This window comes from Tiliqua scincoides, chromosome 3, assembly GCF_035046505.1.
Source record: "Tiliqua scincoides isolate rTilSci1 chromosome 3, rTilSci1.hap2, whole genome shotgun sequence".
Classification (NCBI taxonomy): Eukaryota; Metazoa; Chordata; class Lepidosauria; order Squamata; family Scincidae; genus Tiliqua; species Tiliqua scincoides.
This window is the reverse complement of record NC_089823.1, coordinates 64,704,822-64,843,058: the sequence shown is the minus strand read 5'-3', so window position 1 is coordinate 64,843,058 and position 138,237 is coordinate 64,704,822. Positions and strand designations below refer to the sequence as shown.

Here is a 138,237-nt window from a genome sequence, read left to right as displayed (position 1 = left end):
CCTATAAATGCAGTTTTAGCACTTATGTGGTGATCAGTGAAAATGGTTCATGTGAAAATTTCCAGATGGTTAATAGCTCCTTGATCTAAATTATGTGGAACTTGTTTTGTTTTTATAACACTGAGATGGTAACATACATGATCAGTTTATTTTTTAGTGTCATTGAACAGATTGTCATTTTTTCCCCTCTGGAAATAAAAGTCAAATCTAAGTAAAGAGTCAGTGTTTGACAAGGAATTAAGAAGACTGTATTTGAGGCCTAATTTTCTTGATAGTATTCCTTTCAAAAGAACCATGAAAATGGTACCTGTTTTGGGGGTACCCCTGCTCCTAGCCATCACCAACATACAATAAGGACTGGGTTCATGTTCTCTTTGAAGTAGCTTCTGGTTCTAAACAAAAAGAGATTCAAAGGATCTGTTTTTATAATTCTGTATATCTTGTATGCATTATATACTGGTTTATACATCTGTGTGGACTTTGAAGTAGGAATCCAACTAACTTTTCTAGGATTGAGAATTCCTGGTTTCAGAACTTTTCTTTTACTGTAATGTTGCTGCTTTGTATTACTTTTCTACTCTATGTTTTCTTTACCTAGATCTTTATTAAGAACATTTGAAGTGAAATAAACCTGTTTCTTTTGAGTGATTCTGTCTCATATGGGAGTATGATATAATATGCTGCCAGTGCTCCAGCCCTGCTTACATGGAAATTGGCATGGAAATAAGTCCCTTTGATATCACTGCAACCTAACACTCGCGTAATATATTGACTAGTATGATATAATTGAAAATGTCACTTAAGGGGTGTGTGTCTACACTGCATCTGTTATTTTAATAAGAAGAAGGTACAACCTACATTGCATGCCATGGCTGATTTATTACAGTTATACCCTTCCAGACAGCTCAAGATAACATATGTAACATTCCCAAGTTGCTCTGTATCCAGTTACTGTTCAGAACCAGATCCATCCACTTTCAGGAAGGTTCCTCCATCAGTGTACCTCACTTCGTGTATGATCATAAAAATAGGCACCTCGATAAAGAGGTACAAACTAGTTAGGCCACTGTGGAGCCAAAGTGCTGCACTGCATTCTTTCTTCCAGGTTTTTATCCTGTCCCTCTGTCTTCATTACCTGATCCATGAGTGGAAGTGGTGAACTTGTGCCCTTGTACCCATTCACCCACACATCTTAATTTCAATTAGAGAATTAGGCATGTTCTCAAAATGTTTCTATTGAAATGAATTGAGGCTTCAAAAAAGATTTAGGGTGCAATCCTAACTTCTGCTGGAAACAGGCGGGCCAGCAGGCCCACGCTACATCCTGAGCAAGTTCGGGGCCAAAAGCAGCGCAGCCCAAGGCAAAGGGAAACCTTTCCCCTTACCCCTTGTTGCACTGCAGTGGCCCCAATGGGACTCCTGGGATCTGCGCCACCTGAAAAAGTGGCACAGATTCAAGCCGCCCAGAGCCACACCGTGCTGCCTGGGAATGGGGCTAGGATCCAGCATAAGTACTGGATCCTGGCCCTGCTTCCCACTTTCCACTCGCCCTCTCTCTGCTCCACAATGCTTCCCTCCCACCTCCTCCCCACCCTCCCCACAACCCCCCCCCAAGACCCCTGAATCAGCCAGGCTTGCCTGATGCAACTCACGCTTTCCCCTGGGCCCATGTCGTCATAGGAAGGCCGGTGCACATCCATGCACTGGCCTATCTCCCCTTTGAGTGGCACAAAAGGCACTTTTGCGGCACTCCTGGTCTGACACAAGGGACTTGCATTAGCCCAAGTGCAGGTCTGGATTGGGCCCTAACTTGGATTGGGTCCTTTGCCTGCTTTGTGACTACTTCACAGTTCTAGGATCTTGATGCTGAATCAGTGCCTGCCACTTTCCAACCCCACCTTTCTCACATGTTCCTTTTCCACACACAGCCTAAAACCCATGATAAAAGTGTATGAGACAAAATGCAGGACATAATGATTACAAAAATAAAAGCCTTGAATGTGTGGTTCTAGGACAGGGGACTATTTGCCTATGAGACAGGCCCCAAGCTGTTTTGGCAGAGCAGCAATGGATGATAGGAATGAATTAAAGTGTCACAAAAGTTGGGTGTTTTTACACAGCCTTCATATGCCATTTCTTGGTCAGGAAGAAGTCCCATTTCTGAACAAACATATCAGTCCTTCTTTGTCAATATAATCTCTTTGAATTGTTTTGAATGAAATAATTATGTAGTATGTTTCACTGAGAGAGGCAAATAGACCCACTACAATTTATTTATTACATTCACACCCCACTTTTCACCCCACAATCCACTCTGGATTGGCTTCCGGAGCAGTTTATGCACACAAAACGCACACAAAGATACAACTGTAGTAAGAATATGAGGAAGGATGGCATAGTTCTGGTTCCTTGGAGCTGATTATAATATTTATATAGTGCTTCTAGGTGTTCAAAACCTTTCACATACATGTACAGTATCTTCATTACAACAATCCTGTAGGATAGGTCATGATATCCCTGTAGTGCAGATAAGGAAGGGCTGAGTTTCAGTGGTTTCTGAGGACACTTAGGGCCCAATCTTATCCAACTTTCCAGCTCCGGTGCAACCACATTGCAGCCCTGTGGTAAGGGAACAAATATTCCCATACCTTAAGAAGGCTCCAGAGACTGCCCCTCCACTATAGGATGCAGCGCACAGCCCACTGGCACAACTGCACCAGCACTGAAAAATTGAATAGGATTGGGCCCATAGTGAGAACATGGGGGAAAAATGTAATTGTAAACAGAAACGTCCTCATTTGTAACTCAGGGCCAAATCCTATCCAACTTTCCAATCCTGGTATAGCCGTGCCAGTGGGGTGTGTGCTACATCCAGTGCTGGGAGGGTACTTATGGAGGCTTCCATGAGGTAAGGGAACATTTGTTCCCTTGCCTCAGGGCTGCACTGCAGTTGCACCTGCTCTGGAAAGTTGGATGGGATTGGGCCCTCAGTCTCTTGTTACATTGGCTCTCTAAAATCCAGTTAAAGCAATAGGATTTAATTCACAAATACATAACTTTAACTCCCTCCCCTCCCAAGCAGATTGGAATGGCATGGTGTAAACATATTTATTGGCTTTACCTCTACCAGTAGGAATGTGAAAAAAACACTGAATTTAAAAGACATCCTTTTCATAAGCTGAACAGGAGATGTTTTTGTTTTTTTACATTCTTGACATATTTACGGCTCTACAGCTAGAACTGTTTTCTTGTCTTAATTGGACAACTAGAAATGCATTAGATAGAATGAATCTGCTATAAGCATTTAAATTTAAGAACATAAGAACAGCCCCACTGGATCAGGCCATAGGCCCATCTAGTCCAGCTTCCTATATCTCACAGTGGCCCACCAAATGCTCCAGGGAGCACACCAGATTACAAGAGACCTCATCCTGGTGCCCTCCCTTGCATCTGGCATTCTGACATAGCCCATTTCTAAAATCAGGAGGTTGCACATACAAATCATGGCTTGTAACCCACAATTGATTTTTCCTCCAGAAACCTGTCCAATCCCCTTTTAAAGGCATCCAGGCCATATGCCGTCACCACATCCTGCGGCAAGGAGTTCTACAGACCGACCACACGCTGAGTAAAGAAATATTTTCTTTTGTTTGTCGTAACTCTCCCAACACTCAGTTTTAGTGGATGTCCCCTGGTTCTGGTGTTATGTGAGAGTGTAAAGAACATCTCTCTATCCACTTTATCCTTCCCATGCATAATTTTGTATGTCTCAATCATGTCCCCCCTCAGGCATCTCTTTTCTAGGCTGAAGAGGCCCAAACGCCGCCGTAGCCTTTCCTCATAAGGCAGGTGCCCCAGCCCAGTAATCATCTTAGTTGCTCTCTTTTGCACCTTTTCCATTTCCACTATGCCCTTTTTGAGATGTGGCTACCAGAACTGGACACAATACTCCAGGTGTGGCCTTACCATCGATTTGTACAACGGCATTATAATATTAGCTGTTTTGTTCTCAATACCTTTTCTAATGATCCCAAGCATAGAATTGGCCTTCTTTACTGCCGCCACACATTGGGTCGACACTTTCATCGACCTGTCTACCACCACCCCAAGATCTCTCTCCTGATCTGTCACAGACAGCTCAGAACCCATCAGCCTATATCTAAAGTTTTGATTTTTTGCCCCGATGTGCATGACTTTACACTTAATTACATTGAAACGCATCTGCCATTTTGCTGCCCATTCTGCCAGTTTGGAGAGATCCTTCTGGAGCTCCTCACAATAACTTCTGGTCTTCACTACTCAGAAAAGTTTGGTGTCGTCTGCAAACTTAGCCACCTCACTGCTCAACCCTGTCTCCAGTTCATTTATGAAGAGGTTGAAAAGCAGCAGTCCCAGGACAGATCTTTGGGGCACACTGCTTTTCACCTCTGTCCATTGTGAAAATTGCCCATTGACATCCACTCTTTGTTTCCTGGTCTTCAATCAGGTCTCAATCCAGAAGAGGACCTGCCCTCTAATTCCCTGACTGTGGAGTTTTTTCAATAGCCTTTGGTGAGGGACCATGTCGAATGCCTTCTGAAAGTCTAGATATATAATGTCCATGGGTTGTCCCGCATCCACATGCCTGTTGACCTTTTCAAAGAATTCTAAAAGGTTTGTAAGGCAAGACTTACCCTTACAGAAGCCATGCTGATTCTCCCTCAAGTCTACGTGTTTGAGATTCTATCTTTGATGAGGTATTCCGCCATCTTACCTGGTATAGATGTTAGGTTGACCAGCCTATAGTTTCCCGGGTCCCCCCTCTTTCCCTTTTTAAAGATCAGTGTGACATTTGCTATCCTCCAATCCTCTGGCACCATGGCTGTTTTGAGGGACAAGTTGCATATTTTAGTCAAGAGATCAGCAATTTCATTCTTCAGTTCCTTAATAACTCTTGGGTGCATGCCATCAGGGCCTGGTCACTTATTTATCTTTAATTTATCAATGAAGTCTGAAACATCTTCTCTTTCAACCTCTATCTAACTTAATTCCTTGGTCAGGAGAGGCCATTCGGGCAGTTGTATCTGCCCAAGGTCTTCTGCCGTGAAGACAGATGTGGAGAACTCATATAAGTCTCCTTTTATCTCCACTTTCCCTCCCTCACCATCCAGAGGTCCAACCGCTTCTCTGGCAGGTTTCCTGCTTGTAACATATTTGAAGAAGCTTTTATTATTTCCCTTAATGTTGCTGGCCATGTGTTCCTCATAGTCTCTCCTGGCCTCCCGTATCACCTTCTTACATTTCTTTTGCCACAGTTTATGTTCCTTTTTGTTCTCCTCATTAGGACAAGACTTCCATTTACGGAATGAAGCTTTCTTTCCCTTGGCTGGTTAGCCATGCGGGCACCCTCCTGGACTTAGTCAAGCCCTTCTTCCTATGCGGTATCCACTTCTATACAATTTCCCCCAGAAATGCCTATTTTGGACCAAAGATGAGCTATTTGCTAAATTATATCAAAAAATTTTGTGCCACTTTAAAGGCTAACCAACGACTGTAAATAAATTCCACCTGTCTAGACACCCACATTTCTGCTTACTGAAGACAACACTTCATGAGGCTGATGTTACAGGAAAGTTATGCTACTATAAACGTGTTAGTCTTTAAGATGTCATAGGATTTGTTGCAACAAACTAAGAGCACAAGCCTACACATGTCTACTCAGAAGTATGTCCCATTGTGTCCAGTGGAGGTTACTCACAGGAAAGTGTACACAGAATTGCAGCCCAAAGCTCCAGTCCTATACACACTTACCTGGGAGCAGGTCACATTGAATTCAATAGGGTATACATCTGAGTAGACATGCATAGGGTTACACTGCAAGACTCACTGGATACAATGGGATTACTTCTGAGTAAACATACACTGCATTACACTATAAAAAGCTTCACTCCTGGTAGTGGTAATCAAATTAAAGTTACTTGGTAACATACAGTCCAATCCTATCCAATTTTCCAGTGCTGGTGCTGCTTTACAAATGGGGCATGCACTGCATCCTGTGGTGGAAGGGTAGACATAGAGACCTCCTCAAGGTAAAGGAGAAATTTTTTCCCTTACCTTGGGGCTAAATTATGGCAGCACCAATGGTGGAAAGTTGGATAGGATTGGGCCCATAGTTAGCTATGAGCCATACATCAACTACTGAGAACATGTTACCACATGGGGCTGTTAATTCTTTAAATGTTGACACTTTATTCCATAATTTACAGATCTTTTGTCCATTCTCACATCTCAAAAGAGTGAAGTACAATGCATTTTTCAGAGATAAACAGCAACCCAGTTAGACACCCCACCCCACCCCAATTAGGACCATAGCAGGAGTAGGATTGAAATTTCTTCCTCTTCCCCCTGTGGTCCTGATCTACATTAGCCACTCACAACAGATAATGTTTTAAATGCCACTTGTTTAGCCTGGAGATTAGCAAGCAAAGGGGGAGCTGCACTTCTCTCTTAGCGTCAGGAGGGTGACCCAAAGTATGCCTTCTTCAATTGCACATTTCCCAGGAAACACATGATGACAAAGTGTGACTCATATTTCCTCTTACAGAGCTTCTGATAGTGTGGGAATTGTGTGGGAAATATATAGTTAGTCAAGGCTTAAGGGAGAATCCAGACTGTCTTTTGGCTTGTTCTTTTTTTAATTGAACAGAGATGGCACCATCTACACTGCATCCTGTGATCTTTCACCACTTACCACTCAGTTTCCTCTTATTTTTTTCTTTCAGAAGTTGGAAGGATCTTAGTAAAGATGTGCAAATCTTCCCACAATTAATCTGTACAGAAGTTGTGCACAGCTCTCTTCCTGGTTGTAATGCCATGCCCCTGTCATTATTAAAGCAGATTTCTACACTGACATAACACTTTGTGGCTGTTGGTCAATTTCATCCATGCACCTATTTCCTAAATTTCTATCTTCAGGAGCTAAATCTGTACACTTCATACTCTCATTCCACAATCCTTTCCCATTTTCTCACACACAACATCATCTTTATTGGTTGTGCAGGTACAATTGAATGAACTGCAATTACTCGAATTATTACAATTGTTCAAATTAATTGAATTACTAAAAAAAAAGTTTAAAAATAAGCCTACAATTGTAAGAAAAAATGGATATTTACCTGAATTGCACAAAAACTGTTCTCAGAATAGTGAGGTACAACAGTAAATGAGATTAAATGCAACAACAAAGTTGGAAAATTTGAAGCACAGATATTAGATACTAGTGAGAATTTCCTGAAGGGAAGGGAATTGTTTCGGAAACAGGGTGCAGCAGTGGGATCCAGTCTGCAGATGTTTTTGCATTTACAGCACAATCCTATGCATGTTTACTCAGAAGTAAGTCTCACTGTGCTTAATGGGGCTCACTCTCAGGTAAGTGTGTACAGTATAGGATTGCAGCCCAAATATGTGTATGTTATGATTCAACATCTGAGATGTAAAGACTGAAAATTATTTACTTCAGAGCAGTTCCACTGACTGTAGCAGTCATTCTGGGAGTACATCGCTTTTTGACTGCAGCTCTTTTAGAAAAGTGCAAGCTGTTTTCAGGGGGAAATGGTTCATTCTTTCCTTTTTCCTTCTTGTTCTCCAAATAGATAAAGCTATATCCTATGCAAATTTACCTGGACTAACAATACAATCCTATACATCAGAAGCAAGTCCCACTATATTAAATGGTACTTACTCCCAGGTAAGTATGCTTAGGATTGCAGCCGAAGTCCCACTGAACACAGTTGGACTTGCTTCTGCCTGAAGGTTCAAGTTGTAAGTCTATTGAGAAGATTTCCATGCTGTTTGTGTATATTACTTTTCTCTTCTGTTACTCAATTTACCTGTCAATTGGGCAACTGTTTGGGCAAGGAGAACATTAGCCTTACCACAGTTTCTAAAGAGTCAGGTATGTCCTGATGTGCATAAATTGTACACCTTTATATTACTGAAGAAATATTTTTTTAAACATTTGAAACAGTTTCAAAAGCACTCCAGAGATTGGTTGTGTTACCTGATTTTAAGGCTGTCACAGGCACAACAAATAGGCACCCACAAGAGCTGTACACTTGTTGAATCAGCCTTCATCTCCTTTTTCAGAAGAATAGGTTTTTCCTCAGCTTAGCTTCAGATGTACTCAATTCCTGCGAAACTGGTTTGATCAGATTCCATATTGGGATAGAAGAAATGTATGTTTGTACAGCAGACAACAAGGGCACACTCAAACAATCCTTGCAGTTCGGAAATACCCCAGACCTACACAACCAAATGCCACTATTTGAAATTGACATCACTGCTTGTATTTGCAGAAAAAATGATCATTAATTTAGGATGTAGATTTCTAAACAAAATCCCATAAGGCTCTTTAAAAAAATGAACCAATTTTTAATAACCTAACACCAGATTCTGAGAGCTTTCTTGCAGTAGTTAATGCAAGATATCAAAAATATCTAGGAACAGATATCTAGGAGCAGAAGAAATTGTGAAAAAAGTTTGAGTTCATTTTGCTGACAAATTACTTGTAATTGTTAACTTGACAAACAAATTAGGTCTCTGAAGCAATTAACTACAGGCTTGATATTTGCTTAATATCCATGGAATTTTATTATTAATTTATATAGTGGAGTGCTGTGTCATCTGGGAATAAGAACACAGAATAATAATCACACACCATTTAAGATAAGAACATAAGAACAGCCCCACTGGATCAGGCCATAGGCCCATCTAGTCCAGCTTCCTCTATCTCACAGCGGCCCACCAAATGCCCCAGGGAGCACACCAGATAACAAGAGACCTCATCCTGGTGCCCTCCCTTGCATTGGCATTCTGACATAGCCCATTTCTAAAATCAGGAGGTTGCACATACACATCATGGCTTGTAACTCGTAATGGATTTTTCCTCCAGAAACCTGTCCAATCCCCTTTTAAAGGTGTCCAGGCCAGACGCCAGCACCACATCCTGTGGCAAGGAGTTCCACAGACCGACCACACGCTGAGTAAAGAAATATTTCCTTTTGTCTGTCCTAACCCGCCCAACACTCAATTTTAGTGAATGTCCCCTAGTTCTGGTATTATGTGAGAGTGTAAAGAGCATCTCCCTATCTACTCTGTCCATCCCCTGCATAATTTTGTATGTCTCAATCATGTCCCCCTTCAGGCGTCTCTTTTCTAGGCTGAAGAGGCCCAAACGCCGTAGCCTTTCCTCATAAGGAAGGTGCCCCAGCCCAGTAACCATCTTAGTCGTTCTCTTTTGCACCTTTTCCATTTCCACTATATCCTTTTTGAGATGTGGCGACCAGAACTGGACACAATACTCCAGGTGTGGCCTTACCATCAATGTGGACAACGGCATTATAATATTAGCCGTTTTGTTCTCAATACCTTTTCTAATGATCCCAAGCATAGAATTGGCCTTCTTTACTGCCACCGCACATTGGGTTGACACTTTCATCGACCTGTCCACCCCCCCCCAAGATCTCTCTCCTGTCACAGACAGCTCAGAACCCATTAGCCTATATGTGAAGTTATGATTTTTTTTCCCCAATGTGCATGACTTTACACTTACTCACACTGAAACGCCTGTGCCATTTTGCTGCTCATTCTGCCAGTTTGGAGAGAACTGGAGCTCCTTCTGGAGCTCCTCACAATCACGTCTGGTCTTCACCACTCGGAAAATTTGGTGTCATCTGCAAACTTTGCCACCTCAAAGATAATTTGATAATTTGATCTCTCAACAAAACAAAACCAAAATTGAAAAATGAGTGTCTTAGATTTGTGGTTTCTGTCCCATGATACATTGCTTCCAATAGGAATTAATTTTAATGAATGAAAACCTCCAGGCTTGAACAGCATGGCTCATTAATCATATCTATATTTCAGTCAGAAGAGCTTGTTCTGTTAAAATTTGAAAATTCATGCACACATGGGACAGACATTTTTCTGAGTAATTGTTTCTCTACCACTCTTCTTTCTTTTGGCTCTGTTCTGAAGAGGAAAGAACACAGTGCACATAGTTACTATTACACAGCTATTTGGAAAAGATTCAAAAGACCTGCATTTTTGCAAGAAATGAGATGCTTTGGTAGTAACTGGAAAGTACGAGCTGTTGCTCTTAAAGGGCTGGCTTTCCAGGCACTGGACATTTGTCACCTGGCTACCGCTACTCAGTGAGTAGCTAGAGGGGATGTAAAGCACTAAGTTCTGCCAGGAGCCTCACCACAGTGTGGAAGCGACCCCTCCCCCTTGGAACCATTGTGGTGAGGCTTCCTGCAAAACTTAGTGTTTTGCACCCTCTAGCTAAGCCACTGCCACTACTCCTTATTCTTTGCTGGGAGCACATGACTACAAGATATCTAAGTATTAAGTGCACAAATATTTGTGCAGGTATCTGCAAGTGGCGTTTCACTGTATTTTAATATTGTATTTTCAATAGAATTCATCAATGAATTGCTCAGCCTACCTTGGAAGCCAGTTTGTTATTTTTTTACTTACTAAGAGGCCAATCCTATGCATGTCTACTTGAAAGTAAGTCCCATAAGAGTCAATGGAGCTTACTTCCAGGAAAGTGTGGCTAGGATTGGGCTGTAACTTACTTACTGAATTTATACCCCTCCTTTCTCTCAGTAAGGCCACCCAAAGTGGCTATGAGGTTTTCAATCTGAAAGATGGGATATAAATCTGATTTTTTATTTTTGCCACTCTATGCAAGGCATCATATTATTATTATAATTTACTATGTTCCTAGATAATGCTATTTAAGTAAAAATAATACAGATGGAAATATATATAAAAACTTCTCTTGAAAATGTTGCAACCTCCATCCACAAACACATCTACTAGCTCTCCTTATTTCTCTCAGGATGACAAGAGAGAAGCTCCTAATTTCACTAGTTGAAACTGCAGGGGGTCCTATCGAAGACCTTTGCCCCAGGGTGCAGGGCTGGAGAGGTCTCCCACTGACTCACTGTGGCAGCTTATTTTTTAAGTTGTATTCCATAACAGACAAGGCAGACGCACACTTTTTCACTATGTATGCATGTTACAAGGCACCACCATTAACAACTGTATACATAAAGTCCTTTCTGTAAGCATTTGTCACTATATCACTTCTATTTCTGATGTTGTGGTGCATTGCTGTGCAGTTTCAGACCATTATTCTTGTCCGTTTAAAGAGCGGACCTCAGGGTTAACCTGCTTAGGCCCAAATCCTAATCAACTTTCCCACACTGACACAGCTGTGCCAGTGGGATATGTGCTGCATTCTGCAGTTGAGTGGTAATCATGGAGGACTCCTCAAGGTAAGGGAATATTTGTTCCAGGTTCATAGCTAGAGGGGGGCCAGGATGGGCATTGCCCACCCTGAGTTAGCAGTTTGCCCACCGTAGTGGCAGAACTCCCATTCATTTGATGGGGCAAATGCCTTTGATGGGGCACAGATGGGGCACAGAGCCTTGTGCAGCCTTAGGACCCTGCGGGAGCCTCTCTGGGGCTCCCGACAGGGTCAGAAACTGTGCTTCCAGTTTTCCGGAAGCACAGTTTAAAGTGTCAGGGAATCTTCAGGTGGTTTCTCCAATGCGTCCTGAAGTCGTACAAGGTATCGTGCGCTCCAGGTAAGTGGGGGAGCGGATTTGTGTGCCGGGGGGGGGGTGGTGGCATCCTGCAGGGGGTGCCATTGTGGACCTTTGCCCCAGGTTGCAAGGCTGGAGAGGTCTGCCACTGACCCACTGTGGCATTTTTGAAAAGAAATTAGCAGGGAAAAGGAGTTCTGAGGGCTGGGGTGGGATGTGTCATCAGAAAATGAAAGGCTTTCAATAAAAGTAAATATTACCTGCATCACAGTGATATGTTTTACTCTTGCCTGTGTATTACACTGGTATGCAAAATGAAAGGATAAGTTGCATGTTAGGATTGTTCCCATATAGTCGTATCAACTATGTGTGGATGTCTGAATTAAGTTCATCACTACAGTAGTTTGAATTCTCAAACACCATCTGAATCCTCCAAGGCAGAGGTTATCACACATTTAGCACCAGAACCCACTTTTTAGAATGAGAATCTGTCAGGACCCACTGGAAGTGATGTCATGACTGGAAGTGACATCATCAAGCAGGAACATTTTTTACTGCAATCTTACCCACACTTACCCAGGAGTAAGTCCCATTTACTCTTACGATTTTATACTCGTATTATTAAAAGCATAAACATAGTAGCTTCTTAAAAGTACAGGTCTGTAACATTTCCTCAAATGCCGTCACACACCATGGTAGCATCAAGTCTAATATATTAAAAATAAAATATTGAAATGAATGGGAACCCACCTGAAATTGGCTCACAACCCACCTAGTGGGTCCTGACCCACAGTTTGAGAAACACAGTTTGCTCCAAGGGGATATTATATTGTTTTCCAAGCAGTACTAATGCAAACTATTTTTTTTTTTGGACCTTGTTCATACCAATACACATTTTACTCTAGTTTTCACTTTGCATCCCTTTTTTTCCAGAATGTTAGTGATGCATAATTTAATGCTCCTTCTAACACAATTATAAGTATTCCTGGGCTTGGCTCAGAATTTTGTCTAGAATCAGTTACATTTTCTATCAATACTTGAAGCCAGCCAATTAATGTTTTAATGTACTTTCCATGCACTTCTGTGTGTTTTAATAATGAAAAAAACAGGATTATTAAAACACATTTCTTAAACTACACATTGCACTTGTTGGCCTGCTTTTGAAAGCTTGGATATAAGGAAAACCTTGGGTGGAAGGAGGCACAGAGAGCTGAACTACTGGGAGAAGACAGGGGGCCCCTTCCTGTTCAATTTTCCAGTGCCGGTGCAGCCGTGCCAATGAAGTATGCATTGCGTCCTGTGTTGGGGAGGCAGTCAAAAAGGCCTCCTCAAGGTATGGAAACATTTGTTCCCTTACCTCAGGGGCTGCACTGGAAAATTGGATAGGATTGGGCAAGGTGCAGCCGTGCCAATGGGGCGCACACTGCTTCCTGTGGTGGGGAGGCAGTCACAGAGGCCTCATCAACATAAGGGAATGCTTGTTCCGTTATCTCAGGGCTGCATTATGGTTGCATTGTGGTTGCGGTGCTGGAAAGCTGGATAGGATTGGACCCTGGGGCTGCAATCCTATGCACACTTTCCCGAGAGTAAGCTCCACTGAAGACAATGGGACTTACTTCTGAGTAGATAAGCCTAAGATTGTGGTCTGGGGCCACTGCCCACTTACTTGGAAATCAGCTTAGCTGAAATCAGGAGGACTGGCATCCCTAGGCTGGAGCTGTCTGGTTTTCCTTCCCTGGACAGCCACCACTCCACTGGCAGGCTTGCTTGAAAACAGTGGCGCTTACTTTGGGTTGGAGGCTCTGCAAAAGCAGAGCTAATGGGTTCTGAGTTGTCTGTGAATCTTGGGGTGGTGGTGGACAGGTCAATGAAAGTGTCAACCCAATGTGCGGCGGCACTGAAGAAGGCCAATTCTATGCTTGGGATCATTAGAAAAGGTATTGAGAACAAAATGGCTAATATTATAATGCCGTTGTACAAATCGATGGTAAGGCCACACCTGGAGTATTGTGTCCAGTTCTGGTCGCCGCATCTCAAAAAGGGCATAGTGGCAATGGAAAAGGTGCCAAAGAGATCAACTAAGATGATTACTGGGCTGGGGCACCTTCCTTATGAGGAAAGGCTGCGGTGTTTGGGCCTCTTCAGCCTAGAAAAGAGACGCCTGAGGGGGGACATGATTGAGACATACAAAATTATGCATGGGAAGGATAAAGTGGATAGAGAGATGTTCTTTACACTCTCACGTAACACCAGAACCAGGGGACATCCACTAAAACTGAGTGTTGGGAGAGTTACGACAAACAAAAGAAAATATTTCTTTACTCAGCGTGTGGTCAGTCTGTGGAACTCCTTGCCACAGGATGTGGTGATGGCATCTGGCCTGGATGCCTTTGAAAGGGGATTGGACAAGTTTCTGGAGGAAAAATCCATTGCGGGTTACAAGCAATGATGTGTATGTGCAACCTCCTGATTTTAGAAATGGGCTACGTCAGAAGGCCAGTTGCAAGGGAGGGCACCAGGATGCAGGTCTCTTGTTATCTGGTGTGCTCCCTGGGGCATTTGGTGGGCCGCTGTGAGATACAGGAAGCTGGACTAGATGGGCCTGTGGCCTGATCCTGCGGGGCTGTTCTTACGTCCTTCAGCAGCTGCAGCGGGGCGCTTTGTTGCCTGCGCTGGCTTCCGTGTGTGCCGGTCGCCTGCTGGCTGGGCGCGGAGCGGCTGCTGCCGTGACGTTGCCTCTCTCCCGGCGCAGCCTGCTGGCTCCTTGCACCCTCTGCTGCCGCCGGGACGGCAGGCGAGTGCCCTTCGAGGGCGCTGTCGTCATCCTCGCGCCTCCACTCTTTGCAGCTGGCACCAGGCAGGCAGGCAGGGGATTATCTCGCCTTGCAGGCAGCAGATGCCTTGAGTCCCGCGGAGGAGCCTGCCGTGCGAGGAGGGCTTCTCCGCCCCGGCCCAGAGCGAGGGCAGGGCTCATTATGGTCAGTCATGGTCTGGCTGGCGTCCTGGCTGGGCGAGGTCCTGCAGCGCCTCTCGCTGCTCTCCCTCTTCGCGGCTGCCTTGGCCATCGTCGCCGTCTACCTGGTGCAGTGTGGCCTGAGCGCGCTGCGCCGGGGCGGGGGCAGGACGCCGCCGCCGCCGCCCGCTGCCCAAGTTCCTCCGGGGGGCGAGGGCGCCCTCTTCGCCTGGCTGCTGGCTCTCCCCAGCTGGAGGAGCGAGTGGCAGGGAGCCTGGCTGGCGGCGCTCAATGCGGAAGCCCAAGTGCGGGAGGTAAGTGCCACCCACGCCGTGCTCTTTGCGCGGTCCGCGCTCAGACCTCGGCAGCCGCGAGCGGAGCACCTGGGTCTGGGCTGTCCCAGAGGTTTGGAAGGGAACTTCGGAGAGCCCAAGCCTAGGCGTGCCTACTCAGAAGTAAGTCCCATTATAGTCAGTGGGGCTTACTCCCAGGTAAGTGTGGCTTCTATCCACACTTACTTGGACGTAAGTCCCATTGATTATAATGGGACTTACTTCTGAGTAGGCCTGAGGCTGCAATCCTGTCCTCACTTACCTGGGAGTAAGCCCCATTGACTATAATGGGACTTACTTCTGAGTAGGCCCGAGGCTGCAATCCTGTCCACACTTACCTGGGAGTAAGCCCCATTGACTACAATGGGACTTTTGAGTAGGCCTGAGGCTGCAATCCTATCCACACTTACCTGGGAGTAAGCCCCACTGACTATAATGGGACTTACTTCTGAGAAGGCATGCCTAGGATTGGGCTCTGAGGCTGCATCACCAGTCAGGGGTTTCACACTCCAACCAGTGCCCACCTTGGAAGTACTAGGCATTCACTTAGTACTAGACCTTCAAGTGGGTGTGTTTCCAATTGCTCAATAAGTGACTTGCTGCAGACCAAAGAATGTTGAACCAAAAAGCATGGAGGGTGGCTCTGAACTGGCAGCAGGTGTCTTTCCTTGAAATGCTCTGGCTTTGACCTGAGGCTTGCAGTGTGCTTCATCTGAAGATGCAGTTAGAAACTTGACTTGGGAAGCATCAATGCCTCATTGATTTGGCAGAATGTGATGAGGAAGTGGCCCTATCTGAAATCTGATAGCTCAACTATGAATGCATTATTATGTGACTGTAAATTCCCTTAAAATCCATGGGCCTTTCTTCCAGAGTATGATGAGGAGAAGTAAACTTGGGTTTTTAAATCTGAATTCTAAATTCCATTTAAACAAACAAAAAATGTAGTTTTTCCTCCCCCCCCCCCCCCACTCAGTGCTATTTGTATAAAAATGTACACAAAGACTGTCTGGGTTCTCCTAAATCATTTAATATTTAATTTAATTTAATATTTAATCATTTAAATATGATGTTCAGAAATAGTTCATCATCTTTTGCTGTTTTGTTCACTGAAGTGTGTCATGTTGGCTGATAACTAGTTTGAAAACAGTGTTATTTACCTTACTTGGAAGTAAGCCCATTGTGTTCAGTAAGACATGGGATGTAAACCTGTCTTACTCACTGGAAACAAACATCTCTACCAAGGCTGAGACGGATAACCCCCCCCCCCCCCATTCTTAGGCTGCTTTACATTGTCATTTAAATTGTTACTTGTCTGCATGTTCCATTAAATATTAATAATTTAAACTTTGTTTTAAAGAATAGCAAATAGAAGTGTAAATTGCCGGGGTCAAAGGCTAGGAAGCAAGCATACTGTAGGAAAAGTGATAGGAAAGTAACAATGCCTTGCATACGTACATCCTTTCCAAGAGTGCAACTGCATCCTTTTCTTTTGATGAGTTCACTGCCTGGCAGTGCAATGTGTTTTTTTAACTCCCTCTCTGAGCCTTCCAGACTCAGAACAATTCCATTTTAGGGGAAACCAGTGAAATTCTGCTTTGCTTCTGCTTCTGCACCATAACAAAACACCCTTTAACATTCTAAAGTTTGCAGCTGAGGATACACAACATATAATATGTAGTTTGCTGAAACATGATCTCGCTGCAATGTAACAAGTTTCAGGGATTATATTTTAATGCTGGTTTTGGCAGTGCTTATGTCTTTGGCAATATAGATGTCTACTGTTCTCTGCATGTTTGTGTGTGTAGAGGTATGTTGCATTTAGCAAACATGAGCAGGTTATTCTTCTTTAATGTTGTTGGGTATCCTTAAAAGCATCTCACACTTCTAAATGTAACTTTTTAAACACTCAGTGGTTATTGCTGTCAATAATAACCACTGCTGAGCATACCAAAAGGTCTTGTGAGTAATAGTAATCAGTAGACTTCTAAATATCCCTAGGTTTGTGTGCATACAGCAGATGACTCAATTTATAGCACATTCCAATGCATGTTTTCTCAGAAGTAAGACACATTGAATTCAATAAGACTTACTCCCAGGAAAGTGTCACAGATTGCAGCCTTTCCCCTGCTCATACTTTCCCCTGCTAAGGGTGCATCACAAGCTGCTGTTGAATCTTTTCCTAGTGCATAATGTTGAGGCTGCTGTTGTGGAGGGCAGAAGCCTACTCATGTGGAGGTCTTGCAGTTTGCTTCTCTGCATTATGACTCTTGGATGCAGTTCAGATATCATTAGACATGCCTGAATCTGAATATTCTTGTGTTTTATGGAGTCCCATAAGAGCCCCATTTGCACTCTGAATTTAAAAAACAAAAAGTCTTCTGTTTTCTAATTCTCAAGATGACTTACAGTTCAAAAGTAAACACATCAATAATAATAAAATGCTATACATATAGAAGTGACACATTTGCTAAGATCAACAAGATGTGATGGTTAGATAAGATCTAGATAAGAGCAATAGTGGAAGTTGCGCCTAAGTAAACATGCGTAGGCTTGCAACTATAAAGCTCCCAACCAGTACTGTGAAAAGGTCTTTGTCCAGATGAACCTCCCCGGGAAGAGCATTCTGCAGATGAGGTGCCACAAAAAGAAGGCCAGTTGACATGTGCTTCAGCAGTGAGAAGACATGTGTTCTGGAGAAGATCCTCTTATGTTTAGATACTGGGTCCCACCCAGGTTGTTTAGAGCTTTTGAAATCAGCACTTTGAATTATGCTCTGAGATGGACAAAAGAAGAAAAAAGTTGATGAACTAGCATATATTCCATATGACCGGTCCCAGTCAACACTGCAGCAGCTGTATTTCTTACCAGTTTCAAAGGCATGTAATGCATTGTGATGCATCTTGCCCATTCTATAGAAGTAGGCTTCGCTGATATGGGTGCAGATTACTTCCAAAATAATGTAAGAGAATTAAGACATTGGGTGTTCTGAACACATATAATGTGCTTGAGATTTGCATTAATGCTTGAGAAACTAGCTGGGTGTACTAGAATGGTTAAGAGAACGAAATGTGAGTCAGGAAATCTCCAGTTCATGTCTTTCATTTCTCATTAATTTACTAGATGGCCTTTGGCAAATCATTTTCTGTTCATCTTAACATCTCCACCTTCTCCCTACACTAATACTGGCCTACCTTACAGGGCTGATGCCAAGATGATTAAATAAATTAATGTGAAGCGCTCTGAATGCTCTATTCTGAATATTGAATACTGAATGTTCTATTACTTAGCATTTCTAAGCACTATTACTTAGAAATGCTAAGTATGTAATAGTTTCTGTTTTGCATTGCCAGTATGACATAACGGACAACACATGGACTGTTTGCTAGGGTTAACATTCTTAAAATTTTCTTTATTCACTATGCAGTAGCCCTTGCTTGATGCTGTGTTTATGTTGAAGTAACAGTTAGGTGAAGGTCATATGCCTACGTGACTTGCTTGATTTTAGTTATTACAATCTATATAAGCTGCTTCTTGACTGTGATGCCTTAGGAGTCTGCAAAACACAAAAAACCTAGTTGAGAGTAAATAATGACTGCATAGAAGATCATTGTACATAAATTCTATTGACATATTTTGTTTTTAAGTACATTATTTTAATTTTCTTGATCTGGATTTTCCAAAGTGAATGATCCTGCTCCAGTACCTTCAGGCATCTGGGGTTGTTTTCTGAATGTCAGTGGTAATGTATATTTTCAATTCCAAGAGAAAACTGCTTTATTCAAATATGCATGTTTCTTTCCCTCCCCAGGATTCCCATTTGTTTACATTTGAAGAAAATGCAGCTCCTCAGTCCATAGAGCTTGTGGTTCAACAAGTAATAAATGTGGTAAAGTCTGCTGAGGAAAAGGTGAGCTTGGCTTTCCCTGGTGGTTCTTTGGTCAGAGTTACCACTACCACTTCCATTTCTGGGTCAGGGACAATTGAAAAACGATGCTTATAATTTTTTCAGTTATTTTTATAACCTTTCATTTCACTCTGTTGTTAGAATTGCTAAGCATCCACAGAAAGAGGGAAAATTGGTTGTGCTAAAAATGGAATGTGCCCCCATTTCTCTTGCTTGCATCTGTGCAGCTGGTTAAATCACTTGTCCTTTCTCATATTCTAATAGATTATACAGATTTAGATAGCGTTTATATATTACTTTCCTTTAAAAAAAAAAAAGTCTTTTTTTTTAAGGAGGGAATGCTGATTTGTAGAAGGGCTACACACATGCGCAGTAGTGTAATATTTGGTGATAGAATAAGTCTGCAATCCTTTGGGAGTAAGCCCCATTGAACATAATGGCATTTACTTATGAGTAATCATGCATAGGATTGTACTGTAAAAGTAGCCTTGTGGGTATACAAAAAGGAAAAATACTACTGGTACAGGATCTAGAGTGAAGATAAATGGATGGCAGGGGATTTCTGTCTTAGCAGTGTATCAAAAAGCTTGGTTGTCTGGCTTTTGTGTTGTAGAAGCAAGGTATAGCCTTGGATTTAGCTGGTACTACAACATTTTAGGGCAATACTTGGCAAGTTGTTTTATTTGTATTGCAGTGTATTTACCATCACTTCTGTGATTGGTGTCTACTTACACATTGGATGAAAGTATGCCAAGAATTTTGGAAGCAGGTTGTCCTGCCAGTGACAAAAACACCAGTGCTTGTGACATCAAAATCTTTGTCACCGGAGTGAGTTACTGAAGTACTCCTGAGAGCAAGGATGACAGTGGCAGAAGGGTCATAAGGAGTGAGAATTAAGGGTATTCTTCTTGTGTAAACAAGGGCAGACTCAGGTATGTATTCATGGTGCAGTCTGGCTTTCATGGACAGGGTTGCAGCTTATCTCTCTTTTTGGGTGTGCCTAAAACCAGAACAAAGTTTACATTGTTTTGTTTGTCAATCCCAATAGTTGAATACTGAGGGAGCAGCAATGTCAATACTTCTGCTCCATTTCTAAGTGCAGACTCTTATCTAGAAAATAGTGGGAGTTTCTTTATTGGTACAAGCAGGTGATTAGCAAGAGGAAGAGTAATGATTTTAGAAAAATTTCTACAATCCGTGCTCTCTGTATTGGTACGTGCAGATATCAAAAGTCATCTGGATCTTTTTCTTGCTTTTGCAAGCAAAGGTAGAGCTAGAAATGCTTAATATGCAGCTGAAGCCTTTTTTCTTAAAAAAAAAAAAAAAAACTTGTTGATATGTGCATCATAATGGTGACTTGTACAATGATATCCATACCCCTTACCTTACTAACCGTTCTGTTAATTTTGATAGTTATGATTGACCAGTGAATTATCTGGGAACATAGCACAGTCTTATGCTTGTTTATTTGGAAATAATTTCTAGTGTGTTCAGTGGGGCTTGCTTGCTAATTAGCGTTTTAAGGAATCCGCTTTCAGTTCCCTTACACTGGTAAAGCCTAGGGATTGCGGCCCTTCAGTACATAGAAGATAAACCACAAGGACATAAACAAAGAGGGACTCCCTATGAAAGCTTCCCTTCCAGTTATATGCAAGATTTTCCAAAAACTAGCATGGTCCAGAAGGAATGTTGACTACGTTTAGTCAATAATAAGTAGGTGAAGAATTAAACCAAAGCAAAAAAATTATGAAAGTCTGGAGGGAGGATGGGATAATAAAAGGAGAGAGAAGAAAGAACAAGCAGACTTACAAATACGTAATGTTTTGGTAGATGGAAGAACCCAGGTGTGAATCATAGCAAAAGGCAGGCAATTCAAGCAAACTTAAAAAAAAAAATTCCTAATATATCTTTCATGTTGATTCTAACTACTGTATACCAGTGCAAGTGTGAGTCTTCCAGTCTCTGTTATACTTCTCCGAATCCAGGAGAGGTGGATGGACTCAGCCACACATAGATGAACTCTGAGGAAGCCAAGTTGGAACCCTCACAAACATCCTGGGGCTTGACCCTAAGCAGTGGCCTAGCTAAGGGGTGGACAGGAGGGTCAATTGCCCTGGATACCATACCTTGGAGGGCGTCTTTTGGAGGCTTTCTGAGGTCCAGGCAGGTTGTAGCAAAAACCAGAAGTGCCTTTCTAAAGCCTCTGACAGGCCTTCTGAGGACTGGGGACACATCCCCATGACTCAGACCACCTCTCAGATACCCTGAGGGGTATTCTGTGCATCTGGCACCTAGCGAGTATTAATTTTTGGCCCTGATTGCCAGGCCCTTAGCGACGCCGCTGACCCTAAGTAACCTAAATTTGATGAATTCATTGCCCTATCTGATTGGCTGTTTTATGACTATCTGGTCATTTCATCTCATGCCCTGACATGATCAGTTGGACTTGGGTGCTCAATCATTAGGCATGAGCTACTGTTCTTCCTGGACCCAGATGTTGAAGCTGACTGCTACAGGAAAAAAAAGTCTGCCTAGTCATGTAGTCTATCTGCAATGGTGATAATTTCAGAGTGTCTCAATGGAGTCTTTTTCCTATTAAACCTTATGAGTCTCATAAACCTTATGAGGGTCAGAGGGAAAAATGAAGCACAGTCATTGCACTGTGTGGTGTTGGGACCTTACCGTGCACGATGCAGATCAATATATAATTATTGAGTAATTTGTGTTAAATTTAGGTCGAGTATTGATCCAGGCTGATCTTGCACAATCTTTAATATTTTGCTCTTGCTCATTAGTGAGACGTCTGAGCCTGCATTTCACCCACCTGCTTTTTGAAGTTGGGTGAATATTGCTTGAGGGCCAGTCTCAGGGAATCCTGGAGATGTTCATCTGTCATGTTGGAACGTTGTGTATTCTTTGTCATTTTCAGATGGGAAAACGCAGATTCACACAAATAAGTTGAACCAAAACAGGAGTGTATCTTCACTGTATCTTCTCAAGTTGGGAAATTTGTCTCTAGGCACTAGCTTCCAAAACCATTCTTGCTCAGCACGGGTCTTGAGAAAAATGTCATTTTTAAGGGTTAATATTTCGTTTTCAAGAGATGGCTTGTTCAATGAGTAATTTTTACTGATAGCAGCTGCAATTTCTTTAATGTCCACATCTACTTTGAATGGGTATGACAAGTACTCCACAACTGTTCCAATTTTTTGGAAGTCACGGAATCTATTTTTGAATTCCTGGATAACAACAGATTTCTGTCATATACTTCTCGTTCTGAAAAACAAAATTTGGATATTGTCCCAGATGGTCCTGTGTATTAGGAAAATGATCAAAAGTGTTGTTTGCAAGGGCAGTCATCAGCTCAAATTTGTTCTTGTAGGATGAAACTGTACTCATCTTGCCAGTGCATTTGTTTTTACCTTGTAGTTCAAGGTTCATATCACTTAGTTCGCCTGTAAAGTCAGCGAGAAATGCCAGCACATAACCACTCCTCATCTTCCAACTCTGCTTGGTCATCTCCCCTCTCCTTTAAAAAAACTTCTTATTTCATTCAGCAAATCACGAAATCTTTGCAGAAATTTGTACCTACTTAGCCACCTTACAAAATGATAAGTGTGCAAAATGATTTCCGCTGCCCCTTCATCAAGAGTAAGATTGAAAAGCCGACTTTGAAGTGATCTTCCACTAACTGAATTTACAATTTTGAAAGTGATGTCCATGACAGTCTTTGTATTGAGTCTCTTGCTTGCCAAAGCTTGCTGGTGAATGACACAGTGGTAAGAAAGGAAATCTGGGAAGTCGTCATGCTGTCTACAGAGGGCTATGAAACCGTTAATCTCACCTGTCATTGCTCTTGCTCCATCAGTAGCGATGGAAACAAGTCTATGCAATGGAAGATTACTCTTTGTCACAAAAGAATGGAAAGAACTGAATATTTCCTGACCGGTAGTTCTCCCTTTTAAAGAAATCATTCCAAGTAGTTCTTCTCTAACACTGTAGTCTTCAAAAACCATCCAGATAAACACTAGTAACTGAGCTATGTCTCTTATGTCTGTAGATTCATCCAGTTGGAGTGAGAAAGCAACACAATTTGAAACATCCTCCAACAATTGTTCAGTTGTGTCTCCACACATCTTTTCTATTCGCCGCATGACGGTGTTTCTTGACAATTGTACATCTTGAATAGCAGCTATGATCTCTTTCTTATTTTTAAATCCTTCAAAAAGATTGTCAGCTGCTTCAAGAAAACAATCTTTTACAAATTCCCCTTCAGTGAAAGCTTTGCATTTCTTTGCGATCAGGTTGCTGACCTTGAAGGATGCTGTGGTTGCATTGACTGAATGTGACCTTGGCTTCGCCATCAACTGTTGCTGAGTAGCCAATTTCGATTTAAGTTCTTTGAGCTTCAGTTTACGAATTTCACTTGTGGGTGGAAAATCAGCATCAAACTTATTGCTATGCAGAGCCTTATAATGACGTTCCAGATTACCCTTTTTGGGCAAGGATACTGGGGCGTTACAAATTAGGCAACAACACTTGACTTTCACTATGATGAAGTAGTCCATTTCCCATCCATCATGAAAGTGGTAGGTTTTGCTCTTCTTTGGAACACTCATCTTCGTTATACTGGGGTGGCTGGATGTAAGAAGGCCAAATCTGCTAAGTTAGTATAAACACTGGCTGAATCTGGTCCAAAACTGTCACTGTCCCAAAGTATTAAAGATCAACAGGAACTGAAGACCTCTGGATGATGTGCAATACAAGGACTGGAGATGCCAAAACCACACATGCAGTTCTACATAAAAGTAAAAATAAGAATTCATCATACTGGCACCAATAATCAAATACCACCAAACAATCATCAAAAAAAACTCAAACACCTGTCCAGCAAACCAGATAAAATCAAATACTGCCAAACAAATTCAAATACCACCACACACAATTTAATAAATTCTGCACACAGTGTAGAATCAACGCAAAGGCAAGGCGAAATAAAATTGCAGTGTTGAATCAATGCAAAGGCAAGGCGAAATAAAATTGCAGAGGCAAGCAAAAGTCACAGTGGTTTGAACTAATTCGAAGGTAAGGCATAGGCAAAACAAAATTGGAAAAGCCTGCCAAAATCACCAAATTCTTGACACTTTGTTGTGTCTGCCCGAAAACGTTTAATGAAAGCGAACTATAAAGCGACCAACGACCAGCACACGACACAACTAATACAGTAAGTGTATTCCGTTAAAGCCCAGGTGAATGGATATTGCCTGGTATATAACACACTTCTAAGGGGTGTTGGGGCGGGGGCTAGAATGGGTGATTCTGAGAGGCAGGAGACCAGGTATGACACCGGGCCTGTGGCATCTGGTCAAAGGGTGCGGGCGGTGGCCCCCTGGGGTACCCACAAACTATTGGCACAAAAACAACAAGCTCCCCCACTACACCTGCAGGCAAGATTCCCGCAGGCAGGGAAAAAAGACAGGCAAAGGATGAGCAGCAGCGGCAAACCCTCGGCAGACGACCTGCCGGCACGCTCTCTCTCCTAGCGACGGGGCGAGCTGCTGGAGAGATGGAGCGAAGTGGGGCTGGCGATCTACCTCTGACCCCTCCATGATCTACAGGTAGATCGTGATCTACCTGTTGGACATGCCTGTTACATATCAATCAATGTGTAATTTCATGCAGAATGCAGTGAAACAAACCACACTGAAATATCTGTGTTCTAACAAAAGGTGCAGCCAAGAAACCAGTGGGGGTGGGGTGATGGTACATCACCACGCCCACCACGTGGGGTGTTGCCCTGCCCACTGCATGGGGTGACGCACAGGCCTCCCGCACCAGATGACGTGAATCCTAGTGATGCCACTGCTAGCCATGAGTTGCGGTCCACCAAGTGCTTAATAATGTCCCTGTTCTTATGATTTGCAAAAATAGGTTTATTGAACATCTGGTGAGTTGTAGTCTGCTTGTTGGGTTATTGGCTAACATATCCTGATGTAAGTGTGTGTCATTTCTAAGTAACTAGTTGAGGAGTGCAAATCATTCTATTGTTATTTTGGGTTATTTCCTGTTGAATTCTGTGAAATGAATTCATGCTTACTGTTTAGCTGTTGATTTTTATGAAGGCTGTTTGCCCAAGGAACTTTGTGCTCTCATACTTTCAGTGGTTCTTGTAAACTGCAGTATGCTGAGAGTAAATTTGTGTGCCACTTTTGTCTGTGGCATGTTTGTTTCTAGGACTGTGTGCATCAGGTGTGCCAGACCATATGATTTTCAGCTTACATGAGGGGTTGTTGGTAGCCCTTTCTGGCAGTCTGTAGTATACTGTTTTGGTAGTGCATGTATCTAGATCAATTCTGCCCTTTTCATGTACCTGATATTGTACTTATTGTTGGTGTGTGTTCCATAAAAGTGCTTGCTGTGTGTGTGTGTGTGTGTGTGTGTGTGTGTGTGTGTGTGGAGTCTCTTAAAATTCATGAAGTCTTTCTGGAACATGAACAACCTTGACTCATCAGAGTTGCTGCCTGTTCCCTGGAGACTGCTATGTGTAATATGCAATGTTTCGTCTTGTTAGATGCAAATTGGATCTGATGAAGGTTTGAGGTTCTTTTTTCAATGTTACTAGAGTGCTCAGCTTGAATTAGTGGCAATCCAGTTCTCTTTATACCTGAAGGAAAAGTGCTTGAACAGAAAATAGCTTCAGTTCATTTAAGCAGGTGAACTATACTGCATGCTGCACATCTAACCTGGAGGGAAATTATTCCTGACCCCAAATATGTATGTGGGGGGGGGGGGCGCCTTTCACAAAGGAAATGTTATTGGTTGCAACTCTCTGCCATGCTTGGTTGTTCCAGTTCTTGAAGTTCCAGAGAAATTGGGAGGGCTATAGGTGAGGTTATATAATTTCAAGGTAAAGGTGGATACATTTATGAAGGCTGTCTTGAGCTCTCTGGCTGGTTTTTTTTTTCTCCCTCACAATAATTCCAGGCTTAATGGAAATTCCAGGTTTCAGATGAATACTGAATTTTTTTTTTCTGTTTATAAATTTTCGCTGAAATTATAGCCTCACTGTGCATGGCCTTCTGTAATTTTGTAGTACATTTAGGGCCCATTCATATCCAATTTTCCATTGCTGATCCATTTGCAATGCAGCCCTGAGGTAAGGGAACAGATGTTCCCTTACTTTAAGGAAGCCTCTGTGACTGCCCCCACTCTGCAGGATACAGCACGCATCCTGTTGGCATGGCTGCAAGGGTGCAGGAGCGTTGGATAGTATTGCTCCCTTAGTGACTATAGAAGTTGCTCTACAGAAACAAGCATTTCTTTTTGGACAGAATTCTCTAAAGAAGTGTTTCTCAAACTGTGGGTCAGGAGCCACTGGGTGGGTTGCCAGCCAATTTCAGGTGGGTCCCCATTCATTTCAATATTTTTAATATGTTAGACTTGAGGCTACCATGGTATGTGACTGCTTTTTATTCCTGAGTAAGTGTGGGTAGGATTGCAGCCTAGGATTGTTAAAAATGGTCCTGTTTGATGATGTCACTTCTGGTCATGACATCACTTCCGGTGGGTCCTGACAGATTCTCATTCTAAAAAGTGGGTCTCAGTGCTAAAAGTTTGAGAGCCACTGCTCTAAGGACTTTTTGTGTCTTTGGAACAATGGGTATGGAACAATGGGTATGATCCAAATGTATACCTAGTTGATTTCAACAGAGCGGTTAAACGTGCACTCTGAAATAAATGATGCTTATAAGTACATTGACTAGACTGTGTCCACTGGGATGAATTCATGTTAGTTGGTGGTTCACTTATTGAAGTATATTCAATAAGTGGCTACGAGCCTTGTCTGTCTCAGGTTTTCCTAGGATGGTTTAAGAATGGAAGGAAATGCATTAGAATTCACATGGTAATTCATTGCCATAAGTGTACTTAATAGTAAACTGCATGTGAGTGGAAGAACTATGGTAATTACTTTCAACTTACCATATTGTTTTTGAAACAGGGTGTAAACTATTGTGAATTAACACTGTTTTGAAATAAGTTTTGCTTTATATTCAGCCCCAGCAAGACTGGGGAGTACACAACAGCTCTACAACTATGAAATCATGCTTACTGTTACGTAAATTGATGTTTTTAAACTTGTGTGTGTGAATTTGTTCAGGGTTGTGCACTATATTAAGAATTGTGCATAGGAGTGTGTGTGTGTGTTTGTTTTTAAGCAGCTATCAATCCAGTCTTGCCAGTTGTTACTTGTTAGGAATTTCACAAAAATCTGGCCACCTTAGGCACCATGCTGGTAAGTACACAGCCTGCTTGTTTACATACCGCCAGAGCAAAATTTTCACAGATCTGTTAATGACATTGATGTGAATGTTTGTCCACAGGTCACTTATTATCTCACACCTGAGGGGAAGAGCTACTCAAATGCTATGTGTGAAAGCCAGAGGGTCATGCCCTTTCTGCTTTTGAAAATAAACTGGCACCAAATAGTTAACAGGAATAACTGGGCAAACCTGTTATTTGAAAAGAGGATGGATTGAGTAAGACAGGCAGAAGTAAGAGATTATAATAACTTGGGTGATTAGCATTTTTTTCAAAGGTTGTAGGAAAGGAATGTGGGGAAAACAGCTTTCTCCTGCTTTCAGGTAGGACTTAAGGCCATGAACACTAGCAGAGGTGTTTCATTGCTTTGTTATGGGAAGGCTTGAAATAAAACTTCAAATTGTTCTAAGGTGAAAAACTATTCCAATAATTCTGCTTTTGTGACACATTCAAGTAACATTGGCCATGTCTAATTTGTTCTGTTGATCTCAGTGGGACTTAACCATGGTGAACTTCAGCTGAATTCGGATCATGGTGTAACTGAAAGAAATTACCAAACTATTCATCTTGTGGCCCAAATCTTATGGCTCAAATCAATGACAGAGCTGTCATAATATAACCATGTCAAAATCTCAACAGTAAATATCTAATCTGTTTTGATTTTTAAAAGAAGTCCAATCTAATGTCTAATTCTGTTGTGGTGCACTATCACAACACCAGCGTTGATAGTAGACTAACATTGCTCATAGGAGGAAAAGAACTGTCTTTATACTTATTATTATTGGTGGGCAACCTTCAGTCTCGAAAGACTATGGTATAAGCCTACAGCACCCAGTAGTCCCAGGCAGTCTCCCATCCAAGTACTAACCAGGCCTGACCTTGCTTAGCTTCCGAGATCAGACGAGATCGGGCATGTGCAGGATAACAGTTATTATTATTGTTGTTATTATTATTGTTATTGTTATTATTATTATTATTATTATTATTATTATTATTATTATTATTATTATTGTATTTATATACCTTATACGCCTTTCTGGTCACCGGATTACTCCTCTGACTTTATTCTAGGCAGTTCACATAGGCAGGCTGTCTCTAAACCCCGGAGGGGATTTTAACAAAAACACAAAGGTTCTATCTTTCAAGAACTGCATAACATTTCAGATGGATCTTTCACAGTCTGGTATCACTTCTGGCCCCCAGTTGCCTCCCACGCTGGCTGACAAGCAGCTCCTTCATCTCTCACTTGAAGGGCAGCCAAGATGCTTTTTTGCTCACACCAAAGAGCAGGTGTAATAACTCAGCTCAGTTTGTCAGCTGCTTCAAGGTCTTGCCATTCACTGAGCTGCCCATGACCTCAAACTGGCAACCTTCAGATGTTATCTTTGGGCTAACAGAGGCTCTACCATCTAGACCAGACCTCCTGCCCTGTACTGCAGCAGTCAAATCTCAGACTATGATCTCAAGAAACATCAATCATTTTAGCATTTAAATAAATGCACAGGGTTGTTTCTTTTATAACTGTGTCCACACAGTCTCTAACCATCTCTAAAGCTATGTTTCTCTTTTGTTCCAGGTGGTTTCTTGTAATGTAGCTGGAAATGCCTTTCATTTTATTCTCAATGTGTCCCATACTTCACCTACTGCAGAATGTCAGTCGTATAGTGTAAAATTGTCTCCACTTAACTTGCAGGTAATGTTTTGAATTTCCTTTCCTAAATTTTGCCTTAAGATTCATGACAAATAATTTATACTTTTATTTATATTATTGTTGGATTAAGTTAGATTTTCTTGTGGAGGATTTCTTTGTGAACTCCTCTTAAAGTTCAATAGTATCCTGTATAAAATGCTAGAGCTTGATTTGATGCTCAAGAGTTACACACCCCCACCAACACCCCCCTACACACAGACATGGGAACTCAAACAAACTCACTCTTGTATTGACAGGATTATCTAAATCTGTCACCGTCAACCTAGGACTCAGTCATGTTTGGTCTGTTCCTGGCTTTGTCTGCTGATACTGGAGGTGGGGGAATCCCTTGCTGTGGAGCATTTACAGATTAGGATCTGGTGCTGAGGCATCTGAAATGTTTAGAACCTTGTACTGATCTCACCTTGGTTCCCCAAAAATCTGAGTCTAGAGCCTACTGATGTTGAAGTACTTCATTCAGTCTGTTAAAGTTTTCAAACTGGCTTTGGCAAGACCCCCTCACAAACAGTGTTGTGAAAAAAGAAGAAAACACATGAGCAAGCTTTCTACTAATTGTGTGTGTGTGTGTTTGAGTCCCTTCCTCTGCTTCCCAAGAATCCTGACAGATATTCTTCCAGTCACGCTGTAGGAACCTTGGGGAGGAGTGATTCCTTTATCTTATCTTCAAGGTGCATATATTATAGTCATGTTGATCTGACCAATGTAAGCCTGGCACATCATATAAACTTTTTACAGAGTAAAATTCTATGCACTCCAGGTTGGGGGAAACAAGAGTTACGTTATTTCTTTGAAAAAGTTTTTAAAAACTATCTGTTGTGTGTGAATGCATCCAAGTCATGAGGAGCTCTGTGTACATGTTGGTTCTCTTCATCAGAAAATTTGACTATCCATGGTTTCCAAACCCATGGGGTTTGACCATGCTGCACCCTGTGTTCCACTCGTGTCTGAAGGATGATCTGAGGCCTTAGGATGTCACTTTTGGTTCTCAGGAAAAATGGTTTTCCCTGAAAAAATGTGTTTTTGTGCCTTTAGAATGTATTCTGAGACCTGGGGAGGCCACATACAGCCTCCCTGGGCCTCAGAAACCCTCCAGATGCAATTGGAGAATAGCTCCGGTCATGTTCAGAGGGTCTGGGTGCCCAGACCCTTCAGATTTCTTCATTGGTGAGTTTTGGTATCTGTGAGAGTTCTGGAACTGGAACCCCTGCAGTTGCCAAGGCACTACTGTACTGTAATATTGAGACATGATTTGCTATCTAGTTGCAAATATAGGAATGATCTATCCAAAGTTATCTATCCAAATATAGGAATAGATCTATTCAAATATAAGAATAGATCTATCCAATTATAGGAATGATCTATCCAAAGTTTTAAATCTCAGGGGAAGTTACACATGTTGAAATCAAATGGGTTGAGAAGTACTTGGCTTGGATGATTCATGTTCCCTAGGTGTCTATCTGGTAGTTTCATTAGGTTGCAATCTGTGACAGTAGAAATGAAAACAAAACTAGATGAAAAGGCTCTTAACAAGAAAAAGCCATAAACTGGAACCTGAAACAAACAAAAGTGTCTCTTTAAATAGTAGTAATTATTGAAACAATTGGTGATGTTATCACTTAGGATTTAGCAAACATGAAATATAAACTGCAGCAGCTGTGGTCATATGTGAACCTAATACAAAAAATGGCTGCAACACTATGAATTGTGCCTGCGACTGAATTCCATTTTTGACTATGGAAGGCAAAATGTTTTATAGCTAGCAATGGGAAGACAGAATTGCAGTGTGTGTCTAGAACGGAAATGGAAGGACTGCTTATATTAGGAAAACGGAAGGGGCAAATTTAATGATCTGTCATATCAACAGCTGGAACTTTCAATGAAAGCCAAAGAAGATGATATCCAGGTCAAGTGGTCTCTCATTTACACCTCGGAAACAAATATTGAAGTGAAACCTACTAAAGTGAAAGAGGTAAGTTTATTTGTGTTTGCTTGTGTTTATCTTCAACTTTAGATTAAAAAAACTATACATTTTTCATGTTTTGCAATGTCTTGTAACAATTGCCTATCCCTTTCTTATATAGTTACTAGCACTCTGATCCTATGCACAATCAGACAGTATTGTACAGTAGAACTAGCTTCCAGGTAAGAAGAGTTGACATATATGGCTGCAGTTCACAACACACTGGTATTGCAGTATGTCCCATTGAAATATTTAAATTAAAGGCTCTTGTCTTGTGATTTACATGAATAATTATAAGCCATTACTTCTGAAACTCACTTGTAATAATAGTCTACAAAATCCCATAATGAAACTATGCTGTAGAGAACAGTGTGATTAATTTGACACTCCCAGATAATGTCATAACTTTTTCTCTTTGAAGATCAGTTCTGACATGAGATGGGAAGCCACTCCTAAAACTCAAAAACAGTTTGCAGTGGCTCAAAAGGAGCTGCCATTATTCTCAAATTGTGTAAAGGTCTAAACCAGTGTTTCTCACCCAGTGGTACAGGTACCACCAGGGGTACTTGAGGTGGTGTCTGGTGGTACTCATGGTACCCAGCAGCAAGACTAGGATTGTGACACAGCAAACAGCAGTAGGAGACTTGGCAGGGCAGACAGAGTTCGAAAGCATACTTTTCCGCGCTCAAAGAAATTCTGAGACTCTTACTGGTGTTTGTCGCATTGCATCTGTTCTCCCAACTCAGAAGTAACTGGTAATGATGTCTTCACCAGTAACTTCTGGGGATACTTTGAATAGGTGGACCATGTGAAGTGGTACGGTGGAGGACAAATGTTGAGAAACACTGATCTAAACCACTATTGATGATCTTCTACTTGTGCATGGAAGCTTTAGAACTTACCTCTTCTAGCATCTGTTCCATTAAATAGCCGCTCCAAAGTTTCAGGAGCCCTCCAGAGCACCCCATGACCTGCAAGGAGCTGCTGTTGAAATATTCCACATGTTGTATGTGGTTGGATCCTGTCCACTGTATGTCCTGCTGAATACTCAACAGTAGAAATAGAGAGTCTTAAAACAAATATTTGAGGTTAGCAGCACCGCATTAAGGGATAAAAATAAAATATCAGAGGGTTCTGTATGATTCAAATACTAATAAGCAGTATCTATAATACATATAGTGTGATAAGGTAACAGCGGCATGATAATACATGTCCTGTATTGCATCGATGATGATATCTTGTGATAGTAATCTTGTGTGTGTATAATGTTCACAAATAATGCTTACCTGGGGATCATCATCCATGCAAGAACCTGGAGTACAATAAGTATTTTGTGTGTGTGTGTGTGTGTGTGTGTGTGTGTGTGTGTGTGAGAGAGAGAGAGAGAGAGAGAGAGAGTGTAAAATACTGAATTCTCAAAGTTACTCAGAGTAAATGGTGCCTAGTCAGCAAATAGTCATAATGCGGCAGTATGACTGCAGACCCTTCTTGGTGAGCTACAGGAGTTGGCAATTTTATTAATTGTTTTCAAAGGCATGCCAGGAAGCCAGCCAATCAGTGTGATTCCAGCTCTGGCTCTTGGCTAGAATCACCTGTTACTTTGTTTTAACCTGGCCCTTGGCAATATTGTTGCTCTGAGTATCTCATGGCTTTGCAGCCCTTTTTCAGGATTCTTGACTGTATATAACAGAAATGTTTCATGTTTGTTTACTGGCTTACTATTAATACTTATTAGTCCAAACCCTTTTGGTCAACATTTTCACATAGTTATAAATAATGCTGCACTATGTACACTGACATATCCTGCTCCTCATAACCATGTAAAAAACTGACTTTGAGTCTCCAAGGTTTCTTATCACTTAATTTCCTTTGCTTCTGAGTTTCATAAATGCGACTTTGGCTGATTATAAACCAATAAAAAAGGAGCAACAAGCCTGTGTGCCTGCTAAAAGCAAGCTTCCTGGTTTGTTAAAGCTCAGTGTCGTGTGACATCCAGACTGAGAAACTGGTCTTAGCTGTTCCAACAAAACAGGCTATCAAACCATAGTTTGAAAGTCTAGTTTGTTCATATAGCTTAAACCACAATTTATGATGTGCTTAAACCACGATTTATGATAAAAATCCACAATTTGGATGTTGCATGAAACTGTGGTTTAAGAAACCAGTAAGTTCCGCATCTAACCTGGTATCTGAAAAGAGGAGAGAGGGAGAGTATGAATTTGTCACTCTTTCCTTGCTAATTTATGGCTGTCTGCACTGGAAAATATTAAACTGAACTGGATGTAGAAAAATAACCGTAGCATCCTGCTGAATTTAAGCAGGAGCAAACCGCCTATATTAACTTGGAAATGCGGAAGGATAACGAAGGATTATGTGTTTTCCCTCTCTACCATTGTCTCTTTTGGTTACTAGCTTTTATAATACTTGGTGCACTAAGATCCAATATTACTATGGCATAAATTTCCAGATATGTATATGCAATTTTTTGCTTTGCATTGCAACATACAGTCGGTTCTTGTTATCCACTAGGTTTAGGTTCCTGGAAACATACGTGGATAACAGATTTGCAGATAACCTCATTGATTCCATAGGATTCCCATAGGATCAATGGTTTGTTAGATACAAGAGGTCCCAGGGGGAAAAAGGGTACCATCAGAAAAATCCAACAGAGACCCTCAGGAAATTAGCAGAGTGCAGCAGGAAGTGACACTTTATATCTGAATGCTGCAGAGACCTTGCAGAAATTGCAGGGACCTTCAGAATGATGCCTGTGCAGATTCCTTTAAAATGACCAGTGGCAGCTTCTGCCAGCCATTTTAAAGGGACCTGTGCTGGCCACAGGCAAGATTCAGAAGGTCCTGTGGCCTCTGGAAACTCTGCGTAGCAGATAATGAGAACAGCATTGTGGATAATGAGAGGAGGAAGCAATTCTGCCCCTTGCAGATAGCAAATTTGCATATAATGAGAAAGTACTGTATAGAAACATTGAAAGAAATGTTCTGCTGAGTTCTCTGCTAGTGGAGCAAAAAAGCATTTAGTAGTAAAAGTGTTTGCTTTGAATGTTTTGAGTAAGGGAATTGAGCCACGTGCTACAGGAGAAGATGCTGAAGGTTCTCTGTGTGTTTTCTCTCTCTCCCCCCCCCTCCCAAATCTTACAAGCAGTGCAGTTGTTCCTCTCTTTCTAGGACCAGACAGCTGGGGCACCTGCAGTATCAGAAACACTTAAGGGCGTGTTGCAGAATCTCATCAATTCCGCATCACCTTCTGTGGTTCTATGTACAAAACCTACAGACGTAAAGGTAATTTAGGTATTCCTTTCTTGTAGTACTGTTCTACTCTTATTCATCATTATTGCATCTTCCATCTTTATTGTGCTAAGTAAGCCTTTCATAATTTTTCTGTCTAAATCAGGGGTGCTCAATAGGTAGATCGCAATCTACCGGTAGATCGCGAGGCAAAATGAGTAGATTGCAGAGTGCCGACCCCCCCCTTTCAGGTGCCTCTGGGAGGAAACGCCGGGAGTAAGGCCCATTGTACTCAATGGGGCTTACTCCCAGGTAAGTGTGGCTAGGATTGCAGCCTCACAGCCTAATCCTAGGCATGTCTACTCAGGAGTAAGTCCTGTTATACTCAGTGGGGCTCAAGGTACACCAACATACATTGTACACATAAATGTTATATGTTATGATGGCGCGAACATTGTAAAAAAACTCTGGTAGATCTCCGGGCCTTGCTGGGTTTCAAAGTAGCTCTCGAGCCAAAAAAGTGTGAGCACCCCTGGTCTAAATGATCACTTGCTTGTATGTGATATTTATTACCATAGTTTACTGAAGTACACAAAGTATTGGGTGTTTTTATGTATATGAAATATATATGTTGGCCTTATTTGTATTTACCCTTCACAGAATGTACAAAATGCAAGAACTCTCCCTCAGGGCACCAGTCCTCCTAAACCTCCAAGGGCTCATGAACTAAAACTACTAATGAGAAACATTAAAGCTACGCTGACCAATCAATGCATTAAAGGTAAAAGTGACTTATTTTTCTTTCTCCCACATTTATTCTGCAAGAATTGCAAGTAGTGGATCTCACAGCTATGTATAAACCCAGAAAAGATATTGCTGGACACTGCTTCAGTAGTCCTCTAGTCTTCATCCTTCAAATCAGTCTTCCCAACCCATCACCCTTCACTGTGTACAAATGGACAAGGGAAGGCACAGTAGCTTTAAGAATGAGCACAAGGCAGCTAAATAAGTGCCTCTTCAGGTTGACAGCCAGATTATGTGTCAGTGATTTTCACCACCTGAATATGGATGCTCTTCAGTCACCATTAGTAAACAGGGTCATTTCTGCCCCGCCTCTCCCCCCCCCCCCCCCCACACACACAAAGGAAAATGAAAAGGAGAAGGACCTTTTCTCATTTGGCAGTCTTGGGGAGGTAAGGCTGACTGAATGTGGATGGATGGAATAGGTTGTGTGTGTGTGTGGTCATAAGAACATAAGAACAGCCCCACTGGATCAGGCCATAGGCCCATCTAGTCCAGCTTCCTGTATCTCACAGCGGCCCACCAAATGCCCCAGGGAGCACACCAGATAACAAGAGACCTCATCCTGGTGCCCTCCCTTGCATCTGGCATTCTGACATAGCCCATTTCTAAAATCAGGAGGTTGTGCATACTCATCATGGCTTGTACCCCATAATGGATTTTTCCTCCAGAAACTTGTCCAATCCCCTTTTAAAGGCGTCTAGGCTAGACGCCAGCACCACATCCTATGGCAAGGAGTTCCACAGACCGACCACACGCTGAGTAAAGAAATAGTCTCTTTTGTCTGTCCTAACCCGCCCAACACTCAATTTTAGTGGATGTCCCCTGGTTCTGGTATTATGTGAGAGTGTAAAGAGCATCTCCCTATCCACTCTGTCCATTCCCTGCATAATTTTGTATGTCTCAATCATGTCCCCCCTCAAGCGTCTCTTTTCTAGGCTGAGGAGGCCCAAACGCCGTAGCCTTTCCTCATAAGGCAGGTACCCCAGCCCTGTAATCATCTTAGTCGCTTTCTTTTGCACCTTTTCCATTTCCACTATGTCTTTTGTTCATTTTGTGGTGATGCTTGCCTTCTCTTTACAGAACTCCTTTAAATCCCATAAACTCCACAAAGTTGTGAACCCCTTTCTTAAAAAGTAACTCTTCTCTTACTAAATTAAAATTCCCAGAGTGCCTATCACAGTGTCCCCTACTTTGTCAGTGAACAGCCCAGCCTCCACTGCAGCATTACCCAGGGAAGTCTAGTCTTTCCTTGCACGCTCCGGTGATAGGTGAAATACAGCTCCCTAGTCACAGTACCTAATTTTATTATATAAAAACAGTGCTGGGTACCTCTATCCAAAGGATTCCAATCTAAGTTAAAGAGGTAAGAGTGGAACATTAAAGGAAAGGAAAGAAGCATTCTCCATGTACTACAGATTTGATCAGCTCTTGGTCTGATCTTTTTATGTATTTTTTTTATGGTAAGTTGTTATTGGAAAGTGTTTACTGCTTATTTTTATGGGGGAAAGCATGGTATAAACTTCCGTTAAAAAAAAAAAAAGACAAAAGAAACTCAGGATTTGAATGCTCCAGGCAGATTTACCAGGTAACTGTTGCCTATAGGAATGGGAAATGCAGAACGTTCTCAGAGTAACACACACATGCATCCCACTTTCCAAAACAGAGACTGGAATCAGACTAATTAGAAATGCATTTAAAGATGTAAGATAAAAGAACAACTTAATGTTTTGGAACCACTTTGGAGACTGGACGTTCCCATTAGTCATCTACCATTTCAACAAGAAAAATATGGCCAATGTAAGATTCAGCTCAAGGCTGTTTAAGAGAACATTACAGTGAGACCACTTCAATCAAAACTGGTCTCATGGTTTTTTTCCCATGTGGATGCATACAGAGTTCTTTCCCTTTAACACAGTGATTTTCAACCTTCTTCATCTCATGGCACACTGACAAGGCACAAAAATGGTCAAAGCACACCATCAGGTTTTTGACAATTGACAAGGCACACCATGCTGCCAGTGGGGGGGGGGGCGCACATCTCCTATTGGCCCTACTAATAAATGACCTTCCCCCAAATTCCTATGGCACACCTGTGAACCACTCACGGCACACCAGTGTGCCATGGCACAGTGGTTGAAAATGGCTGCTTTAACAGCTTGCCTGCTCTGAACTTAAGGAAGTATGCAAGCATCAACTCAGATGAGCTAGACAGACAAGTTATTATAAATCTCTTTGAAACATGTACTGCACACTGCTCTGCCATCTCTTAGTTTTCAAGTTAAACTTTGTTTTTTGTTTACTTGAATGCAAAATGCATAAAGAGGTAGTCTTAAGTAGTTTTTATTTGATGTCGCTTTGTTTTTTCTCTGCTATCCATTATAGGCCAAATTAACCCAGTATGTATAATGGAGCTCAACGACCCTTTCCAAAAGTTTTCCAGCTCAGTAGCAAATAATCCCATGGATCTCTCTTGGAAAGAAGAATTCATCTTGTAAGTATTGATTTCAGTAATGCTTTTATAAGTAATGGAATATGTTAACACCTTCGGTTGTTCTCCCAATGCCATTATGAGTGAAGGATGGGAGTGTTCCTAAGTGACTATAATGATCCTTCCAAAATCTGGATATTATGCATGGAAAAATGTCTAAATTGTGAATTGAGTTTAAACTATTAACAGAGCTGCCTCTGAGACAGTACAGTTTTGAGGCTTCCAGCAGGAGAAAATTGGTGGCTTTTCAAACAATTTCCTTTTGTACAAGAAGAGTGCTGTGGTTACTCTTCGCAGAATTCAAACTGAGCAGAATCCCATGATGTAGTGGTGCATCGGTTGCTGAGATATTGCACTTTTTTCAGAAACTAAAAATTTCACCTAGAAGTTCAGACAAAGTCATTTCCCCATCAGATTGGCACCACCGTTCCTAATGATATTGGTATTGCGGAGTCAGTGTTGCATGAGACACTGACTGGATAGTGACCTATAACTGCTGGTGATTACCTAACCTCTCTCCTTTGTCGTCCTGCCACACAGTATTGCAAACTTTGACACCTTTTCCCATCCCCTTATTTCTTTGAATGAACACTCCTATATTACATGGCACCAGAAACATAGTATTTATCCATCAGTATTGATGAGGCAGCAGGCTGAGGCTCCAGACACTGAGGAAATGGTCTTGGAAAAGGTGGTCTCTGCCTTACCAACTGCAGCCTGGATCCAGCACTTGTGGAACAGTGCAGGCATTTCTGCCAGTGCAGCTTACTCTCTGGGAGTTGATAGCATGCTTTAGTAGCGGTTACGGCTATGAGAGATTAGGATTGCACCATTATTGTGGCTGAATATAGACCATATTTGGGTTGGAAGGAATACCAATTGCTATAATTTCATTCTATATGCCTGCAAATCATTCTAAGCTATCAAAGCAAGATGAATTAAATGAAGACACGTATTTGCTTTTGTGGTATCAACTTAATACAGAAGCCCAGTGAAAATGCTTTGTTAACTGTTGCTAAATAACTTAAGGAAGTACATGGAGTTAAGGAAGTACATTAAGTACGTTAAGTATGTTAAGGAAGTACATGGAGTTGTCAAGTTTTTTCGTGACAGGGTCCTTGTGTTTTATTTTGTTTTAATTGGTACATCAGAGCTGAAGCTTGAGCCTATGCCTGTCTGAGCATGTTAATGAAGTTTTTTTTTGTTCACAGTGAATTAAATGCCAAATCAAAAGACCTGCAAGTAAGGATAGTAGAAAATGGAGACCTGGATAGTAAGTATTCCACATAATTTAATTCATTTTATGCTTTTAATTTTTATTTACAATAATGTCTAATAAGGTGCTGAGCTGTTTTGTGTGTTTTATTTATTTATGTAACTAGATCATATCTGTTAAGCATTTCTGCAAAAAATAATGATTTCATAAAATCTAGTGGACCTTTAACCCATGAAGCTTTAAGGTCTTTATTTTTCACCCAAGAATCAAACCTATGTTGGTGGTGTTCGTGGTTCTCCCCTCTTGTAGACTGTTTATTTGCTTATCATTACATTTTTGAGATAGCACAGGTCAGGCTATACATTTCAGTAGTTACCTGCCCTGTAAACATCTGATATTTGTGATGGCAAGGTACTTCTGGGCAGATTATTACACAGAATTAAATGGAAGAACAGTTCACTACTGTTTATAATTCAGTAATATATATGGGCATTGTTACTTGTTAGCATCTTCTTTGCTGCTGCATATACTATCCCTTCCTGAGTCAAAGAAGAGTTTAAAAATTAATAAAAGCATTCAGTCAGACTGCGTTGGACAAATACCTTGTGTTCAGAATCTCAAAAATCTTTTTTTTTCCAAGTAGCTTTCTAGTACTGCTGGTGGGAATTGTCTTTAAAAGCTTTCCAGAAACTGATATTCCAAGGCTCCAATTTTAATCAAGCAATTTGAGAGTTAAGCTTGGTTTATAAGAAGTGGAAGAATGATACTTTGGTTTGCTTTCAAACTAGCCCCTTCTCTCCCACTTTATTTCTAACACAATTGTAGTTCCATTAAATTTGGAAATACTGTGAGGGATTTGAATTGGAGCTTGTTCTTATTAACAATATTGAAAGTTATTTTGATACTTTATTTTGCTTCTGTCTCTTTCAGGTGACTTCTTGGCTTTGGCTACTGTGCCTTTGGACTTGTTCAGAAAAGCACCTTCTGGACATAGACGTTTTGCACTGAACAGCCAGTTTAACAGCAGTAGTCCGGTAGTCGGATCTCTCTTTGCAGAAGTATGCATTTTAAGCTTATTGCACACTTTATGTACAATTCCTCTCTTTCATTCTCATGCATGTATGCACACTCACTGCTCTTGAATTCTGACCCAACTAGGGTCTTTATTATACACAGGAGAGATTACTGCAAAATGCTGCAACATAACTTTTGCATGTACGAGTATATATCCTATTTCAGAAAGGGTCAGTGGAACTGCATATTGACTTGTTCAGGGGATTTTGTTTTCCAATGCTGGTTTTTAAAACATTAATCCTATCCCTTGAAATTTCTTACAGAAGCCAAATGGTAGCATCCACCAGCACATTCCTACCGAGCTGCATGTACAGATTTTAAATCCTGAACTTTCTCTCTTTCTCTAGTTCTTGTACATAGAACCTTCAGAGTCTAGATACTCGCAAACTCCTCCAAAGCTTCCTGTTGCAAAAGTAGAGAAAGATCGAACTGTGATGCCATGTGGAACTGTGATCACTACTGTTACTGCTGTGAAAGCCAAACCTTTAATAGAAGGGAGATCATCTGCACTGCATTCAGGTAAAAAAGTAGGATTTTCCCCCAAACCTTGATTTCCACTCTTTGATGACTGTGAAAGAAGAGACACATTTTCTGTGGATGTGTAACCTGGTTACCTTAATTAATCATCTTCACAAAGCCAAATCCTGCCCTACTATAATCCTGTAATGACCTCCATTACCAGCTTTAGCAGAGTGGTTTCCTGGTGCCTTGAAAAACAAGTATCTTTTAGCTAGGAATAGCAGTTGACTATTATCTCATGTCTATTGTCTCTGTATCTCAAGTAATGAAATGATGCTACTGAAAAATATATACTCTTGGCAAAGAAGAAGAATTTTTTCCATATCCTTCTTAGGGTATGGAGCAGAAAAATCTTCAGGCAGAAAAGTCTTCAAAAATGTCAGTTGCTAACATGGAAACTTCTACACTTTTAACTTCTTTCTTTTGTGCAATGATAACTTTTTAAAATGTGTACTTTAAGTTATGCACTGTAAACAGTCCTTGACCTCGTTTTTAAAAAGAAAATTAAATATTTTTGGCTGCAATCCTAACCACACTTTCCTGAGAGTAAACCCCATTGAACAAATTAGGACTTACTTCTTAGTAGACCTGGTTAGGATTATGCCCTTTGTTAATGTATCAGTGAGTAGCAAAAAATAAAGGGCTACAATACTGCCATCAGAGGACTTAGTAACAGGAGCAGCATCTTGCAATATGTTTTTTCTTTCCTTGAAGTGACAGCTATTTGGTGTTTGTCAGCTCTATTGTGTAGAACTGACATGATAAGAGGGAGAGAGGGCTGTAGCATGTGTTAAGTTTTATAGAGCCATCTGTCTTCATTCTTGAGACTATATTAAATAGTATACATGCATACTTGTAGTAATTAAATGTACAAATAAATTCATATTGCAGCAAAAAAGATGCATTGTCCCATTAGCAATTTATGATTACTCTATTTAAAATTAATCAATCCTTCAGCAGCCTAAAAGTTGAGAGATTTGCTATGACGTGAATAATGCATTTACAATGGTATAGGAAACATCATTGTAATGTAACTACTGCTAGATAAAGTAATAGCAGTCTGTGAGCCCTTCTAATATGTCTCCCTTTCCTTCACCAGGCTTCTAAAATTGGTCCTGGGGATGTAATTTTAGTTAAGGCAAATGGCATGGGATTAAAAAAATCTCTTCCCTCCAACACCATAGACTCTCCGCCCCCCATTGGATTGGGGCTACATCTGTTTTTAGGCTTTGAAAAAGAAAATTATAATTGGATCTTCTGAATGTCTGTGTCTTATCTAGTTTAATATACACATTTTCAAAGTGTGGAAATAAAAACATAACTGTGGTATTTTATGTATTAGATTCACCATTGAGGAGTCCTGCTAAAGTGAAGGTGATTGAAAAAGATTTGTCTGTTCAAGCAATCCATTGTCGGAAAGCTTCAGTAACCAAAGCTTTATCTTCTTCAGATACAGGTAAGTTTTACTTTTGTGGATTGTAGGGTAAAATCCACAATGTTTTTAGATGGGTATTGTAGCATATGTGCCAAGCAAACATTAGTTTACATATGGCACCATGCCAGCAACACAAGAAGTGAGGTGCACCACTCTGCGGAGCCCCTCTAAGTGCGGAGCCCAGGTTAGCTGCCCCAGTAACCCTCCCCAAAGGACAGGACTGTTGGCCAGGGGAACCTTTACCCAGCTGCGCCTGTACCCGAGTCAGTCAGAACAACCACAGTGGTCCACGCATTGATGACCTGGAGACTCTACTATTGTAATTTGCTTTATGGGGCTTCCCTTGAAAACTATCAGGAAATGGCAGTTGGCACAGAATGTAGTGGCCACTGTGTGGTTGAGGTGTGGCAGTTTCAACTTTAGTTTGTTGTTCTGAGGCTGCCAGTTCATTTCTGAGCACAATTCAGTGTGCTGGTTTTTAAAACTCTTTATGGTTTGGGAGTGAGGTATCTAAAGGATTGCCTTCTTCCATATTGGCTGGCCTCTTCCTATTAGATAGGATATCTCTGCATGTGCTGTCTCTGACCAAGGCCTGATGGGTGGCCACAAAGAGTAAGCCCTTCTCGGTGCTGGTCCCACAACTTTAGAATTCCGTCCCTGTTAACCTTCTGTGGGGGCTTTAGGATTTTCTGTTCTGTCTGGCTTTTCCACCTTAGATTTTGTTTCTGTAGCTTTAGTCACTGTTCTGCTTTGTCTGTGTTGTAATGACTGCTGTTAAATAAGATATTGTGTCCTGTGCTCTTGCTATTTTTCGCATAATTTCTTTTTGCATTCTCTGTTCATTTGCTGCTTGTTTTGGGTTGGCTGTTTAATATATGGTGGTTTTTAAAAGCCATTTCTGCTCAACGTTGCATATATACAACAGGGAACCAAATGTGTACACCTGTGGGCCGGGCAAAATGGGTTAAAAAAAACTTATTTTGTGAACCACCTTAGGCGTTCCATTTATTTGGAGGGAAGGTGAGATAAAATGTTGCATTGTAATTCCATCCAGGTTCCCACTCCAGGCAGCAGCAGGGCTGTGGAGATTGTGCTAGATGCCTCTGGAATACATTGTATATGACAGGAATTTATATGCATGTCCTTGTTTTTAAAGAGGCATAGAGTGGCTTCATATTTTAAGGGCTGGTATAGTTTTCTCCCTCAGCCTCCGATTATCTCTTGCTTTCCCTCAGGGGCCAAGTCCCTTTGTGGAAATCCAGCTATCGTCATAACCAATGCACCGTGCCACACAAAAAGAAACTACTTGGTATTCTAGCAGTGAATAAGGTGTAAGTGATGGCAATATGTGGGTATTGTATGTAGGCCTCAAGGTTCCCAACCCTCCTGGGAAGGAGCAAAAATTGAATTATTTGATTGATTGTTTTTCTCTGCAAACCGCTTTGTGAACTTTCCATTGAAAAGCATTAATAAATACTGTTAACAATAATAATAATAATAATAATAATAATGAAGAGCAGAGACTCTGCAGTGTGCAAGCCCAGGTTTAATCACAGGCATCTAGTTAAGATCTTGGCCAGTAGGATTAGGAGAAGACATCTGCCTTAGATCCCACAAAGCCATTACCAGTTAAGAATCAGAGACATGAGCTACATTGGCCAAATGTAGCATAAGGCTGCTCCTTATGTCTTTGCATAATTGCACCACCAATAACAGTTGAAAGTTTTCTTTACATGAACAATGTGCAGAGTGAATTTTAAAATAAACATGTAAATAATGGCTGTAGCTTCTGAATATCTGAACTATCTCCATAGATGAAATTCAGTTCTGAGGTCAGAGTTAAATCATAGGAGTACAATGGCAAATTATTGGTTTAGAACCTGTGGTGTAGTATCTAAGTTTCCGTAAAACAGCTGTACTTAAATATTCCTGTTTTGATTCTTTGCTGTGCTTTCAGTCCGTGCTTTCTTCTAGTTAATTTCTTAAGCATGCCCTTTTCAGAGTTATTGGTGCTGAATGGCACAGATCCTGTTGCTGAAATCGCCATTCGACAGCTGAGTGAGTCTGCAAAGCAGAAGCTCAAGTCTCCCAGAAAGAAAAGCACAATCATAATATCAGGGATATCAAAGGTACAATTAATAAATGCTCTTGATTTCAAATCCTGAAAAGAGTACACTTTATTTTTTTTTTGAGACATAATGCATGAAAGTAAACATCCATCTTCTTTCCCCCATTCCTGAAAATACTGATGTTTATATTGTATTTTTTTAATCTTCCACTTGTTTTCTCAACAAGTTGACTTCTATCCATTATAAAGATTAGTGTTTCTTGAAATATAGAACATCAGAAATGTTGCACTGGCTTTTGCCAGGGATTGTCATATGAAGCAGTATGTACTGAGAAGGCAGTTGTCTATGTTTCACTGTACTGTATTCAAAGTAAAAATTCCCAGTTTGAGTCCCCCCAGCATTGATCTTTCAAAAAAGGTGGAGAATGCTACATCAGCTAAATTTTACAATGGGATTCTCAACTCTTTTAATAAAAGCTTCACTTCATGTTTGTCCTTGATGTCTACTCATCTCATTATTAGAATCCATGTTGTAACACCCTAAGAATTTTCATTAGAGTTAAGCCTTTGGCATGCACTGGCAATGATGTCATAGATGTTTTGTTTTTTGCTGAGCAAATGAAGCAGTTGGCAATAGAATTATTTCAAAGAGACCCACTTCTGTGAGGAAAGTAAAAGGATAGTTTGATTAGGAAAGGCCTTCATAGGAATAGCAGGGTGACCAGAAGCACAAAACCAAAGGAATGAGAGAGCCCAGAGGCAAAATGGGGAAAGGAGGAGAGCAAGAACTGTGCCTGTCCCCACAGTGGTAATATTAACACCAGCAGCCCTGTGAAGTGCTGGAGGAGAAAAGAGTAGCCTTTTTTTAAAGATTGTGAGCTCCCGTGTGTGTGTGTGTGTGTGTGTGTGTGTGTGTATGTGGGGGTGGGTGGGTGAATACTGTAAGCTGTTGTGTCATGGGGAGAAGAAGATGGGATATATTTTTTAAATCAGTGGTTCCCACACATTTAGCACTAGGACCCACTTTTTAGAATGAGAATCATTCAGGACCCACTGGAAGTGATGTCATCAAGCAGGAAAAATTTTTACAATCCTAGGCTGCAATCCTACCCAACTTACCCAGGAGTCAGTCCCATTTACTATCATTGTTAAAAGAATATACATAGTAGCTTGTTAAAAGTACAGGTCTGCTACATTTCACCAAATGCAGTCACATACCATGGTAGCATCAAGTCTAATGTAGTAAAAATAAAATATTGAAATGAATGGGAACCCACCTAAAATGGGCTCATGACTCACCTAATAGGTCTCGACCCACAGTTTGCAAAACACTGGTTTAAATGAAAGTGCTCAATTGATTGAGAGAGAGCAACATGATAAAAGGATAGGATAAATATTGATGTGCTGGAAGGAGGATGTGGGTAGATGTGGGAGCAAGGCACCCCTTATTGATTCTCTGCCCATCCTCCAGCCCGATACTTGAAGCAGCTGCTTCAGTCAGCCTTATGGGTGAACTGACCCTGGGGGGAAAATGAGACTAGGGCAAAACTTTGAATATCCATGTGTTAGGAAGTGTTATATACTATTAACAGGAAGTTCTTTTGTCTGTTTTGGAGAAAAGGTGCACACTATAAGTGCTCTTGTATCTATAAGGGTGCAGAAAGAATTCTGCAAACAATGACCTCTCCTGCTATTCTAGTTCTGCAGCCTGACAGTCCCCAAGAGTTGGTGAGAGTGGAATACACATTGATTTGAATTACCCAACTAATTCTTTAGTAGAAGGAACCATAATTATGGACTTCTTACATGCTGCTAAAAGACATTATAGGTTTCTGCTGTGATGCTGATGCTTTCAGACAGGAATGTGCCCAAAAACTGTATGTTCCCAAGACCCAAAGAATTGCACAACTAGTTCTGCTGCCCAAGAGCACTTGGAACTTGTTTCCCAAAGGTCATCTCCCCGCTGTTGTGCCATATGGTAAAATCACTTTTGAAATGGGTAACTTTCAAAAGCATGATGTGGCAAGGGAAATTTCCTACTCAAGTGATAAAATACAACCCACTGTGCATGTCATGATCCCTGGGCATGCCTAAAGTAGCATTCATTCATTCATTTGATCTGAAGGTATTTTTCTTAGCTAGGTTGTCTGCATCTCCTTTATTTTTGCTGTTTCAGACTAACTTATCTCAGGATAGTGAAGCTGCACTCATGATGGACTATGCAGCAGCCATGGATGGCCCATATCAACAAGACAACACTTCTGCTGTGGAGGGGTGTCTTGCCCTGTCCCCTTCTGATGAAAAACTGTCACTGTCTGTATCCCAAACACTACCTGCCCATGAAGACCCCCAGGAAAACAGCCATGAAGCCTGGCCCTTGGATGACGGCAGTCAGCAATGGCACAGCAATGCACTAGTCGACCAAGACTGTGATAAGATGTCTGGGAGCTCCATAAGCATCTCGGAATCTGGAACTGTGAAGAAATCTAAAGGTATAGTCTCTCTTTCCGGGTTTATCCACAATAAAGCATTTCCTTAAAAAGCTTCATGACCTTTTGTAATTAGTGCTACAAATAAGCTTTAAAACCTCACTACCCACCCTCTTTTGGATTGCCATGATGTCTCCTTTCACATGTACACAAGATCTTTGTGCTGACAATTTTTCTAGTTTTTAATGTGCTGCACTATATTCAGATGTGGCACATGTGAGAGAATGGTTGGCAACCTTCAGTCTTGAAAGACTATGGTATAAGCCTACAGCACCCGGTATTCCCAGGCGGTCTCCCATCCAAGTACTAACCAGGCCTGACCCTGCTTAGCTTCTGAGATCATAAGAACATAAGAACAGCCCCACTGGATCAGGCCATAGGCCCATCTAGTCCAGCTTCCTGTATCTCACAGCGGCCCACCAAATGCCCCAGGGAGCACACCAGATAACAAGAGACCTCATCTGGTGCCCTCCTCTGCATCTGGCATTCTGACATAACCCATTTCTAAAATCAGGAGGTTGCGCATACAATCAGGAGGTTGCGCATACAATCAGGAGGTTGCGCATACATCAGGTATGATTTATCATCTCATAAATCAGATGAGATCAGGCATGTGCAGGGTAACAGCAGTACTTATTTTGACAAAAGTCTTAGGAGTGTTCACTTGCATGCATCCCTCCATCCAGCTCTTTAGATTTGAACAAGTATCTTTGTAGTTCCCCAGACAGTTCCTAATGATTTACTCTACAAGAAGGTCGTTGAGTAAAAGTGTACATAGCTATTTAGTTTTAATGAATAATGACTGATTAAACATTTCAAGTCTCTATTTCTGATGTAAACAGCCTTTAAATATTTCTGTATTAAAGCACCTATCAATAAAGTGTTTCACACACTACAAAATTTGCAGACATATGCAGTGTGTACCAGCCATATATCCCAAATAACAATGTGATTTGTTCTCTTAAATTGTATTCCACTTGTACATACTGTTGTTGCCAAGAACCAATTGCAGTTTCTAATAATGTACAGGGGACCCCTCCCCCATATCAGTGGATTCACTTATCCACAAATCAGGTCTCCAGGCCCCCTATGCACACATCCCCTTCACGTACCCCCTCTGGAAGTGGGGGAACTCTATTTCCCCTTGGCTCTGGAGGGTCCTCTGAGTCCAGCAGAAGGTCGTGCACGTCTGTCCGTGGCCTCTGCTGGGCTCAGACTGAGCCTTGGAGTTTAAAAAGTCAATTCTGGTATTTTCGAAAAACCAGAAGTGACATTTTAAATGCTTTATAAAGCATTGTTTCCCCAGGCCTCCTAATGACTTATAAGGCATTAAAATGTCACTTCCAATTTTACTTAAAAAACCGTGACTTTTTTTTATTCTAAGGCTCAGTCTGAGCCCAGCAGAGGTTGCAGATGGATGTGCACGGCCTCTGCTGGGCTCAGAGCAGAGTTCCCCTCGCCTCCAGAGCATGGGGGGATTCCCTGGCATCTGCGGTTTCAGTTAACCCGAAGGGGTTCCGAAACGGAATCCCCCCTGTGGATGCCAGGACTTACCTGTACATAAGCAGTAAAAAAGTGACATTTTCATTGCAAGTAGTACATGACATACTATCACACAACTTAGTATTGTGTGAAGGACTCCCAAGTAAAGATCAACTTAGTACAACACGGCAACCTGTTACTCACACAGGAAGATAGCATTGCTGTGTGAGTAGCTGTTCTTTGGACCTTAGCTTGAAAAATTTCACTAATAGCTGATTTCTAACTGAAAAAACTTTCTTGCAAGACAAAAGATGCAAAACTTAAACACTTCAGGTAGAAGCAATTGTTGCAAAACTCAGTGTAACTTGCTATTTGCATATTTTGAGACTTTATTTTCCCTTGACCTGTCTGACTTCATCTTTCTTACTCATTCTCTTTGTAAACATAAGAGGACCACTATGCCAACCAGAATTAATTGCCTACACAGTAAGTTATTTCTGTCTTATGTTTTTGAGAACTTGTAGCTTCACTGTGAAACACTTAGGGTGCAATTCTAACCAACTTTCCAGCCCTGGCCCAGCTGTGCCAGTGGGACATGTGTTGCATCCTGCAGTTGGGGGGGCAGTCACAGAGGCCTCCTCAAGGTATGGCAATGTTTGTTCCCTTATACCTCGAAGTTGCATTACCCTTATGTCGGTGCTGGAAAGTAGGTTAGGATTGCACCCTTAATGTGACAATGAAACAGTCTTTTATCTTAAGTTGCATCTTGTTTCTTTTTTTGCATTGCCTCTTTATCCCTTCTTTAAAAAGTGCTCTGCAGAAACAGCTGTTAAAATAAGCTGCAGTTCTAAGACTGGCCTGTAAACTTGCTGATCTATACTAACTTTCACAGGAAAATTGGAGACACTGTATTTTCACCTTTCTCTAAAATTGACTTGGAAATCTTAATGCACAGTAGCTTTCCATTCAAGGCTCAAAGTATACATGACAGTGGCAGACCTACATCGTCAGACTTGGGTCTGTTCCACTTGCAGCCAAAGCAGGAATTGGAGGGGGGGACGTAATTTAAAGCACCAGATGTATAAATATGGGTGACTTTCACCCAATTTTTTGTTTTTTCCCAACCAGACTCAGATACCAGAAATAAGCCTGTTGAGTTTAGGCATCTGTAGATGCCTTTTGCCTATAGATAAAGATTTTACTGGATATGATCCAATAAGGGGTTTTGCACATCCTATTCCTGTTGGCAGTTGTCCTCTAAAGTGAGGGTAGTTGTAATAAATCAAAATTTGGTTGACATGTTTAAATTAGATGAATAGTATGTGTTATCATAAATTCACAACTAGTGTAAACACTAAAAATTGCAGTGGCCTCTACTAATTTTCAGATGCAGGTCTTCGAATTTGTTATTGAAGACTTTTGCTGCTCATTCAGCAATATTAAGCCATTCCAACAATACTGAACAAACAGAAATAACTTAGCTGGCAGCATGCGTTTTGTTTTTTTAAAGATTATATAGACAAGAGCTGGGACATGTGGACCCATGGCTTCATTTTAGGACTTCCAAAGGACTAATAAAATGAATTATTCATAGGCTCTTGATGACGTTGGTCAATATATTAGATGAGAAGCTGCAAAGCTACCTATATTAAGAGGTAGAGATAGGGAGTTGTTGCAGGTGTTGGCAGCCCAATCAAAATGTATATTGAAACTACCAGTAGGTTGCAATTGGGGCTAGGTTGAAAACTAGACTAGACTAGGACTGGGGTATTGATTTCCCCACCTAGTTGTTGTTGTAATACTGCTTTTCAACAATAGTTCACAAAGTGGTTTATACAGTAAAATAAATTAAATGGCTACCAAAATGGTGTTGGTGAGGATCAGAAATTTGGATAGTAAATATTCCATTTCAGTCTAGTCACAATTCCAGTCTAGTTTCATTGACACATGCAAATAAATGATTGCTTTGGTAGAGGGCAAAGCATGGAAGTTCTGCTCTGAGGTAGCAGTCTTGAGAGTGCAGGATAGACTACAAAGGCTGGCATCTCCTTTAAAAAAAATGTATGTGGCGTTTGTGTATGGTAAGTAAGAAGCTGTAATCCTATGTCTGACTGAACACGACTTACTTCTGAGTAAACCAAATAACGCCATTTTAAAATACCTCTAAGGAGCCCAATATGTTTGTAAAAGCTAGTATTAACATAGTAAACCAGAGAGATCCTTCATTTGGAATTGCATCTAATTGATTCCTTACAGCCGTTTTGTATCTCATCTCATGCAGCCATATAATTAAATGATATCATTGCAAGGATTTCTTTTCAACTTCTTATGTTATACGCGTACTATTTATTCCCAAACAATGTTTTGAACAAATCATATAAATAAAAGAATCCTGAAAATGTTTCCAAAAAGGAAGCTAAACACACATACTGTAGCTTTAAAAAGTTTTCCAAACTGCATTGTCATCAAATGTCTTGCGCTAACTTCAGAAATAAATCTTGGGGGGGGGGGGGAATTTTCTTCTATAATAGCTCCTTTTGCTTGCTTGCATTTGTATCCTAAGGATGCTTAATCCTTAGGAAAGACCCACTGAATTCACTTCCTGGTTAATATGCTTTAAGATTAGGAGTTATAATTACTGGGCTTTAGTCTAGCCTAGGCTTTAGTCTAGCCCAGGGGTGTCCAAAGTTTTTGGCAGGAGGGCCACATCGTCTCTCTGACACTGTGTCAAGGGCCAGGAGAAAAAAAGAATTAATTTACATTTAAAATTTGAATAAATTTACATGTTTACATAATTGAATATATTAAAGATGAACTTATGTGAATGAATAGCAATAGCTTTTCTTGCAATAGCTAGTCTTGCAATAGCTCAAGGCCTATAAAAGGCCTTGCACAAAGCAAGGCTGGCCTTTCCTTTGCTGCCACTACTGCATCACAGGTGTGAAACAACAAGCAGTGGAGGGAGTCCTCATCCCACAGCTCATGCAAGAGGTCAAACAGTCATCCTCACGCTGAGAGTAGTTGCATCGGGCCAGTGTAGGCTCCAACAAATCTTTGGAGGGCCAGAAGCTCATTGGAGACTGGGGGCTCCCTGAGGGCCGCATTGAGAGGCCTCGAGGGCCACAAGTGGCCCCAGGGTTAGGGTTTGGGCACCCCTGGTCTAGCCTAAAGAAGCTGAATCCCTGTTTTTTCAACATAGGTTACCTCTCTCACTGAAACAGACAGAACTGTGGCAGACTATGCCTGATGTTTTTATACAAACCTCAGATAAATTCTTGTTTCTTTAGTTACCTTACCAAAACAGGAAAACCTTTCACATATATTAACCATTTTTCTTCACTGTTCTATCTACACTATTTATATGCCTTGTTTGTTAGAAATGAGCAACTCTGTTTGCATGACAGTTATGATTTTAAATGTGTATACTTAAAAACTTTCAAACTGACATACCATTTTTGAAGAATTCCATTTTGAAAGGAATTATGTACATGTTGCATTTCTACTCTGTTTTCAGAGATACTCTGAAACTATGTGCATTTGATTTAATTTGTGTACCCATTTGGACTGTAGTGAGAACTGAGAACCTTCAGGACCACAACATACACTTTGAACTTCCTACAGGGCATCATTACTCAGCACCAAGTAATTTAAATATTTCAACAGAAAATAAGCCATGCAAATTTTCTTTTGAAATATTTAAATTACTTGGGGCTGAGTAATGATGCCATGTAGGAAGTTCAAAGTGTATGTTGTGGTCCTGAAGGTTCTCACTACAGTCCTTGACTAACTGGGTGGTCTTAGGAGAGCTACAATTTCTCAGTTTCATACACATACTCCAATATGTTTCATACACATACTCCAATACTCCAATATGACAGGAGTAATAATAATCAACCACCTGTTAGGATTATTGGGGATGTATGTGAAGGACTTATTTCCTCATACATCTACTAACATGTACTAACATGTGGAGAGGTAAGATTATTTTTAATTGTTTTCTTTTTGACTTTGTACTAAATGTTGATGACACACACAAAAGTATCAGACTAAAAATGGGGCAAGTGCTTTATTTAGGAAAGATTGCTTATCATAAATATAAGATGATCAAAGAAAAACTGTCTTGACCAACAATCCTTCACTGCCCCTTTTTATGTCTTCATTTACTGTAGGTGGAATCTTTAAAAAGAGTGCAAAGCTGTTTTTCCTCCGACGGCACCACCAGAAAGATCCAGGAATGAGCCAGTCGCATAACGACCTCATCTATCTACAGCAGCCTGCATCTGATAGTCCTCCCAAAAAGGGTGGAACCCTAACACGCATTTTGAACAAGAAAATTCTCTCTAAGAGCAGGAGCAGAAACAAAATGAATGGGACATCAGTTGAACCATACACATAACACTAATAAATGCCAATGAACTGTACATGACCAACTGTTTACAGAAATATGAATAAACTGTTGTATGCTTAGTGAGATACACCAAAGCTAGGGAAGAAGCTAGAAAACAGAGAAATGGAATTGGTTGAAGGCTTATGGCTATTTTCAGTAACAAAGGCTAAGGCTTCAGTCATAACCATCCTTACTTAGAAGTAAGCTCACTGAAATCAATGACCCTTAGTCCAAAACACATTTATAGACATGTTGGGTTTAAAAAATTTTTTAACCCTAAACTGAACATAGTAATGGATGAATGCCTGCATGAACGTATGTTAATAGTGGCATATCACTCTTATTTTTTTATTAATACAGTGAAGAGTAGCAGTACAAATTTTAAACAGGGTATTGAATCAGGCAAAAAGATGGAGATGCCGGAAATCTTGATGCAAATGATCTGAACTAGGAAATTTAGAATGTTTCTGTAGGGAGCAATTTAAATGCTAAATGGGACAGCCTGCTGTTATAATTGCTAAGCCTGTGTAAACAGACTTGCCTTCGATAGTCATGCAAACTGATAACTTATGCAATTACTAATGAATTTAAAGTTAATATGCTGTGCATATCTCCCCAAACCCTCTTTGTTTGCTTTAAGCCAAGGTGCTCATGAAAATATATGAAGATTCTTCATGTTCTGACTTTCATTACATGGGGAACTCTCATTGCCAATGCCACGGTGCACCTTGGAGAATCTACAGGCTATACCCTATCATGACAAAACAAGGGATAAATAATATTAACTGAAACATCATTGGTCTGTCTTAGTTCCATTCTGGGATAAAATAATCTACAGTATGTCAAAGAATGTATGTAATAGAAACAATTTGCTTCTTAAATGCCAGTGGGGGTAAGAAATCATGCTGCCAATTTCTTTAGTGTGTAGAAAGTAAGGAACTGAATACATGCAAATTCCTATTCTTATTATACATGCATTCCATATTGAAATTGTGTACCTCTCTCTGAATCAGTCTGGTAGCTTAATTGAGGGTTTTGGAATTTGTAGCTTTCTAAGGAACAAGCCCTGCTACCTTTCTTTTGGCAAAAACTTGGTTCCCATATCAATGCTGTGTTTTAACTAGTAAATGAAGAGAGTTTGCTGGAATAAGTGGTGGTGGTAGTCTTGATTTAGTCTTGAGTGCTGATTTACATAAGCTACAGTGGTAGGATTTTTTCATAGCAATTTCAGGTCCAATATAAAGAAGAAGGCTGTTGCTGAAATTGAGCAACAGTTTCCAGCATGTTGGGCGAGTTCTAACTTCTCTTATGAAAGAGCAGACTGACTGCTACAGGATTAATTTTTAAAAATGAAATGTGTAGTAGGAGCATCAGACTGTGATCCTATGTACTTCCAATAAAATGTAGGGCCCATTGTAACCGGTGGAACTTGCTTCCGTGTAAACAGATTTAGAATGGGGCTACACGTATGATTTGTCTTTATTATATTGCTTGGGGATGGCACATGAATGGACTGAAAATGCGAACTGTACAAAAAAACCAACATGCTGCTGTGTGTATTACAAATACTTGAAGACATTTTAAAACTATTCTTTTGAAAGTCTTAAAGCTGTGTCACTCGATTTTTAAAGGGGAAAAAAACACCAAAGGTGTGCTGTGTACTCTGGATGCATCCTTTTTCTTTTTTAGAGAATAATAATGGAATTGCACAGTGTCACAATATTGGGATGGAATAATATATAATAGTTTCACTATATAAAGTCTTCTGTTTTCAGAGGGAAACTTACCCAACATGTATTGTGTTTGCTTTTAAAGTGATAGTATTCTACTTTAGCTTCAAAAGTCTAAGCCTCTGAAATCTTCACTGATCAACAGCCCAATACTATCCTTGACAGGGCCACTGGGTGCAGAGGCACCAAAATGATGATGGCTGTATCCAGCAGCCCCACAGAGGCCGCTGGAGGTCTCCTCAAGGGAAGGGGACTTTTGTCTCCCCCTCCCCCCACCCTGAGTAAGGGAGCAGGCCCCGCACTAGGGCTACTCAAGCCTGTGCCTGCTTTTTGACAGTGCAGCCTGCAGAACCTGATAAAGATATTTCTGAGCTCCAGCTGATATCATTCAGCTTATAGTTTACTGAAATATGAAATACTATCTAGTGCTGTGTGCTTCCCCCCCACCACCAAGCGTTTAGTTGTGCAGCTGTTACTTAGTTGTTGTAGAAGATCCAAAAAGTATTCTTTCACACCCAAACAGAAACTAGATATAGTGCTAGGAGGGTATATAGCAAGACCACATGAAGGAAAACGTGGGGAGGGTCAGACTTGAAAGATTGCAAAATGATTTTGAAATGCAAAGGCTGAATGCATTTACCAGTTATATACAGCAGTCCTGTGCATATTCCTTTAGAAGCACAAAAATGTGCTCAAAAGCCCACCACCAATGGAATTTAAAATTTTGATTTCTATAAGTAGTTTTAACCAGTTCATTCAACTATTGTTTGTTACAAGAGCTGTTCTACAGGGATGGGAACTTGAGTGAGGTGACTAGAATCCAAGTCACAAAAACATGTTTTTCACTGACCCATGCAGACTGGAGTCACCTGCATTGATGACTCAGGCATTGACTCAACTTTGAGGCCACTGACTCTGCACTCAGTCCCCACGCATGCAGACCCAAGTCTGTCTCTGTCTGGGGGTGCAATCCTAACCAACTTTCCAGCATCGAGGTAAGGCCAATGCAACTCCAGGGTAAGGGAACAAACATTGCCTTACTTTGAGGAGGCCTCCATGACTGCCCCCCAACTGCAGGATGCAGCACATGCCCCACTGGCACAGCTACGCCAATGCTGGAACGTTGGTTAGGATTGTGCCTTGGGTGTGCTTGCTTTCATGGCGTGAAAGACCTCATGGGGTCATCTTTCAGACCAGGTGAGCAGCAGGATAGTTCTAGCCAGGAGGCAGGGAAGGGTTAATGTTTTGCTTTTGCATGGAGTGGGAGGTGGTAGTGGGCTCTCTTGTCCATCTGTGAAGGAACTGATGGTCACTGGATGAAGGATGGGCAGTCTAATTTGTTTCTTTGGATGAGGTAGGATAGAAGGAGGAGACCAAGGGGGTTCTCGTCCTAGAATTGGCAGGACAACTTAGGAGGGGGGAAAAAAGGTGGGGAAGCTGGGGCAGGCAGTTGGTAGCAATCATACTTTCCAAAAGTGTGGCTCCTGTGAGCTCTGTTGTTACTTGAGAGTAGGAAACCTCATCAAACAAGTGGTGCATAATGGGACTACTTCTAAGTAGAGTTGCAAAGGATGGGGTCATACTGGTAAGCCTCCCAGCTGCTGCACGTGACCCTCCTCCCTCTTGCTGCTTCTGTCCTTGTTTTCACACAGTCCACCCCAATCCCCTCCCATGTTGTTTACAGATGGGATGGGTACAGCAGGGGAGTGAATAAAGAGAACTCTGACACACACATACAGAAAGCCGGCAGCAACTCTGTTTTTTTCCATGGAGCGGCAGCTGGCTTTTTAAAGGGAAAGACTTGAGTCTTTGTGAGTTGCCAAAAGTTCTGGGCGAGTTGGAAAGCCTGCCTGTTAGGACTTGTTTCCGATTTGAGTTGTGGGGGCAGAGACCTGTGACTCGACTTGAATCAAGCCACACGTGACTCGCCCATCCCTGCTATTCTGTCCCTCTCGTATAAAATATGTAAGGCTAAGCACCCACAGGAGCAAATGGACTATGCACAATAGCATGTTAACTGCGTAACATATTTGAGTGTGGCAACTCCAAATTAAGACAAATGCAGTGTTTAGAAATGTTCTCAATTATACTACTTTTTAACAAAAAGGTTCACTAAGTGAGCTACATGGCTAAATAAATGGTTCACTCTCTATAAAGGACTCACAATCCAAAAAACTACAGAAGAAGTAACCACTAGCCAAGATGCTTTGCTGGGGTGAATAGGGACAGTTCTTCCTCAAATAATAAAAGAAACGCCACTTTAAATCAACCTCTAGAAGCAATTTTCAAAATATGAATTCAGGAACTGAAGGAAACCTGCAGTAATAAAGCAGGATTTCCTGTTCATTTCTCTCAAAGCAAAATTGATGATGCCAAATTATACAATGGAAAGGTTGGGGTGGGGGAAGCTTCTCAAGATTACATTTTAAGCATAGCTATCACAAAACTGGGCAGAATGCATTCTCCCACCTGACAGTGGGAGGTCTGCCCTATCTTAAACATGCCAATGACTGCACTTGACAGTTTGGGTTGACCCTGACTTTTCCTACCATTAGGTCCCCAAACTCTTAAAGGGGGTGTCAAGAAATTCATTTACCTAGTTAGCACCCTAGATACTGAATGGCCATTGATAGGTCAGGAGGGAACCCTGCTTGACTGAACAAAGGTGGTTCTCAAATGGGTTTTCTAATTGGATCTGAAAACTAAGATGTAGCATGCATACAGCCCAAACGTTCCCCAGCAATGCAGCTGTGCTCCCAGAGCATGTGCTGCATCATTTGGGGGGGGGGTAGTCCCAGAGGTCTCCTTTGGGTAAGGGAACATGTGTTTCCTTGCTGGGATGTAAGCCACTGCCTCACAAATGGGTCTATTTGGACCTGTGGTAGCAATTTTGATTGCACAAAGTTGCCTGGACCCAGGAAGGCAGATCAAGGCCAGGAAGTGGGATAGGACATTGGTGGCACTGCTGCAGCTGATACTGCTTCTTCCCAGCCTTAATCTGACTTACCACACCAACACTCCAGGTTGTTGCAAGGTCATGAGTATGCGACCACATGCTGCTGGTGGCCTGGCTACACAAAATAGTGTCAACATTTGCAACAGCCATTAAGGGCCTTATGCTGCCAGAATGTAATTCAAGGCTACTTGCCTTAGTTTGGTTCAATATATCATGTATAAATGCTTCTCCTTTTATTTTTTTGCACATAGCAGGGGGGAGGCAATGAGGAGGATCAGGGAGGCAGGGCTAGGAGAAAGAATTAAGCTCCCCCCTTTTCTCTGGGGTGATGACCGTCATTCAAGTCATCCTTTCCCAGTTGCTTTTAGCAAAAGAAACAGATGCTGGTTGGAAGATGAATTTATGCATCTTTTGCATTGTGTTTAGTTTGGCCCTCATTCAGGGCCTTTCCTTCCTGCTGTTTTTCTAGTTTAAATTGTCTCTCCCAACCCAAGAAAAACACATTTTTTCAGTAAGAAAAATTGGAGAGGGGCAATTTAGGTTGGACTAATGGTGCCCCAGGGCCACCCCTTCCTTAGCACTTCTCTGCCAGTAAAGTTTCTCAGCTACTTATGGCTGCATTGGAGAAAAAGTAAAAATGCTAGGAGCTCCAAATTCAGATTGGGGGAAGCCCAAGGAGGCACTGACTGCAAGTTCTGACGCAGTGTCCCTGCCTGCGTGCCTTCTGTAGCATTTGAATCGGCTCAGCTAGCGGGAAGCCCAATGCTATGGGCGCTGGCACTGCCAAGTGCGGTGGCATCAAAATAGTGACTACTGTATCCAGTGGCCCCACAGAGGCCACCACAAGCAGGGCCTCTGAGAGGAATTTTATCAGGGGGTACAAAGTTTCTTTTGGGCCCCTTTGCAAAGAGGGAGGGGTGAAACAGCAGGGGAGGGCAAGTAGAATAGGGGTAAGGAGGGGCGAAACAGGGTAGGGGGAGCCTAGGTCTGCCAACCCATGTGGCATCAGTAGTGTCTCCAGCGTCCTGTGCAGGCAACATGTCTAAGTAGATAGGAAAACATCCCAGGAAATTTCTGGGCCCCCTTCTTTGGCTCCAGGGTCCCCCTTTAGATCCTGGGCCCAGGTACAAATTACCCCCGTCTCCTAGGCCCTGACTGGAAGTCTCCTTAGGGAATGGAACGTTCATCTCCTTCTCCTGAAGAAGGAGCAGGCCCTGCCATGAGTCGTCTCAAGCGTGTGCCAGCTATTTTGCTGGTGTAGGCTTGAGACCTCAGTGTGGGTCTTTGCAGTCTGACATGGAGGATAGGATCTGGTGGAGGGGGTCTCCAGTGGAGCCACCAATCTCCTGCCCTGGTCCCCCCACCCCAGAATGCCTCCCCTTGCCCCGAAGACCCGCACCGCCACCTGGCGGTGCTACTCACTGCTGGACAGCTTGCTGGGCCCAGCACCAACTGGTGCTGCCTGGCGCCACAACTGCCTCCTGCTGCAGTGTGGTAAACATGCTTTGCGTCGCGCTTATGACAGCTCAGCACCGGCACTACGGCCCGATAGGATTGGACCCCTAGTCATGCTGAGCACCCAGCTCTGGTGGACTATCTGGTGTGGAGTCAGGTGACGGTTGCCATCCTCAATGGGCCTTACTTCCGAGTAGACACACACAGGTGTGCATCATAGACATGTGCATGGTGCTTTCTTGCACATGCAGCCTGGGAATCACTGAGCCAGCAGGAGATGACCTCGGAGCGGTGCCAGAATCACCAATGCTCACCGATGCCAGTGCTGCCTGCATCCACAAGGGTTTATGTGGCACCCACTCCCCCCTCCTCACAGTTGCCATCGCAACAGAGCTCCTTCCCCCGCGCACAAAGCATCTCCCCCAGAAGGCGCCCGCCAGTGTCGCTCTCCTGGTCCCTTGCCCACCAGCCAGTCCTGCACACCACCCCGAACTACGATTCCCATGGCGCCTTGCGAGCGCCAGGGGCCAGCTTCCGGTGGCGCGTGGCTTCCGGCTCGGATCGGAACCTGGAGTCCGGATTCGATCCGGGCGCGAGCATTCCACCAGCAGGTAATGCCAGTCCCCGCTTCGGCGCGCGCTGCTCCCTCGTCGCCGTCGCTCCCCGCGGGGGGCCTTGGGCCGGCGGGCGGCCGCTCTGCCCGCGGGGCGTCGGCGGTCCAGCCGCGCCGCCGCCCGCTCCTCCTCCCCTCCGTCCCGCTCGCCTCCTCCACGCCGCCTGTTCTTTGTTACAGGCGGCAGGAGCCGCCGGCGCGGCCGCGGAGGGGGCGAGGCGGGTCCGAGGCAAAACCCGGCGGAGCCGCTCCCGGATCCCGGGCCCGGCCCAGCCCCAGCCAGTCAGGCGGCTGCCTCCCTGGTGCCGCCGCCGTCCCGGGCAGCCTTCGGGCCTGGGAGGGGCAGCCGCTGTGTGCGCGTCTGAGGGGAGGGAGCAGGAGGAGCCGCCCGGCGAGGGGGAGCCGAGCAGGTCCTCTGGGCCCCTCCAGCCGCCTGCGGCTCTCCCTGCCCGGGCTCTCCTCCCGCGCCTGGCAGCTACCCCTTCCCTGACAGGGAGAGCCCCCTTGCGCAGGCTGAGTGAGGGCTGCGTGTCCGCGAGGGCTGCGTCCCAACCACGGGGTGGGGGTAACTGGGAAGTCCAGGGGCAGCGCTTTGTCAGGGGGGAGGAGGAAAGCGAGCTGTTCTTGGTGCAAGGGGCCCCTGCACAAGGTCACCCCCTTGCACACTTAAATGAATAAGCTTCATTGGGGTGACCAGATGCAAAGTGGGGCCAGGGGCCTTCACCTTCGACCCCTGTCATAGAAGAGGGAGTTTTGGCAGCTGCAGCTCACCATGGAAGGGCTTAAAAAGCTGCACTTGCCAAAATTCCTTCCTCTTTATCAGGTCTCCAAACTTTTTGGCACCAGGGCCGCATCATATATCTTAACATGGTGTTAAAGGCTAGATGCGTAAAATTGTCAAACAAATCGGTTTTTTGACAGTTGACAAGGCACACCATACTGACAGCAAGGGCTTGTATCCCCCAGTGGCCCTAGTAACAAATGATCCTCGCCCAGACTCCCAGGGCACACCTGCAGACCATCCGTGGCATGCCAGTGCACCACGACACAGTGGTTGAAAGTGGCTGGTATAGGTACTCTGTCCCCCCTTTGTATCTGGTAACCCTAAAGCAGGGGTCCCCAAACCCCAGCCTGTGGGCCAGATGTGGCCCACAGCGAGCCTGTATCCGGCCCACGGCCAGCCTCTTGGCCCCTGAAAGCCTCTGTCCCACCCGACTGAACATGACCAGAGCTGTGCTCTGATTTCATCTGAAGGGTGTTCTGAGGGCCGGAGTGAATAAGCCCACTCGTTCATCTGTTCCATCTCTAATTTATTTATTTAAATTTTATATTTAAATTTTTTTCCCCTGCCCTTAGCACTGTGCCAGATATTTCATGCAGCCCTCTGGCCAAAAAGTTTGGAGACCCTTGGCATAAAGTAACTACCACCTCCTGCTTTGGAACGCATAATCTTTAGCATGTATCAGAATCCTCACTTTCTGCATAAGCAAAACATACTAAAAGGGTTTTAAGCCATTTGTGCCCAATGTTGCATATGTGCAACAGGGACTCAATGTGTACAGCTGTGGGCCAGGCAAAAAATGGGTTAATTTAAATTATCTTTGTTCACCATGCTTGTTGAGTACCAGGTGGTAAACTTTGACTAATTAGCTAATGATTCACATTTTGCATTTTTCACATTTTTAGCATTAAAGATGTATGTTCCAAAACTGTCCATCCCTCTGTTGAAACACATGTCTTCCTGTCATGTTGCAGACACACTGGCAAACATCCATCAAGCCAGGCAGATTTAACTTGGCATAAACTGCCTCTTTGTTCCATTTTTAAAACCAGGGTTTCATCTCATGTGTCACGCCTGTGTTTGAAAATAAATGAACATTTAATGTGACAATCATCATCTGACTAGTTTTAGAAGGAAGACTGAATAGCGATACTTTAGAATTTGTTGTGTTCTTCATGGGTAATGTCTGACCTGTGTGCTGCATTTACTGTTTTCTGACAAATATGTTAATAAACTTGTCAGAGAAGAAAAAGTAACGTGTGAAATGGTTTATACTATACTTATACTGTGTGGCTGAAAAGAATTGGAGTTGTGAAATTAAAGGTGGGATTACTGTTAATGTAGTTTTCTGCTATTTACCAGGGAGGTTGTGCTTTTTATTTCAAGTTGTTGGATTTTGTAATTTGATCATCTTTAATGCATGTTTGCTCTGTGGTTTGCAGTGACACTTTGCTAATTTAGATATTACATTTAATTTTTTCCCCCCTGCACATTTGCATCTTGCTGATGATATTAATGAAGCCTACACTTTTTACCTTTTCTCGATATTAAAGTGAGGAGGGGGCAGGACTTGTTCTTAAAGACAGTTTATTGTTAAAGGTTCTATTTAACCATTTCTGGCCAAAAATCATAGATGTACAGCTTAGACAATGATGTTAAATAAACAAAATAAAATACTAGAAAGTGGTGTTCTTGTTTGTGTGAATTCAGATACAGGCTTTTAAAATCCACCTGTAGTTCCCTCACATCACTCCAAATGTTTCTGTAAATAAATCAGATTTGCCTATGACTCTGATCCTGCAAGTGTGTGTGCATGTTTATTTCTGCCAAAATCTCACACATTTGTAAGATTGGGGTTGAACTGTTTGCTCAGGGTCAGATGCTCAGTTTTACTCCTATATGACTTAGGACCCAGTCCTATCCAATATTCCAGTGCCGGTACAGCCCTGCCAGTAGGGCATGTGCTGCATTCTGTGGTGGGGAGAAGTCACAGAGGCCTCCTCACGATAAGGGAATTTTTTTTTTCTTACCTCAAGGCTGTATTGTGGCTGTACTGGTGCTGGAAAGTTGGATAGAACCCTTAGTTCTTCTGACACACTTTTTGTATTTATTAAATTGGCCTCCTTTCTCTCTTTGCCTGAAGATTAATGTACTAATTAGCAGATTAGAGCAATTTATCTGTGTTCATGTGACTGGTGCCATTTCTTCAGTCTTGTGAAACCTTGACATCGGTGTGCATATTCATTTAGGTTCTTGCGAAAACAAGGCAGTACAGTGATATCATCAAGTTGTATAGTAAAGTGGTTCTCAAACTTTGAGGGAGCTTTACTCCCTCAGTAAGTCTTTGTGGGGGAGGGACTAGGGCCGGGGGGGGGGGCCTGCACAGTGCTCCCCAAGGCTTGGAAAGTGAAAGTTCCAAGTCTCAGGGAGTGCTGTGCAGGGCTGCAGGTTTGAGAACCACTTGTATAGTATATCTGATTGCAGTGTCCCTGGGAAAGTGAATCAGGTAATTCCAAATATCAGAAGGGTGGGCAAATAGAGCAGAGGGAGCAAAACTACACAGATAAAACACAGAGAGTTAGAGAAGCCACAGATGTAGACCTACTGCAGCAGATGTAAAATATAGTAATATTTTTGGTTAATATATCAATCTATAGCACATCTTATAGAAAGTTTAACTTGTTTTTTCTCCCTTCTGCTATCTTTTGTGATCATACCTAGATTTTGTGCCATGTTGCTCCACAAGATCTTCAGTTTGCAATTCTATAAGTTACCAAGCAATATTTTCCACTGAACAGTGCTTGTACTGTGGGTCTGTGCCAGAGAAAGAAAGACTGAATCTCGATAGCACAAACCCTGAACAAGTCAGGTGGTAACAGAGGAGCGTGGAGCCCAGGGAAAAAAGCTACACAAACCAGTCTTCTCCTTTCCTCAGTCCCGTTTTGGTCCCTTCTGTGTATATGCAACATTGGGCAGAAAGGCCTTAAAACCCATTCAGATATTTTCATTCCTGGGCTCTCATCTTCTGCAAAACATAATGTTTTGGTATCTCTTCCCTCCCCCCAAGATTAATTGCCCTGATCTATTCAGTCACACCTTATACAGGTATTTTATGCACCAGAATGTTGTTGATGCATATTCAAATGTACATTGGAATCTACATCCCATTGGAAAAAATGCAGTGTGGAAGGATAGCATCCACACTTGGATAATGTTCCAGTCAATGCCCACAGGCCTGATCCAAAGCCTCCTTATGCATGAGATCTCCTTGCCATGATTGGGGATGACCTGAAGCCACGTGTGCCACCATGGTCATTTTTAGGGCTGTTTTTACTAGTACTGATTTATATATTGCCATTGATTTATGTAATCTATCAATGTGCATGGTGTTCCTAGGAGCGTAGTGTTAAATACCCCACTAGCCTTCACTGTGGGTCATTAATTGAACTACCAGGATCCTTTTTGAGTCCAAAGTCAACTGACTTCATGCAGGATGAAAATATTTAAGGAGGTTAAAAATGATTACTGAAAACAGTGGAAATTTAGAGCTCTTTTTATTTTTCATGAATAGGTGTTTTTCATAACAAAAACCTATTTAAGGAACCATTCCAAAAGAGAACCATAATTGTCCTTTTTGACATCTTACTTTTTTGCATTAAATTGTTTTTCTTTTCCCTACATGATACCTCCGAAATAATAGTTTTCACCTTCATCTCCCACACTTACCTACTGTTTTTGAAAGGTAGTAAGAGTGGTGGGAAGGGAATGCAAAGCATGGAGGGGGTAGGTGAGCTGGCAACATGCTTTGCCTTGAGACCCACCTTGGAAACGCAAACTAGAGGACTGTCACTAATTTGGGCATTTTTGCTTGGTGGATTGTTACAGGATATTTGCTACTCTAAATCTCAAGTAGTTCCTCTTTTCCTAGACTAAGAGCACAATCCTAATCAGGTCTACTCAGAAGTAAGTCCTATTTTGTTCAATGGGCTTACTCTCAGGAAAGTGTGATTAGGATTTCAGCCTAAGGGCACAATCCTAACCAACTTTCCAGCACTGACATAAGGGCAATGAAACCTTGACATAAGCGAATAAACATTGCCTTACCTTGAGGAGGCCTCAAGGTGACTACCCCCTAACTGCAGGATGTAGCACATGCACATGCAGCACATGCAGAACACAGCACATGCACATGCAGCACATGCCGCACTGGCACAGTTATGCCAGTGCTGGAAAGTTGGTTAGGATTGCGCCCTAAGGCTGCAGTTGTATGCACATTTACCTGGAAGTAAGTCCTGTTGAACTCAGTGGGGCTTACTTTTGAGTAGATATACATAGACTTGCACTGCGAGTGAATCCCATTTTTCCTCAGCCAGCACAGAAGAAAACCAATTAGTCTTTTTAAGGAGTAAGTATCTTTTCTTGGGTAGCCTTCATTTCCTCCCTTGCAGTGAGCACATACTGAGCTTTGTCAGAAGTATGGAAAATTTTGTAGACCTGATGAAACTAATTCAGAATCCTTAGGTCACACAGTGCTGTCCAGAGTCCAGTTTATAATGAAATTAATAGAGAATATGTCAAGGTGCTGGGATGAAGTAGATATAATCAAAAATAGATCAGAGAAGTAAAATGTATTTACAGAAGTACACAACACTGTCTTACAGCCCAATCCTATCTACGCTTTCCTGAGAGTAAGCCCCATTGACTCTAAAGGGACTTACTTCTGAGTAGACATGCATAGGATTGAGCTGTTAGACTGCAATCCTGTGCACATTTCAATGCAATGGGGAGTAAACCCTATTGAATACTGTGGGATTTAATTCTTTGGCATTGATATGTATCGGATTTTGCTGTATGATTCCACTTTCCTAATGCTAAGTTCTCACCAGCAAACCAGACGTTCCTTCCTTGGCAACCCTTTAATATGACTACAATTGACAAACTAGCCACTCATGTGAAGGAGCACGTCAGCCCTTTGCCTTTCAGCGTGGCAGCTCTGTGTGGAGAGATGGCAGTTTCTAGTGGTCTGTTGCTTGGAAATCTGGACCACCAATCAGAGGGCTACCCATGTTATTTGTGTTCTGGTTCTGCAAGGGAACTCTGTACCAGTAAGCATATTCAGATTTACATAATTTATAGTGGATTTTGGGGTCACAGCTTTGAGTAAAGTGAGCCAACAGACTTTGCTATTTCTGGAAACAATACCATTTTTGTATTTCTGCTCAGCCCACACGTGTACACTTTTCATTGTGTATATGCAGTGTTGGGCAGAAATGGCCTAACCAGCTATGAGCGCAATACTGTTCTGATGGACCACCGACACAGTGGTCCCTGTGCCTGTGGAGGGTGTCACAAATGTGCTGTAATGCACATCATGATACCCAGTGAGTAGGCAGTGCTGGCAGGGAGGCTTGCACTGCCCCATCAGTGCTACATCCAGCTTGCTAGCTGCCAGCAGAGGTAAGGTTTGTGCAGGTGGTAGAGGAGGAGGGTGGTGGGAAGGCAGTGAGGGGGTGATATGGTGCAGGGAGAGGGTGGAGCAAGGGGCGGGCAGATTGAGCTAGAGAACAAGATCCTCTTTCACTGAATCCTAAACCACTTGCGTGCCAGCCACTGGGACCCTGTGGAAGCCTCTCTGAGGCTCCCGATGGGCGGAAACTGCTTCTGATTCACCGGAAACACAGTTTATAGTGCCAGGGAACCTCACAGAGGTTTCCCTGGTGTGGGAGGAGGTAGTGTGACGCTCCGTGAGCCTCTGGTGAGGGGGGGTGGATTTCTGCGTGGGGAGGGTGGCAATAGCCCACGGGGACGCCATCGCGGAGCTTTGCCTTGGGTGTGGCGCTGCAGAGCGCGGGTGTCTTAAACTCCCATCCAGGGCCTCCTAGCGTTACACTAGGTCACTCAACCTTCTGCTAGCTAAATAGCTGGTGGAGATCCTTGTAGCCCCATAGGGCAGGATGGGATAAGAGGGGGAATATCCCATTACCCCAAGGAGACCTCCAGCCTGCTCCACAGATGTGTTGGATGCAGCGGAGGCCATGAAGCCCTAGTGTGCCAGCGCAACTTAGAAGTGGGCTGTCCATGTTTGTTGTAGCATGCTGGAGCAAGTGTTCAAGCAGTATTCAGTTTCACAGGAAATTACCTTTGAAATAAATAAATTTCAGATCAATGTGTTTTAAAGTTTTAATTAGTTTTATTAGTTCCCTTCTATCCACTGACAGTGGCTACATCTTTTTCATATTTTTCTTTGCAAGGGAGCAGGCAAATACCCTACATTTTTTAAAATGAGGACTGTGTTGCACATGGGATTGACTGAGGCTTCCAACCATATGCATTCACAATGAAGTGGACAGCTGTGCATGGTGTGCGCGCTTTTTATTCATAAGTGGAAATGATATTTATCTAGAAAAGTTGTCATGAGAAGCGGTTCAGAGGCAATCAAGACACTAGCATAAGCTCAGAAATTAATAAAATAGGCCCAGAGGCTGCATTTTTGTCAACGCCACCTGTCCCTGGCCTATACCATTGCTTTTTCTACAGTTCCTATACTGTGCATAGTACTCTGGGGTTAAGAATATTAGTGGAGTATATGAGGCTTTAATGTGTCACATTTTGTGTATAATAGTAACTGCAATCCATATTCTGTGGAACTCAGCTTCAAAACTCTCATTGAATGCAACATGGGTCCTGATTGCACACTATTAGGCATTTGCAGCATTTTTGCAGATATGTCAGGATCCATATACTGTACAATCAGTCCTTGGCATACGTGAATTCACTAGTCAGAGAATTCCTGTATCTGTGAGGAGCAAGATTGAGACCACCTCACACCATTCATGCAAAGAGTCTTGCTTTCAGCAATCCCTGCTGTCTCTGGAAAGTCTCTACTGGCTTGCAGAGACCTTCCAGAGGCAGCAAGGACATTGACAGTGCTACCGCAGTTAGCACAGAGCACTTTGAAATAGTCAGGGAAAATCTCTCAGGCTTTCCCTAGCAATTTCAAAATGCTCTGCCCAGATTGCAGGTGCTGCTTTAAAGGTCTCTGAAGCAACTTTTCTCTAAGAGACTTTTCCTGGCCATTTCAAAGCACTCCCTGCTGATCACAGGTGCCATTTTCAGGAATGTCCCTGCTGCATTCAGGAAGTTCCTGTGCGTAGCAGGACATTCATAACGGCACTTGCGACCAGCGTGGAGCAGTTTTTATTCCCCAGAGGTGGCAGGTAAGACACATACCCCCAACCCCTAAACCCCCATACAATCAATGGTTTCATACCCATGAATTTGCAATCCACAGGCGTTTGCAGGAACCTTACCCTTGTAAGTAGTGGAGATTGACTGTAACTCCATGGATAAGAGTACTGTCAGGAACTGCACCACAGTCTGATTGATGTCTGTGCATTTCTGTTTTGACAGGTTTCAGAAATGGCAGAAGATGGTAGCGAGGAGGCTATGTTTATCTGTAAGTATCCAAGGAGGAATGACGGAATCGTGTTCTGATGTGATATATGTCTGATAGACATGCAGTCATTTAAGGGGGTGAAGAGCACTTCTGACCTTTTTTTTAATTTGGAAAACTCTGCTTTCCTTGTTGCTGCACTGATGCCATTTTAGGTCACATATTAGATCAAATTATCAGTAGCTAATTTGTCTTTCAGATCTACACATGGTAGGCGAAGCTCTGTCTAGTATTATGAGGTATCCCTTTTATCTAGCAACTACTCTCTAGGAAAAAGATGGAGCAGCGGTGTGATAATGGCATGGATGATACTGGTTTCTAGCAATTCCTTTGTGTGGACTTCGGGTGAACTTATGGGGGTTTATTTTTTGGTCTATAATATCTCTCTTGTTTCCATTACAGCAGCAGTTTTCAAACTCTCAGGGAGAGTTTGAGCCACTCTAAGTTCTTGCGGGGGCAGGGGGGGAGGCAGCGTGGCTGGGGAAGGCAGCGGTGCGATCCCCAGGATTAAAGGAATTTCTGGCATTGCATTTCTCTAATTGGTTTTTTAAAATGTGTGCAAGGAAGCACTAATGGTATGACTGAATGCTGCATGTCTTTGGGATGTTAACACAGTAGAGCTCAAGTATAAGATCTTGCTAAGGTTCTAGGAACTTCTACAGAGTCTTGTAAACACAAGCAACCTTTTTGACACTATGCATACATCTTTTGACTTTTTCTTGATTGTGAGATATAGCTGTGCACATCACCCTCAGAGTGATAGTATTGCGGGTATGCCAGAGAGGAGTATGGAAGGTTTTGAGATACACACTTCGCAAAATGCACATTTTTCCAGTTATGTTGGAAGTGCTTGTTGTATAATCCTGTCCTCTACAGCCCAGAGTTAAGTGTCTTGTTTCCTGCAGAGAGAGAGAATTTTTAGAAACTGACGTTACGGGTGTCCATAGCTTCAGGCAGTTTCATTTTGCAAGTCAAACAGTTTGTTTCTTCAAATGTTAGTAGGGTTTGTACTCTGAAAATTATGATGTTCTTTCCTTTTTCTTCTTCTCTATGCTGTGTTGTAATAAATAATTGCTGAAGAGTTAGAGCATAGCTTTATAGATGTCTGCAAGGCATAAAAGAAAGCACTGTGCTGTGATGACTCTGCTGTCTGCAGTGCTGACAGTTAAGATGCTTTTTACATTTTACCAGCAAGCTAAGCGGATGTGCCTGAGGTGCTCCTCATAAATTGGAGACTGACTCCAAGTGGGACTCCAGGAGATTTCACTAGGGAGCAGAACAGTGACATGTAGGGATACCTGCAGAGAGATAGGTTTGCTGGCAAATAGACCAGTTGATTCAGAATGAATACCAATACCAGTCAGGCTGTTGGGGCGGGCAGAATTGCCTCAGACCCAGAGGTGTTTCAATCACTGTTCTGGACTAGGCAGGTTGGGATAGCTGTAACACATGAGAAGGTTAAAAGCAAGCTTGGAGATCTCAGCCCCTTCTTTTTTGGTTTGCCCATATGGTCTCTCATCACCATCTTTAGGAAGTCCTAGTTCTTTTTTAGGAATGATGGATTGATTCTGTTAGTGCAGGATTTTGCTTTAATATTATAATATATTGCTCTGCCGCTAGCTTTAGAGTGTCTCCAGGAATGAATGAATGAAAGTAGAAATAAATGAATGAATGAAAATACTGTAAAAAGTGACTAGATGTAACTTGAAGTTACACTCTCCTCATGAATAATTACAGAGTAATATGGTGAAATATGCTATGAAGATGTTATGTGAGTATAGGATCTAGAAAATAGCATATCTAATTTCACACACACCTTTTGTAGAGAATGCTAATACTGTTTTCAATCACAATATATCATTGCAAGCATTTCTTTCCCTTCCTCAATGGATACACTAAATGCCTGTTAGATTTTTATGTAAAATAAAGTAACACAGCTATTCTTTTCCCCTGCTTATCCTTGAGATGAACTGAAATATACTGCTGGTGCACCTGGGATATGTAGCCATTGGGTTATTAACTACTGTTGGATGTAGAATTTGTGAGAAGGGCTTGAATTTCCTCTATGACTTCTTACTGAGAACTGACCAAGCTGCTCTGTCTCTTATCTGCTTCCAGGGTGTGAAGACTGTAGTCAGTATCATGATTCAGAATGTCCAGAGCTGGGTCCTGTTGTGACAGTCAAAGACTCCTTTGTGTTGAGTAGGGCAAGGTATGTAACTTTTGCAAAGCTGTGTTGCTTGCTTGTTTTTAAAGTGAATTGAACAAGATTGGCCATGCTGCAAAGGGACTCCTCTGTTCATAATGCACTTTTCTTTTGCCTTTAGTGCTGCATTTTCAATCTGGAAATACTCCTGACCCTTTGGAAAGTTCGCATTTAGGACAGGATGTCTGCTAAAACAATTAATGTACACCTAGCACTGCAAGTTCTTGCTCTGTGGACTTTATCCACATAGTCCACAGAGAAGCCGATGAAGAGGACTTACATGGAAGACTAGTTAGCTCAGTCAGTCAGTCAGAGCAAAAATGCATCCCTGTTATCATTGCCTTTTCTTGGGGAAGGACCATGACTATATTCATATATTATATAAATAAGACCCAAATCCTAACCAACTTTTCAGCACTAGCATAGCTATGTCAATGGGGCATGTGCTGCATCCTGAGTTGGATAGCACTCGCAGCAGTGTCTTTTAAAGTATGGGAATGTTTGTTCCCTTACCTTGGAACTGCGTTGCCCTTATGTCAGAGCTGAAAAATGGATTAGGATTGCACCCTAAATTAAATAATCTCAATGGTATTTTCAGTATAAGGCAGCTTCCTATGGTATTCTGAACATTTAGTACAGAGAAAGAAAAAAACTGAAAGAAGCCAAGGCTAATCACAGTTGGTGAATGGTTTATTGTGTCATGTGAATTTACAAGTGACTGAATGAGTTGAATGAGTCTGAATGAGGCTGAACGAGCCCAGGCAAGGGCAGGCTGAAATACCTGGAAGCAAGGCCAATTTTCTCCTTCAGTTATTGGCATTTATTTAGCTACAGACATCCTTTCTTATTGTCAATTAAAGTCTTCACACTTTATCACTTGTCCACACTGGTGTTTCCAACATACATGATACAGAAGAAGGGTCATGTGGTTTTCCTTTATTTCACATGTTCTGTTGTGTGAGAGGTCTATGCAGAGAATTTGGCCCATGTACTACGAGCTCATGATACTAGCCAAGTTTGCCACTGCTACATTCTTACCTTCAGAGATGCTGGCAGGTCTATGCCCATGAGTGCTGTACTCTGATTTGCTCAACATATTCCCTTCTTAGATCATCACTTCCCTCCAACTTGGAGATCAAGCAACTCGAAGATGGGACTGAAGGCATTTTTGCAGTAACTCAGCTGGTAAAGCGTACCCAGTTTGGCCCCTTTGAATCCAAGAGAGTTGCCAAATTGGAAAAGGAGTCAGCATTTCTGTTGAAGGTACAATAATGCTGAGTCTATATTAGTGATAACGTAAAGGCTCCAAATAGACAACCAGAATTCACCATTACCTGAAGTTGTATTCACCCCATATTTCAATTTAATTCTCTTTCATTTAGCACGTAGCTGGGGGGGGGGGAATATCCAAAACAGCTATCTTTTCTTATTGCTTGTATAACATCCAAAACAATTTTTTTCTGATTTGCTTGCCTTAGTTCTTCCTTTGACTTTCAAATATACCTGTTTTGAAATTAGTAGTCACCATATGGTGAGAATCCAGAAGAATAAGCTTGTCCAAAAGATCCGGTGCACTCTGGACTTCCTGGCCAAAATGTATTAGACAAGCAAGACTTGCACAGCCTAAAGGAACTCTGTAGCCAATGCCCATATAAATAAATAACAGAAAGTAACCTACATTCCTGGCTGGAATCTGGCTGGAATCTGGATGGGCTAACCACTGTTGGAGACAGCAAGCTGAACTGGATGGTTGGTTGGCAACCTTCAGTCTCGAAAGACTATGGTATAAGCCTACAGCACCCGGTATTCCCAGGCGGTCTCCCATCCAAGTACTAACCAGGCTTGACCCTGCTTAGCTTCCAAGATACCTTCAGTCTAATCTAGCAGGATAGTTCTTAGGGTAATTGGTACCTGGGCAGCCCATTCCTAACCTGTGCTGGAAGAGGCAGATCAAGTGGCCTGCTCTGTATCCAGCATAGGTTAGGATATGGCTGCAGCACAATTTGGAGTTAGGGGGTACTTTTGCCCTTACCTGAGGTAATGCCCCAATCACCCCTATGGGGGTCCTCAGAACTTCGACAGCAAAAATTGCTGGCACAAATTCAAGAGGCCTGTATAAGGCCAACCTGGCTAGGAGTGGGGGTTAGGACCTGGTCTAAGTTCCCAAGGCCAGTCCCACCCCCCTCCCAAGTGTGACCTGCCTACTGGCTCACCCTTCTCTACCCAAAAACTCTCATGTCCTGGACTTTCCAACCCTCCCATTGCCAGCTGCCTGCAGCTGGCACAAACTTACTGACCCAGGGCCTGGATCTGGTGTGTGGAGGCCAGCACGTTCTTGCACCAGCTTCCCTGACTTCAGAGTAGTTGCAAATGTGCTTTATGGCATGTTCGCAACACTCCAGGCTGGTGCAAGGGACTTGCACTGGCCTAACAGCTAGTTAGGATTGAACCTGTAGTGAAAGTCGTAATCAAAATTTCAACAAATCTTGAGGAATGTTGTGGTTAAGAGCACAAGCAAAGCAAAGCAAAAAAAAGCAAAGCAGAAATGAAAAGAAAGGAATAAGCAGCTATGCAACAGAAATCTGCAGATTGCTCAAGCCAAAGAAATGGAAGTGAGACAAGTCTTAGAGATGGAGGTCAGAGCTGATTCATATATTTCCACTTATTGCAGCGTAAAGAGTGTCCATTTCTCATGACTTTTTCCCATATCAGTACAGTATTGTCTAGATGCAGCTATTGCAATAGCAGTACACACTCTGGTGGCAGAAATGCATTTTTTGGCATATTATTATTTAAAGTGAAATTCCAATCATCCAGCATCTGATGGTCCATAATCAAGACCTTTGTGGACATGTTTTTAGCTTGGGAGCAGATTTCCAATCTTGTGGATGCCTGTGCAAGCACAGACTGGCTACAGAAGCAGCTTAGGGGCAAACCAAGCCACTTGTAGTATGTTTCTATTCAGTATCTTTCTGGGTATCTTTTAGGTTTTTCAGAAGGATGGACCTCCAGTGTATTTTGATACTTCTAATGAAGACGATTGTAACTGGATGATGATGGTGAGACCAGCCACGCAATATGAACACCAGAATTTGACCGCCTTTCAGCATGATAATGACATTTACTTCACTACATCCCGGGACATCCCATCAGGAACTGAGTTGAGAGTATGGTATGCAGCTTTCTATGCCAAAAAAATGGAGAAGCCGATGCTAAAGCAGGCTACTAGTATTGCCAACGGTACGTCTGGTGGTTGAGGGTGCGGGAATGGGGAATTTCTTTTGCTGTTCCTATATCCTGCTTGGTTACTATACCAGAAGCACTTTCTCTGAATGTTCAGTTTTTTCTTTGTGGAGGAGGCTATTTAGTGCAAACAATTCCCTCAAGTTCAAATAAATTGATATGGTCTTCGCTTTATATTACCTGAGGTTCAAACTACACATCACACTGTGACATCCCTGCAAGGGGGAGCAACCCAACACCTTTCCTTTGGTGTCCTGCAGGGTCTCTTCATTATGAACCATGTGGTCTGGTGAATGTCTGTTCCAGGAGGGGCCCTGGAAGGAAGGCAAGGAAAGGAGGGAGTTAATGCATATCCATATTATCCCCTAACCATCACTGGGGGTTTGTCTGCTCAGGCTGGTCATTCCTCCATGGGAAAGTGATAGAGCTGATTGTTGAACTCCGTGTCCCTGGGCCCTCTCCCCCCAAGCTACTCAGCCTCCCATCACAGACCAGGTCCTTTATATCCTTTTGGGGATCCAAAGCTCAGCTTCACAAACAGCTGCATGCACCTCCCTCTGTGTGACCTGTCCCCTCAGCCTCCCCAACTTCACCTGCCTCAAGAATGGGTATCCTCTTCCCTAGGGATGTGCAGGTGCCCCTGTTGTTATGTTTTGAATAGCATGGCAGGCACTGCAGCAGCCTTAGGTCTCACCAGCACTTCTGGTGCTGCAGCGGGAACCCTCACGACTGACACCCTCACATGGACGTACTCAGCGCCACCAGTAGGGATGGTGTTTTGGTCACTGAGGCCCTGGCTTTTTCCCCTTCTTTGTGAGTGTTGTCTCTGGGTCTCCACCAGGCCTGAAGCCGGAGAGGCAGCAGTTTCTGAGGTGAGCGGGCTGTCCGTCACTGCTCTATCTGGGTCACTGGGATTGGGTAACCCTGGGCCCAGACACATACATAGACATGTGTATCCTTCCTTCCTTTGATGTTTTGTTTCTTAAACAGAAAGCAGTCTTCAAGGCTGTGCCTTTCATGAGAGCAGTACTGGGGAGGAGAAAGAGAAGGGCCTGTTTAGCACTTTCTCTTTTGACTGATATTTGCTAAAAGTATCCTCTCCCTTCCACCTTTTGCCCGTGCCAGAAAGGGTATGAAATCTACAACTTTGCCTCTGTTATGATGAGAAGTTGCTTGGTTGAGTCACTTATGTGTGGGAAAATGGTCTGAAGGGAATGGTTTAAGCAGCCCCATTAATTTTTTTCCTTTTGAAATGTGAGGACATACTGCATTCAAGTAGAGAACACACGCTTGAAGTATAGCACACATTAATTGAGAAGTGACTGAAGAATTCTCAGCCTAGATAGAATAATGGGGTTGAATTGGACTTAAGTTAAGGACTCCTCAGTCACCCCTCTTCTACTCCGAACAGATGTAGCAGCTCTTGCCATATCTGACAGTGGTGTAGTAAGTGGAGAAAAAAAGCAAATGGCAACTTTTTGTTTTCATAGACGTGTGTTTAGTTGTGATGGAATGTGACCAAGAAGGAAACAAAATCACTTCAAAGCCTCTCCACTCCAGCAACTTTTCTCACAAAAAAATTAAGAAGTCTCGGTTTCCTGAAGCTGACCTTGCAGGTACGGAAACTCTTTGTTCTCTGTTTTGCATCACTCTATTGTAGCTAGTGTGTGGGCTCTGGGATTACATTATAGAATGTGCCTGTGATACTGCATCTGTGAAAATCTGATGGTGCATGCAGGTGTTTTGGATGGAGTTAATCCATCTGTGATGGGTGAGGAGAAGGGTTACAGCCCAGTCCTCCCCTCCCATTAATGCAGCCTCACCACAAGAGTGCATGCTGAATCGGGGGGTCGGGTCAGTCACGGAGCTCTTGCTGTGTAAGAGAACATTTGTTTCCTTGCCCAGAGGTAAGCCACTGTCTCGCTTGGTCTTCTCAGACATATGCCACTGATTTTGCAAACTGGAACGTGGCTCAAAGCTGGGAAGAGGGATAGGATATCAACAGCTTGTACACTCTTTCCCAGTCTCAACACATACCCCTCCCTGCCCCAATCTCCACCCTGTTCCTTTCCCTCTCCTTTCTGTCCCTTGTGCTAATTGTGCCAGGGCATCTTTGGAGGCTGTTAATGTGTGGGTGTGGGCTGTTTGTGGAGGCAGCCCAACTGCACAGAAAAGCATGTCACCTTTCACAACCCCTGTAAAGCACGCTGTGTTTCTGGAATGCCATCAGGCCTGTAGGATTGGGCCCTTAGACATTTACCTTTTGAGTTCTCTGTGTAAAAACAAAGATCATTCAATATACGGGTTTACTTTGAATTGATCAAAACATTTTTGAATATTTTCATGCTCTTTATTTTTCCATATATTTTAAGTGTCTAGACCAGCCATTTTCAACCTTTTTCAGCTCACGGCACACTGACAAGGCACTAAAATTGTCAAGGCACACTACCAGTTTTTTACTTACATTAAATTACATTACATTATATTAAATTACTACATTACAATTAATACAATTAAATCATTACATGACAAAGGGCGTAATCCTTTGGGTGGGGAGAAGTGCCAATTGCCTGCTCCTGTATTTAAGAAAAAAGTGCGACCAAAAGCCCAATCCTAGGCAATATGTCTACTCAAAAGTAAACCCCACTATAGTCAATGGGGCTTACTCTCAGGTAAGTGTGGATAGGATTGTGGCACAAAGCCCTTCCCCTGAAAGGCAAAAGACAAGGCAGGGAGGGTTGCTTTGGGGAGTTGCAGGCAACTGGGGCACCAGGACCCTTTTAGCCAGCCAGTTCTTGGGCTGGCGGCCTCAGCAGGCTGCCTCCCTTCTGACCTGCTTACCTGTTCCTGCCTCCCTCCTTCTCACTCACTCAGCAGGCTTCTCTAGCTGCCCAATGAGCATGCGGGGCAGACTTGATACCCAGTCCTAGGTGTGTCTACTCAGATGTGAGTCCCATAATAGTCGACTTACTCCCAGGTAAATAAGGATCGGGTTGCAGCCTTCCTCTCACTCAGCAGCAGGAGATGCAAAGCAGCCGCGGCTGCTGCTTTTTCCTCGGCTGCCGTGTGAGGGTCAAAGCAGCCGCTTCTCCGCTTCTCCCCCGTGCTTGCGGCTGCTGCCTGCCTCCTCTGGCCCCACGGCACATCAGTTGAAAACCGCTGGTCTAGACTTTATTTTTCTATGTTTCTCAAGATATTAATGAAACCCTTCCTATTTGTTTGCTGTGTTCCAGTGAGCACTGTAGAAAGTAGTAGGCCCCTTGAAGGAGATTCCAGCCAGTGGACTTGTAAAGTATGCTTGATAGCTTTCCAAGAACCTCAGATGCTGACAGGTAAGGGAAGGACTGTTGAAATTCCACAGGCATATTTTTAAATGTAGAATCTGGCATCAAGAGTCTTAGCTGCTATAGTACTGGTTCCCCCCCCCCCCCAAGATTGCATGTGAAACTTGTTTCTTTCTCGTTTAACATAGTAGAAAATATTAGAAAACCCTTCATGTAGGTAGTAGATACATAGTATGACTACCATACCATTGCAATTTTCCCATGGTTTCCAAGGGGATTGTATATTACATTCAGACCTATTATTAACAAGATGTTTGAAGTTAAAAGATGCTGGGATGCTTTTTTTTCAAAGGCTAAGTAGTACTTAAGGCTGAGGTATTCAATATGTTCGTCCCACCTCCCTAGTGAGGCATGGCTAGTCTCCAGGGGTGTCACCAGGCATCTCAGGGAGAAAGGTGGCCCTCAGCTGCAGCCTCCTGACTTGCTGCTTTTCTGAGGCTGAGAACGAGGTGGGTGGGGCAGTGTGAAACATGGTGGGGGGAGGTGGGAGAGAAGGCTGGCTGGGCAGTGGAGGAGGTGCTGCATCTCAGCAGCACAGGGTGCGATCCTGGCAGGCTTCAATCTGGGAGGGAAGCCTGGTTGGGGTGTATGTGTGTGAGCATGTACTTTGGGGGTGAGTTGTAATCTTGCTCTGTGTGGCTGCAATCCTAGTTGCACTTTCCTGGGAGTAAGCCCCATTGACTCAAATGGGACTTACTTCTGAGTAGACCTACATAGGCTTGGAGTCTGTGTCAGGTTAACCAAGAATCCTCACCTTTCTCTTTTTCCTCCCCCTTCAAAAAAGAAAAAAAGCCACTCTTGATGGCTTTGTCTCCAAAAATGGATTAAAAAATAAAAACACCATTCCTTTTCAGCCACCCCCTTTTTCCTCCTGCCTCCTTTTGAGGGAGGGGTTACTTCCCATGTTAGCTGCTATTATAAGACAAAAGGCACAATCCTAGCTAGGTCTACTCAGAAGTAAGTCCTATTGTGTTCAATGGGACTTATTCCCAGGAAAGTGAGGTTAGGATTGCAGCCATAGTCTCTGGGTTTCAGTTTGCATCAGTCTGCAATTAGCAGATGTGCACAAAACAAAGTCTTCCCCTGCCCCAGCAAATTCATCACTTCCCCCCCTCCCTTTCCAAACCCCTCTAGGTGTGTGCTAACAAAGTCAGGGCACAATCCTAACCAGGTCTACTCAGAAGTAAGTCCTATTTTGTTCAATGGGGCTTACTCTCAGGTAAGTTAGGATTGCAGCCTCTGCAGCTGTTGAGGCAGTGCTGGCAGCTGTTTTTTTGTTTCTAGTGTTTAATCTTCATCCCCATTTTGGGGGTAACTGAGGTGAGGTGATGTAATGGGGAGCCGCGGCCAATGGCCACAAGGATCAGGGCAGCCGCGGGCTGGAAAAGTTCGAGAATCACTGACTTAAGGCATACATTTGTGCCTTTGAAAACCTCTTTCTGTGTATATGGCAACTAACAAGGACTGTAATTTGTACCATATTTGTATTTTTGTTTTGTAGTGATAGCTAACATGTACTTCATGGACTGTATGGGATGTTAGATATGACATTTCTGTGGAAGCTATGTGACACATAACAGAAGCTATGTGTGAAGTGTTTTGATTTCAAGGTGACAGTAGATTTAATTGAAGGAGACCCGTTAGGAAAGTTCTAGGGTTCAACCACTTACCATCTTCGTATGACTCAAACCTCATCACTTTTTTACTGACAGAACATCTGCTGAGTCATTTGGAACAAACCAAAGGAACTCCCCAGAGCAATCAAAATTGCACACTTCCAGAGAAAGCTGTGGAGGCTCCCGCTGCAGATCAGCTCGTAGCCTGTGAAAATGCCAACACCAGTGTCGACGTGAAAAGAAAAGCACGAAGGGGCAGAAAGCCCAAACCAGCAAAACCAGAAGTTCCTCTTGTAATTGTGGAAGATAAAGACCGTTCCGGTGAGATCAGGAAGTTATTTAAAAAAGCTGTCAACTGCCTTTGGTTTGATACCTCAGTGAAATAATTGTTTTGAAGTGCCAAGTGCATTGATTGGGAAAGCTGCCACTTTATGAACCTCCACTTTACAATGTTGTTGCACTGAGTAACAGGTGATCTACCAAAACATATATGATTACATGAAACTGTCTTAGACTGTCAGATCATTGGCTTGTCTAGTCTTCTGTTCCTTGACTCAACTTCAAGGAACTGCCGGAGATGTCAGGTAGAGATATTCCCCAACCCTGCTGCTCAAGGGCCAAAATATGTGAGACACTCGGAGATCCGTGCCTAGAGCACCTGGCCTTTTTCTTTATATAAAGAAAGAACTTTGGGGTGGCTCTCACTTTGATCACAGAGCAGAGTAACTAGGGAAGAAAATGAGTAACACACAACACCCTGGTGCTGTTCCCCTGATCTAGATGATGATAAAGGTACCATTCTTTTCCCCAAACTGGCTAATACCAAAAAGGGGCAATTTAGATTAATGAAATAGTAATGGAGAGGGAGAAGGTGAAATATTGCCTTCCTTCCGCAGCATTCCTGCTCTAATTAGAGGTCGAATCACTATGGCTTCCACATCACATCTGTTTCAGCCCTGATACCTTTCTTTGGAGATGACAGAGAATAAACCTGAAATTTTGGGGAAGGGGCTGTAGTGCCATAGTACATCACCTGCTTTGCATCTAGTCAGTCCCAGGTATGGTCTCTGGCATTTCCAGTTAGAGCTGGGAAATGACCCCGCCTGAAATCCTGGAGAGCCACTGCCAGGCAGTGTCAACAATACCACCCTAGCTGGACCAGTACAAGGCAACTTTCTATTTAGATGTTCATCCCTTCTGAATGCTAAACTTGAGCTCTGTGGCTGAGCTATGACCCCTCCCCTCTTTTACGTGGTGATGCCCCCAAATTATATCACACTTTTATCTTCTTTATTCCTTCTTGCTGTATATTATCATTATATTCCTCTTTCCTTTGGGGAAATTTCACACATTGGTCCCCTTTTCTCTCTTCCACATGGAACATAAATGGAACACAAATAATCTTATAGATGGAAATAGATATTGATCAAATCCAGTGAGATACCTTTTTTTCTCCTTGTATTGACTGCCTTGCTTTATTGTAAGTTCTCACATATTTGCAGTCTATATTAATTGAAATGTCAACAGTATAAGTACAATGTCCAATTTTTTCTAGATTAGACATATTGGCAGCAATCCCTGTTTCTGTGTAGTTGAATTTACAGCCTCACCTATGTCCCATTTAGGGCAAAGATCATGGATTTAAACCAGTTTTCACTGAAATCAGTAAACTAAATCACATTAACAGCCCAGTCCTAATGCTGCTACCCACTTAATCCCAGGCACAGATCCAAGTTGGACCCAAGTAGGGCTTTCAGGCCCAGAACAGAGGAAAAGATCCGTCGGCAGCCTCCGCTGCTATCTCCGCCCCCTCCCATGCTGGAACTGCTCTCCCTCCACCCAATTTTGTCCCCATGCCGCTTTCCTTTCACCCTCCCCCTGCCCTAGAATACCCCCACACCACTTGGCGGGACACAGCTTCCAGGGCTTCTCTGACAGGCACAGAGGCCTAGCACCTGCCTGCTCTGGCCTCTGCACCAGCTCTTCCCTCTTTCTGGCCACTGCAAAGTGCCTTCAGCACTTCTACAACAGCACTTTTGCAACAGCTGTCTCCTGGGCAGTGCAAGAGAGACTGGCGCTGGCCCAGGATTGGATCAGGCTCTATATTATCTTTGGTTTAATCAGGGCCTAGGTAAAACATTAAGCTCAGTTTGTTATATGGTTGCATTTAAAGTTTGTTGTTTGCTAACTTTTTTTAAACAATGAATTCAATTAACAGCGGAAAACGTTGCTGAAATAATTACCGAGGTCCCACCTGATGAGGTAGCGCTTCCTTCTGCAGCAGAAGAAAGAATTATGGAACTAGTTTTAGGGAAACTACCCAGTACTGCAAACAGTATGAATTCTATAACAAAGTAAGTTTCTCCTGAAAATGAAAAAGCAAATGGTTAAATGTCCTGCTTCCCTATTATAAATCTCTAATGCTTTATTCTGTTTAATATGAAAGAGGTGTGGAAAATGATGGTGTGAAATAAAACATGAGATCTTTTAACACCTTGAACATAACAAAGCATGAAAAAAATAATCAAAAGCACTACCATTATAAGTAGACTGAAATTACTGATTATTTGTAGAGCTGTAGTAAAGGCAGGCTCATGACAAAGCTTTAAAACCTAAAGCTTAATCGTAATTGGTTTTGTTATATTTCCATGAATGAAAATTATATTAGTGGTAACTTTGTGAATGTTATACATGAGACTTGTAGGGCAATCCTATACATGTTGAATCAGAAGTATGTCCCGTTATATTTCAACCTCACTAATCATCATTTCAACCTGAATTAAAATGAACTGTCTTTAATTCTATATAAATATCTTTTATTAGATAGGTTTAATAAATACTGTTGTTGTTGTTGTTGTTGTTTAAATGTATGTATCCTTATAATAAGGATGTCTGCTGCAAGGATTCTGATGATAGATGGGCAATAAAGGTTGATCCAAGGGTCCTGAGACCATTAGGGCATTCTAGTCTACCTTGCAGACTGTCTTGAATAGTCAGAATCAGAAAATTAGAATCCAGCAGTGTAATTAGCTTAGTACAGAGAGTCTAGATGTGGTAGACCCTGGTCTACGCTAATTGGTTGGTCCTAATCCAACTCAGTGTATAGGTGTATCTCTGTATGCTGATCCAAGTGTACAGGCAAGGCTAAGGTTCTAAGCAACTATATCACTTCTAGGGTAGCAACCAATTCTCTATCTGCTCTGTTCCAAAGAAATGTTTAGGAGATAGCTGCTGCAATTTTCCTTTCACAGCATGGGAAATTTTCACAGACTTTTTACATTTTCACAGATGGCCCATGTTATAATGCCATTGTGCAAATAGATTGTAAGGCCACACCTGGAGTATTGCGTACAGTTCTGGTTGCCACATCTCAAGAAGGATATAGTGGAACTGGAAAAGGTGCAGAAGAGAGCAGCCAAAATAATTACTTGGCTGGGGCATCTTTCTTATAAGGGAAAGGCTACAGTGTTTGGGGCACCAGTCTATAAAAAAGGCACCTGAGGGGGGACATGATTGAGACGTATAAAATTAAGCAGGGGGTGGATAAAGTAGATAGAGGGATATTCTTTTCCCTCTCACACAATACCAGAATAGGGGGCCATCCACTAAAACAAAGTGTTGGCAGAGTAAGAACGGACAAAAGAAAATATTTCTTTACCCAGCATGTAATTAGTATGTGGAACTCCTTGCCACAAGATGTAGTGATGGCATCTGGCTTAGATGCCTTTAAAAGGGGATTGAATGAATTTTTGGATGAAAAGTCCATTTGCAGGTTACAAGCCATGATGGGTATGTGCAACCTCCTGGTTTTAGAAGTAGCTACCTCAGAATGCCAGATGCAAGGGGCTGGGAAGAGGATACCGTTGTCTTGTTGTCTTATGTGCTCCCTGAAGCATCTGGTGGGCCACTGGGATACCAGTAGTTGGACTAGATAAGCCTTTGGCCTGATTCAGCAGGGCTCTTTTTATGTTCTTATGTTTTCACTTCTACCTCTTCTTTCATTCCACCTGATAGGTTTCCTCATCATCAAAACTCTATGTCCCTTAAGAGAAGTTTAATGCTCTCCAGCAGGCATGGGATACGGCGCAAGTTGATTAAACAGCTTGGGGAACACAAACGGGTATATCAGTGTAACATTTGCAGCAAGATGTTCCAGAACAGCAGCAACCTCAGCAGGCATATTCGCTCTCATGGTGAGTTTAAGGCTGCCTGGTTTCATTTTCAGACCTCCTGCAACTAGTTGTTACACTGGAACTGTAGCATGCTTATGAACTGCAGCATAGTTGTGTTGCACAGCTATAGTACAGTATCTGAAAAGTAGACAATACCATAGTTATAATATTGAATGACTATTTGGTCATGTCTCAAATATAGCATTTTAAAGCATGAAATGCTCTTAGGGCAGAATCCTAACCAACTTTCCAGCAGTGAGGTAAGTTGCAGCTCCAAGGTAAGGAAACAAACATTCCCTTACCTTGAGGAGGCCTCCACGGCTGCCACCCAACTGCAGGATGCAGCACATGCCCCATTGTTACAGCTACGTCAGTGCTGGAAAGTTGGTTAGGATTTGGGCCTTAGTCTTTTAAATGCTGTTAGTCTTTCCAGATTTTTCCAGTTGGAAAAGCATGTGACTCAACATTTTCTGTTGTGATTTTGTTAGCCAAATTTCTCATGGCCCCTTTGGTCACTGGCTGCTGAACTCAGCCCTATCAGTGAGGGCCACCTTTAAATAACCACGCATAATAGAAAGGCACAGACCACACAAAGATACCAGGGTGAAGTTGAACATGAATAAAGATTTTTATTGAGAAAGAGATAAAAGGCAAAGCTCTGTTATATAAAACAAAGTTCCCCAGGACATATACCTAGCTATTCCCCTTCCTAAATCATGGGCAGGTTAATAGGAGGGAAGGATCAGCATACTTTCCCCCTTTTGCTGGTAGTCAGCTGCTGGAAAGCTGGATCTTTGGGCAGATCAGTCTCTGGTAGGTAACTTGACAATTTAGGTCTTGGCTGGAGCTCAAGCAAATCCCTGAGACAGGTAAGGTCTCTCCCTGCAAGCCCTTCTGAACACTCTGTCAGCTTCCTTCCTTGCCCACAGAGAACTGTGTGCCCCCAGCTGCAGTTTGCTCTCCTTTTACTCCTGGAACCTTCCAGCTGTGCAGGCAATAGGAACCCATTTATTTGCATCACTATCACCAACTGTCTACACAACTTCAACTGGGTGGGGCTGAAGAGATTTTAATCCTGTATTGACCAATTGTCCCCCCATTACATAGATTTTTTGTCTTCATAGTATTCCAAGAGAAGAGGAAAGATACTTTTTTATAACATTGTAATCTCTTTTTTTAACCAGTTCTCTTATCACCTTTGATTCTTTAGGTGACAAGCTATTTAAATGTGAGGAATGTGCCAAACTTTTCAGTCGCAAAGAGAGCTTGAAGCAACATGTTTCATACAAACACAGTCGGAATGAGGTTGGTATGGGGCTCTGTGGAAGGGAATTATGCAGCCACAGTGGGCAAGGCAGACCTGAAAGCTGGAATTGGATCTAACTAATCATAGTTATTTTGTGTCCGGGCGAATTTAGTAATCTTAAACTTTTTCCAAAAGATTTCCAAATTGCCTAAGAAATGACTGCAGAAAACTCTTTGACAATTTAAAAAAAGCCTGAATTTCTGTGAAACTGTTTGTGGGGTGTCGTGAAAGTCTTTGTTTCACCCAAAATTTGGGGATGTTGGGAAATAGCAAAGGCAACAGGCAACTATGGACACCACACCTGATATATAGATTCAAACATTTATTGAAGTACAGTGATGCCTCGCAAGACGAAATTAATTCTTTCCGCGAGTTGTTTCGTATTGCGAAAATTTCGTCTTGCGAAGCACGATTTAAAACAAACCAAAACAAAAAAAAAGCAAAAAAATTCGTCTTGCGAAGCACGGCCATAGAAAAATTCATCTTGCGAGTCACCAAAAAAATCACAAAACGCTTTCGTCTTGCGAGGCATCACTGTACATGAACACAAAAATGAATAAGCATGGAACTTTGAGGAAAGGACTCAGTACTCAAAATGTAGGTTTTAGCAAAGTCACAGAATAAACCCTCCCTTCTCTGGTCACTTACATAAGCATCTTATATCTGATCCTTCAGTGATGCTGAGTCAAGAAGACTCCACATCAGTAGAAAGCTCGTCTTCTTTCATATGACTTCCCTCACTAAGAGCCTGTCTGTTGGGCTTTCTCTGATTACCCTTATTGACTGCTCTTGCTGGCAGCCCCTGGCTGACCAACTGTCACTGAGGGAACAGGCTCCTTTTATGGAGCTGGACCTCTGCACATGGTACTCTAGGTCAGGGGTGTCAAACTCTTTTCATACAGCGGGCCAAATAATATTCAAGATGCCTGCTGAGGGATGGAAGTGATGTCATTAGGGAGGAAGTGATGTCATTAAACAGGTCATGACCACAACTAAGCCCCTTTTTTCTCATTTAGGAACATTTGCTGCAAATGACAGAAGAGAAAATACAAAAATCTTTATTATATTTCAAGATATGAGAGAGCCCAATCATCATGTGGGCTGCCCTTCCAGCAGAGACAACTCAGCACTGTTCAGTAGCTGAGAGCCCAATGGCCAAATAAAAAGCTTTCACCTGCTGCATCCAGCCCCCGGGCCTTACGTTTGACACCCCTGCTCTAGGTTTTGCACTTGGCCCTCTTAGGGGCCCCAGCCTCTGCATGCAACTCTCTAAAGGCTGAAAGTTCTCATTCAGGTCCACAGGAGCCTCCTTTCCTGATTTAACCCTTTCTGGAATGTGTACCCCCTTTTTTCTTAATAATAATAATAATAATAATAATAATACAGGTATTTCTATACCGCCTTTCTTGGACCTCAGATTTCTCCTTGGACTTTATTCAAGGCGGTTTACATAGGCAGGCTAATTAAATCCCTGTAGGGATTTTTACCATTCGAAAGAAGGTTCTGTCGTTCAAGAAACCACAACATTCAGATGTTTCTTTCTGATCTGGTTGCAACATTCTGGCCTCCATCCTCCCATGTTCAGAGCAGATGGAATAACTGGCTCAGCTTGTCAGCTGCTTCAAGGTCGCACAGTGCCAGTGGCCTCGAACTGGCGACCTGCGGATGTTATCTTCAGGCAAATGGAGGCTCTACCCTCTAGACCAGACCTCCTGCCGAAAGGTGTATGAGGGTGTATCTGTGTGTCTGTTGATTATGAGGTGTATCTGTCAATTTTAAATCACCTCTTTCTTAGGTAAAATTTTCTTCTAATCCACTGAAATAAAACTTTTTCATAAAAATCAGAAACTTTAATGTCTCTTTTAAGTCAGGTAAATAGGTTTTGGCAGGGAAATCTTTTACTGCTTACTGTGGGAAGTAATTGAACTTTTAATCTTTTCTTAACTGAGGGAACAAGTAATGGAGGGAAGGGGGAAACACAATTTTAAAAAACATTATTTTTAGATGTACTGACTTGCTATGCATTTACTTCCTTTCAGTTCCCTTCTGTTTTTTAATCCTCAGGTTGACAATGAGTACAGGTTCAGGTGTGCTACATGTGAAAAAGCCTTTCGGATAGAGAGTGCATTAGAATTCCACAACTGTAGGACAGGTATGCTAATAGTTAAATCACTTTGGCTAAATTTAAAGCAGTAATTCTTTTTCCTCTAGTAAAGAACTGTAGAAATCATCTGCCATTATATTATGCAAAAGCAGTATAAAATTACCAAATACATACAGCTCACTTTTTATAACCAGTTACAATTCACAAAATTTAGACAGTGAAGCCCAAGTGTAATCTGTTTTGGCACATTTTTTCTGCTGATATGTGGAACCCACATATTTTATCCCTGCAAAGTAGGACAGATCGGTTTGCAAACCTAAAGCTTACTCAGAGCTGAGACCAGAGCAGCGGTGAATTCGCCTCACCTCATTTGTGTTGAAAGGGCATGTGGAAACATTGACTGTGAAGGAGATGGATAGCACCAGAATCGACACTGTTTTGTACGCTTCTGCAAATGCTCCTAGAATGTAGACAGTGTATTCATTCTAAGGGTGCAACCCTATCCTGTGCTAGAATAGGCAAGGCAGGATAAGTGTCCAGGGTCTCAGGAAGGAGTCTTTCTATTCCTTGTTAACCTAACCTTGTTAACCTAAGGTCCCCTTTTTAATAGGAGATATCAGGATTGAACCTGTGACAGTCTGTTATCTAAAGCAGTGGTTCTCACACATTTAGCACCAGGACCCACTTTTTAGGAGAATCTGTCAGGACCCACCAGAAGTGATGTCATGACCAGAAGTGACATCAGGCAGGAACATTTTTAACAATCCTAGGCTGCAATCCTACCCACACTTACCCAGGAGTAAGTCCCATTTACTATCATTGTTAAAGGAATATACATAGTAGCTTGTTAAAAGTACAGATCTCACATTTCCGCAAATGCAGTCACATACCATGGTAGCATCAAGTCTAAAATATTAAAAATAAAATAATGAAATGAATTTGAAGCCACCTGAAATTGGCTTGCGACCCACCTAGTGGGTCCCGACCCACAGTTTGAGAAACACTGATCTAAAGCATCTGTTTTAACACCCAAATGCGTTAAACACCTAACTGTGGCATTCATGATTGCTTCCATGTTGCTAATGATGTAACACTTTGGTTTTAGTTTGAAGACAACTACATCTGAAAAGAATGTTTCCAGAAGAAGAGTTTAAACCTTCCTCTTAGATAGAAATTATTTGTCAGAATTAGGTGGAAAACCTAGTGTGCTGTTTTGTAGATGACATATGACTGCCTCTTGCTTTTGGATTAGGAAGGATTATTTAAACATGAAATTAAACTCTATTCCTGAGTTGGCAGTTAATATCTTGAATTTGGGGGGCTTTTAATTACCATTTGGGTGCTAATGACCGTTCAATCTTTTGCACCATCAGGCAAAAATTTAGAAGGTGGTATGACTCAGTTCTTGCAATGATACTGTTATTGTTACATGGTGTCCCAAATAGCCACATTAGCCTACCAGGATGAATTTGACACCGAATAATCTATGCTGATATGTACCAAATATTTGGTATTAAAATATTTAGTACATTTGCAGTGAGCAGGTCAGGAGGGGTCTCGCCCACTTACTTCAGGAAGCTACACTGGACTCTGCCACAGCTCTACATCACTTTAGGATCAAGGTACTAATACGTACATACCAGTAGTATTAACAGTATATGACCTGGAAACAGGTTCTCAGATTTACCTTGTTGCACAGCTGGATTTGACAGCATATTCTTTAAAATGACTGTAAAAATTATATATAGGATATTTGTTTTTTTTCTCTTTACTTGTAGATGACAAGACATTTCAGTGTGAGATGTGTTTCAGATTCTTTTCTACAAACAGCAACCTCTCAAAGCACAAAAAGAAACATGGGGACAAGAAATTTGCCTGTGAGATCTGTAACAAGTTGTTCTACCGGAAGGATGTCATGTTGGATCACCAGAGGCGACACTTGGAAGGTAAGTACAGTTGTAGTGAACCTTCTCCTAGATCTTGAATTGACAGCTGAGTTTGGGATTCCGGAAGATATTTTAATCTGGATGCTGGCAGTCACCCTGAAATAAGACAGATGGCACACTGTAGCTGGTTCTTTTTCTCACTCATGGTAACGAACCACTGAATACCAGAAAGCTTGGAATAATTCAGATGAGGCTGTTTATTTGAAAGGCATGGTTTGTTCCTATACTGAGTGAAATTTATGAACAGCTTATGAAGGCTCTTTTGGCATGAAAACCTCTTGACGTGCCTTTGAGTTTCATACAGTTGGTTGGAAAAGTTTCTGTTTTTGTCTCCATATAGAACATAAACAACAATTATATTGTAAGGAACTAACATAGCAAGCACATAAATACTTCCTGGAAGGTTGTGACTAGATAAGCTTAATGGCTACCTTAGGTTTCAGCGTTAATCAGAAAAAGTTGGTCATTAAATTTTTGCCATTTGTCTTGGGAAGCTCAAAAAAGATTTTGCAGATGGTTGTAGAATTGAGTGCCGTTACCATACTTCTGTCTTCCAGGGAAGAAATAACTAATTTCCTTCTTAGAAGGAGCATTATTCACACTCCTTTACTGAATGTAAAGGTATGGGACAGCCAGCCGCTATTACTTTTCATCTTGGCATGGGGGCAAAAACTTGACTGGAAAAGCAATACAGAAGTAAAGTACTTTTCTGCCTAACACCAATTTACTGCAGAGTAAACTTCTGCAGTTTGAGATGATTGGTGTTAACATAGCTAATATATGCAATGCATTTTCTAACTGGGCGAAGAATTCAAATTGCTAGTCCCCACGTATTCGGAAAACTGTATTATATATCAAAGGCTTTTTAAAAAAAAAAGATGTAAACATTTGATATATTTTCAGAATGTTTTTAACATTGGTTATGTTGTATCCTTATATACAACAATGGTACAAGATTTGTTTTAGCCAAGAGCCCATTGCACTGAACCCTACTTTAATAACTAACAGCCCAATCCTGAGCTGCCTGGTGCACGGGGCTGCTACAGCGCCATAATGGCTACCACAGGATCCTGAGCACACCAGGCAGTCACCAGTGGCTCCTTGGGGGAAGGGGATTTTCATCCCCTTTTCCCGGGTAAGGGAAGTAACCCCACAGTGGTCCAACACAGGGCTCCGGATCCAGTGGAGCTCAGCTCTGCAATCCTTAACCCTCCCACCCACTCCCTCCCCCACCACGCCTTCCTCTACCTGCCCCATGACACTTCCTCTGCCTGCCCTGTCTTACCTCTCTGCCACCCAGCACTCCAACTAGCGCCTGCTTGCACTGGGCTAGCTCCATTGCTGGGCCCACGGTAAGACTCACAAACATGCCTTGCAGCACATTTGCGACAGTGTGCCAAGTTCAGGTTTGGACCCTAAGTAATTTATTGTTTCATTATGAAGGGTCATGACAGTGTCAGGGGTGTCAAACAGGGGTGACACCCCTGACCAGGGGTGTCAAACATAAGGCCCAGGGGCTAGATGCGGCCCGCGGAAGCCTTTTATCTGGCCCTCAGGGACTCATCTGCTAAGCAGTGCTGAGTTATTACTTCTGAAAGGGAAGCCCATATGAAAAATGGGCTCTCCCATATCTTGGAATATTATCAGAATCTGCATATTTTCTCTTCTGTTCATTTGCAGCTAATGAGGTCGTAAGTGCTTATTTTTGGTTATGACCTGTTTAAAAGTGCTTATTTTTGGTTATGACCTGTTTAATGACATCATTTCCTGCCTTATGACATCACTTCTGGCCCTCAGCAGGCATCATAAATGCTATTTGGCACTTGGTCTGAAATGAATTTGACACCCCTGGTGTAGATAGTAATGTGCAGCAATAGATAGGGGTTGGGCTTCCATGCAGAAAAGTCTAGTTCAAATCCCTGCAAAACCAAGAAAGTCTAGTTCAAATCCCTGCAAGAATGGTCTTGAGTGCAAGGCACTGCCTCACAGCCTAATCACTACATTTGTCTTCAGATCTAAAACTAGCAGTGCTGATTTTGCCCAGTGTCATTTCCATACACTGTTGCAGTCTTGATTACAGTGTGTATTATTTTCATTAAGAAAGTCAGAAAGAGGTAGAAAGCATGGTTTAGTTTATGTTTTTCTTTTCTTTTTTTGGTGGGAACTGTTACCTTAAGGAGTGAGGCGTGTAAAAAGAGAGGAATTTGAGCACAGTGCAGAGAATATGGTCCGCTACAAGAAGGAACCTTCTGAGTGTCCTGTGTGTGGAAAGGTAGGATTTCTTAATGACTTGCATCAGTTTGCTTCAAGTTCTGAGAGTGTGCCCCTTGGGACTTATTTTTGTTGTTGTTTGTTGTCATTGCTTCAGTGCACTGATTCAGTTTGTGTGATTTCCACAAGCCTCACAGCAGCTGTGGCAAATCCAGCCAGACTGCATAGCTGACACAAGTTCAGCATAAGATACAATAGAAGAATGTTGTGCAAAACCACATACAAGAGTGGTTTTTATTTTTCTTGGGCACTATCTTCTCAGGTGGTCAGTTGGGAAAGAGCCAGACTGACAGCAGGGCGACATTCCTAGTTTTCCACTGCCACTAATACTCAACATGCTGTGAGAGATGTTATCGTTCAGTCATGAAGATTGAGCTTCTTTTCTTTTTTGTTAAATTGGGGTTTATATCAAATGTATATTTCTGAATGAGAAGTCTATATAAAACTTACAGACTGAAGGGAAAAATGCTAATACATTTAATCAGTGGTTCCCAAACCTTTTAGCACCAGCACCTACTTTTTAAAATAACACTCTGTCAGAACCCACCTAGCCTTATGAGAGGAGACCAAAACAAACAACCACCAGTTTCACATTACCAACTGCTCAAGAAATGGGAAGAAGAGCAAATATCCTATATATAAATTTTACAGTAATTTTTAAGAATATGCCAGCAAATCTAGCTGTACAACAAACCCAAGAAGCAGTTCCCCAATCTTATATTGTGATCCCCCAATTACTATTTTCTGTTATATAATAAACATTTAATGCAGTGTTTCTCAAACTGTGGATCATGACCTGATTTTTGTTGGGATGCAAGCCACCTGACCAGGAAGCTACAGAATAAAATAGCTGGTGACCTGGAAGCGACTTCCAGATTGCTCACCATTTTACTCTACAGTGGATGAGCTCCAGATCTAGTGTGGATGACACAGTAGACCCACTGAATCATCTGCAGTGGATCCAGGGCTCACCAAGGTAAATAGTTTGAGAACCCTTATTTTGATGCAGTGTTTCCCAAATCAGTGAGTCATGACCTGTTGTTGGTGGTTTCTTAAACTGAAATTGGCAGTTGATAGATTAAAAGGAAAGTATTGAATCCTATGGAAAATAAAATTGAGCCACGTGCACACGTTTACTCATGACTAGGCAAATGTGTCTCAGCCCACTTCAAAGAGCAGGCTGAGAGGAATGCAATACCACCAGAATAGTCCTGATCTGATGAACGCAAGCGCAAAAAAACACTTGAGAAGGAAGTCCCTCCCTCTCCAAGCTAACACAGAAAATGAATTGAGCCAAAAATGACATCATTAAGCAGAAAGTGACATCATTAAGCAGATGATGACCAGAAATTAGTACTTTCTTCTTACTTAGAACTGAAAATGACAGAAGAGAAAATGTGCAAATCTTGTTCATCTTTCAAAGATATGAGAGAGCCAAATTATCACACTGGGAGAGCCCAGCTATAACAGGGGGCAGATAAATTGCTTCCAGGGACCACATTTGACCCATGGGCCTTATGTTTGACACCCTTGGTCTTGATCCTGTGAACCTCAACAAATGCTCCCAAAGGTGCCCCGCTCGGATTATTCTGCTAGATTCTAGTCCCTGCTATGTCTTTGGGAAGTGGCCATGCATAGTCTTGTTTCTCTCGGCCTTCACTCTCTTTTGTAAAAAAGAAGTGAATGACCAGTATGTAAATCATATGTTTACTAAAAAAACAATCATTTCAAATACTAAAGAGCACATTGCAAGGTTAGAAGTGTTATATAAACACAGCCGTGAAGCTTCCGGAGTGACCATGGGCCAGTCATTATCTGTCAGCTTCACCTACCTCACAAGGTTGTTGTGATGACAAAAGGAGGGAAGGAACTGTGAACACCACCCTGAGTTCTTTGGAGGAAGGGTAAAATGAGATGGATGGGTGGATGTGAAACACTTTGTACTTTAGTCTTTATTATAAAATTTATTATGGGACGAACATACTTTAAGGGTGCAATCCTAACCCCTTAAGTCAGTGCTTTCCAGCACTGACATAAGGGCAATGCAGCTCTGAAGGAAGGGCTCAAGAAACAGTGCATACCCCATAAGCACAGCGGCACCAGCACTGAAAAATTGGTTAGGATTGGACCCTATGTCAGTTTTATTAAATCTGGATTAAACTTTTTGCAGATTAAGCTATGGACACAAACTGCAAGGACTTGTGAATAGTTTAGTATTAGAATTCAAACTCTAAAACTTGTCATTTCTGAATTAGTTCGATCAAGGTCAGAGACACGAGGACTTATTTAATTATTAAACGGTCAGTTTTATATAAAGAACAAAAAGAGAATGTAGATCACTCACATTTGACAGGAAAATCATCCACCAACACTTTCTTCTCTTTTAGATATTTTCTTGTAGGAGCAATATGAACAAGCACCTCCTGACTCATGGAGATAAGAAGTATCCCTGTGAGATCTGTGGACGTAAATTCTTCAGGGTAGATGTTCTGAGAGATCATATTCATGTCCACTTTAAGGTACAGTGTGTTAATTTCTGACAGTTGGCAGTGTAATTTGGTTCACGGCCTGACTTTGGCTAGGAGGTAGAAGAAGGCATCATGTATGAGACTGCAGACGAAGAGGATTGTCCAAAATGGCACAGCAAGGTATGAAGTCCAGAGGCCAATTCTGAAATTATCAGAAAACCACATCAATCAGTGGTTGTTCCTCCTTGCCTTAAGTTTAAATTAGAAGCCATAATACATATTAATTAAGCTTTCTATCTCAAGGACTCGGTAATTGCTGAAAGAATGTTATGAAACTTGAAATAAGCGGGGAAATTATGTAAGGGTGGAGTAGAAGATGTTATTTTGTGTTCTGTGTCCTTCTTCCAGCATGACTAAGATGAGAGGAATTATCATCTATTGAAAGATGATATATTGCTGAATCACAAAGATTTTTTGAACGTAATATTTTTGAAATGTTAGTTTGGAAATTGATTTATCTTATTGGCATTGAACAAAAAGCAAGACTTTTCCATTTGTAGTGTTATGGTAGGCTGGAGGCTGGCATATTTGATTATTTTTTATCCAAGCTTATTTGAAACAGGCAAAGAAATTGTGAGGTCTGCTTAGGACAGTTGTTCATTGCTAACATATGTTCAAATTAAGGGCAGACGAGTTAATCATGTATCTCTGTTTTGGGAGACTTACCCTGTATAAGCATTGTAAAGTATTATTGCTGGGTCAACATAGTTTTTGGATTGAATGAGATTTGAGTTTTCACCTTCGTTCTGCATAGGACATAGCAATCATGGATGACCACCAGAGGGAAGAGTTTATTGGCAAAATAGGAATTTCTTCGGAGGAAAATGATGAAAACTCAGATGGAAGCATGGATTCTGAGCCTCACAAGTATAGCTGCAAAAGGTGCCAGGTAGTTTTACTCCTTTCAAAAATTTTGTGGTGAAATGGCATATAGGAAAGGTGTTACGAGAAATGTCAGAAAAAGTTAAAAGATGGTCAGTTGCATTCCCTGAGCCAGGGGCCTGTCTGTGCTCCGGCATATACACAGGGCTCTTTTGCATGCAGGCTACAATATTCAATTTGCTGGAGGGAAAGGTCAGCATATATGCAGAAAAACGAATGCACATGTGAATGTGAGTTGCCTCCATTGAAATGAATACAATAGATGTGATCAACTGGACAGCTCCATCTGTGTATAATGATTAGACCTCTCACACCTGTAAGAAACCATTGGGGCAATTACATGTGTGGTGGAAATTTGAGAGATTGACCTTCAGTAGACATACCATCTGGGGTAAGAAGTTTTTAGCAATTATTCCTGGGAATCTTCTTGGTAGCTATTAAAATATAAACAGTGGTCTCTGGAGCAACCTGTAGCCAGTTGTCCAATTACAACCAAATGTGAGTGGGTGCTTCTCCCCCCCCCCAAACAAAACATTCCAAATTCAGGATTAAAACTCCCATTCATAGTACTCTGAATAAATTCTCCTATTTTCATATGCATAATATAGCCATCCAGATTTTTTGAGAGGTGTGACTGGTTTCCAAGAACCCAATCCTATGCTGGGGCAGCGCAAGCAGCCAGTGTGCTGCCCTGGCAACTGTCAGGCAGCAGTAAGCATGTCGCAGGCAGCAGTAAGCCCGCTGCACTTGCGGAAAGGCCAGCACCAGTTGGCACTGGGCCTCAGTGCTGGGAGGATACGCTGTTGGAGCAGTGGCCAGTAAGTTGCCCTGCTGGGTACAGGGAATAATTTCAAGGTGGGGGAAGGGTGGAACTGGGGGGGGGAAGGGCAGACTGGGGGGAAGATCAGGCCTGGGAGAGGGCAGAGACAGCGGCAGAGTCTGCCACTGAATCCTATGGCCCTTCCCGTACCTGGAAGCCCAGTACAGACCTCCTGGGCCACAGTGCTGGGAGGATGCGCTGTTGGAGCACTGGCCAGTAAGTTGCCCTGCTGGGTACAGGGAGTAATTTTGGGGTGGGGGATGAGTGAAACTGGGGGGGCAGGGCAGACTGGGGGGGAAGATCAGGCCTGGGAGAGGGCAGAGACAGCGGCAGAGTCTGCCACTGAATCCTATGGCCCTTCCCGTACCTGGAAGCCCAGTACAGACCTCCTCAATTCTGCGCCCGCTAAATAAGGAACTTTTGTTCCCGTACCCCAAAGAGACTCCGGCAGTTGGCCTTTGTTCAGGATACAGTGGCGGCCCTTTTGGTGCCACTGTACCACTGGGTGCCATTGGGGCTTAGGGTTGGGCTGTAAATTTAAAACTATTCATTTAGTTAATACAGAAGTCAAGCTTTTATGTCTTGGTCATAGTCACTACACATCAAACTTAGTGAAGCTCATATATAACATTATGGAAATTATGAATAATAGAAGTTATTAGAAGGGTTAGCTAGGCGTTTTATTTTGCTTAACATTGAAAGCAGCACTTACACAGATCTGCAGAACTTATGTTTCAGGTTTCCATTATTGCAAAGGACATCCCCACATCTGTCTTCATTTCTTTAAAGATCTTCTGTCTTACTTTATGACTTTGCTTATATCCCACAACTATATGAAAATTGGTGGTTGTGAAGCAGAACATCCTTTGGCCAAATGTGAGATAAGCTGATGCAACACTACATGATTAGAGGGCGTATGGCTGATTTTAAAAAGAAAGGGAGAGGCTGTACTTCATGAGCAGAAAAAACAAGAGGTTATATAGTATTGTCCTCTTTAGTTAGTCAGTTAGAATAACTTTCGAAACCTTGGTTCTGAAAGACCCTCATCAGTCTGAAAATAAAAATGGCAATGATAAGGTATTTTCCCCCTATCCAAATGCTGCTTGCAATTGTTTATATAACAGTCTTGGTCTATGTCTCCTGCCTTCCACAGATAGGTTTACAATTTTTCTGAAATATCTAGGAAAAATTCTCCCCACACTCTGTGTTCCCTTCTGGGGACATTGCTGTTTGTCTCAAGTTGTATTCATTAGTGGTTCCTATTTCTAAAGGTGTTTCTCCTTCTCTCCAGTGCAATGCATTCACTATTGTTTTATTCTTCAGTTGACATTTGGTCGAGGAAAAGAGTACTTGAAACACATCATGGAAGTGCACAAGGAGAAGGGCTATGGTTGTAGCATCTGCAATAGGCGCTTCGCCTTGAAGGCAACTTACCATGCGCACATGGTCATTCATCGAGAGAACCTACCTGACCCCAATGTGCAGAAGTAAGCAGATATGTCTGACAAAACTGGAGTGAGGATTCAGTCCTGCAATCTATGCACATTGATTTCCAAGGGACCTATGCATAAGAAACCAAAGATAAAATTATAACCTGAAAACCATTTTTTAGAATGGTGGTGAAACTTTAGCAAGTATAAATAGTGACCAACAGTCAAGGGTGAAATATGGGCTTATAACCTTGACCTAGAGCTTCTGTTTTGTTTACCTTAGCCACATGGCACTGTAGTTAAAGGCTTACATTTACTCACATGTAGCAGACATGTTGCGCTACAGTTTAGATAAGGACCATGACATAGAAGTAGAAGGTTTTTAATGCTTTGCCTTTGTGCTGTTTCTCATCTCTATCACAGCTATTTAACCCTTAAAATGCCATTTGCTGTAGTGGTACTATAAGGGTTAAATAATCACTTTGGGAGCACAGTTGTTTAATAGGAAAATTATGCAGAGAGGGTTAAATACCCTCTGTCGCTGTGCTACAGCTCCAGTCCAATCTGTGCAATTTCTACATATGAGTAAAGGGAGACCTTTAGCTACACAGTCATACAAATATCAGAATGCATAGTTTGAGTTAAAGTTCGGGTGAGTTTGCACATGTGCTCCAAAGCCTACACCCTCTGCTTCACTATAATTGCCAAGTGGAGAGGGTGCAGGTTTGAAGTACAGTCCACTACCACATTTATCACACTTTCCTATTAGTCACACTTTTTTCCTGAAAAGTAGATGGAAATGCAAAATTAAAAGAATCCACTACCTTAGCAAAAAAGAAAAGAAGTTGAGAAATACTTTTCACCATGAGTTACATGAAAGTATTACAAGTTTGTAAGAATGATATTCTGCTTCAAATTATATTTGTGTGAGAGACAATGGAAAATAGCAGCTGCTGCTACCTCCAGGGTGTGTGTGTTAAGCCATCCTGAGTTTGGATTTGCCCCTGAATAATTCCAAGGGGCAAGGGAACTGTTTCAGATAACGTCTTCAATTGCGAGTACTCATTGAGATTTATAGATTTTAAAGTGATCAGAAAAAAATGTCACTAGCTGATCTTTATTTCCCATTTTAGATATATCCATCCATGTGAAATCTGTGGAAGGATTTTTAACAGCATAGGGAATTTAGAACGGCATAAACTTATTCATACAGGTAGACTCATTTTATTACTGTTCTCTTAATAACAAAGATCTGCTGCTGCTGCTGCATTTTAATTCTGTAAATTAATTCTCTTTGTCGGGAAAAATATACTGCAATGATTAATTCTGTGTTGAGGGGATTAAGAATTCTACACTGAAGATCCCAAAACCTTATCCTTTTTTCTAGACTGTGGGAGGGAGGATAGGAAGGCCAGGAGGAGCTGTTGCTCCTTGATGCAGACCACAGAGACTATGTTGCAGTATAATTGTAAGGAAGCTCCATCCTCTATTGTGCATTGTGTATTCCATTGCATATTGGGTGAATCTTCCACACTTCTTGCCTCTGCTGTATTTGCTGTCATCCTGAAGAGGAGGAGTGGTGAGATCATTAATACAGACAGAGCTAGATGTAATAGTCATAGGTAGAGGTCGGTGAAAATGGTGATAATGAAATAAAAACACACAACACAGCTTTCTGCACTTCTCATTTTTGTGAAAAAGCAACCAAAAAACACCAAAATCTGCAAAAAAGGAAAACTTTTTGTTTTGTTTTTATTTATTATTTAATGTGGGAGGGGTGCATAAGTAATGACTGGGCTGCATCTGCTGACACTATACCACCTATATCACCTACCTAGTACACTTTTAAAGCAATTATAATTTATAGCTATAATGTAAATTTTGAATAAAAACACTTAACACCGCTTTCTGCACTTCTAACATTGTAAAACACTGAAATCCATGAAAATATAAAACCGTTTTCATCCACCTCTAGTCATCGGAAATGTAGTTCCCGGCCCTTGGTTGGAGGAGATAAAATAGCCCTCAATTTCCTAAACCCTAGTATAAGTGGACATAGATGGGATGTCCTCTTCCATATACAGTTGTTTATTTTGTATGCTTCCAATATAGGATGCAATGCAATGCAAGTTTTAAAATATCACCTACAGTTTTCTTTAGTCAGCACTGTTTAAAATCTTTCTCTTCCCCCCATTTCATTTTACATATTTGTCACCACTTCTGTTTGCAACTTGCTACACTTCTTACAGTTATTCAGAAGCTTCTGTACAGCTTTCCTGGTATCTTTCTCTGCTTCGGTCTCATTTCTCAAAACTCTTTTTCATGGGGGACAGTCAGGTTACTGCCTAATAAGAGATGTTGAAAGAGAGGTGCGTTTAGTTTTATTTGCACCCCAGATGTGCATTTTCACCTTGACCTTTTGCTGATATAGCAATTTCTTTTCTTTTTTTCTTCTTCCTTTTTTAAGGAGTGAAAAGTCATGCCTGTGAACAGTGTGGTAAATCATTTGCAAGGAAGGACATGTTAAAAGAACATATGCGAGTCCATGATAATATCCGGGAATACCTGTGTGCAGAATGTGGTAAAGGTATGTACATCCTTTTATCCTGAAGTATCTGTGGTATGCCATGCAAAGTACTCCCATATTTCAAAAATACAAATCTTCATTGCTAATCAGAGGAGTTCCTTCGATATAACTGGAATTCAGCATTTTACATTGATATTGTGCTGAGGAAGAGTCACGAGGCATTTACCCCTTTTTAATTTTACAGCAGAATCACTCTGCAGCAAAACACACCAGACTTTGGAAGCTTCCTTCCCTTTGCACGACCAAATAGTGTGGTGCTATGGCACCAGTGGTAGTTGTCTTTCTTTTCTTCTTTATTGGTCATGTATATGCTTCCATAATAGTAAATTAGGGCACCTGACATGCAGTTAGAACATTCTTGATGTTGACAGTAATTCGTGAATGCTGTTTTTTATAGGAGTACTAGGTATGATGCAAGAGCAGCAGTAAGTGGTGCTATTCATTTACACCAATGATTTGTGAAAGTTTTTGGCAGTAGAAACAGTCTTGTACACCACTATAGTTTCAGATAGTAGCAACCACAGTGGTTGCATGAACTCTCTCAGAGACTTGCACAGGCAATGATCTGTATTACAATTACTGTCTGAATCGCTTCTGAACATGAGGCCTCAGAATTTTTACCGCTATATTTATTTCAAAGTCCAATTTTGGTAGAACAAACAGCCTTATGTGCCCCCTTTCAGTTCTCTCTTTCTGTGACTGATTTTTACATTCAAAGATACTTTGAGCCAAGTTGCATGCAACAGGCATTTAGTTTATTTGGTCCTAGAGGGGGTCGTCACTTTAAAACATTCTCATGCAGAGTCTTTTTCCTTTGTGTTGCTGGGACTAAAAGTTTTGAAAGGCTTCCTAACCATGTTTTAACCTAGCTTTTGTTCCTTACAGGGATGAAAACAAAACATGCCTTGCGCCATCACATGAAGCTTCACAAAGGGATAAAGGAGTATGAATGCATGGAGTGCCATCGGAAATTTGCACAGAAAGTCAACATGCTTAAGCACTACAAAAGGCACACAGGTGAGTACTGCTGAGAGAGGCTATGCAACCATTGCACAGAACAAACTAAATTGTCTGAAAGTCAAAGGCAGAAGAAGGAAATGTATTACAATTCTCTAACAAAGTACAGTGATATCAGTAATGGTTTTACATACTATTTCTACACATATTTTTCAGGCTACAATCCTATACATACTAGCCTGGCAGTAAATCCCATGGGGCTCACCTACCATGGGGCTTACCCATGGGATTGTGCTGTTAGCGTTTTACTTAGCTATATTTTTCTCATCAGTAGTTTTACATGTCACCAGCTTTTGCCCCTTTATGAAAAAATTATCAGATTCCTAAGGAAGAAGCCATGACGGATAAAACAGATTTAAGTGTGTAGATCAGGCACATCTGTAGAAGCTGGTTTGGATAATGCTGTTACCCTTCTTACCAAATACACCCCAGGAATTACGATGAATTTGTCCAATATCATTCACATTTCAGAAGGTGAATGTTGTTCAGAAGCCATTCTACCTTGGAATGGAATAGCTAATAAAGCCTGGACCTGGAGAAGCATTATCTGTGTAGCGCCATGCTCAAAACCTCAGGCAGACTACAGCTGCAATCCTATGCACTCTTACCTAGGAGTAAGTCCCACTGAACTCAGTGAAACTTAACTTCTGAGTAGACATGCCTAGGATTGGGCTGTAAGTCTCCTTCCCTTGGATCCTCTGTTTAAGATGGTTGGGTTTGGAAGCTGCAAAGACATAAGGAAGGGAGGCCAGTCTGTCATTACCCAAGTGAAAGACTGCAAGCAGGGAAGGAATGGCACTCATTCTCCTCCTCGTCTTGGCTGAACCCCTTACTCCACCAAATTCAGAGCCCAATCCTGAGGTCCGCACCACAGCTCCACGCCGCAGACCACAGTCACAAACGTGCCATAAGGCACGTTTGCGTGGCTCACCACCAGGCTGCCAGCCAGCGCTGGGCTAGTGCGCAGCAGTCACCCGGGTTCCGCAGCTCCACAGTCTCCCAAACCGCCGGGCTGCGGAACGGGAGGCGGGCGCGTGACCGGGGGCGTGGGGGAGGCATTCCAGGGAGGGGGGAGGTGTGCCAGGGGGTGGGCGGGAGGCGTTTTGGGGGGAGGGAGAGAGGCGGATCTGCAGAGCTGAGCTCTGCAGGATCCAAGGCGCTCGTGCAGGGCTATGCACCCTACACGAGTGCCTTTACTTTAGCACCAACCTTTTGGTTGCTGTAAAGAGAGTAGTCCCATTGCGGGACTGCTTCCCTTACTCGGGGAAGTAGTACTCGGGGAAGTTCCCTCCCACTGTAGTGCAGGAGGCGCAGGATCTGGCGGGAGCCCTTCATGGAGCTGCTGAGCCTGGGCGCTACGGACAGCTCAGGATTGGGCTGCCCCCTCTCTGGCTGGTTGCTGCCCTCAGTTTCCAAATGCCTCTCTCACCAGGACCCATCAGTCCCTCGTCATGGACCAGAGCCTTCTTATCTTTCCTGGCATCCCAGGACATGCCTCATAAACTGCCCCACCCCCCTTTTGTACTCCAGCTCCCAGTCAGCCCACCCACACTGCATGTGGGCCAGCTGAGGCTAAAGTTGTTGTCCAGTCTGCTGGGGAACCATTGCTGCTCCTCCTGCGCCCAGCCAGGCCAGCATAACGGCCACCGCAGTGCCTGCAGGCATCCCTGGCTGCTCTAGTGTTGTGGCAGGGGTTGAAGTAGCCACAACAGTGTCCTTTGCCCTCTGTTTTGTCACTTTTAGTACTGACGGAGGTTTAATTCTCTTTGCCTGGCCTTTGAAGTGTCAGGGCTGCCACTGTTGCTGGGCTCATTGTTAGGGGAGTGGCTCAGGCAGCAGTCAGTGAGATGTTTCCTGCTACATCACCTGGCCCACCGGATGAAGACCTGTGTCCAAACAATCTCAGTTTTTGAACCATGTAAACTTTGGGGTAAAAGAGAATTATTAAGAGAGAAAGAAATGAAGAGCTGAAGGCTTTGGCCTAAGGTGAATTGCAACTATATAGTTTTTGCTATAAATTCAGTGTTGCTGTCCAGCTTTAAGGGTTCCTTAGTTTCACAAGTGCTGAGCCTGTAGTTCCATTTTAAGACTTCTAGGACCTTATGAGATTGCAAGTGTGACCAGCTGGAGTTTGCACTGGTTTGTGGAAATGACTTTTCTGTCAGTTCATTTTCCTTTACTGCTTTCCCCACACTGGCATAACATTGGGCCCAAAGGAATGGCTAAAGAAAAGGATATACTTTGTCATACAAAATTTCATAATTTGCTGCAAGTACCTTTTAGCAGCTTATCATTTTGGTGTTAATATTATTTCTGTTTAGCAGGAATCAAAGATTTCATGTGTGAGCTCTGTGGGAAGACATTTAGTGAAAGGAACACAATGGAAACCCATAAACTAATTCACACAGGTAAGTAGTTGCATGGGGTATATCTGATGCAGCTTGCTTCTTTGGGATTTCTGTAGCATAAAATTCTAGAAATATTTGCTGTGGTTGAAATTCCTGTAAAATAATACTATATAATCACATACATGCTAACACAAAAATTCTTGTTTTGCTTGCTGCTAGTGGGGAAGCAGTGGACATGTTCAGTATGTGATAAAAAATATGTCACAGATTACATGCTTCAAAAGCACATTCAGCTGACTCATGATAAGGTAGAAGCTCAGAGCTGTCAGCTCTGCGGGACAAAGGTTTCTACCAGAGCGTCAATGAGTCGTCACATGAGACGAAAACACCCAGAGGTGAGTATTTGACCGTCTTGTTTTGAATTTTATTTTGGTGCACATGGCAAATTCCAGAACTTTGTTCCATTATGATGGCTGCTGAAAACTTTGTCTTTGAAAGGCTGATTCCTTTCCCAGCATTTATGATCTTCATGGTTAAGGGCCAAAAAGATCACTGATTACAATGGGCAGAAACCAGAACTAATGTACTGGTTAGTCTGTTCCTTTAAAATGGAAAGTTCCGTGCTGTGCATATTCTCCTGATGTCAAGGTACTCGGTGTACTAGGGAAATGCCTTTAGGGCTGTTTTGCCTAACTGCTTCAATAATCAACCATTTTTAAAATATGCTTTTCCTTCCCTCCTGAATAGAGGAGAAAAGAATTTCTGTTGTAAAGAAAGCCATTAAAAATACAGATAAAGGTTTTTATCTTCTGATTTTAATTGAAGACTGTATTGAAGTACAATCTTGCACTGAATTTAGTACAAATTGAAGCTTGTATGGAACTGGACTAACCTGTAGTTTTTGCAACTTGTTGCTTTTAATACTGTCTCTTAATATTTACTTTAAAGTTATTTAACTTTGCTTATAAAATGCTTGTGTCGTTCAAAGCAAGCTGGGCTAGTATAAATAATAACCTGCATGTTCGAGATGACATGAGTAAAGAGAGGCCAAGGGCTGAAATTAGTTACAAGAGTAGATGCCCACTAACTGCACACTAGTGCTTCCTGACATGTGGCACGTCAGCACATGCAGATTCTTGGGCAAACTTCACAGAACCAGTACCCTGGGAGGGCTCATGTCAGCCCAGGACAGGGACCCAGTGCCTCCCCCTGCTGAAATGGGGGAAGAACGGGAGGAATGAGGGTGAGAGTTGGGTGCCGTGCCAGGGGTCTCCTTGCGAGGTGGAGACATGGGCAGACCGGGGAACACCCGCCCAACACCTGAGGAGCCCCCGGAGCAGCTATGGGGGAAAGGGGTTGACAAAGCCAGCAGCCCCAAACCCACAGTGCTGAGCCCTGGCGCAAGGTTCACTCTCATGGGGTGGGGTGCTGCCCCACAGTGCGGTTGGCACCGCAGGAGTTTGGGCCGGGCAGAGGCCCGTGATCTCGCAAAATCTCGGACTGAACTCTTGGCCAGAAGGGGAAGGGCTGCCCTGGCCGGCCAGGAATCTCATATGGAGCCCCATGGCTGCTGAGGGGCTCGCACCTCCTGGGGCTCCAGCCAGAAGGAGGCAGCAAGGGGAAGCTGCTGTGACCCCGAACCCTTCCTTCAGCCCATCCCAAGCCTAGAGAGGGTGGAGAGAATCCCCAACAGCTGGCCCTGGCCCCCAGGGAGAGGCTCCACCAAGCCCCTATGGGCAGGAACCAGGCAGGAGCCTCAAGGGACGGTGCTCAAGTATCCAGCTGGTGCTGGTCAGTAGCCCCCTTCAAGCCACCACAAGTGGTGCCCCCAACTAGCCAGTGAGCTGCACCAACTTTGTTTGCACCAAGAAGTGTCCTTCTGGGCTGCTGTCTCAAGGTCCTCTTGGCCAGCTCCCTAAGCGCCTCCTTCTGACTAGTGTGCCCTAGTTTGGCTACGGTACAGCTCCCTATGAAGGACTTTGTCTATGAACTTTCTTTAAGCCTGACAGTACCGTGGCAAGGTCCTTGTGACACAACAAGGCCCTCAATGAATCTAAAAAACCTAGCTTAATTAAACTGCCTGGCGAAACCCATCTTTAGGACCTCACGTGTTCATGCCCTTGGGTAGGTCACCCACCGAATCCGCTACCTAAGCTCCTCCTGCCACACCCACCAGGGGGATGGATTTTATGCACCTTCACTGCTGTTGGGCTCTTTACAATTTTTTCCTTCCTTCCTGCAAGTATGCAGGAGCTGCTGTTTTAATTCCTGCACCACCACTGAGAGACGCAACAGTGTTGCTGCTCAGTTTCCAGCAGATCTCACCCACAGCACTGAGAGAAGAGTAATGGCTGTTCCCAGCAGCTCTTTCCAGTATTACATAATATGATTTATATGTCATAAATGACCAAGAAAGCAAATGCTGGTTCATTAAATTTATTGTACTGATATTACCAAATTAGTATAAAACAAATCATATTCACGAGTTACATATTAGCACAACTGTCTCATGTACATGATGGCTTGGTTAGTTCTGCTTTTGGTGTGTAATTCCTTCATATTATATATTGACATTTCCAGGTGCTTTCAGTTCGGATTGATGACTTGGAGCAGCTCCCAGAGACCACTACTGTTGATGCCTCTTCTATAGGGATTGTGCAGGTAAAGTGCCAACATGGACAAACATGAAACCTGTATGCAATCTCCTTCCTACCATATGTTATGGGTGTTTGTGTAGGTTACAAAAGTAGTTGGCAAGTTGCTCCTTCTAAAGATCTTTTCTGTAGCATGCGTGCTCTTGATTCTTAGAATCCTAAAAATCCCAAATTTTATTTTAAAATTAAAAATTTCATTTCTAGTTCTTGAGATTGTAAAGATACATTTGAAAATGCAATAAGCAGAAAGCAAAAAAATGCTGATGGGTTTTTGTGCTGAAAGTGATGTCCACCATCTGCATTGTTTTACTTGTGAACAACTGTTGAGCAAAAATAAAAGCGTATGCATAAATTGTATAATTAACCCTATGAATTTAAATATAAGGGATTGTTGGCACACTGGAGCCTATAATTCATAATTCCCAAAGGCTTAGAAAGCATTCCCATCACTTCAGTTTCCCACCATCCAGAGATGTTTGTACTCACTTCATGAAATCTATATGAAATTCAGTTGCATGAAAATGACAGTGTCTTGTGGCATAAAGACTTGTTTTATAAGATTTCAGGCTCAATCTTACCCTGCTCTGGAACAGGCAAGCAAAGAGGCTTGCGTTGGATCCAGCACAGGATAGGGGCCCAAGGTGGCTCAGCCAGAGGCAAGGGGAAACTTTTTCCCTTACCCCTGCGTAAGGTGCCCTTTCCCCTATGGGGCTCCTTGGACTTGCGCTACCTCCTGAGGTGGCACAGGTCAGAGGAGAGTGGAGCGAATTGAATCCACTCCGATCTCCCCAGGGTTGGGATAACTGCAGGATCCCAGCAGTCACAGCATAACTGCAGGATCCCAGCCCCATCTCCTGCTCTCCACCTGCCTGCCCGTGGGGCCGCCCACTATCCGCCCTCCCCCCTGTCCAGGAACGCCTCCCTCCAACTCACCCCAGAGCCTTGCGTGAGCCCAGCCGGACCAATGCAAGCCTCATCCTTCTGTGTGTCTCAGCTTACTCCTGAGGAGGCACAATGGACTTGCGCCAGCCCAACTCATTTTCAGGATTGCGTCCTTCATAGACTAGTGCTGATTCATTACATGTATGAAGTGTTATCCTTAGCTAGCTCAGATTTTATGTATATGCATTAGAACTGAAACATAGATGTACTGGCGTTCCCCAGTAAATGCAGATCCCATATCCCTGGATCCGGTTATCCGCTTTTCCCCATCCCCCCTTGCAGCTCATTACCTTCGTTTAACTTCATCACATTTGCACAAAGTGAGAATGTGTCTTGCTTGAACAAACACTGTAAGCAGAAAACTTACAGCAAGACAAGCGAACAAGGAGCCTGCAGCCTAAAAGGGAGACTAAAAGTGAACAGGAAGTAGGAAGTGAACGTTTGCTATTAGTCTCCTTTCTAGGCTGCTGGCCTGCTTATCTTGCTATAAACTTTCTGCTTATATTGTTTGTTCAAGCAAGACACATTCTCACTTTGCACAAATGTGATGAAGCTCAACAAAGGTAGTGGGACTCATGGGGAGTGGACCTCCCTTATCCGGGGAGGGGGCAAGAATGCCTCCCCATGGATACCAGGGGATGCCTGTATATGTGTTCAGTGCAGAGGGTTTTATCAGTAAAGAAACAAGAAAAAAAAGTATAGTGGGATCCAAAGGTCAGGAAATACAAGAAGGTACAATTTATGATATTTCTATGTAAAGCTCTATGTATGCACCTGCTAAGTGGGCAAAGAGGTACTTTTTAAGTGGTAGTTCTCTTGCATTTAGCAAGAGGAGTACAATTGCCACTGTTCGTCACAGCAGAACATCTCTTCCATAAGCTGTTTGCTGTTCTCTCTCTTCTTCTCTCTTTTTTTAGTTGTGTGTCACTTTGGGACAATAAATCGTTTGATTTGTGTGTTTTTTTAATCTTGCTATGTCATTCATTTAGAGTGCAGTTCTAACCTGCGCTGGAACAGGCAGGCCACAGCAGCCTGCGCTGTATGCAGTGCAGGTTAGGTACAGGCTGGATGTCAACTTGGGGTAAGGGAATATTTTTCCACAGTCTGTCCTATGGGACTATATTATTCCACAGTCTGTCCTATGGGACTACTTGGATCTGCGTCAGCTATGTAGCTGGCACAAACCTGAGCAGCCTATATAAGACTGCTCAGGCCTGGGGCGAGGGTTAGGATGCAGCCTGCGCCACTATGGCCAATCCTGTCCAATCTACCTCCTGTTCTGCCCTACCTCCTGAGCCAGTGCTAGCAGGCCAACACACATCATTGTGTTGGTGCTCTCAGCTCACGGGTTTGTGACATTCCTAAGCCAGGGGCCTGCACCAGCATAACACACAGTTTGGAACAGGCTGTTAGTAAATTTTGATGTTGTTGTTGAAATACCGCATCTAAATATTCTCATAAAAGTTGTAAAGTACACTAATGCAGTCTTCCCAGTGTTTTTGGTGAGAAAGAAAACCATTGTCTTGATTGAGACCAGAAAAAATTAGAACAAACTTAATGATACATTTTAGTTCAGCCATTTCATCTTGGAGTTTCTTTTGTTGAAGAATAGTGACTGTTGAAGATCAGTGACATTCTGTCTTGTTCAAAACTCTGTCCATATAGCCAGATCTAGCACTGGAACAAGGAGACTTGCCAGAAAGTAAGCACGTGAAGGCTCATAAACGTGGCCATAAACGAAAGCATAAGCCTGGTGAAGAGGAGGAATCCCAAGTGCCTGAAGACTCTGCCTTCAGTGAATATTCTGAAAAAGAAGTGGAATTCACAGGGAATGTGGGAGATGAGACCAATTCAGCTGTGCAAAGCATTCAGCAGGTAAGAACCATTTACCAAAATATTGGGAAAGGGGAGAAACAACAAAACTGACCGTAGGTACTAGACCCGTTAAAAAGTGATTTCAGTGAGTGTGTGGAGTTTGTTACAAAATATTTATGGGTGAATTTGGGAAATGGTCATCTTTATGATGCGTAGAGAATGGGAAGGCAGAGACCCAGTGGTGGTCCTGGGGGAGCTGGGGGGGAATCCCCAGGTGCTATGCTGCTGTTGCCGCAGCCTCTGCCCGCCCTCCAGAGCCATTGCACAGGCTGGGAAGGCCCTGCACTTCAACCCCAGGTGCTCTGAAAGCCTTCAGAGGCTTCTGGAGCACTGTTAAACAGTACTTCTGGATTTCAGACACTTTTCAGAGGCCTCAGAAGGCTTTCAGAGCGCCTGGGGACATCATGCAAGGCTCCATATGGCTGGGGGAGTCTCCTGGTGGCAGCATGCTGTGGGAAAGTGGTATGTTGTGGTCCTGTGCCCTGGGCAGCACAGGTGCCAGGTTCCCCAACTACAGAGACCATTGGTTGTTAGAACTCCCAGGAAACTCACTATACCTCTGCTTGCAAGTTTTCTTGGTCAGTGGCTGAATTCACTCCAGGAGTGAATATTTGGTAGCATCTGAAAAATCCCTTTTAGGAAGAAGCAAACATGCTCTTTGCTGCAACCACTGATAACCCCAGGTCTGATTTGGGAGGGATGACAACAGACTTTGCCACTCACACCAGAGCTTAAACTGATCTATTCTGCAGAAAGTCAGTGCAGCCATAAGCCTGGATATCCAGGTCCACCTCTTCTGTCTGTATATTCTTGGCCAGGCTTTGGCCTGGTGATTTACTGTGCAGTCCTTTGCATGCTTACTTCCCAGGAAGTGTGCTGTAGTCAAGCAATGCTATCTTATGTGTGTTTACTCAGAAATAAGTCATACTGTGGTCAGTGGGGCTTTCTGCTAGGTAAGTGTGGATAGAATTGCCATATAAGTCACAATTGCTAGTGAGAACCAAAAGTGCTTCTAGTGCATTCATTTAGCCCTTTTAATTCCAGTTGGTAATTATGCTGTTTTATTTGTCAGGTTCCATCAGCTGAATAAAGTAGTTGCTGTAAATTTGGCATTATTCCAGATTTTTAAAAATTATAGTCCTGCCTATAAACAATGTAGAAACTGTGATTAGTTAATTAAGGTTAATACTGTAGAGCTTTAAACACTACAGAGGTGTTTAAAGATTTATGTAGACCATATAAATACATTGTTTTGTGTCAGTACACATTATTTTGTACTGAATGGAACATGAGAACTTAAATGGATAAAGGTCATCCTGTTTCCCACCATGGCCCACCAGATACTTCTGAGAGGCTTACAAGCAGGAAATACTTTCTTCTCTTCCACCATTGCTCCCCTACAACTGGTATTCAGAGACATTCTGGGACTAAACCTGGAAGTAGCATATAGCCATCAGTAGCCATCATGACTGGTAGCTGTTGATGAACCTGCTCTCCATGAATGTGTCAAATCCCCTTTTAAATCCTCTTCACCAGGCTTATGCTTTCGTTTATGGCCACGTTTATGAGCCTTCACGTGCTTACTTTCTGGCAAGTCTCCTTGTTCCAGTGCTAGATCTGGCTATATGGACAGAGTTTTGAACAAGACATCTAAGCTAGTGGCCATCACCACATCTTGTAGCATTCTGCAGACTTAGTATATGCAGTGTAAAGAAGTACCTTGTTTCGTCCATCCTAAATTACCTACCATTCTGTATCAGTGAGTCACCTCATTGTCATCAAAATTACTGCGTTCAGCTACCTTGGCTTTAAGGGAATGAACTTCTTCCCTGAGAACCAGGAGCTCATTGTACCGACACACAACTTCTGCCCAAGAAGCACTCTGGAAAGCACCCACCCGTCTGCTGACTTTCTGCCTTCATAACTACAGGAACTTCCCAGTTCTTCTAGGCAGTGTAGTTTGCTAGGACTTCTAGGATTTTAATACAAGCCAGAAGCCAAGGCAAACTACAATTATCAGATATCATTCCATTGGGAAGTTCCTGCTGGAAAAGCTTTCAGGCATTATAAAGACTCCTTTCCTTTTCCCCAGCCAGAATTTTGCTGCTGGAAGGTAAGTTTTGGCAAAAGGGGAACTCACAAGTAGGTTGAAGGTCAATCCAGCCCAAGTTAGTTTATTGCAGGAGAAATTCTGACTCAGAACTGAGTATACTTGCCCATTACTAATCTCAATCCATTAATTGCAGTCAGCCCTTTCTGAGCAAAATGAATTTCACCTTTGATTTTGATACAAGCTGGACTGAACCAATTCCCAAATCAAGAATTCCACACAGATTGATTTATTAAAATAATTTTTTTATCCTGCATCCTTTTCATAGATTACAGGAAACATCTACCAGAAGTTGTGAACAGGGAATCACTTCCATGGCATTTTGCCTTCAATCCACAATTTGAGTTTTTATGAAGCTCATTGATTAATCAACATATGCTTTCAATACTGTGGAATAACAACATACATGTTATAAGGTTTAGAGGGAAGACCATCTATAATCATGTTAATATCACCTTTTACCTATATAAATGTCCAATTCTTTTTTTTCCTCAGGTGGTGGTGACCCTCGGCGACCCAAATGTCACAGCCCCTTCTAGCTCTGTTGGTCTGACCAATATTAGTGTCACTCCCATCACTACAGCAGCTGGAACCCAATTTACAAACCTACAACCTGTGGCTGTAGGCCACCTTGCCACTCCGGAGCGCCAGTTACAACTGGACAATTCTATTCTCACAGTGACATTTGATACAGTCACTGGCTCTGCCATGTTGCATGGCAACCGTCAAAATGATATTCAGATACAGTCCCAGCCTGAGGCAACAAACCCCCAGTCTGTGGCCCATTTTATCAACCTCACAACTCTGGTGAACTCCATTGCTCCTTTAGGAAACCAAATATCTGAACAGCACCCCTTAACGTGGAGGGCAGTACCTCAAACAGATGTTCTGCAAACTCAAGCCCAGCCAACACAACAGCAGACAGGACAACAGCAGGTTCAAACAGAGCAACAACAACAGATGTACAGCTACTAACTTATACTTGAAAGAAGACTCCAAACTGTGAATTAGCTTGTGTGAGCCCATGGGACACTTAACAGAATCAATTGCTGGGTGCCAAACGTATACCATGAAATGTAAACTGATATTGGCCCAGCAACATGAAATATAGTGGCCTTGAAAGTCTCATACTCTGCAGACACCACCCTTACTCAAAGTATGGTTAACACACCAGCCCATCATGGTTGGTGAGAGGAGTGATGAGTCTGATGTCTCATGGGGGAGTCATGATACATTTCACAAGCAGTGAGGAAAGGGTAAATAAATAAAACTGCAATGTGTTTTACGGAAACATAGATCAAGAAGATTTAAGTGTAAAGGTCACAGTATTTTGCTAGCTTGTCAGTGGGATGCAAGAGCATAATTAAGCAAAAAGAAATGTCTTGCCTTCTCTTCCTTTAGACCAATCTTGTATCTAATGGAACATATGGAAAAATAAGTGGGTGGCAGTAGGGTGGAGATAGTCTGTGTCGTGAAATGTATCTTGTTTCATGAATCATTTCCATTACTGTGATGGAGAAACCCCTCTAGCAATAAGACTGCTTGGGGATATCACCTAAAACAAGTAACCAGTCTGCTGATGTTAGAGCAACATTTATGGTCTTTTAGTATAATTTAAATTTGAATCAAGCTTGTCATGAACTAAATCCCTAAATTGGTAATATTACAGAACTGTTCTTTTGATGAAATATTTCATTTAGCTAATAAGACCTGAAAAGCAGTTCTTCCCTTTGAAATGAATTTGCCCAAGGGCTGTGAAATCACCAATTAGTCGTCTTCTATCATGTAAAATATTTGAAAAAAGAATCATTTCTCCATATTACCCTTTGTGCTTTTCTCTATGTTCTTGGTGGATATTTTCGGATTAAGGGACATTTTCTTGACCATGTAGCACTTCATTCTTTTATCTGTAATAACTGATTCATGGTTTCTGCTCAGAAAAATTTTGAAATCCACAGCAACATACTGCCTAGGTGCAAGCAGTCATGTAACTGACAACTATTGTAGCTTATACTGACCACAAGGAGGCAGTCTTAACTAATGCTAATGAAAACTGCTTGTCTTGAACGCAGAAGGGAGATATCTATAGAACAGCTGTGTTCTCTGTCCAGGCTGAAGTGGGCATTTTTCAGTAGCGGACTTCCCATTGAATGAATGGGGCAAATGCCCTGGGCGCGGAGCGTTGCCCAGGAAGCCTTTTGAGACTCCTGATGCAGTCAGAAACTCTGCTTCTAGTTTCCTGGAAGCACAATTTAAGAGCCCAGGGAAGCTTCAGTAGGCTTCCCTGGTGTATCCTGGAGTCCTGCAAGGCTCTGTGCAATCCAGGTAAGTGGGGGGGGGCAGATTTGCACGGGGGGCAGCATCCCCTGGGGGGTGCCATCGTGGACCTTTTTTCGCAGAGCAGGGGAGGTCTGCCACTGGTATTTTTACCCTCTAATACAAAGAATTTGCCATGTCTTTTGTTCAGTTTCAGTTCCAATTTATTCTATATCTATTATGAAAGGACAAAGATTGTACCCTCATACAATAAAGGAAAATAGTCCAACAATTGCTGAAGAATGAATAAAGTTTCTCTTGCCTCTGCATTTGTGAAAACCCAGTTCTCCCTAATTTAAGCAAAGAATGTTTGGAAAATTGTATATATATTGACTAATGCGTTTCATTGTTGTATCTGAAATAAAGTGGACATTGATATTGACAAGAAACTAATCTAGACCAGGATACTAATGAGACTGTAAAATGCAGTATCAGGAATGAATTAAGCTTAAGGTTGTATTTCTAGTTATCACAGTTAAAGTTGCATATTAGCCCCTGATTTCCATCAATATTTCTTTACGTCCCTCTTTCCTAGATAGTGTGCATGGTTGGAAGAGTTGGGTATACAATAACTATGGCATTTGCCACTCATCACTAGCCCCAGTAATCTCCTAGGACTCTCTTAGTTCCATTTATCACCACCCCCATTTGAGGAACAGGCATGGTGTTCACCTTCCATTTGATGCCTTTTCTGATCTGCCTCACTTGGTCCATCATCTCATTGGCCCATTGGATTCCTGCTATCTAATTAGACTGTGTTTAAAGGGAAGGGAGAATGAGCCTCTTCTATTACTAATGAAACGTTAAAGTAATATTGATTCACAGAACAATATATGCTGCAAGCTACATCTTAAGAAAGCATTACGCAACCGTACCTAGTATTTATGCAGTACATTTTACATGCGATAAAAGCATTTCGTATATATATTACCAGTAATACTTTAAAAAATTCTCTAAGGCAATCCAAGGTTATTCTCGGATATAAGTTTAAAAATATGTCCGTCCAGGGAATTACAGACCAATCAAAACATTTGAGTAGAGTTAACTTCATTGCTCACGTTAAGTACTAATTCTATTTGGAACATAGTTGTTATAAACTAATCCACTATTAATATGAATGATACGAACAGCACGTTCTTCTTTTCCAGTAAATTTGAAAAACCACATAACCATCTGTAATGACCTACCAAGGTCAAGGGTATTTTTTTCACTTCCCTATTTCCTTAGATTTGTGATCAGATACTGGAGAGTTGTAAATTAGTGGTAGCACTTGGTAGGGTGGCTGATATAACCTGCAGTGGCCACAGAGAAACTCTGCTGGAGACCAGTTTTACCAGATGTGTGTGCGGGGGAGGGATGCAAAGATTCTTCCTTGCAAATGCCTTTTCTAGCTTTCAATGCAATCTCTGTATAGAATCATTTTAAATAAATGGTTATCGGCAGAGAAAGTTGGTATGTTTGCACAAGGCACAAAGAGCGAACCAATATGTGCATATCATATCAATTAAAATCTACATTCTTCAGCACACTATGACCATTTTAGCGGAAACATCTAAAATGTAATATCAAGAGGAGATGAAGCAGTGCTCTCTGTTGTATTCTGCAGTTCACAAAAAGTACAGGTCTGAGGTGGGCCATTCTGGGAAGGAGCAGGAAATGGCAGACTGAAAAGTGCAGGTCCTAGCCTGACTCCTGGCAATGTATGTCTTGACTGAATCAAGAGGTGGCACCGCTCCCAGTCACAAATCACTAAGGAGCTCTGTTGCATTTCTGAGAGCTTTTTGGTTCCTTGGGGCCCTTCCCTGAGGTACCCTGAAGCATGATGTGAACTCAAATACATTCTGCCCTCTTTTGATCTGCTTGCCCTCAGGAACTCTGGATGTGTGTGTGTGTGTGTGTGTGAGAGAGAGAGAGAGAGAGAGTGCCCACAGGCCAACTAGTCCTTGTTTTCACTGCACTTAAGGAAACTTCATACATTTTAAATCTTCTCTTAGAGAAGTTCATTATTGCAAAGTCCGCAAGACAGTGAAACAGTAGTCCTCATAATTAAATGTTTAAATGAAATGGCATTCTTTGTTTTTAAATTCTTTGTAGTTTTTGAATCATAGGACTGTATATAGTCTCTGTGTTAAAACATTTATAATATACTTATTTATCACATTTTGTCCCTTCTCCTACCTCCATTTTATCCTCTTAACAATACTGGGAAATTTGTTAGACTGAGAAATGGCAACTGGCTGAAGTCAATTTCATCACGGATAGTCACCCCAGATTATTTCAACATATCCTTAATCTACAGCAAATCAGCTCTTGTTATTACTCTGAAAAGTGGATCGCATGACAAGTGTCTTGGATTTTACAATTTCCTAAGCAAGAACTGTCCTCTTGTCATCCACAAGTTTGAAGGACTTTGTACTTGAAACAGAAGTTCCTCTTACACAGTAAGGTAACCTAAATTCTGCTCTCAGAAAACTGACTTATGTGAAAAACATGTATAAGTATATGTGATTTCCATTATTTTCCCATTATTCTAATTTTGCCTAGCATAGGCCTAGTTCTCACTGAGATAGTTACTCAATCTTTGGGTTGAACCACTCCATGCTCTGTGTGGGAAACTCACATGATTGAATGCTTCATTCAGAAGTTAAGTATATATTCCTGGATATTAAAAACTAAGCAGTTGGGAGAAGAGGTCTAAACTAGACTTCCCCCCTGACAGCTAGTTTTCTATGTGCAGAGGTTTATCTTTTGTATAGAAAAACAGTAAATCAGTGAGGCCTATCTGAAGAGCTAGAGCTACAGCCCAGGCACTGATTTGTCATTTCAAAAGGGAATTAGGCTTTTGTCTACAGTGATGTACTTAGGAGATTTGACACCTGGGGTTGGCTGCTCTCCACCTTGAGATCCCTCCCAGTGAAGACCAGGTCTACTGGTCACTCAAAGTGAAGGTAGATTTGGCCTCTTCCTCTAGATCCCAGGGGGAGGCCAGGTCTCGCAGCTGCTCTGTGGCACATTTGACACCAGTAGTGTCCAAACTTTTTGGCAGGAGGGCCACATCTCTCTGACACTGTCAGGGGTGGGGAAAAAAGAATTAATTTACATTTCAAATTTGAATAAATTTACATAAATTAATAGCGATGGAACTTATATGAATGAAAGAAGGTCTTACAATAGCACAAGGCCTATAAAAGGCCTTGCACAAAGCAAGACTGGCCTTTCCTTCACTGCTGCTGCTGCATCATAGACGTGAAACAGCAAGCAGTGAAGGGGGTCCTTGCCTCACAGCTCAGGCCAGCACGGGCTCCAGCAAGTCTCCAGAGGGCCAGAGGCCAGTCTCCCTGAGGGCCAGATTGGGGGTCCCCGAGGGCCACAAGTGGCCCCCAGGCCGGGGTTTGGGCACCCCTGCCCTAGGTGGATGTGACACCTGGGGCATACCACCCCTACATTCTGCCTTTGGTACACTGCTGTTATTATCTCCATAATTTAGTTATGGGAAAAACAATGAACTGCACAGTCTAAAACCTACCTCCTATAATCATTACTCAGTCTCCTCTTTGACCTCTTAGATTTCACTGGGTATTTCCCATAACACTTCTGAGCCTATCTTACCTACGCACAGTTTAGGTTAGCTAGTGTCTGTTCTACCAGTGGATGAAAAAGATGACTTCTTCCTCCTTTCATGGCAAATATCTGGACAAGTGTAGGACTTGTTAACACTGAAAAGTCGCCTTGTCCTCCAAGACAAGCCATCTACTTATGCAGAGCTAATGAAGGAAAGAGCAATATGCAAGGCAGGGTGAGTCATGCAGGAAGAATTTCTCTGTTGTTTTATGGTGTATGAAGTCAAGATCTGCTAATTTTAGATCTCACCCTACAAGCTTTAAAGAAAGTCCTGTCTGCATGAAAAAGGTGTAATGAAAAAGGGGGCCCAATGAGCAATGATAAACTTGTGTGTATGTGTACAAATGCAAGTTAAAACAACTTGCAGAACCAGAAAAAAAGAATAGGAATCTTGCTCCTGGGGGCAAATATATCTTATCTTCATTCCCACTCCTCCCTCTTCTGCTATTTTCCCAGGCCCTGCACACAGATCTCAACATGCTCGAAATTTTCCTGTAGGCACAGCTGACTTACATGTTTATTTGAGTGAGAAAATGGGTAAAGAGATTGAAAATTTCCCGAAGCAAAGAGATGTTGATGGGCACCTGCTATGAGGGACTGTATGTGGTACACTTTGCTGATGAGCTTCTAAGAAAGCAGTCTTCCTTAGCAGCAGAGAGGCAGCTGGTATTCACTTCCAGTGAGATACTGTAAATACTTTCTTATGCAAAATTCTCATTTCAGCATGCCAAGTGAGACCGATTAGACAATGAATGAAACTAATATGCGTTAACAATGAATTTGGGTCATATATCTAAGACCAATTATAATGGGAGGCAACAAAATAGCTAAAACAACCACAAGCCTTGTGGCACCTTAAAAGCTAACAGAAGTATTGTAGCCAAAGCTTGCCTGGACCAAAGTTCACATCTAATGAAATGGGCTCTTGTCCATAAACAAGTACGTGCCAATAAATGTGTTCGAGCCCTGTCCGGAACTCTTACCACTGGTGCTGAGTGTCACAAACATGCCGTAAGGCACATCTGCACCCGCCGGTGCTGGGCTAGCACCAGTAGACTGCTGCTGCTCCGCTACTCCATGGCCACCCAAACTGCTGGGCGGAGAGGTAGGTAGAAGCATGGGGAGAGGCGGGGAGAGGGCAGGGACGAGGCGTGTCGGGGGAGGAAGTGGGGTGGGAAGTAGGTGGGAGCGGAAGAGCTCTGCTCCTCCACATCCAGAGCCCCCGTGTCAGGCCACAGGCCCAACATGGAGACTCTTGATTCTATGGTAGCCCAAGGGTTGCCCCAGAATCAAATAGCCCTGCTGCATGGCTACAAAAGTCCCCTTCCCTGAAAAGCTGTGGAGGCTGCCCTTCTGCGTGCAGGATGCCATGGCAGCCACGGCAGTCCCAGCGCAACGGGCAGCTCAGGACTGGGCTGCCCCTCTTTAAGGTGTCACAATTCTCTAGTTTGTTTTTGCTGCAACAAATGGGCAGCCCAATCCTGAGCTGCCTGGAGCTGCGGGACCCGGCGGCTCCACAAAAGGCTCCCGCTGGATCCAGAGCCTCCTGCGCTACCACAGGAGGCTCCTTGGGAGAAGGGGCTACTCACTTTAGCGGCGACTGTTTGGTTGTCGCTAAAGTGAAGGCACTTGTGTAGGGCGAGCAGCCCTACCTGAGCGCCCTGGATCCTGCAGAGCTTGGCTCCGTGGACCCGCCTCTCCCCTGCCACTGGGAACACCCCGACCACTCCTCCCCACTCCCCGGGACGCCTCCCCCACGCCCCTATTTCCCATTCTACAGCCTGGCGGTCACAGAGACTGCCGAGCCATGGAATGCTGGCACTGGCTCAGCACCAGCCGGAGCTGAGCCAGGTCCGGTGGGAGCCTGGCAGTAAGCCCTGCAAACGTGCCTTATGGCATGCTTGCGACTGTGGTCCGCGCCGCGGAGGCGCAGCGTGGACCACAGGATTGGGCACTAAGAAAACTTCCACTCTGAAAAGAATAGTAGTTACCTGCTATTGCAATAGCAATTACAGTTTTTATTCTTGTTGGTCCTTTAAATATTTGGGGCTGTTTGATACACACTATACACAATCTTCAACCATGTGAGTGGTCTACTCTTAACCATCCCTATAGATGTGGTCATATGGACAACAGCAACTTGTAAACCAGGAAATCAGTAATATACATATGTGATCACAGTGACACTTCTTCAGCCATTGAAATCTCATATGGTCTCCGCATATATAATCACTTGATTCACACCTTGCATTTGTCCATGCAAGTGCATACCTGGAAAGATCAGGACTTTGCAGGGAATGGAAAATGTATTGGGTGAATTTGTTCTTGCTCTAGTTAGGTTCTGTGCTAGGGATAATAAGAAGATCAAAGGAGCTGATAAATGAAAAGATACCTAGTGACTACTAAGCTCTGTAGTGTGTGTGGAAAAGTTTGTTATTGCTTGCCATATGTGTTATTTGAGCACCTTGAAGGAAAAGTACTACAGCAGACATTCCTCCTGCTAATTTCAGCAATGATGGCTTATATAATCACTCCTATCAAGCTGTTAACAAAGTTCATGGTAGCAACTATGTTAAAATTTTGGAATACCACAAGTGTAAAAGCTTTTTTCATGTATGTAGTGTATGGACCTTTAAACTAGCTTTAATTTTGTGAATTTTTTGGGAAAGTAATGTGCATGAAATTAGGAAAATGAATAGCATTTCATTGTGTATTTGTGCAGCACTGCTCATGTATACCACACTTTACAGAGGTACAGATTATTAAATTTAAATTAATTATTTTAAAGACAGATCTGCCCCAAACATCTTACAATCTGCATTTCTCCTATATGGAAAAACTGTACAAGAGATGGAACAAAGAAGCTAGAGAGAAGGATAATTTTAAAATGCTCACAATTGAATATTTTGATCAGAAGTTAATTCTGTAGTAAGTTTTGATGTGTTTCATTCTCTCATGCTTACGAAATAAAAGGCTGCTTTACACTGATGGTTTGGGTTGATTATCCATAGGAACATGATTGCATGAAAATCTTATGACATAGTAGTATATAGAAACACGGCAATTATTTCTATTACTGAAGTGGCTCAAAAATGTATTTCATTGGTTGCAGAGAAATCAGCGTAGAGCATATCCATATTATGCTGGTTCTCACATAATCATATCAATCCTTAACCCTTACCCTGGGGGCTGGGGATAAGAATAGGCCCTCAGTTTGGCTGTACTTGTCGTAAGAGGCGACTAAACAGCCACCGGGTAGATGGGACTTGTTAGCCTGGGAAGGCAGCTCATCTGGGAGAAGGAAAACTCTGATCCCAAACCTCCACTGCCTTGTGGCTACATCCAGTTATGGAAAAGGCTTCAGGAGTCAACCTCAAGGCAAAATCTGGAGCCGGAATCCCTGAGGCAGTTCATGGCTGAACACAGTCACGTTCTGGCAACTCCTGCGACGCCGCTGGAACCAACCGTATTGGCCTCTGCCTTTCCATTGGATCATTTCAGCGAAGTGGAGAGGGGGATTTGCTGCATGGGTAACAGTCTATCCTCCATATCTACTTGACCCAGGCTTTGCGCACTGGAGAGTACGCTCTGTTCCAGAACCACCATTCAGAGCACGATACCATAGTCTTCGGAGACTAAAGGTTGCCAACACATATCAATCCTTGCCTTGTGTTATGTAAGGGGGGGGGGAGAAAAGGGCTCAAAAACGTCAATGCCAGTAATTCAGAAACTAGAACTATAGACAGAGAAACTTGAAGATTACTGTACTGTATACCAGGGCCGGCCTATCAATGAAGAGGATGGTGTGGCTTACACTGGATGGCAGATGGTGGGGGAGTTACAGGTGCTCTTCACTTTCAGTTTGCTATCACCTCCCACCAGCTCATCACAGACAGAGCCACAGCTCACAATAAGTGAGTAGAAAGCAGATTGGGGACTGCAAGAGAAAGGAACAAGGTGAGTGGGTAGGGAAGCAGATCGCTGTGTGGTTTTTTGGGGCGTGGGCAAGGGCAATCCATTTCCTTACGCACTCACCTCCCGCCTTCCTTGCTGTCCCTTTGAGTAAAACAGAAACTGCAGGAAACACTGGAAGCACCCTGCATAACCAATGGCTTCTTGTTTTGTTGAAACAAATCATGTGGGAAGGAGTGAAGTAAATGACTTGGTTGTAATTTCAGGGTTTGGGGGCAGCAGCCTGTTGGCCAGACCAGCCCTGGAACCAGGAGGAGCAGGTCAGGGGTGGCATCAGGTGGTGGATTTGTTTGGGTCATCCCTGCTGAATATCCCTAAACAGGAAAACCTCTCACCCAAATCTGTAGAATAAAAACCAGACTTCTCCACTCAAGAACGGCATACAGAAGCACACTATGAACAGTATTAAGTAAAACCCAGAAGTTGTTTCCTTTCCACATATTTTTCCCTCACCCCACTGCTGCTTTTAGGCACACCACAAAGGCCAGTTCAAAATGCGATAGTAGGAAATAGCTTTTGTTTTCGTTTTTCACTTTGCAGCACAGCACTGGAAAAATACTTGTTGTAGTGTATTGGCCCTCCGGATCGTGAATAATTATTTAATGGCAACTATTTCCAGGGAAGTAGCTGTATTAACTGTGTTGAGTGTGTGTTACAAGAATCCCAAGTTACAAGATACGGCACAGCTTTTCAAATTCTGTTTTCATTTCAGTGCAGTTCTATGCATGTTTCCTCCAAAGTATGTCCCATTGAGTTCATTGGGGCGTACTCTCAAGTAAATGTGCATAGGACTGCAGCCTTAGGATGTTGTCCTAAGTGACATGAAAGTGGCCTAAGTTCTTGTTCGATTCTGATTGCGTTACTTCTGTTCAGATGTGAGGCTTGTCCTGTTGTTCAGGTCTCCCCAACACATTCCCTGGTTCCCTAATCTGAAGAGTACATGGCATTATGATAACGATGGTAGATGGAAGATCTACCAGTGCGTATTACAAGTGGTACAAAAAGTTTGCCAATCAGCTTAAAATCTGGATTTTTGCATATTTTAAACTGCTTTCCAGGCACTTGGAAATTTGTAGAAAAAAATGACAGGAGATTCAAAGTTCCTGTTACTTGTTACTTGTGAAGTAGCCCCTACTTCACAAGCTGTTTGGAAACAAGTTTGTACAGAAGGTTACTAGACTTAAAGCACAATCTTATGGTGTCTACTCAGAAGTAACTACCATTGTAGTCAAGTGTGTATAGGCTGTGATCCTATGCATTCTGAGCTGGGAGCAAGTCCCACTGAATTCAATGGGATTTACTTCTGAATAGGCACACATAGGCTCATGCTGAATTCTTTACATTTTTGGTCAATTTTTTTCAATATAGGATTCAACTGTAATTGCCATGATTCCATCAAGGGCAATCAGTGAGTAGACACATGCTTTTGTCTGCAGACCGACTGAATGGAAAGGTTGTGAAAGAAGCATTTCTGCATCCTGTCTTTGATTTGTGATTGTCTGTTCCCCACCTCCAACAGGTGATCAGCCTTGCCAGGTGGTAATCTGTTTGGATGTGGAAGATCCTTGAGCTCAGCAGTGGGTATGCAACTTTCTGAGGTGCTCAGATATCCAAGGATCAGAGCCAGCAGTCATGATGCAAATGGTAAATTTCACTTGTTTTTATGCAGTTTTTGTTGTTCTGAGAATATAATTAAAAATCAAGAGCTGGGAGGGGGAAGGATGATGGCACTTGAATTAACTAAGCTACTTTCTTTTGTAATTGAGCATAGTTTGTAAAGTTCCAAGAGTGCTATGCAGTTCAGCTGCTTGCTATCTTGCCTTCACCAATGCAGATAAAAAGGATTATGTGAACCATCTGGAATCCTATTTGTAAAGTACCTTTCATCTCTGAATAACCCAAAGCCCTGAACATAAACAGTGGTCAAATATAGCAAATATTTGATGCTTATGAGTATTTTAGGCACGCAAATAGTTTCTTTGATCTCAAAACTTGTACAAAGTCAGTCAGATGCATGAGCATTTTCACTATCTCTGAGTATATGCAGGAAACATCAGAGGAATGTGGTCAAAGTGTGTGTGTGTGGGGGGGGGGGAGAATGAAATAGAACTGCATAACAGAGGAAAGCATAAGACCCAATGTTTTTCTATACAGGTGTATGCATTTGTATAAACAGGATTCATGCAGGCTAGTGTAGACCAGTGTTTCTCATCCAGTGGTATGGGTACCACCAGTAGTACTTGAAGAGGTGTCTGGTGGTACTCACGGGATCCCTGGACCCCTGTTGCCTAGTAGCGCGGCCAGGAACATGATACAACAAACAGCAGCTCCAAAGCATGCTTTTCCACTCTTGAAAAAGCCCTCCTGTCCACCCTGAGCCTCTTACTGGTGTTTGTCACATTGCATCTGGCCTCCCAACCTAGAAGTGACTGGCAGTGATGTTATTACCAGTTACTTCCCGTGGTACTTTGAATAGGTGGGTCATGTTGTATGGCAGAGAACAAAACTTGAGAAACACTGGTGTAAACACTGTAAACAAACCTTGAGAAACACTGGACTGTCATGTGTAAAGACCATACAAATGTCTAGTCTGCAGTACATTGTTGGAATGCCACAGTTGGCAGTGAATTCCCAGCTAATGTTCACCTAGCAAAGCACACACGTGCATGGTTTTTGCACAGTATATGGTTTCTTTGTAGGGGAAAAGTCATATGTGAAGAATCCCTCCATCCTGAACCTGGCACAGAAATCCAAGGAAGCAGGTTTTGTTATGAACAACAAAACCACAGCTAAATTTTTGAAAACAAGCAATGGAATTTCCATGGCTAGTTTGAAAGGGATGGGAGATCATTTTTTAAAAGTTGCATGCACAGCTGCTGATGTAGGTTACAGAATGAAATATATTATTATTAACTATTATTAACTTTATTTCTACCCCGCCTTTCTCCCCGGAGGGATTCAAGGCGGCTTACAACAAGGTTAAAACAAATTAAAAACATAATTTAAAAACAGATAAAAGCATATTAACAACATATCATAAAAACAGTAGTCAGATAAAAAGTAGTCAGGTAAAAAGAGCATAGAGCAGCAAATCATAAAAGAATCAGGCCTGTAACCAGGTATTTAAAAAGATAAAATTTTTTGAAAAGGTGTTTAAAAAGGCCTAGAACTCAGAAGGCTTGTCTAAACAGACATGTTCAAGTTATGTCCCCACGGAAGATAAAAAACATGACTCCAATTTTGAATGTGGAGGAGGTTTCTTCAAGCCTAACATTTAAAAACAATTATAAGGTGTTTAGCAATGTAAGGAAAGAATTCCAAGCTACACTGTAAGTAGCTTTCCCATCCTACTTCAGTCCCTCCTTATGCACAGTGAAGATGAGACTGGAAAAGAGCAGGGTGGAAATTTCCTCAGGGTAAGGGGACATTCACCCCATTACTCTGGGTAAAGCCCCAGCCTGCACAGTGGGGCTACTCGGCTTGGAGGAATTAAGGGAAAATATTTTCCCTTACCTCTGTGTAAGCCTCCCATTTGCCAATGGGTCTTTTAAGACCCATTGCCAGTGCAAGAGCTGGTGCAAGTCTGAGGAAATAAAGGGAACATAATGTGGTGCTAGGAGAGGAATAGCATACTGGTGTACGTCAGGCATACCAGTACACATTCCCTCCTGCCTGTCATGCCCCGCCCCTTCCACTCTCTCCTGCTCCCAGAGCTACCTTTCGTGGTCCCGCAGGCGCTGCAGAATCTGCCAATAGAGCTGCAGCTTTGCTGCCTCCCTACACCCTTAGACAAAGGCCCGGAAAGAGTTGTCAGGTCACAAGCTGAAGTTCTGTCATTTATTGACTGATTGACCGACTGGCTTCTTTATTTATTTATTTATTTATTTATTTATTTATTTAGAAAATATGGCCTGCCCATCTCACAATGCAAGGCGACTTACAATAGTCAAACCTTGAAGAACATGAAAAACCAGAACCACAAGCAGGCCAACCAGTGACAGTAATAACAGCACCAAAACACTCAATGTAAAATTCAAAAGTAAGCTGGAACAGCAAGTTCCTGCTGAATAAAAATAGCCTGCTGAAAAAAACTTTTGCTGAAATCAAAATAACAAAAATCTGCCATACACTAAGGAGACCTACTTTCCTGACAGGACAAAAGGAGGGTTGCCACTGTGTATTCCTCTCAAAACTCATTTTACTGCCTTGTGGAATCCACCCACTACTATAAAACGGCTGCCAATGACTTGTAGTGCTCTGTTAGTGGCCTCCAAGAGGGATTGAACCTGGGAACTTCTGCATGTAAAGCATTCAGCCAACCACTGAGTTACAGCCCTTCCAAACCATTTCACTTATTCCAGGAGACATTTAGGTATTATTGGACACTAGACACAGACTTTTGTCTTGGGAAGGCCAAATCACTGGTCATAGTCTAAGAAGAGAAATGTGTAGCAGTCAAGTAATCTGTGCAACTATTATGTACTTTTAAGGCTTTTAGCCAATGGCCTTTGGAAATACATTCAAGCTATGTGAAATGGTATTAACATGTGAATGGGAATGGCTGCCTGTTTGTAGGAAAATGGATGGTGGAGCTTTGTAACCATATTGCAGAACATTTACAAGAATATATGTTATGTACTACCCACTGGAAGGAACAGGTAATCTAATAGACCTTTTCCTACTGTAATATTTAGATAATTAGATGTATTATTATTTTTTTCTAATGAGGTACATTTGCCATTAACAATTGCGTAACAGGCAAAAAGAGATCTACTTTCCCAAGCATGGTGACACACAAACGAGGCAAACTAAACATGCTCAAATTCTGTCAGGGGCTGTTAAAGGCATAGGAGCCCTAAGGTGACAGCTTTGGGCCATTGAATCATGTCTTGGACCCTTTGAGACCCCAGATTCAAAGGCCAGATGAAGGCTACAATCCTGCCCAAGGCCATTCACTATCTCTCTGTCTTTGTCCCTTATCTGTCACCTAGAATTTAGAATCTTATAGCAGTAAGGGTTAATGAGATAAGGAGAGTACACTTTGTACAAGAAAGGTGCTATCAGTGAGTTATAACATAATTGGCAGTTTATATGAAAGCAAGAACATGACTTGAATGATTAGCGTCTTCTCTAGCTATCAAGCAGATGGGTCTTCAAAGTGGGCCCTTCAAATTGAGCACCTCTTTTTTATCAATTGGAAATACAAGCAGAGAATTTGAGGTCAGTCACTGTTATCCATGCACTGCCAAGCCTGTTGGAGGCATCTGCACCCTATAAGGAAAAGCGTAAATTAGTAACACATAGAACTGGATAAAATGTCAGTAGGATGCCTGTCAGAGAGTTCTTTGTATCAAGACAGTCCTCCAAACTTGGAGGATAGAGAGAATAAGGGAGGGTAATCCCACCATTAGGCAGGGCAAGGCAGCCTTCTGCAGGAAACAGTTAACAGCTCAGTGCTTTCCAAACGTCCAGTGCTGCAAATGCAGCATGCAGTTCCTGGAAGGGACTGGCGATGTCATCATCATTACTTCCAGGTTGGAGTCCCTGGAGTTTCCAGGTTGCAAAGGACTCAGTGTGAGCTGAAGAGTCTTTCCAAAAAACCACGCACAGGGGGTCGGCCAGCCGAGCCGAGCCTCCTACCATCCTTTGCAGCCTTGCATTATGGTTGCACGGCTGGCTGGTGAGTGGCCCGCAAAGCCCCACAGTGTGCCTCGCAATTACCTAGGGTGTCACAACACACAGTTTGGAAACCCCTGAGTTAGCCTTTAGGGGCAGCAAATTGTCAAGTACAGGCATACTTTATATTTTGTGTTACCCTGCAGGAGGTGAAGGGCACCACTGGAATTATGGCTCATGTCATGGTTCCATTCTAGAGGTCTGTTTCAAAGTCAGATGTAATTTGGAACGGTGTGCTCTTGCTGGTGCAGTACTATCATGCCTGCACAAGAGCATCAGAACAGATGATCTGTGCATGCACGAAAGTGGTGATGTGGCCATCTGTAACTCAGGTTCTTTCTTTCTTTCTTTCTTTCTTTCTTTCTTTCTTTCTTTCTTTCTTTCTTTCTTTCTTTCTTTCTTTCTTTCTTTCTTTCTTTCTTTCTTTCTTTCTTTCTTTCTTTCTTTCTTTCTTTCTTTCTTTCTTTCTTTCTTTCTTTCTTTCTTTCTTTCTTTCTTTCTTTCTTTCTTTCTTTCTTTCTTTCTTTCTTTCTTTCTTTCTTTCTTTCTTTCTTTCTTCTTTCTTTCTTTCTTTCTTTCTTTCTTTCTTTCTTTCTTTCTTTCTTCTTTCTTTCTTTCTTTCTTTCTTTCTTTCTTTCTTTCTTTCTTTCTTTCTTTCTTCTAGCCATGAACACCACTATAGTCTTTACAAGCTCTGTCATAAGTATGAAAATGTGTACAATTGTTTTCTTATTGCACAATACAGGCATATAAATTTCCCTAATGAAACAGTTATTAGATGACTGTTAACAAGATGGCTGCAGTTTAATTGTCTGTGAACATGACTACAAATCATGTACCTCTTTCAAGGATAGACTACAGATTACATTACTGCCACATATGGAGAAGGTCTTTGTCACTATACCCAACAATGGATTGTATCCCAAGTTCAGTTAAGTAGGACAAAGGAAGCTAGTTATAACAAAGTCCCACTGTAATCAGTGGCATGACTCACTGTAATTTACAAATGGGATGTATTGAAATCTGTGAAAAAGTTAGTTGTGACTAACATGGGGCGCAATCCTAACCCGCGCTGGAGCAGGCAAGCCAGGACGCTTGCGCTGCATCCAATGCGGGATTGCAGCAAGCAGCGGCTCAGCCATGGGCAAGGGGAAGCTCTTCCCCTTACCCGTGGGTAAGGGCTGCGCGCCCCTATGGGTCTCCTTGGACCTGCGCCACCTCCGGAGGTGGCGCAAGTCCGAGGAAAGCAGAGTGGCTTGAAGCTGCTCCGCTCGCCCCGGGGACAGGGGTTGGGATCCGGCATGATCGCTGGGTTCCAGCCCCGCTCCCGGCCTACCTTTGCTGCTTATGTTGGCGTGCTCATGCTGACACAAGCAGCGGCGCAGGAGCTGTGGCGGAGGCTTCTGCCTCTGCCTGCGCGTCGGTGCATCTAAATGTCCTGACGCAGCTCCCGCCAAAGGAGGTGCAAACGTGCTTTACGGAACATTTGCGACCCTCCAGGGCCACCTGTACCGGCATAACTGCTGGTTAGGATTGCGCCCATAGTGTGATTAACTGTCTTTGGATGTAATGGAAGTACTAATTTAGGAGTTTGATACTGGGCCAGAGGGGCAGCCACAGTAAATCCCCCCTCCCTTTCTCACTTTTAACAGGCTCAGCTCTAGATTTCCTGATGTGAAGGATACCAGAGTGCCAGTTAAAAAAAAAAAAATTTAGAGCACAGTTCTGAGCATGTCTACTTAGAAGTAAGCCCCACTTAGTTTAATGGAACTTACTCGCTGATAAATGTATACAGGATTGCAGTCTTAGACATATGGATTCACAGCGACACTTTAGGATGCCAGGCTATCAGCAAAACCAATGATAAGCATTACAATGTGGTAATAAAGTCAGAGCTTCAGTCATCGGTAACAGAAACACCCACCTGAGAGACACTGGCCGTACTCTGGACAAGTCCTGAATAACCTCTCTGGAAAACAATGTGGCTTGCCAAAGCTCTTACAAATGATTACAGAGTTCTTAAATAGCAGCAACTTAGAGACTGTTCAGACTATGGGTAGATTAGCCCCCTGACTGCTGCAGCCCCCACTCTGTTGCCACCTGAAAGGCACTGTCTGTATGGCGTCAGGTGCTCCTGGTGATTTTATCTCTGTTATTACAAACAAATCTTGAAATTCACAGTGCAATCCTGATCTGGTGCAGCCATCCCTGCACCAGCTCAGAGTGTCACAAACGTACCACGAAGTGCATTTGGTGACTATTCATGAACTGGCTGGTCTGGCACAGACGCCTGCGCTGGCCTGCTGGTGCTGTATCTAGAAGCAGCGCTGGTTGGCACAGGTAAGATTGTGCCCAGGGTGGGAGGAGGACCTTTTGGAGAAAGGAAGGTGGCAATTCTGGGTGAGGGAGGGGAGTACAAATTGGGCCCAGGAGGAGGCATGAGCAGCAGAGCAGGCCTCGGCCGTATCCTAACCCCCCTCCTGGCCCAGCCAACATTACACCGGGCTTCCTGGATTTTCATCAGTTATACAGCTGGCATGGATCTGAGAAGTCCCTTGGGGTGGCTTTACCTAAGGTAAGGGAAATATATTCCCTTACCCTGAGGGGACGTCCAGCCATCCAAACCTGTACTGGATACTGGACTGCCTAATGCTCAGAAAATATTATTCGTTTTCCAAATCTCAGTCATCAGTTCAAGACGTAAATAGCTGAAACTATGTTTTCCAGGACTTGCCACTTCACTTACATGTCATTTCAGTCTCTTGCTAGCTTTAAATTATGAAGATGTTGCCACACTTGTCTTCCAATTTAGGCTTTGTCTACATGAAGAGAAAAAGTAGTGAGATACTATTTTCTCTCCTTGTAGACAAACCTGACAACAGAAGATGTGAGTTGCAAGGTCTTCATTATTATTATCATAATGAGAGAGCTCAGCATGTTTTAAGTACAGTTCAGGAGTCACCTTGGCTGTGCATGTACAAGTCACTCTTTGGTAGAGAACACACAAATCACTTTTATGGGAGTTATTTTGATAGGGTAGCAATTTCATTTCTGTGTTAACTTATAATTAGCTTTTATGGATAATCAGGTTTGGGGGACTGTTTGAATTTGTTGCACTTATTAAGCTAACAGATGCCTTTGATTTTCTTTCTCCCTCTGCCCCTCCCCTGAACTATATGTGGCACTTTGCTCAATCTCTCAATGCATGTCTTTTCACGTTCCAGCTTCTTTTCTGAATTTTATTAGATAAACAATGTATTCTCAACTTGGTTGGCAGGCTACACTAGCTCAGAAAAATACAATGAAAAATGTAAGGGGCCAGTGAGGGAGAGTTGAAAAGGACAGGAAAAGCTGTTCCCCTCTCCCGCCTTTGACAAGTCTTAATGGCTCCAGAGAAAGTACTCCTTAGATACTGCCTCTCTGGTTCCATCTCCTTTCCTTGTTTTTGTTGTAGGTGAACCTGAGTACACAAAGTTGCCGACCTGTGGTTTCAATTTCTCTTCTCTGCCGCAGGAGTACATAGGATTCCTGTATGTAGCAGATAAAGGTATAACAGAATGGAAAGCAGTCAGGTTGAGCCAGTGCAGCTGTCCCTGTACCGGCTCGGAGTGTGGCAAATTGTCATAAGGCACTTCTGCAACAACTCATGGGACAGCAGCATTGGCTCAACAGCCAGTAGCAGTGCCAGTCAGCATAGGTAGACTGCGCTGAGTGGCGCAGGTGTGTGGGAAGAGTGGTAAGGATGGGGCATTTCTGGGCAGGGGCAGGCCAGAATGGGGGCAGATGGGGCCCAGGAGGGGTGGATAGCAAAGCAGACCTCCACCATAACCCAGCCCCCCTCCCGGCCCTTCCAGCATTACATTGGATGTCCCCAATTTGCTCCAGTTAAATAGCTGGTGCAGATCATAGAAACTCCATAGTGGAGTAGGTGGCTGGGGCTTTACCTGGGGTAAAGGGAAATATATCCCCTTACCCTGAGGAGACCTTCAGTCACCTCCTAACCTGTGCTGGGTACAGTGCAAGCCAGGCAACCTGGCTGTGCCAGCATAGGTTAGGATTGGGCTGCCCATGTGTAAATATGGCACAATCATTTTCTGCCGCGACTGAGAACAGTAGTTTACTTTCCTAAAGATATAGAAAGTCAACATATCCTTAAATGTGGGGAAAATCAGAACAATGATCACTCTGAAAATCACAGTGCTAATCATGATGAGTTATTGGTAGGAGCTCGAATTTAGTAGTAATGAGTTTCATTAAAATAAAATGCATCTGCAGTATTATACAATATTATATTGTGTATATAAGACCTGTTCAATTTGTAGTGGAGAATATAATGGACCCAGCCACTAACCCCACCACTAACAGTAAGCCAGTGGGTGGAATGGGGAGGGGGTCAGAGCCTCAGGAGGATGTGGTGGTTGCTGACAGAGGGCAAGGATGCTAGACTGTGACTACCATAGTGAGTACAATTTATTTGAAAGTGTTTCAGTCCAAATCTAATAAGATTATGTTCCGTTTTAACTATGCGTTTAACATTACAAGGAAGATAGAAGCTGTGGGACCAATTGAGAGCCCACACCCAACAGAAAGTGATTACCTGTCCCTCTTGTGGGCAGATGTTTTCCAATAAGTCTGGGTTTTTGGATCATGCCATAAGACCATTTCCAAAGCACCATAAGTAGATTTTCTGAACTTCTTGGAACTTAATTTAATTCATTTTATGGGGTTGGTTATGTAAGAGAAGGTGGAATATGTGTGGGCGTTGAATGGGCTTAGCAATACACATTGGTTTACAATAGCACATAAACCAAATTTTTGTAATGAACTTGTCAAGTTTCTTTGAACATTCTTTTGTTAGAATGGAGCTATAAGTCAACATAAGATATGGAAACTGTAAACTAAATGGTATATATCAACATCTGATACAGTCTTACACTCTTCTCATTTTTATTCTGTTAAAAAATTAGTAAGAAGCAAAGCACCAATAACTACAAACACTTTTCCAACAAATATCCATGATGTATCTAAAGCGAAAGTCTAAAACATTGAAATGTGAAGAATAAAATGAAGGATTGAGCCAACAAAGCCAAGGGTACAGTCAAAGTCAAGGATTTAAAATACTTTCCAGTGATTTGCCAGAGATTGCTTTATGTGGCTGTTGACAGAGTCACCTGTGGCTTTCAGTGACAGCATTGTGTCATGGTGAGTGCTAGGGGGCCAGCCTTTGATTATGAAATTAATTTCCTGAGTCATAAAATGATAATAAATTCCAAGCACAACACAAACTCCACTTCTTCTGTTAAAAGATTGTACTATTTAAACGTATTTCTCATCACTATAATTTGTTTCTTTGATGTTACAGAAAGTGTCAACTGAAGATCAAACTAGATGCTTGTCTAATCAAGTCTCTAAGACTCAACAAGTCAAAATAGGAAATTCCTCTTTATTAAATAAAAGGAGCAAGGAGAACTTGATTTGGTTAAGACCATAATGTGCAGGTAGGGGGAGGTTAATCCTTTCTTATTGCACAATTTTTCCAACAACAGCAAGAAAAATACTTGGAAGAATTCAATTCCTATGGATGTCAATTAAGGCTTGATACCTATTCTAACAGGTCTGAAGTCATGAATGCTAGCCAACCCCAGATTTGGTAGGCTAATGTATCAGAAGGCCAGTTGATGTTGGTTAACCATCCTTGATTGTTCATGAATGAGGAGCTAACAGCTCCCTAATGGTTTTGACCCCATTGGGACCCTCAGAACCCTCACACCCCCAGTACATTTATCTTGTGGGAGGGGTTGAGGTGTAAGATGACTCAACAGACTGTGTAACAAAGGAGAAAACAAAGGAACAAAGTAGCAGGCAGGGTGTGTCCTTCTAAGGGAGAGAGAGAATTTATTTGATCCTAGAAAGACAAAGAATATGGACTGGAAGCTGAAAGAAGGAGCTGGAAACCAGCAGCACCTATAGCAACCATTTTTCAACCAATGAGCCATGGCACACTGGTGTGCCATGAATGGTCCCCAGGTGTGCCATGGGAATTTGGGAGAGGGTCATTTATGAGTAGGGCCATTGGGAGATGTGAGCTCCCCACTGGCAGCATAGTGTGCCTTGTCAAAAAACTAATTGTGTGTCTTGACCATTTTAGTGCCTTGCTAGTGTGCCCTGAGATGGAAAATGTTGAAAATCACTGACCTATAGCGTAAAAAAAAATGCCTACAGAACTGATACAGCCTGTTACTGTGTACTGTAGTGGTCTGCTACCTGCCTCCATCCAATACTCAAACTATATATTTGTAAATACCTGTTACAAAGACCTTGTAATCCTCCATTGCTGTCTCCTCCAAAGCAAGCCTGAATTCCCTCAGTGCTCAGGGAAATGTGACATATGCAGGCAAGAGGGTTCTTAAATTCACTTTTATCTTTCTGGAAGTGAAATGAATTCTCTGTTAATGAAAAATGGAAGTTGTGTAGAACCATTGACAGCACTAACACCCCCCCCCCCAAATTATATAAGCATATACTGTACCCTTATGGTTTAAAGATTGACTGACTATAAACTTTACCTGTTGCATCAGATACATTGTTAAATTTCAGAACAATTATTTGTCAATATTGTAGCAAATACTTTGCTGACCAGAGGCTACAACAAAACCATATGTGAATACATGGGAGTCAGGGTTCCTAAAATGAAAGGTTTGTTCTCAGCTCTATAGAAGAACTACAGGAGCCATATTTCAGTCATTGGAAAACAATGTGAATTCAGGCATCCCATGTTATTTCTCTCTTCTGAAAAGCAAGAGATGCGATACCAAATCCTGCACTGTTTGATATTGTGATCACCTTGGAATTTGTTTGTATGGTTACGTTATACAAGTGTTCAGGGTTGACTGAAAAATGAAGCTAACCCAAATTCCAGTGAGGTGCAATTTATGGAGCAATTTGAAAACTAAATACAGGGGTAGTATGAAGCTGTTCATAGGTGTTATCTACTGCTAAATCAAGGATATGGAATAGCCAAAAGAACACATCCGGATTAGATCCAGATCTTGATTTGGATCCAAAGATGTGCTTGGACATGTCCAGTGGTTCCTTAACTTCTTCTTTTTGAGTGACAGATTGCAGCAGCTTATGAGATGGCATGGGGGATCTGCCACTCAAAAGGAGGAAGGTAAAGACTTCACTGGACATACCCAAGCACATCTTGGGCACCCAAGCCATCAGATAAAGCATGTTGTGGGGCATTGCACAGTTCTCTGAAGGCTGATGCATAAAGAACACAGGCACTTTGTCTTGTTATTTTTCTGCTTAATTAAAAAAAATGACATTGGCCTTGGTACAGCAGCATATACTATTGCTCCATGTTCCTGTTGTGAACCTCTTTAGCCTTCCAACCTAGGGCTGCAATCCTTTGCATTATGCAAACTTACTTGGCTTTAAGCCCCACCCCAAGCAACTTACTTCTGAGTAAAAGTGCATTGGATTACACCTGTAAATAAAATCAATAGAAAATTTCTCAGAAATGCCTTCCAACAACTATGCCTGCTTTTGATTGGTGCACTTGATATTTCTCCCCTTATTTAATATTCACCTTACTTTTTTTTGGTCTTGTTTAAAGTTTTGTTTTCTCCCTTGAATTTATAAGGTGTATCTCCTTCCAGCATGAATCCACAGCAGAGAAGTCATTTGGTTTGTACTCCTTATTTGTCAGGATTGGATACATGAGGAAACTCATGCTGTTCTAAACTGCTTGCAGTAGCATAGCTTGAAGGGGTGCATTTATGAGGAGCCTCATTGCAGTGTGCAGTTGACCCACGCCCCCTCCCCTTTGGAGCAATTCTGGGCAGGGGGAGCAAAATGGAGGAGAGCAGCTGCTTGCACACTGCAGTGAGGCCCCTGCAAAACTTAGTGCTTTGGACCCGCTCTAGCCATGCCAGTGGCTGCTTGCCAGAGCTCTATGGGTAAAAACTTGAGGCACTAAGTGTTTTACCACAAACACTTTCATAGAAGCCCAGTATTTATTAACTTTATTCTTTGCAATGCATTCTTGCAGTAGTTGCATTCTTTCTATTTCCGTGCATGCCATTTGCAAATCAGAGGAGCGTATGTTGGTCCATCCCTGTTATTGATTAAAATATTTGATTTCTGCATAGAATAAAGCCCCTGTAAAGTGAGTAGGCAGTGTTATTCATTTACCTGTCAGTTGACTGAATCATACCAATAACTCTCTTGTACTGAATGCTTAGTTTTCGCAATCCCTCAAAGCAAAGTGGTGGGGCTTTTTAAAAAAGTACATCGAGTAGCATTGATCCATATCAAGTAGTGGAAGATACTGAGACCAATGAAGCAAACTCTATTGCTCACAGACTTTATGCTTCCCTGGAGCCTCAAGCATGATTCCTGCCAGCATGGCTTTGATATCTCAGCAGGGAACCTACCAAGAGATGACACAAAAATAAATTGGATTTCTGAGTTCACATAGTTTTCTATTATGCTAACAACAGCACATAATAAATTTTTCTGTCTCCCAGGAAATGTAGCTTTGTTACTGGCAGCAGTGGACCTCCCATTGGAAGAACGGGGCAAATGTCCTGAGTGTGGAGCTCATGTGTCTCCAGGATCACGCAGGAAGCCTTAATGAAGCTCCAGATGCAGTCAGAAACTGTGTTTTCAGGATTTCCAGAAACATAGTTTAATACTGTGCGGAAGCCTCAGATGGCTTCTCCCATTGGTCCTGGAGTTGCAGGAGGTTCTGATGTGATCCAGGTGATTGGGAGGGTGGCTTCACGCTGGAGGGGGGACAGCTTCATGGTGCTTTGCCCCAGGGCACCTCGAGGGGAGGTCTGCCACTGGTTACTGGCCAATGCAGCTACCTTCTGCAGTGACATCAGTTACAAGAAGTTTTCAGTCCACATGCCAGATATTTGTATACAAGGGTGTATTATACTCCACACAGATCACTTTTATACCAATTTGTAGCTTGGTGATGGTGCTGAGAATAATATCTAGCCCTTCCCCAATCCTTCCCTCAGAGGAATAATGTACCCAGCTTAATCCTAATCCTGTGCTGATACAGCCAGTCTGCCTGTATGAGTCTTTCCTTATGAGGAAAGGCTACGGGCATTTGGGCCTCTTCAGCCTAGAAAAGAGACGCCTGAGGGGGGACATGACTGAGACATACAAAATTATGCATAGGAAGGATAAAGTGGATAGAGAGATGCTCTTTACACTCTCACATGACAGCAGAACCAGGGGACATCCACTAAAATTGAGTGTTGGGAGGGTTAGGACAGACAAAAGAAAATATTTCTTTACTCAGCGTGTGGTTGGTCTGTGGAACTCCTTGCCGCAGGATGTAGTGACGGCATCTGGCCTGGATGCCTTTAAAAGGGGATTGGACAAGTTTCTGGAGCAAAAATCCATTATGGGGTACAAGCCATGATGTGTATGCGCAACCTCCTGATTTTAGAAATGGGTTATGTCAGAATGCCAGATGCAAGGAAGGGCACCAGGATGCAGGTCTCATTGTTATCTGGTGTGCTCCCTGGGGCATTTGGTGGGCCGCTGTGAGATACAGGAAGCTGGACTAGATGGGCCTATGGCCTGATCCAGTGGGGCTGTTCTTATGTTCTGTTTGCAGGAGGTTGGTGGAGGTCATTTTACCCCATGTAACACCCCAGTCTACCTTATGGAGCAGCTCATGTAGAGCTCCAAGGCCCAGGTGTGGGGGTTAGGATACGGCATGGGCCACCGCTGCCAATCCCACCCCACTCGCAGGTCCAATCCTCCCCCCACCCACTCCCACCCCCGTGCCACCTGGTGCTATACCTACCTGCACCAGCAGCAGCGGGGATTTGAGCCAGTGCTGCAGGCCGGTGCACGTTGGGGCCTGCTCCCAAGCTGGCGCAAATGTGCTTTATGACACATTTGTGACACTTGGGAGCTGGGTCATGGGGCCTGCACCAGGTCAAGTGGACTTTAGGCTGTTAAGGTTATAATGTAGTTATGTCCTAAGTCAGGCACTGGCCCATGGTAAAGTGCTGGAGCAAACCAGGCCTTTGTTATACTTGAGAAGAATTGAATGTTTGCCTTTTAAAGTTAACAGACACCCTGTGATAAGGTTTGAGACTAACTATGTGTAGCTGCGCTGAGGTGTACGTGTCTTTGAAGGAGAACAGCACAGAAGTGATTCTCTGATTATTTCTCCAGTTTTCAGTATTGTGTGTCCTTATTGTGACAAGCACCTCCTCTTTGAAAGTGCAGTTCAGATTCTGGCACTCTGATGAACGCCCTTTTTGTTGCAATACCTGTAACGTTCCAGGTGCCCAGCTTTAGGGCAGTAGTTTTCTGTTTTCTGTTGCATGGTGCAGAGTTGTCGATCTGCTTGTCAGTTTTCACCCTAAACCCCACGCACCCCATGAGGTTAACGGACTGTGGCGAGGCAACACCTTACTGGCTGGGGACTGCCCAGCTTAAGGCGGGCGGTAGCTGCCCAATGAGATGCAATGATCTCTCCCACCGTCGGAAGCAGCCCCTGGCGTCATGCTCTACGCCAATCGAGCAAAGACTTATAACCGGTAAACTGCTGCTTCCCGTGTTGTGCCGACGCCGTATGGCGAAGTTGGAGTGTCCTCTCCAGTGCGCGAAGCCTGGGTAAAGAAGGTATGGAGGATAGGCTGTTACCCATGCAGCAAATCCCCCCTCTCCACGTCGCTGAAATGGTCCAATGGAAAGGCAGAAGCCAATACGGTTGGTTCCAGCGGCGTCGCAGGAGTTGCCAGAACGTGACTGTGTTCAGCCATGAACTGCCTAAGGGACTCCGGCTCCTGATTTTGCCTCGAGGTTGACTCCTGAAGCCTTTTCCAGAACTGGATGTAGCCACAAGGCAGTGGAGGTTTGAGGTCAGAGTTTCCTTCTCTTAGATGAGCTGCCTTCCTAGGCTGATGAGTCCCATCTACCCGGTGGCTGTTAAGTCGCCTCTTACGACAAGTACAGCCAAACTGAGGGCCTATTCTTAGCCCCCAGCCCCCAGGGTACTGCTGAAACAGAGACGCCTGCGTTGGCTTGGTCATGTCGTGAGAATGGATGATGGCCGGATCCCAAAGGATCTCCTCTATGGAGAACTCGTGCAAGGAAAGCGCCCTACAGGTAGACCACAGCTGCGATACAAGGACATCTGCAAGAGGGATCTGAAGGCCTTAGGGATGGACCTCAACAAGTGGGAAACCCTGGCCTCTGAGCGGCCCGCTTGGAGGCAGGCTGTGCAGCATGGCCTTTCCCAGTTTGAAGAGACACTTTGCCAACAGTCTGAGGCTAAGAGGCAAAGAAGGAAGGCCCATAGCCAGGGAGACAGACCAGGGACAGACTGCACTTGCTCCCGGCGTGGAAGGGATTGTCACTCCCGGATTGGCCTTTTCAGCCACACTAGACGCTGTGCCAGAACCACCTTTCAGAGTGCGATACCATAGTCTTTCGAGACTGAAGGTTGCCAATACAATACCTGTAACAAAAGGTAAGAAGAACAGAGCTGGACTTTATGAAAAGTTTTTTCCTCTTCATTTTATTCTTTTTCGACAGCTCAAGCAATAATAATAATATAATATAATATACAGTATTTATATACTGCCTTTCTTGGTCTTTATTCAAGACTTTATTCAAGGCGGTTTACACAGGCAGGCTTATTAAATCCACGCAGGGATTTTTACAAATTGAAAGAAGGTTCTCTCTTTCAAGAACCACCACATTCAAGATGTTACGCTCCGATCTGGTTTAACATTCTGGCCTCCATCCTCCCACGCTCCGAGCAGATGGAACAGCTCAGCTGCAGCTTGCCAGCTGCTTCAAGGTCGCACGGTGCCGGTGGCCTCGAACTGGCGACCTTGTGGATGTTAATCTTCAGGCAAATGGAGGCTCTACCCTCTAGACCAGACCTCCTGCCCAAAGCAAGCATTTTTTTTTCTGCTGCTGGAATAAAAGTAACCATTAAGAAAAGTAACCATCCAGTTTATGGGATTTGCAGTCTGCCTGTAAACTGTGCTAAAACTGTGTACCTGACAAAGAGCCAATGTTGCTTGAAACATATTGGTTAGTATTTCATATTAGTGATTCAATCTAGTTTTGATTGTGAATGTGCTAAAAGAGTGATGCACCTTTTTGTTATTATGATGTTGGTTTTTAAAAATTAATATGTTGTGATTTTATTTAAATGTAAGGCACCTGTAACCATGGGGTTACATCCTCTTCTTCTCCCCCAATGGAAGCAATTCCATCTCAAAGGGGTTATGGTACAACATGATAGACTGCACTACTACTGAAGAGGCAACAAACAGGGATGATGCTTGTCCTATTTTATTCACATTCCAGGGAGAAGTAGAAGAAGCAATAGTAACAGAAAACAGAGTCTCAGCCCTAATAGGTTCCTTCACCTTTAACTTATCTCCCCACTCTTTTGGCCTCCCTTCCCAAACCAGTCTATGTAGAGGCCATATGTTCTCACCAGGATGAAGAACTGTGTGGGTACCAAAGTGCCCAGTTTAACTCCCACTGAGTGTGCAGGGTGAGGTCATCTACTATTATATCCACCCAGCTGGTAGGAAGGGAACACCTATGGGGTTCTGCCTTGGGTCTAGGAGGCCCAAGACTGCACCGCAACCCTCCTGAAGGGCTTTAGCCTGGGGTAGGACCTGTAGAGGATCTCCATGTTTCCCTCTCCCCTGTTGCTTGGTCTTCAGAGTTCCTTCCCCTCTGGTAGCTGGCATTCTTACTGTGTCCCTTGGTCTCCTCCACCTAACTTTTGCCAGTTTATGGCCTGCCAATCTGTGTATATTAGGGCGCAATCCTAACTAACTTTCCAGCACTGGCATAGCTGTACCAGTGGGGCATGTGCTGCATCCTGCAGTCGGGGAGCAGTCACAGAGGCCTCCTCAAGGTAAGGCAATGTTTCTTCCCTTAGCTTGGAGTTGCATTGCCCTTAGGTTAGTGCTGGAAAGTTGGTTAGGATTGTGGCCTTAGTCATATTTGGCTCAAAGATCTGATGTTCCATTTTGAACCCAAAACTCTGTCTTGATGCATACACCTCCAGAGGCTGCAGTGATGATTCATTTTCCCTCAATTGGCCTGAATTCCCAGAAGCATTATCTATCCTGAGCATGACCCCCTCCAGGGAGGAAGTCATCAGGCCCTCTCAGTTCATAGAGTCCAGAAGGCACTTCCTTAAAAAGCATGGTTATCTACTCCATTATGATTCCAGAATTTCTCAGAGTGCTCTACAGTGCCTGAATCAATCAGTATAGCAGTGATTGTTGGTTCAAGAACTAATTCAATCAAGGCTCCTTTGTGGAAAAAAACAAAAAAACTAACTGTATAATTCTGCTTGAGCTCCTGGGATTGGTGTGCTATGACACCAAATGTTCACTGGCTAGATCTGAAGGCCTGCAGGCCCCCTCCTCACTTGTCTGACTCTGTAGGCTTAGAGTCTTGTAATTATCCAAGCCAGGATAAGAACCCACTTAAGCCTTAGGGGACAATGCTTCTTAGTTTGTTGTCATTGTTTTAACTACAAAAGCCATTTGTGTCATCTTTTGTGTTCCTCAGTGTTAAGAGCATTAGTGATCTGCATAAACATGTTGCAACACACACCAGCTCAGCTTTGTATTGCTGTGAGGTGGAAGGCTGCCGCCTTTTCGTTAGTTCAGTTTTAATTGACCATAGAGGTTGCAGGCATCAGCTTGTACAAAATTACTATATATACATGAGCGTGAACATGAGCTAAAATCAAGGAACTATACACAAACTGGTCCAAAATCTGTGTGCATATTCCTTACATACAAATAACAGAAATGCATGCTAGGAGCACATTGTTGCTTACTCTCCCACATGTAAAACCCTGGCCCATTCTGTGATTTTATCACTTATGAGGTATCCAAATACCACTAATTTAAAAGAAGCAAAACATCTTGGACTTCCTATATCAGTTGTTATTGGGCAGTCATTTAAAACAAATTGTCTTTGAAACCTGAAACAAAACGTTTAGCAGTTCTCGGTTACCTCTCACAGTTTTAGCATCTCATATGCAGGGTGCAGTACAGCTGAGGTTAAGCATTTAGTGACATATTATTTAAAAGGAGAGAATAAAGAATGTGCTTAACTTTTTTGCCATTCAATTAGATTTACAATTGAGCTGCACTTTCAGAACCATCAGATGCATGTCAACTCAAGTCAGAATTCCCAGTGATTTCAATGGTATTTACTCTCAGGTAAGTTTGTATAGGATTGCAGCCTTAT

The 138,237-nt window shown here is 42.8% G+C and overlaps 2 protein-coding genes across 4 annotated transcripts; both read left to right on the top strand.

The window, feature by feature from the left end:
• The first annotated feature begins 14,385 nt into the window (after positions 1 to 14,385).
• C2CD2 (C2 calcium dependent domain containing 2) lies at positions 14,386 to 53,631 on the top strand. Its single transcript, XM_066619338.1, has 14 exons — positions 14,386 to 14,858; positions 18,688 to 18,786; positions 28,679 to 28,795; positions 30,678 to 30,782; positions 33,959 to 34,072; positions 34,679 to 34,799; positions 37,205 to 37,313; positions 38,522 to 38,583; positions 39,457 to 39,584; positions 39,948 to 40,119; positions 41,462 to 41,575; positions 43,556 to 43,683; positions 45,799 to 46,114; positions 51,763 to 53,631. Exons 1-14 carry the CDS (start codon positions 14,577 to 14,579, stop codon positions 51,987 to 51,989), a joined length of 2,094 nt encoding a protein of 697 aa, XP_066475435.1. The 5' UTR covers positions 14,386 to 14,576; the 3' UTR covers positions 51,990 to 53,631.
• Positions 53,632 to 58,690: 5,059 nt separating this feature from the next.
• PRDM15 (PR/SET domain 15) lies at positions 58,691 to 110,690 on the top strand. Of its 3 annotated transcripts, XM_066619679.1 has the most exons (25): positions 58,691 to 58,732; positions 66,926 to 66,971; positions 69,087 to 69,180; positions 70,284 to 70,437; positions 72,162 to 72,414; positions 73,908 to 74,033; positions 75,651 to 75,749; positions 77,474 to 77,698; positions 79,596 to 79,731; positions 81,392 to 81,570; positions 82,760 to 82,854; positions 84,920 to 85,007; positions 86,738 to 86,905; positions 89,083 to 89,177; positions 91,564 to 91,695; positions 92,459 to 92,593; positions 94,730 to 94,893; positions 95,970 to 96,049; positions 97,304 to 97,423; positions 98,309 to 98,440; positions 100,762 to 100,848; positions 101,008 to 101,183; positions 103,369 to 103,449; positions 106,050 to 106,259; positions 108,865 to 110,690. In XM_066619679.1, exons 2-25 carry the CDS (start codon positions 66,935 to 66,937, stop codon positions 109,342 to 109,344), a joined length of 3,546 nt encoding a protein of 1,181 aa, XP_066475776.1. In that variant the 5' UTR covers positions 58,691 to 58,732; positions 66,926 to 66,934; the 3' UTR covers positions 109,345 to 110,690. The 3 variants fall into 3 exon arrangements, with proteins under 3 accessions (XP_066475776.1, XP_066475777.1, XP_066475778.1); XM_066619680.1 differs by lacking the exon at positions 58,691 to 58,732 and having other exon boundaries at positions 66,873 to 66,971; positions 100,765 to 100,848; XM_066619681.1 differs by lacking the exons at positions 58,691 to 58,732; positions 75,651 to 75,749 and having other exon boundaries at positions 66,873 to 66,971.
• The last annotated feature ends 27,547 nt before the right edge of the window (positions 110,691 to 138,237 follow it).

Coding starts and splice junctions, on each gene's coding strand:
- C2CD2 (XM_066619338.1), top strand. CDS start 14,577: ATGGTCTGGCTGGCGTCCTGGCTGGGCGAGGTCCTGCAGCGCCTCTCG. Junction 28,796..30,677: donor TGTCTCCACTTAACTTGCAG/GTAATGTTTTGA, acceptor TCATATCAACAG/CTGGAACTTTCAATGAAAGC. Junction 34,800..37,204: donor GACCAATCAATGCATTAAAG/GTAAAAGTGACT, acceptor TATCCATTATAG/GCCAAATTAACCCAGTATGT.
- PRDM15 (XM_066619679.1), top strand. CDS start 66,935: ATGGCAGAAGATGGTAGCGAGGAGGCTATGTTTATCT. Junction 82,855..84,919: donor ACAAACACAGTCGGAATGAG/GTTGGTATGGGG, acceptor TTTAATCCTCAG/GTTGACAATGAGTACAGGTT. Junction 85,008..86,737: donor ATTCCACAACTGTAGGACAG/GTATGCTAATAG, acceptor CTTTACTTGTAG/ATGACAAGACATTTCAGTGT.